General features: G+C 31.1%; 16 protein-coding genes and 1 non-coding gene across 21 annotated transcripts; 9 read left to right on the top strand and 8 right to left on the bottom strand.

Annotated features, from left to right (window-relative positions):
• The first annotated feature begins 23,810 nt into the window (after positions 1-23,810).
• LOC125065787 (serine hydroxymethyltransferase) lies at positions 23,811-29,743 on the top strand. 2 transcript variants are annotated; one of them, XM_047673608.1, is made up of 8 exons: positions 23,811-24,061; positions 24,539-24,771; positions 24,905-25,020; positions 26,194-26,354; positions 26,455-26,650; positions 28,388-28,659; positions 28,969-29,188; positions 29,385-29,743. In XM_047673608.1, exons 1-8 carry the CDS (start codon positions 23,945-23,947, stop codon positions 29,621-29,623), a joined length of 1,554 nt encoding a protein of 517 aa, XP_047529564.1. In that variant the 5' UTR covers positions 23,811-23,944; the 3' UTR covers positions 29,624-29,743. The 2 variants fall into 2 exon arrangements, with proteins under 2 accessions (XP_047529564.1, XP_047529565.1); XM_047673609.1 differs by lacking the exon at positions 23,811-24,061 and adding an exon at positions 24,236-24,253.
• On the top strand, positions 27,151-27,349 carry LOC125066098. Its single transcript, XR_007119659.1, has one exon. It is a non-coding gene; the product is annotated as a U2 spliceosomal RNA (small nuclear RNA).
• A 3,063-nt stretch (positions 29,744-32,806) lies between the features above and the next one.
• On the top strand, positions 32,807-39,937 carry LOC125065615 (ras-related protein Rab-40C). The gene is made up of 5 exons (XM_047673334.1): positions 32,807-33,330; positions 34,137-34,274; positions 35,806-35,999; positions 36,189-36,411; positions 37,019-39,937. The coding sequence occupies exons 1-5, from the start codon at positions 33,228-33,230 to the stop codon at positions 37,225-37,227; spliced, it is 867 nt and encodes a 288-aa protein (XP_047529290.1). The 5' UTR covers positions 32,807-33,227; the 3' UTR covers positions 37,228-39,937.
• Positions 39,938-41,572: 1,635 nt separating this feature from the next.
• LOC125065616 lies at positions 41,573-43,062 on the top strand. Of its 2 annotated transcripts, none has more exons than XM_047673336.1 (4): positions 41,573-41,837; positions 41,919-42,069; positions 42,234-42,449; positions 42,773-43,062. In XM_047673336.1, the coding sequence occupies exons 1-4, from the start codon at positions 41,721-41,723 to the stop codon at positions 42,991-42,993; spliced, it is 705 nt and encodes a 234-aa protein (XP_047529292.1). In that variant the 5' UTR covers positions 41,573-41,720; the 3' UTR covers positions 42,994-43,062. The 2 variants fall into 2 exon arrangements, with proteins under 2 accessions (XP_047529292.1, XP_047529291.1); XM_047673335.1 differs by having other exon boundaries at positions 41,575-41,837; positions 41,919-42,129.
• Positions 43,063-43,579: 517 nt separating this feature from the next.
• LOC125065705 (rRNA methyltransferase 2, mitochondrial) lies at positions 43,580-45,144 on the bottom strand. Its single transcript, XM_047673479.1, has 3 exons — positions 44,883-45,144; positions 44,557-44,758; positions 43,580-44,455 (listed from the first exon to the last, which is right to left on the bottom strand). The coding sequence occupies exons 1-3, from the start codon at positions 45,035-45,037 to the stop codon at positions 44,063-44,065; spliced, it is 750 nt and encodes a 249-aa protein (XP_047529435.1). The 5' UTR covers positions 45,038-45,144; the 3' UTR covers positions 43,580-44,062.
• Positions 45,145-45,567: 423 nt separating this feature from the next.
• Positions 45,568-53,039, top strand: LOC125065691 (major facilitator superfamily domain-containing protein 10). Its single transcript, XM_047673457.1, has 8 exons — positions 45,568-45,764; positions 46,015-46,437; positions 47,100-47,258; positions 48,209-48,391; positions 48,667-48,913; positions 50,867-51,058; positions 51,655-51,792; positions 52,840-53,039. Exons 1-8 carry the CDS (start codon positions 45,762-45,764, stop codon positions 52,932-52,934), a joined length of 1,440 nt encoding a protein of 479 aa, XP_047529413.1. The 5' UTR covers positions 45,568-45,761; the 3' UTR covers positions 52,935-53,039.
• Positions 53,040-54,296: 1,257 nt separating this feature from the next.
• Positions 54,297-55,709, top strand: LOC125065692 (protein chibby homolog 1). Its single transcript, XM_047673458.1, has 2 exons — positions 54,297-54,483; positions 55,498-55,709. Exons 1-2 carry the CDS (start codon positions 54,300-54,302, stop codon positions 55,707-55,709), a joined length of 396 nt encoding a protein of 131 aa, XP_047529414.1. The 5' UTR covers positions 54,297-54,299.
• A 1,461-nt stretch (positions 55,710-57,170) lies between these two features.
• Positions 57,171-66,731, bottom strand: LOC125066018 (DNA topoisomerase 3-alpha). Its single transcript, XM_047673898.1, has 15 exons — positions 66,395-66,731; positions 65,688-65,897; positions 64,841-65,093; positions 64,505-64,675; positions 63,991-64,166; positions 63,245-63,527; positions 62,272-62,483; positions 62,089-62,200; positions 61,614-61,840; positions 61,217-61,352; positions 60,794-60,957; positions 59,972-60,446; positions 58,965-59,196; positions 58,504-58,616; positions 57,171-57,695 (listed from the first exon to the last, which is right to left on the bottom strand). The coding sequence occupies exons 1-15, from the start codon at positions 66,566-66,568 to the stop codon at positions 57,541-57,543; spliced, it is 3,093 nt and encodes a 1,030-aa protein (XP_047529854.1). The 5' UTR covers positions 66,569-66,731; the 3' UTR covers positions 57,171-57,540.
• Positions 66,732-67,625: 894 nt separating this feature from the next.
• Positions 67,626-73,572, top strand: LOC125065669 (splicing factor U2AF 50 kDa subunit). The gene is made up of 8 exons (XM_047673431.1): positions 67,626-67,765; positions 67,848-68,420; positions 68,605-68,687; positions 70,465-70,587; positions 70,666-70,753; positions 71,328-71,481; positions 73,129-73,213; positions 73,294-73,572. Exons 1-8 carry the CDS (start codon positions 67,750-67,752, stop codon positions 73,423-73,425), a joined length of 1,254 nt encoding a protein of 417 aa, XP_047529387.1. The 5' UTR covers positions 67,626-67,749; the 3' UTR covers positions 73,426-73,572.
• On the bottom strand, positions 73,563-74,896 carry LOC125065670. Its single transcript, XM_047673432.1, has 3 exons — positions 74,762-74,896; positions 74,294-74,377; positions 73,563-73,804 (listed from the first exon to the last, which is right to left on the bottom strand). The coding sequence occupies exons 1-3, from the start codon at positions 74,805-74,807 to the stop codon at positions 73,641-73,643; spliced, it is 294 nt and encodes a 97-aa protein (XP_047529388.1). The 5' UTR covers positions 74,808-74,896; the 3' UTR covers positions 73,563-73,640.
• Positions 74,897-75,969: 1,073 nt separating this feature from the next.
• Positions 75,970-79,721, bottom strand: LOC125065673 (28S ribosomal protein S23, mitochondrial). 2 transcript variants are annotated; one of them, XM_047673435.1, is made up of 3 exons: positions 79,557-79,721; positions 76,417-76,581; positions 75,970-76,321 (listed from the first exon to the last, which is right to left on the bottom strand). In XM_047673435.1, exons 1-3 carry the CDS (start codon positions 79,598-79,600, stop codon positions 76,066-76,068), a joined length of 465 nt encoding a protein of 154 aa, XP_047529391.1. In that variant the 5' UTR covers positions 79,601-79,721; the 3' UTR covers positions 75,970-76,065. The 2 variants fall into 2 exon arrangements, with proteins under 2 accessions (XP_047529391.1, XP_047529392.1); XM_047673436.1 differs by lacking the exon at positions 79,557-79,721 and adding an exon at positions 76,692-76,754.
• On the bottom strand, positions 76,902-79,542 carry LOC125065672. Its single transcript, XM_047673434.1, has 4 exons — positions 79,062-79,542; positions 78,775-78,975; positions 78,071-78,695; positions 76,902-76,918 (listed from the first exon to the last, which is right to left on the bottom strand). The coding sequence occupies exons 1-3, from the start codon at positions 79,325-79,327 to the stop codon at positions 78,530-78,532; spliced, it is 633 nt and encodes a 210-aa protein (XP_047529390.1). The 5' UTR covers positions 79,328-79,542; the 3' UTR covers positions 76,902-76,918; positions 78,071-78,529.
• A 1,341-nt stretch (positions 79,722-81,062) lies between the features above and the next one.
• On the bottom strand, positions 81,063-87,045 carry LOC125065888 (serine/threonine-protein kinase WNK1-like). Of its 2 annotated transcripts, none has more exons than XM_047673744.1 (12): positions 86,678-87,045; positions 85,871-86,240; positions 85,445-85,585; positions 84,873-85,034; positions 84,648-84,769; positions 84,336-84,561; positions 83,997-84,111; positions 83,456-83,734; positions 83,150-83,241; positions 82,488-82,675; positions 81,822-81,944; positions 81,063-81,497 (listed from the first exon to the last, which is right to left on the bottom strand). In XM_047673744.1, exons 1-12 carry the CDS (start codon positions 86,894-86,896, stop codon positions 81,345-81,347), a joined length of 2,190 nt encoding a protein of 729 aa, XP_047529700.1. In that variant the 5' UTR covers positions 86,897-87,045; the 3' UTR covers positions 81,063-81,344. The 2 variants fall into 2 exon arrangements, with proteins under 2 accessions (XP_047529700.1, XP_047529701.1); XM_047673745.1 differs by having other exon boundaries at positions 84,873-85,022.
• A 717-nt stretch (positions 87,046-87,762) lies between these two features.
• LOC125065890 (BTB/POZ domain-containing protein KCTD5) lies at positions 87,763-88,836 on the top strand. Its single transcript, XM_047673747.1, has 2 exons — positions 87,763-87,973; positions 88,069-88,836. Exons 1-2 carry the CDS (start codon positions 87,773-87,775, stop codon positions 88,519-88,521), a joined length of 654 nt encoding a protein of 217 aa, XP_047529703.1. The 5' UTR covers positions 87,763-87,772; the 3' UTR covers positions 88,522-88,836.
• Positions 88,837-88,930: 94 nt separating this feature from the next.
• Positions 88,931-93,183, bottom strand: LOC125065887 (serine/threonine-protein kinase N). Its single transcript, XM_047673743.1, has 2 exons — positions 91,650-93,183; positions 88,931-91,179 (listed from the first exon to the last, which is right to left on the bottom strand). The coding sequence occupies exons 1-2, from the start codon at positions 92,954-92,956 to the stop codon at positions 89,367-89,369; spliced, it is 3,120 nt and encodes a 1,039-aa protein (XP_047529699.1). The 5' UTR covers positions 92,957-93,183; the 3' UTR covers positions 88,931-89,366.
• A 933-nt stretch (positions 93,184-94,116) lies between these two features.
• On the top strand, positions 94,117-96,245 carry LOC125065892 (glucose-induced degradation protein 4 homolog). The gene is made up of 4 exons (XM_047673748.1): positions 94,117-94,564; positions 94,777-94,944; positions 95,037-95,269; positions 95,744-96,245. Exons 1-4 carry the CDS (start codon positions 94,418-94,420, stop codon positions 95,805-95,807), a joined length of 612 nt encoding a protein of 203 aa, XP_047529704.1. The 5' UTR covers positions 94,117-94,417; the 3' UTR covers positions 95,808-96,245.
• On the bottom strand, positions 96,196-129,722 carry LOC125065889. Its single transcript, XM_047673746.1, has 5 exons — positions 129,462-129,722; positions 106,947-107,011; positions 99,566-99,838; positions 99,275-99,460; positions 96,196-99,147 (listed from the first exon to the last, which is right to left on the bottom strand). Exons 3-5 carry the CDS (start codon positions 99,827-99,829, stop codon positions 98,035-98,037), a joined length of 1,563 nt encoding a protein of 520 aa, XP_047529702.1. The 5' UTR covers positions 99,830-99,838; positions 106,947-107,011; positions 129,462-129,722; the 3' UTR covers positions 96,196-98,034.
• Between the last annotated feature and the right edge of the window lie 12,537 nt (positions 129,723-142,259).

Here is a 142,259-nt window from a genome sequence, read left to right as displayed (position 1 = left end):
TTATTAATAAAATAATGAAAAATCCAACATTAGACAATTTTACGTAATTTGTGTTATAAGATAATCATATGTTTTCTTGTAATTTGATTGCACTTAACATTGCTCTTACAAACTTAGACCAAAGTTGTCTATGAGAGATCGCTATAAGCGATATGACAGCCTGTTATTTTCTTTTGTTATTATTTTACCATCGCTTATTTATAAGTTGAGCTGATAAATAAATAAAAATATAAGCAAGTATATCATGAAGCACAAATTGACTAGTGTATAGTATGTACCATATTGTTTTTAAAAATAATAACGTTGTAATTGGTGACGTCATGCCCTCCATTATTATCATAACTTTCCATAATAAAACTAAGTAAAACCAACTTCTTCAAAATAATCGCTTTATTCAAATAAAACTGTCAATAGACAGCTCTATCCTATTCGGCTACTCGTTCTTATAACCACTCATATTTATAACTAAAAGAAAGTGGAGCAATCATATAATTTTTTTACAATTATCATACTGTTTATATGCGCCGTACTTATTCATAATAATTATAATTTAATGTAACTAATTTTAACAATAATAGAATATTTTGTCAAATAACAATAAAAATAGCAATCAGCTTATGAGAATATGATTTTAAAACTAAATTGAAATTATTCATCATCACACAAACATACACATCAACGTAAATAAATAATGCTGTTGCGCCGATATACATATATATTATTACGAAAAGGCTATAGGCATTTCAAATATGCTTATGTAATTCTATATAAAACTTTTAATAGCTTTAATTTTTTTTTTAATTTTTAGTTATAAATTAAGATTGTTGAATAATTTTACAACAAAACGTTATCAATTCAACAACCCTCCAACAGAATTATTTCAATACTTTTGTATAGAAATTCTGAAATCGAATTTCTACAACAGTTTAAATATTCAGCTTGTCTAAATAAATATTTGAAATTAATATCTCACTTTTGTCTCTATAACTAATAGAGAGTAAGACGAGAAATATATAATTATACTGAATGTATCCATAATTAAAAAAAAATATGGCAGATGACTTAATTAAATAGACAAACAAACAAATGATGAATTTTAATCTCTAGAATTAAAATTTAAAATATAAAACACTTAATCCAGTGAATTTTTCTTTGGTTCTTCTCGTACCCGATGTATTTGTCTCAGTACATGGTAGATAGGGACTGTTAATTGGCTGCATATGAATATTGAATAAAAATATTGACTATAACGTGGAAATAATAAATAAAAATGTAAAGCATACAACTTCTTACGTTAGAGTTAATGTAAATGCTTATGAATACTTTAATTAGATTACGTATTGATTACAATGTACTACATATATGTTGTAATATTATCTTATAGTGATAGAATTCGTAGAAGACAGGCGCGTTCTAAGGAACAGACACTCAAATCGTATACGTCAAATTTAAAATATTTTTAATAATAGCTTTTATAATAAATATAAAATAGAAATTTAATATATTAATTAGAAAGTTATTGAGTTATTAAAATTTCATAAAATCTCATTTAAAAAAAGATATTTCGTCTATTTGTTAAAGCTTCAAAAAACTAGGTTAAGAGCGAGTATGTTACCCAGAATTATTTGTACTAGATTATATCTGAGACTTCTGGCGTTATCCCCAGAAGTCTCAAATGTAATCAACCAACTGGTTTACCAATAAGATTAGAATATTATACAATTTGGTTTATAATTTTATTCATATTATACTTATTCATTTGAATAAGAAATTTGTGCAAAATAAATTAATTTAATAAATATTAATCGCCTTCACCAATTCTTTGACTGCAACTACTACTGGTGCGAAATGCGAAGGATAATAACTTTATTTATTTATTTAATTGGAGTACATACAGCCAATAATAATAATAACTATTAGGCCAATAACAATTCTCACATATAACATTAAAGAGACTGAGAATAGGAAAAAAAACAAAAATGATAACAACAATACATATAAAACTAAGAGTCAGTAATAAAAAAAAAGCCAGTGAGACCACAAGTTAAAAAGTTAAAAATTACTATGTCTTTGCAATTAAGACTAGCAGACGCTCTTATCGGAAAAAACAACGTCGATTTATGGTTTTAGGTGTTATCAAATTAAGCTTGCCCAAAAGATCTGTGCAGTCAATGAGTTTATTTGTGCAGGACATACGAGTAAACCAGTCATACAGTTTACACTTTCGCTCATAGATATTATGTTGGTACTTTGAGCAACATCTAAATATTTTACCGAAACGTTTACAGCGTCCTTAGTGTTAGCAATAAAAAAGCGGTCAAGTGTGACTCACGTAGAGAGGGTTTCGTACTATTACAATAGAAAAAACCCAACGGTCGAATACTTAAAAATAAGTTCAAATATTCACAAACAATTTTATTTACTACATTTAAATTGTATTGGCAGTACACATAAAAAAGGACCTTTAAAATTTAATTTTTAATGGCAATGATATACTGAATTTGGATTTGATTGGAAATACATAAGTGTACAAAAAGATGCTTTTGATAGAAACGACACACGGCGAATAGAACTCTACTGACAATTATTTTATCACTAGGAAAAAGTCTATTTGAAAATCTTTAGTATATAATTTTTATTGATAAAGATTTATTTAAATAAGAATAATGAACATAAGGTCTTAAATAGTGGCAATAATGCTATCAGAATTTCCTCGTTAAATTGCAATACATCTGTGCAAAAAATGAACCAGCCCTCATGTCATCAGTGGAGGCAATAAGGGGAGGTGTTATACTTTTAAAAAAGGTTTTAGCACTATTACTCCATCGTTCAAGTTCAACTGCAAATGGGACCAAGACATAATTTGGAATAAGAGAAAAATTATATAATTCTTAGCATATCATTCATTTGAAAGTAATTTGTTTCATTGTTCATATAACTTTATTCACGTTTTGATTGCAAAATATTCCGCACTTGTGTATGCATGAATGCTTTATGCAACAGGCACTTTTAAATATGTCACATGGAGCGAATCAGTGCTAATTGCAGCGCAGAGCATGATTGTTACATATTTTTAACCGCCGTTTCTTTTTCATACAAAATACACAGTCATTGCCCATGTCACCATAAACTTACAATAAAAAATTGAGTCGTAGTAAGTAATGTTATAATAATTAAATTAAATGCCACTTGTTTTATTTCCTGCTTGCTCAAAGAAACAACATAAGTAGGCGAACCGGCAAATGGGCCACCATATCTTAAGTGGTGACCACAGCCCACAGACATTAACACCACAAACCTTGGGAACTGAGATGTAAGGTTCCTTGTGTCTGTAGTTACACTGGGTCATTCATCCTTCAATCCGAAACATAACATTACTAACTATTGCTGCTTGGCGGTACAATATTATGATGAGTGGGTGGTACCTTCCCAGACAAATAGACTATACTAACAGCCAGCTCTTAAATAACTTACTGCTAGACTCAGACCTCATCCCCTTTTGATAAGAAGGATAGCAGTTTATTCTACTCTGATGCCGTCATGTTAGCAGGATCTGCTGGAAGGCTTTTGTTGATCACTCGCCTTGGCTTACTGTTTGAGCACACGATGAATTCATAATCATTAGCGTCGAAGCTAGTGGCTAGCTAGGCAGGCGAATGTCAGAGGCAGAAACTGCAAGGGGGCATAATTTGCAGACACACAGCCCGTAAGCTAATGGAGAAGATGATGGATAAGCTGATGGCACACGCAATGAAAACATTATTCTCAATTAAGTGCAATTAGTGTACACAAATAAAATATAATTGCATCTAATTGAGACATGCACCGACCCCAAGATGACTGATAGAATACAAACAGCGTATCTACTTAATTTACAAGAATTAAGCTGAAACCTAAATAACAGACTTATCACACATTCAACCAATAAGGGCGCAAAATTCAAATCATGTCAAACGTGCTCATAACCCTACCACGCTGATCATCAACATCATTCGCGTGATCAATGGGTAAACGCAATGTTTGAATTGCATGCAACAGATTTGTCAAAATGCTAACCTGTCTTTTTTTCAGGAATATATAACTTTAACTACAATTATTTTATCATGACACTTAACGTCGATTCCACAAATTCAAATAAAGTAAATAAATAAAAGAAGTACAAAAGAAATAAAAAAACTAGACGCTTAAGCATCCAACGGGTACTCTTTACAATTTTTCTTTTCAATTGTCCCGACAAATACTTTTCCTGCCTTGCGTTGAGGTCATTCACGAAAACGATAAGAGAAAATGTTTTCAGAATCAAAGGGATTTTCAATTCCAAAAAGAAAGACAATATAATTCTATTTTAAGTACTTTGCACAATTTAAAAATAAAACCACAAACGAAAAAATAATCGTCGAACTGCTAGTCTAAGCCTGTTAAGGAATTTTTTTTGAGCTTATTTCACCGCTCTGCTCCAATGCGGGTGAAATACACAAGTGGGAGATTTTCAACCGGCAGAAGCTGATTCTCACTCGATGTTTTACTTTATTGCTGGAGATGAGATGGATGCTTATAACACAAATTGAATACATGAAAACTCAATGACACTTACCCGAATTTGTACATAATATTTTTTGTTAAGTGCTCAGGTATAATACTAAATTGTGTAGACAATCGTAAATCTAATAAGCTATATCTTGCAGACAACCCAAAAATAACATGATAATAAACACAGAATCTGAGTTTGTAATGTACATCAACACATACGAAATATATTTTATAGTACCATAAAACTATTATTTTTTTACCAAATTATGGGCTATGTATGTTAAGTATTTATTCGAAATTTTTTTCGCTATCTCACTATACACTAAATGTTCCCATGTTTGAACAAATCGTATTTATTACAAAACAAAATCTCACTTATCATAAATACTTGTTTTGATATACAACCTTTGTTCATACAATTGTAAATAAATTAACGAGTTTTACACTTTTATGATATTCGTAATTATAGTATGACAACAGCTTTTGAGTATGACAATAGCTTTTGAGTATGACAGACTATTTTCTCAGTAGACAAACATTCAACCAGAATGTTTGTCTACTGAAAATGAAAGAAAGAAGTTTGAAGTTTGCTTTGAAATAAAGTAAAAACTGAGGAATCATCGCCATATATGTAGATGCATTATATGTAGTCAAATTAATCAAGTCATGTGCTAGCAATTATTTCAGATTCTTCAAATAGACACGTGTATAAAAGTTGCAAATTTCCCTTTTGTAAAGAGCCAGTCGTACAACCAGAACTTATGACTGATTCATGCCATTATGTTATAGACCAAAAATACAAATGTATTTATTTATTTAATTGGATGTAAAGTAACAGCCTGTAAATATCCCAATGCTGGGCTAAGGAGAGGATCCTTGTGATGAGAAGGTTTTGCAGCTTATTCCACCAAACTTCCCCTATGCAGATTTGATACACATGTGGCAGAATTCGATGAAATGCACCGCTGAACACGAGATAAATTATAAACACTAATTAAGACCATGCAAATTGCCCGAGGTGTTTGCCTGGGTTTAAAACTGCGATAATTATTTAAGAGGCACTCTTTCTTACCAGATGGACCATCTCCGCTCAAATACAATAAATTTCTCGACTAAAATTAGATTGGAATTTCATAATAACCATTAATAATTACGGGATTATTTTTCTTTAATACTGACCTTAAATAATAACGATTAATTTAAATGTCATTAGCAATCGCAACGTTTTTATTCAATGAATAACATTAAACCTACTTTATCAATAGCCTCGCAATAACTAAAGAGAGCCTTTGAGTTCCTCGAGACACTTTTGACTTTAAATTACGTAAGAAATGGAACAGAGACTGAGAAATAAACTTTCGATCGGTTTAATTTTGAAATGTTCCTTCTCATTAAAAATGTTTAACATCTTGAGTTAGTAAAATCTTGTATAAACCAAAATTTAATTACTTTTATTATTGTATAAAACTTGCTAATTATCGTTTTAAATAAATAATTCATCGTGTACTAGAAGTTTTCGTATTGCAGAATCCATCAAATACAGTCATTCAAAATAATAATAGAATGAAAGATTTATAAAATTATAAAAACACTAATATTATCTGGCTTTATTTATTTTTTACTAGCGTTTCATTATATAATAGTTCTCATTAGCTCGTAGGATAAATAAGAATACACAACGCATACAGATAGACTATAAAACATTGTCAATACTTTACAAACTCTAGATCTTAATAGAATCTAGAGGTGCATACTCAACGGGTATACCCTTAGATATTGGTGTAATGTCAATTGTATCTTTGACATTTACATTATATAGTTTGATACAAAATTTAACAACTGCGAACACCGTGTCATGCTTTTAGCTTTATCAACTAAAGAGCCAGATTACATACATTTTCTTCCAAAAATCTAAGAAAATTTTATTCAGTATCCATATCAATAGGTCTCCGGACTGGAAAACCGCTGTGCTTTGAGCATAGATGCCCGAGTGGAATGAAGGTGAACTCTTCCAGTTTATACGGGTTTTCCAAGGAGTTCAGGTAGGCTTTTTCGTTTCGGTCTCTCAATTATACAATGAAGAGCCCCGTAGAATTAGTCGTGATGATGGCAAGAGACTGATCCTGGTTCCCTGGGTAACTAATTTTACTTATTTATAATATTAGAATAGGTTCATATAAAAAAATTAAGACAAAATAGCTAACTAATTTAAGTTTACTCTGTTTTACTCTGCTCCTATCCTCACATTAGATATATTTTTACAAACTTTATTTAACTTGTAATATTTCTTTGTGTCAGTTGAATCTGTCAAGCTGAATTAGGACCACTTCCACTTCCTACGAAGTTAAAATTTTACATGTTACATGTTCAGCTACGATGACAATGCATTTTTATAAGCATAGCCTGAATCTACCAGCATTGAATCCAGAGGAAGGTATTCTCATGTTCAACAGCATGGACACGAAATTTTGTATATAAAAGTTATTTTTTAGAAATGTTTTTTCGAGTATTAATTTTTTTTATTATTGCTAAATTATATTGTTTGGTAATTGGTATCTTATCTATTATTGGATATGTACTAAAATAATAAAAGATTCTATATAGTGTGCTTATGACAACTTAATTTATTCGGCAGATATACGTGAGTTAGTATTACATTAAATGCGTAGTCGCCCATACAATTTATCTTAATGCATCTTCGTCACTGTCAAGTTCAAGTGTCATGTAGTAAATGGGATTTCTTCAACGTTTAGTAAAAATATATAATACTATTAATATTATTCAGCAATCTACGCTATTGAATATTTAAATATTTTTTTATATAGATATACCTAGTTTTTGTTTGTCCATGTATTTTATAATAATACATTTTGCACATCAATATATTATTATAAGATTGGCTGAAAACGCCATAAATATTTAAATGAAAATTCAAGACTAATCCGCACCCCATTTATCAGATTCAGCGTTTTCCTCCTCGGTGATCGCCCTTCATGTAATTTCTTTAGCGTGGCACAATTTTTTTTTAATTCTATTCTTTATCAATTTTTGAGGGCGCCATATTGAATTAAGTCTAATATTACATGGAATATAACCAGCAGATCTCTTACATCAAATGAATTTAGGTATAGTTTAGAAGATATATAGGAACAGTAACATTCATTCATTCAACATTCAATCATAAAAATCTTTATGAAAACAAAACCTTCGTTTTGGCTTCACTATAATATGGCTAAAAGATAATCTGTAGTTCAAGGCTAATATTATGCAACTACCATAAAAAAATAAAAATATCATTGAAAAATACTTACAAATTAAAAACTACTTCAATAGTATACAGCAATAATATAGCAGCAAACAATAGCGAAATGGTTTAAGGTCCGCCTAACGGTGTAAAAAGTCACAGGATTGATGCTGACCCTTTGGGTATTGTCTTTCCCACTCTAACACAACCTTTAAACTACTAGTACTAGTAATAAAAAAACAGTCGCAGTTCATTTACTGTAATTTAAAAGAGTTCCGTTTTCCATGAAACTCATTATCAGATCTTTACGAAATTTAAATTGGACCATTCCGGATAAAACTCCGCGGAGCGGAAACATGACCATATAAATTGATATTATATATATAAATTTAAATGTAAGTATTCATCAAATCAAATACAAAATTGTAATTTAATTTATAAATTAATTTAAGCTTCTGTCGACTTAATGATAGCAAACGTTACTTAACTCTTGTTGCTACGCGCTCAGAAACGATAAAAGTAACCTAACAACTAAATAAAAGCGACTTTGATAAAGTAATTAATAAACAAAATATGACGGGTGACTGTTAATATTCGTTATCTTGGATCACCTTCATTCTTGAAGAGAAACACTAAAACAAACAGATAATGTTATAATTGTTTTGTCTCGACTTTTTCCATTAAAATTAGGGACACTGGACAGTTAGCAAGTTAAACTAAGCTAAGTTTAGCTACGTAGTGTAGTTAATTTTTATTTGTAACACAATTACACGAACAAATCTTGCCATCTTTCTATAATACTGTTACTTGCAAAACTGCTTAATATTTATAGTAAGTAATAGTATACAAGCTTGGATTGTGGATTTTTGTAACTCAATCACCCCAGAACGACTGAACGGGTCTGAATTAAATTTGGCAAAGAGATAAATATAGTGTAGCCCATAGGTTACTTTTTACCCCGGCAATATGTACCTAACACCTGCTCAATAACCCTTCACACGAAGGCGAAGACTAGTAATATATTTGCCACTTACTTCTTTCTATTTCAATCGAAAGCTCATTTAAATCCGAAGGTAGGAAGGATGTATTAAGTACGTGTTGCGCATTGCGTTATGCTTTGGTAATTCATAAATAGTAGGTAGTGAATGAGGCACATCTGCAGATAACTTGTTTAAGACTTGTTACATTTATTTCTCATTTTATTAATTTTATATTTTTTAATACTACTAGTTTTGATATATTTGTTCGTCATTGTCTTTAAGCTCGCTTTCATACAAACGGAAACAATAGCTCTCAGTATAGCTAATTGGAATATACATAATTCATTTATGTTATGTACATGTTAATATAATTTGCGTTTATTCTAGAGCTGACAATGATAAATTTAATAGAATAGCAATTCAGCATTTAATAGAATAGTAGATTGCCAGCAATGTTGGTCACTTTATTTTAATTAATTTAAAGGATTTCTTAATAATCTTATCCATTCATATAACTAGCTTTGTCCTGGGTCTGGGTCTCCTGTAGGTAATTTGGATTATACGTGCCTGTTTTATTATGATAAATGCAAGTATTCGAGAAGATAAATCTCACTAATTTATAGTAGTTCAGTTTGCTAGATTGGTTTATAGTTATTGTTAGCGAAAAGTTACAGCCTTTATACGAGAGCTATCTAGCGTTAATAAAATTGTTCAAAGCAGACTTGTAATTACTGAGCTCAACGCAAGCCAACATACAAAGTATCCAGTTTTGTAATATCGGTGTACATTTATTTAGATTAAGTCTATGCTAAATTATAAATCATTCAAATGTGATAATTAACCTGAATATTAATACATTATTAATAGGGCCATATTTGCAGGCTACAGCCCCCGGGCATCTACAGCAGAAATTTGTAAAACAAAAACATCCATTGGGAAGATGCCGACAAGTAAACATATTCAACGTAGTAAATATGTAGATATAGTAAAACACGAGAATTATACTTTTTTCATAAAGAATTAAAATCATGATTTAAAAAAAATATATGTTAACCATCCGATTATAAAAATTGTTCAATTTATGAGGAAATATTGGGGAATATTAATATATAATTAGGCTCCAGGTCCCCGAGACCAAGAAGTAATTCTTAACCCTGATTATTAAATACGATTCTTTTGAAATTAATGTTATCTATTAAAAAAAAATTGTGATTTTGATTTTATACTGCCTGGCAATTAAATCCTGCCCGCATTTTAAAATAACATTGTTAAAATTACAAATAGGTTCATACCTATATTTTTATAGGTTATATCCATTATAACAACGGCAAAAACAATATGTCTATGGAGAAATCGTAAAAAAAAAAAGGTTTTATATGTTGGACTTTAAACAAAAATGCTATGAAGCCAGAAGTGGGTCAGAAGCCATGATACTTCACAATGCATGTATGCCCATACATAGTAATGTCTCAACGCTGTGAGCAAAGAGCTACTTTTTTCGATGATAGCACATTCTCTTCATTATTACAGACAAAAAACTTACTTCGAATCGTCGAACCGAATAACATATAGTCAATTGTTTTCATATTCATTTTATAGTATTGTATATTTTTAGATATCAAAATAAACTCACCTTAAAGTATTCATTTATTTAGTAATGAGACATAAGTAAATTAAAAGAACATAAAATAATATTAATAATAAGATAAAATTTCTATTGATTGAATTTCATAATAACCTACTTGAGTAACAGACAAGACGCTATAAGAGAATTATTCAGAAGCGAACGTAGCCAGTTACCTACCGTAGACTGTTATAACTAAATCATAATAGCCATAATTAAGGAGCTCAAGATATAACTCTCAAGTTTTAGAAACTATATATAAGGAAGATAATAAAGGTCCCTTTGAGATTAATGTCTAGCCTAGTCTGCTTAATTTGGTAGTAGGCGGGCAAATGGGTCAACTGATAATAAATATTTATCTGGTCACATTCGCATGGTAACACTCTCATACGTTGCTAGTAACCCATATTATGTAAGCTGTTTTGTACCTTGCACTGGTAAGTACAGTGATGATGCGTGAACATTGAAACACAAATAATTTCTGTTTGGAGAAAGATGATTGAACACACTAGGCCGGACTGCAATAGACTGATTCCAATAAAAAGGCATATTTTTATTTTATTTATTTTAGGATCACTAAAATATCATACATAAATTGTCAATTGTATAGCCGCTCCAAACATATCAGTTGTCATATTTACCGGTAACCAAGACATGCATAGACAACTGTATGTGCATGTCATGCATATTTCATATTATGTTCACCTATGTGTAACTACACTGAGCATGATCTGTTAATAAAAATAATCTAAATTGAAATAATAAACTTAAGACACTTGTACAGTTAATTTCTTGTTTCTAGGAGCAATTTATCATAAATATAGAATCTATAAATATTCCGTCAACTTCAATGTTACCTATATTATAATTATTATTAATAAATTATAATTCCTATTTATACCTACTTATTTTAAAGCATAAATATGGAATTATCGTAACTTATTAAAATGTAATACATTTCTTATAATTTACTAATTCTTTATAAGATGGATCTGATAGAAACTTCAGTAGCGTTACATAGACAGTGACAAATTGGCCAATGAAGACTCTCGCTAAAGGGATAAATGATCGTATCACCAAAAACAGGTTCGTCTTCGTTTTCTGTACCAGCTTATACCCGCAACTTTATTCGTGTTGATTGCATACTATCGATATAATACAAGTAAACTAACAGTTTAATTTAATTTATTAACTATACATTGAAAGTAAGACCAGAATCCTATAATAAAAAAACTAAAATAAAGGGTACAAAGGTGGATTTTATCGCAATAAGATAAATCTTCATTCAGCCTTTGCGCTTCTGATAATAAAATTAATTAAAGAGAGGAGTTTAAATGTTTTTAATTTGTAAATAACTAATAAAATGTTTAATAAAGTTCATATCTGTATTTCGAAAGTAATCGATAATACTGGTTCAATTTATTTATGATACATATTTAAGCCTTATATATAAATTAGCGTTTTTAAAATTTCATGCGTTATGTTGTCTTAGATTTTCGCGATTATTACACATTGAAATAAAACTAGTTTTTTAACGGATTTAATCGCGTATATTAATTATTTTATTTTAACATCCCGACGTTTCGAGCACTTTGCAGTGTTCGTGGTCACGAGTCTGCCCGTGACCACGATTAAATCCGTTAAAAAACTAGTTTTATTTCATGCGTTAGTTAGTATTGCATTGTAGCCCAAATATAAAATATCTTCGATATCTTACTTTTCGAAATGATATGCCTGTATTGCAATATTGACTGGCATCTTACTATTTAAACAAAAAAATATGTAATTTAAAGATCATGTGGTAATAATTGTACTCGGATGTAGTCAAACTAATTTATTATGTAAATATTATATAATTTAGTTTGCAAATTTTTAAGCCCATAACTTCTTGTACAATTTTTTTTATTTTTCTTAATAAAATTAGTCAAAAAAATAGTTCCAAAAGCAATGATTAATTTAAAAAATATATTTAAGACCATATTATTTCCTCAATATTACAAATATAAATAGTAATATTCTGACTTTGGGAAACATGTAAACGTATTATTTTCATCACATTGTATGTCACGCATATTGAGATTAACAAATTGTATTTTACGTCCAATGATTACTTGCTGATGTTGAAAAACTATTATAATAAAATCAAATATTACAATAATTCAATGAGCAACTCATAAATAATGTAAAGTGTAAGAATTAACATTATATAATAATTTAGCTTTATATATAAATTACAATCGAGACTATGTGGATACTACTTACTCCAATTAAATAGAAATAGTGCGCCTTTACTATTGAGTACCATTTCAAATTATCTAATTTTACGCTATTGAAAGATTTGTCCATTTAATAGGTACATTAGAGCACTTAATATAAATTGCGGTTCAACTGTTTTCTAAAGTTTACTCATATTCTTCTGAAGATGTTTAATGGTGACTTGATCGTAAAACAAAGCAAGTTTTTGCTTTTCGTTACAATATTGTATTTAAAAGATTGTAGATATGCACACAATAATACAATTTTCGACTTTGATTTTGATTTGATTTCTGATATATTGTCATTAACTGAAGATTTAATGAATTTATCGAGAAGTTACGGTAACTACGAAATGTCAAAATATTTTCTACCACAACACAAATGGATCATACGAAATGAAGACGTTCATTTGAATTATAGTCAACTAATTAAAAAATATGGATTATCTGAAGATAAACAAAGTGAAGAAAACGAAGACGCTGTCACTTTAATGCTGGTAAAAATTCCAAGTGAAGACGTCGGAGAAAACTCTTTATATGCATTATTTTCTAATGCAAACGATTGGATTACACCAGGTGTTAAAAGCAGATTTGTCTATCAACTCGCTTCGAAAGAATGCGAAGAATGGATTAGACATGCTCCAATTACTAAAGAAATTATTCTTTCTCCCTCAAATTCAGACTATTTGAATTTCAGTGGAGATCGTGAAGTCGGTGAACTTGATTTACATGAACTTTTCGGCATTGTGTATTATTTCACTGAAATAAGTAATGTATTATACATAGCTAGCTTTCATCATAAAAACTTATTTTTTGTATTAAATTCAGATAATTTGAAGTATAATACCAAAAGAACCTTGGCTGCTACGTTATCGGTTATAGTTTGGATATCGCGTTTAATTAGTGCATTTATCAAGTTAATTCTTAAATTAAACAGAAATATGTATCTCTTTTTTCCGGTGGTGAGTTGCGATAGTACAAATTTAACGTGTCACAATAATTTAGTGTATATAATTCGAAATGTTTTATGCAATTATTTACCATTAATTTTTATTTTGTATATGAATTATTCATCATATTGCGATTGGTTACAAATAAAAAGGACTTTACAGTTACCTGATTTTCCAAGAAAAGCCAAAGTAAAAGAAAATGTATGTTATGTCAAAGAATTTAGTAATAGATTTAGTTTAAATACGAAAAATGAAGATACTAGATTAGTTTTATATGAATCAAAAGAACAGCCCACTTCTTGTGATAATAAATTAATATGTATTTTGCCAACACAGCGTTATAATATTCCTTTACATTCGAAACTGTTAAACATAATAAATGACTACTGGACTTTTTTAACGAAATCTAATTTTATTCTAAACTTTCGGTGTTTTAAAAATGTGATTTTAAATAGAATTTCAATTTCACTGAAAAAAGCTTTACAAGTTTTGTCCATTATAGAAAATGTGAACTACGTAACTATATCGAGTTAGAAGCATTTAAAGTAAATATTTAACGAATTAAGTTTTATTATTGTTATTGCATTTTATTACATTAACTCATTCACTGTAAGTATTTAAATGATATATTTGTTAAGGTTATATATTTCAATAAAAATGTTTAGTCATAGAAGTCGTTAATTATTTACACCACAAAACCTTTTATATTTCTTTCAAATAACTGAATTATGTTTCCTTAGATAAAATATAATTATACACTATCAAAGAAAATCAAAATTATATATAAGAAATAAAACAGATTTCTATTACTGTTTTTATTTAAAGTAGGGGTTAAACTTGCAATTGAATTTTGACAGTTTCAGTTTCCTAACCGTACGTATAGCTAAAATTTTGCATACACTTTTCTATGATAGACGGACAGTAAAATCAATTTTATGTGTATGTAATACTAATAAAATTACATTAATTTAAAGGAATAAGGGCGGGAGATCGCTTTGTGTGATATAAGTTTATTTTGTAAGATTACTTTTTCGTTATTATTTTGAAAATAAAGTTCAAAAGCCCAACTTTATTTTCAAAATAATCATAAATAGATGGGGATTTATATAATTTCAATGAAACAAATTTTAATATTTTTTTATGCAATAGGTGACAAACAGGCAGAAGGCTAACCTGATAGAAAGTGACTACCACCGCCGATGGACATCTGCAATACCGGAAGGCTTGCAGGTGCGATACCGGCATTTAAGAAATGTGTACCTACGCTCTTTTCTTGAATCCCAAATCGTATCAGTTCGATAAACCGCCGACGAAAACTGGTTCCACAGATTGGTTGTGTGAGTCAGAAAATGCCTTAAAAATCGCGCCGTTGTGGATTTTTTGACATCTAGGTGATGGAAGGTAAAATTCAGTAGCCGGCATTAGGCCAAACAATTCCTCGGAACAATCCCCGTGAAAATTGCGATATAAGATGCAGCGTGCTCCAACATCTCTACACAAACTCAAAGGATCAAGCAAATCTTCGATAATTCGAGTCGCTTTACGTTGAAGACGGTCAAATTGAAGAAGCTGGTACTGAGGAACCGCCCAAAGGAGAGAGCAGTATTCCATGTGAGGCCGAATTTTTACCTTATATATATAGTTCTAGGAGATGAGCCGATGTGAAGTACGAAGAAGCTTGAAACATCAACGCCAAGTATTCCAATATTAGCTGTGGAATGTTCTCAAATCGTGGAGATACGACAAATGATAATTTTTTCGTGACTGTTCTTACCGAATAGCTCTACTGCTTCCATGTCAAGTAATCATTCCATGTGAGAATTATTTTGTAATATCACGAGATCCTTACATTTGCCGCCACCTGCCACATAACTGCGTGCCATGTAGCCCCACATACCGTTTACTGCAGCCACAAACCGCGGGTTAAACTTGGAATTTCTGGACTGAGTCTAGTAATTCTTGCAATATTATATGTTATACTATTCCAGATTTTGAAGCATATAAACACATATTTCTAAGAAAAATAACGTAGAATATCTAGCTTGTTTTGAAATTTTAAATATGAATGTTATTATTATAGACTTAAAATTCTTATATTTAATTGTACCGGTTAAATTACATATACAATACAGACTCTAAATTAAAAAAAAACTTTAACCTCATCTTAAACTTAAAATTTTAAATAATCTTGTAATCATTAAAAAATAGATTAGTAATTTAACAAACATGTCCTTGGGGATCATAAAAAATTGGGATTAAAAAAAATTCCAAATGATTTAATCATTACGTTATAAATACTGCTGGCCTCAATGAAAACAATAGGCAAAACTAATTTAATTCTTTTCTTGGCAACTACTAAAATAATTAAGGTCGTTTGATAAAATTTTTATTCTATGATTTATAACTTTTCCAAATGCTAATTGTTAATGAATACTGAGACGAATGTAAGCCATCCGTAACCTATTGTAATTTCAAATTACGACGGATTTAAAATTATATTACGACACAACCATACGCATTGGAGTAAGGTAGTAAAGCCATAGAGCTACCTAATGAATTGTTTTGAGTCAAATCTATACTATAAATATATTCAGTTTGATTTATTGTCAAAAATATATCTTGAGAGTCGATAGATGAATTCTCGATAGCGAACCAGCGAATTTTTAATGCCATGAAAATACTTTTGCTTGTGATTAAAACTAAGTATAATATAATTTGTGATCAGAATCGTAACTATATATATGTGGGGAAATTATTCTAATATAATGTTAGTGGTTCGCCTAAAAGGGTTACGAAGGTCAAATAGCTCTGCGTAGAATCTAATAACTTAGCAGAAAAGGGATTGTTGTTATAACCAATAATAATAAACTCTAGAACGGTATAATGCTGCATAACATAACAACATCCTTCATCATATCAAATAGGATTTTAAAAGTTCAACTATATAAAAATATAGATATACCAGGTATATCGGTAGAAATAGTATATTCAAATATAAACAAAAAAAAACGGTATCTTTTTTTTTAATATTTGTCTTAATGTAATATCAGTAGCTCATTGGTTAAGTTCTTATGTTTTTCAATGTAACAATAGGGTTTGTTTCCAAAATAAATAAATACTAAAAATAAAACAGCATATACATTTGCGTTCCGTTATACTTTAATATGGTTTAATAAAATATGTATTTAATATATCTACAGTTCAAATTAAGAGCTCACATTTGAATTTAGAAAAGCTAAAAGATATTCTCGATGATATTTGTTCAAACGTTGCCATTTACTCCCATATATTGCCAGGGCTGCCATTTACTTTTGATAAGATTTCCTTACTTTTGCCTCGTCATTACATCCTCCTTTGCTTCGTAGCTATTTGGTACCTTTTATGAATACCTACGTTTCCAAATTCCAAGAATGACAGGGAAATAAGTTAACGACAATATTGAATTAACTTGCAAGAAGAAATGAAATATTACTTTATACTATAATATCTGTTTCCAATTTAGTTTTATTTGGTTTTGCGTCGTACAAAACTGTTATCTTTTTAATAAAATGTTATTATATATTTATAGAAATGTATAAAAAAAACAGAAGTTTTAATTAGGTATTTCCATGAATATTAAACGTTTTAGATAATCAAAAGACATTTCATTTGTTAAAGTTAACAAAAAAGTCCTTTTAATGTGGTTATCACCTTATACCTTAATATCACCTTTATACTTCCATTGTTCTTCTATTATTACCTAAGAATTCTCCCTATCGATAGTATGCTGTGATTTATTTTAATGTAGTTTACCGAAATTAGGAGATTTATGCTCTTTTCGAATTTTATTAGATGATCCCACTGATAACTCCGATTTATTAAGATGAGCTTAAATTGTGAAGTGTGTTACTTATTCAATGCCCAGCATTTAACGAAATTGACGAAGAGCAAGACGTAAGTACATATATTGCGATCGGAAGTCAGAATCTCTCTATCGATTACCACAGAGTCCGTACAAACTCCAAAACATCTTCCTTCCGTCGTCGATCGATTCACCAAACTTTGTCTCTGTAATGTTACCATTCTGTGAACAAAGTTGATAAAAACAAACGTCTATTAAGATTCTTAAAACAACATGTATGTATGTATTCTAAATATATGTATGTACGCAAAAACATAAATGATTTTTCCAGAAATTGTGACGTACATTCTGTTAACACTAGGAACAAGAATAAACTTGTTACTCCAAGTACCTGATTACACAGGGTTAGTAACTCTTTTTTGGGGCAATGTATACGTTTTTACAACAGGATCCCAGAAAACGTTCAAAATTATTCAATTATAAAATTTAAAAGAATCGTTAAAGAGCGTTTGTGTGCTAAAGGATATTACAACACTAATGACTTTAGTTTTTTAGTTGACTGCACACCTTGGGAATGAAATGATCGCCTCCAGGCTGTTTCAAATAACTAAAATATAATTTTCATTGTACACGGATAATGGTTAAAAAAAAAATATATATATATAATTCGCTGAGTTTCTTTCGCCGGTTCTTCTCAGGTCTGAGGTGCTAAATTCCGAACCGGTGGTAGATATTTGACAATCAATAAGCAAGTGTATACACTTCTATATTGAATAAAGATTTTTGACTTTTTGACTTTTGATACATCTCTCTTAATAAACCTTACTTCATTATTGCCTGTACTAGGGACGCATTATAAAAGAATGTACATACCTACCTACCTATATTTTATTTAATTAATTAGTTACAGGTTTGTTCTAAAAATGGAAATTATTTCGTGTAAAATAATGATATAAACCGCCTGTTGCACCTCATGCAACTTTGTGTAGCAATAATGTAATTTTTAGTTTTAAGTTTGGGTGCAATAAAGGATAAATAAATAAATAAATATAAAATCATTCGACCTCCAACCAACAGAATATTTTTTTAATCTAATTTATATTATTCTGAAGTGTACATCTGAAGAGTACAATATTAAATTGCGCCTTGTCTTTGATAAATACAATTTAAAAGAAAGCACACTTCTATTAATCTTCCTTTTATAAATAATTGGCTTCTAAAAAACCAGCCAGCGTACTTCTGTGCAACTAATTAAAGACTTGAGAATATTAGAATTTGTTACAAAAATAAATACATTACTAACAAATCTGGAACTAATCGGTGGGGTTCCGCTGAATGTAGAATCACGTTGATCTTAAATCACTTCGTTGATCCTTATTTTAAATACCTTGAGAAAATAAATAAGTAAGTTCTGTTCTGTCAATATAATTGTAATACGTTGTAATTGTATTTGTAGTATGGGCATTATTAAAATGTATAAGGTTATATTCATTCCAGTATTTTGCAATTTTAGGAAGAGTAAGGATGTAGTCTGAGGGGAAATAATTCATTATTTATGGATCTTTTGCACAGGGGAAATCCTTGAAATTAAAAAGTCTTCATTAGTAAGATAATACTCGTATAATGCATGTCTGTCGTACTTGATATCATATTTTTAATTTATTATTATAATATTAATGCAAGACGTTAACACATTTGTGTTTGTATCATTAAATAAATTAATGCAAAAAAAAAACAAATCAAAATATACTTATTCAAATAGACTTAAAGCTATTTATGGTCGAACGTATTTACCGGCTCGGAAAGAGGATTCTACCAAGAATAACCTACATGAAATAGGGGTAAGATACCCTTTTTAAATAAATATAAGTAATATAGTAAATAGCTCAGCACATACAATTAGTTATATCTGCCAACGCACAATCATTTATTCCATGCATATTTGTTAGGTTACTGTTGTTCTTATATTACACCTGGATATTAAGATTTTTAATAACAAATTTTGTTATATTATGTTTATTGGCAATTCAAGACTGCGGAATATTATTTAAAAAAAAAACTAAACATTGACCTTAAAATTTAGACGAAATTATTATTACTCCTTGTACTAAATTACACTGTGGCATTTTTATAATATTTAATGTTGGTACGCACATCATATAGATTAATAAAATAAATATACTATGACGCAATTCTCATAAGACCAATTTTCTCAATGCGAGACGTTTGTGAGAAAAGGGTAGATGTGACTCCTAAATTATAAGTAGTAAAAATGTGATATGATAGTAAAGCTATTTCAATTTTTTATTTATACAATCGTTGTAGTCTAATTAAGTTTTTTAATTATTATTTCGAGTGCTCTTTTCTCATAAAAAATATATTTTCTTCATTCTGAAATCAATAATCAATATTATCAAAATCATAAATATTTGAAGCCGAGAATGTACGAGTAATAAAAATATTTTTATCAGGTGTAATTATTTTTTTATTTTCATCAGAACAGAAAGTAATTGTATTGCTGGGACTTTTGTGATTGAATGTTATATGTCGAATATAAAATAATAAACAAGATTTTAAAGTGTGGTACAACAGTTCACTGGTGGTGTAATGTATCCGTGTACTTTATCCGTACACGCAAAATAACATTTTGTATAAACTTTGTTTTCACATTCCTTAAAATCCATATAAAAAGGACATGTTGTGTTATATATAACGAGTAACATGCTTTCGCTTTTACACCTTTTTTATCAATCACATGGTAAGTTATTGGGTAATACTCATTTGGTAATTAATAAAATTAACTATGTACTTTTTCTCATTTGCCTTTTACTGGCAATATGTTGCTTATTTTTCATCATGTTGAGCGGTGGTCCTTTAATAAATTAGTATTGCCAACAAAATAACGAGAGAAATAATATATAATATGACTAGATTTCGCCTAGATTGACTAGATATGGCCACATTGTTACGAGTAAATTTTACTTGATGATAATAATAATATTAATATTTTATATTTTTGTATTATAACGCAATACCTTTTTCACAAAAATAAACGGTAGTGTAGCTTCAGATTATTTCTTTTTCTTTAAAACAGCCAGAAGAGACAACACTCACAATAATTACAACTCACAATACTTTTTCATTATCGATGACTGCAAGAGAACATAGCCTAAATATATAAAAATAAAGTTCTCATTATTATACAAACACATTACAAAGTGAAAAAACTAGTATTTAAATTAACATATCGGCTTCAAACATAAACGACCTACTTTAATTAAATGTATTGAACTAATTTATACATAAAGTTAATTGTAGACAACTTCATTATTATTATTGTTCTCTTTTTTATTTTTGTCATTAGTGTAATGGATTCTTAGATAAGTGAGAAATGTTTGTAAGTCAGCATTGTGATATAAAAATATAAGAAAAATATATTTTATACCATTTTTATTAGAATAACGTTTAGTATAAAGTACGCTAATAATACAACAATGTTTTTTTTTTACAAATTACATTTCAGTATTAATATAACCAACCTGATAAAATTTCATCGAATATATTTTTTTTAACTTTTTTCTAAAACCTTCATACGGCGGATCATATCGAGGTTTTTCAAAGTTGCTCCAACAAAATTGGAGCAAACTTCAGTAAACTGTTTTTACATACCAAATGCCAATGACGAGATTAAAACCGTAAACAGCTTACCGAGAATTAATTAGTGTACACCACCTTTATTGGATTATTGGTCTATGTTGCCTTGTCTATGAACTGTTTATACCTATAATTATTTTTTACAATTTATAAAGTTATCACACAGACTTTGCCACTACAATCAATATTTACGAGTTTATCTCTGTTTAATGAATTTCACCTTGAATAATATAAGTAAGAGATATAAAAATGTATTTTAAATGTCGCTTGTTCTGAAACTACATAGTAGGTATCCATCCAAAATATTTAAGACATTTGCGGCTACATAGTTATTCAACTTAATGAACTAGTTTGCAGAATAATGCGTTTATGCTTAGCATATATATGCTTAGCATACGTATGTAAGGAACATACTAAAACACATATTTTTGGGCTCGATAATATTCTAGGATTATGAATCCTAGATAATAATGTTAATTTAATTTAATAAACACTTTAAATAATATCATCAAAGAAAAGAAGACAGACACTGATTTTATCTTTAAATTAATATGTACTTACTTAATTTCATTTAATTGAACAAAAAATGTTAATTATTTGTTATTTATATAACTATTACATAAGTAATTATGTAAATAACACATAATTGTATAAAACAAAAACTATACAATGAATATAATCTTAAATAATTAACGAAGACATTAAATATAATTTCCTACTTTTCATCCCTATATATCCATCTTAGGATGGTCGCAAGTTTAAACAATGATATTCTTCCAGATTCATTTATTAACACTATTTCATATTTATTTTACCCACTAATGCGTGTTTCACAATACATCCCGTATTCTCCAAATCTCCTTTTAATTCTAATTATTTAAAAATAATAAGCATTATAACAAAACACTGCCGCCGCGTTCGATTTCTTGACATTCTTTTTCTTACCGGCCAGTATCAGCCATTCGACAAGTATTAATCGTGAAAAATTAAAATATTACATTATTACATATTCTAAAAATAGTCAATCGGCATATTATTAATCAAATTATTCTAATAAATTATTTTTTTATACAATGTTTAAAAAAAATAACTCTAACAATAGGTTACATAAAAATATCATACTTTAATTGAAATAATCAATTGGAATAATTATGTGTTTGTTATATATACAATTGATACGTTCTAGTTACCTCTACTCAAAGAGACTCAAAAAATATTTTAACATTATCAACAAGATTCTCATTAGGTATCATTAAGGTTCGATTAAATATTTACATAGTGCTTAAGTGAATATATATAAAAAAAAGTGTTCCGCATAAAATTATTATATTTATTTATGGAATTTTATAACAACAAGTTTATTTTCATCACTGTTAACTTTATATGTCTTGTTTAACTATTATTTAAATACTATTATTTAATACTACTACTATGAAAGACAATTATATGAGGACTAAGAGACAAATTCCTTACAAACAATTATAACGTACTAATTTTAACCATTTTGTTTATATCTTTTCATATTAAAAATATAAGAAATATTAACAAGTACTCGTGAAATGGTTACGACACGTAAATCTGTGCTATTATTGTTTCAGTGCAAAGCATTGCATAATTTAAAGCATATTTGTTGCTTAGGGTAGATTCACACCAAATAGACTATTGAATGCCGTTGTAAACCAGTTTATTCGTTCGCCACTCAACAACAATTCAGTCAAACTTAATTTTAAATCATTGAATCAAATGATATCTAACATTAATTTAGAGTTATATATCGACATTATTACATAATTTTTCAATGTATTTAAATTAAAAATTAATGTAATTAAATTAAATTAATTTTCAAAAAATGTATTTAAATTAAAAATATATTTATGTTTCATTAGAAAAGAACCCTGTAATCGATACAACAATACCTACTTATTATCAAACATTCATGTGAATTTCTAAACAAACCATTAACATGCAAAACAATACATTACAACTCAAGGAGCACCTCATTCACAATATTTTTATTTCGAGGATAGTGTCAGTGTTTTTGTTGGTAATGTAACAACGAATTTACCTACAATCGTAAGTAGTAGTTATATTAAAGTTTTTCAAAAATGCTTTAAAAATATATGTTAAAAATGAATGACACGTTGAATTAATGTATTGCATTAGTAATAGTAGAGTTTTATTTTCCTAAAATATAACTATTTTATAGTTTATCGAAAGTGCTTTTGAATATTGCTATTTAATAAAATTCGTTAAAAATAGCTCATTCATTCAAATAAATTAAATAATAGTTTAGGCCTTCTTTCAATACTAATAATAATTATTCTTTTATATTTATTTGTTTAATATTTATTAATACTTAATTTCTATTTTATTGGTCTTATTTACATAAAGCACACTTAGAAATTTATATTATATGTATAATATATACCTACGTTCCTTGTATTTTATATAACGGCGTTCGCTAGTTCTCTGTAAGCAATACTATTGGTATCAGCGATTGAGCGATCTATCGACAGTCGACTATCGATATACAACACTACTGTAAATAATTCAATATCTATGTTAAAAAATCACTGCTTATAAAAATTTCAACCAAAGTCAATATATTTATATGCATCACTGATCACATGTATTGTATAATTGCTTAAATAAGTATGAAGTGTGAACACCACTATAATATTATTTTACTGTTGGCAGGCATGTTTTCTGTGGCGCTAACTGATCTGTCAGAATACATTGAATTTTGAAGTCAAAAGTTTATAAAGTTCATAATGGGTTATCACAAATGATAAAAATGATAGTTGTTTATGAAAATATTTAACATAACGGAGTATATTAAGATCTGATCTAAGAACCACCACTAAAAATGATTAAGAAGGTAGCTAGTAGTTACTTTTATTTCCACACTCGAAAATTTCACACTTACCACTTCCAAATATTACGAAGTCCAGTGCAAAAAGTGCAAGGAAAAATCCACCTTATGGTAAGTTTTGTTTTTTATATGTTGTAACCAAAAACATTCCACGGATGTTTAACTATTAACCACTTGTCCACTTAATACTTGTTTAAACTTTAAGTTGGAGGTTAGTTTCATAAGATAGACTATAATCGATATTAAAAAAAGAAAATTTTAAATTGTAATATTAAGTAAATATTTAAACTTTACATCAATATTGTGAGTATAATCTAAAACCACATTTTATCTCTTACAAATATTTTAAATTACGTCAAAATGTTAAGTATGAAAGCATGATCGCAATGATGTTTTTATGTCGCAGCAAGCAACTACATAACTTTTGTTTACGATTGCGTTACATCGATATCAGAGTGGGGTCAGTGGTTTTAGGTCTCTGTATTAATAGACCTTTGTAATAGTTATCACTTCAGTTTATATTTTATACTAACTCGAACTCCGGTGTCGAATAAATATTTTTTTATATACAATTTTTTGTATTTACAGAGTAATTTCCAATTAAGAAATTTACATACAAGTTCAACAATGAATACCAAACTTTTAAATGGGAATTTATGGGATACTGATCCCGAATTGTTCGATATTATCAAAAAAGAAAAACAGCGTCAGGCAAGTGGCTTAGAAATGATAGCTTCTGAAAATTTTACATCTGTGCCTGTCCTCCAGTGCCTTAGTTCTTGCCTTCACAATAAATACTCGGAGGGTATGCCGCATCAAAGGTAAGTAATTTGTATTACTAAAACAACATAATCAAAATCTTTATAAAATATTGTATATTAAATACAAAAAGGTTACACCTTTGAATACATTGTTTTCAATGATTTTAACTATATAAACCAAAAAATATTTCAGATATTATGGAGGAAATGAATTTATAGATGAAATAGAGATACTCGCTCAACAGAGATCATTAGAAGCATATAAACTAAAAGCCGAAGATTGGGGTGTAAATGTTCAACCTTACTCCGGTAAGTAAAATTTTTCATTGTTTTGATATATTCAAGTTAGTTTAGTTACATTTTTAAGTTCTTCATTCTAGTATAGACAATTACAGTTATACTTGAACAAAAAACCTAGCATAGAAAGGAAATTAGCATTAGCATTAGCAGCCCGTAAATGTCCCACTGCTGGGATAAAGGCCTCCTCTCCCTATGAGGAGAAGGTTTGGAGCATATTCCACCACGCTGCTCCAATGCGGGTAGGCGGAATACATATGTGGCAGAATTTCGTTGAAATTAGATACATGCAGGTTTCCTCACGATGTTTTCCTTCACCGCCGAGCACGAGATGAATTATAAACACAAATTAAGCACATGAAAATTCAGTGGTGCCTGCCTGGGCTTGAACCCGAAATCATCGGTTAAGATGCACGCGTTCTAACCACTGGGCTATCTCATACCAAATATATATATTTTTTATATATTCATTAAACATATTTATGTACCTTATATAAGTATTTTGTTAGGATTTTAGAAGAAACATCACTTAATTGTTTGATTTTTTCACCTAAAAATATAAATCCAATACATTATTGCGATCTACTAAGTTAACCATTGAATTACATATTCATTGTAATTAAAATAAAGTACATATTAGCTAATGTAAATTTCTGGGTCATTTCTAGTCAAACTATACATATAAAGAAAGCATTGAACATTTCATTGTTAGATGTTTCAATATCTAACTTCATTTTCATTACAGTTTAGTACATATGTTACAATAATATGACATGTAAGTATATGTAATATATGTGAAATATTTAGTATGACAAAATATAACATATTATTGCATGTCATAGTATTGCAACATATGCATCTATTTTAAATAATAAAGTGTAAAGTTAATGGTGCATTTATAACACTGACACATACACACATAAACCCATGTATTAAACCTTTAATGTAAGTACAAACACTAAACAAACAAAATAAATAACACTAATTACTAAATTCTCAATAGCTTGTAAGAGTAAATAATTTTTGTAACTGAATATCAAAAAACAGAATGATTAAATTACAAATAATAAATCATCTTTAGAGACTTGTTTGAGTAATAATGTTTTTTGTATTAATAAGAAAATATACATAAAATCAAAAATGTATTTAATTAATAATTTTTTTCAACAAACTTTCTATCTCCAGGTTCACCAGCTAACTTTGCAGTATACACAGGAGTTGTTGAACCCCATGGTCGTATCATGGGTTTGGACTTGCCAGACGGTGGACATTTAACTCATGGTTTCTTCACTGCCAACAAAAAAATTTCTGCTACTTCTATCTTCTTCGAAAGTATGCCTTATAAAGTAAGTAAGACATATTTTTAGTTGTTAGTAAATTATTTCTTTAATTTAACTACTGAAAATTTTACAACACCTACAATTTATTACCTCTTTATAATAACAGGTAGATCCTAAAACTGGACTAATAGATTATGACAAACTAGCCGAAACGGCTAAGCTTTTCAAACCGCGCCTCATCATTGCTGGTATAAGCTGTTATTCACGCTGCCTTGATTATAAACGCTTCAGGCAAATTGCTGATGAGAATGGTGCAATCTTGATGGCTGACATGGCACATATTTCTGGACTTGTTGCAGCAGGTAAAGAATTTTACTATTAGTAATATATTTAATACTTTTTTCATTTATAATATGTACAATACATTAAAACAATTTTTTACGCAAAACAATAATCACAAGATGGTTAAAATTTAAATTAGTTTAAATAATTACTTTGTTATTCCTACTAAACTAATGATGATGAAATCAATATGATGTAATCAGTAATGTACCAGACCTCTCACGAACACTCATCGCAAATAATATGACGCTTATGTTGATCACCTTGTTTATTATACTTGGATTTCTTATCATCATAACTGAAAACATTTGTATAAAAATCAACAATAATGTAGACAATATAGTGATTAGATAAGTAAACAAGACGTAAAATGAAAAAAAAAAGTTGTCTGTTATCAAATTTCCCATTTGCCATTAAATTATAGTCTATAATCGTCGCTGTACATTTCACAATCAATCCGCATCGCGCTGGATAATTTTTTTATTAAAGAATCACCGTCATTAATTTTCAGTAGTACGTTATCGCTTCTCGGCCTTTTGGCTAAGATCAAAGTGTAGTATCTGATCTATTCAGCTTAATATCTGAAAATTCCTGCACTATGTAACCAGTATATTAAACTGATTTATATACTACGACGGGATGTTCGAGGCTCGTTCCACTCCCGTCACGGGTCGGCTAAATGTATACTAAATAACATTATACATTTTAAGCCTCTGTTGCAGAACTTCGTAAACTATTCAGCATATCGATAGGATCGTTTTGATGGATAGTAAGCAATACTATTGGTAGCAACGGTACTATTGATATTATCGATAGTCAGTGAATGAATTTTGAGAAAATGATAATGACGAAGTCAAAGTTCTCATTAATCGTTCATTCTTGAATCGAGACCCTAATTTATCATTCAATATTGATATTTTTTGGAAACGCGTCTTTGGACATCGACAGTCGTATGTAATTTTGTAAATTTTACACTTTCATATTGTCGTTACCTGACTTACTAAATAACGTATCTTGACGAAGTAATACTATCGAAAAATAACTGGGTATCGATAGTACGAAACTATCGATAGTATCAATAATATTGGTCATGGGAAGCTATCGATACTAGCGTTAGTATTGACATGTGACAATACTATCGATAGTCTATCGAGACTATCGCTAACACCTTAACTATCGATAGACTATCGATAGTGGACTATCGATATGCAACACTATTTCAAAAGTTCTTCCTCTCTTGTCTTATCAACTAGTAGACTCGTCCACGTGTTGCTATTGAAACTCTGAAATACGTTAAATATAATGGTATAGATTTATTGTCAAAATAATAAGCGATATTTGCATGATAAAACAACCAGCAGTCATGTGTTCGCCGAGAACTGCTCCGAAACCCTATAACAATAAATTAACTATCGCCCATGAGATTTAACCGCCTTAAATTTCATATTATATAATATGAAATTTAAAGGCACTAACTGAGGTCAAGACCTTTCCAACGATACTCATTTTATCATATTAATATAATATTTGTTTTATTTGGATGTGAAAATGGGCTCCTGATGGTAAATGGTCACCACCGTCCATATACATTGGGGCTGTAAGATAGCCCCATGTGCCTATAGTAACGCTGTTACTCACCCTTTAAACAACAACTTACCAAATATTTTATCGCCAAATCGTTACCCGCCCTACCACCAAGTAAAATATGTACGTATTTTTTTCATATTCACATTTAATATACGTTTCTATTTTCACAGGTATCATTCCAAGCCCATTTGAGTACTGTGATATTGTAACAACAACAACACATAAGACATTAAGAGGTCCACGTGCTGGCGTCATTTTCTTCCGTAAAGGCGTCCGATCTGTCAATGCGAAAGGAGAAAAGATAATGTTTGACTTCGAAAGTAAGATCAATCAAGCAGTATTCCCAGGCCTGCAAGGTGGCCCCCACAACCATGCTATTGCAGCTATCGCCACAGCTATGAAACAAGCCACCATGCCAGAATTCGTCGACTATCAGCGCCAAGTACGTGAACTTTTTTACGTTCTGCCTCGTAAAACTTTTTGAATAAAATAAAACTCTTATGTTACGCTCAATCTGACAATCGGTCATATGAAAAGATTTTTTCCTTAATCCTTAATAAATAACTCGTAAACAAAAATACCAATCGATAGCAATCGTGTTAAAATCTGGACAAACGCGACTGACTTTACACTTGCTTAATTTGTGATTGTAATTTGAAACTATAAAATAATATATCGTGACGAAACCTTGAATTAGTCGAATGAAATATTGTCAATGTGGATATTATGTGATCGTGTCGCTGCGGCGCAGGTGGTCGCGAACGCGCAGCGGCTGTGCGCGGGGCTGGCGGCGCGCGGCTACGACATCGCGACGGGCGGCACGGACGTGCACCTCGTGCTGGTGGACGTGCGGCGCGCCGGCCTCAGCGGCGCGCGCGCCGAGCGCCTGCTCGAGCTCGTCAGCGTCGCCTGCAACAAGAACACCGTGCCCGGCGACAAGAGCGCGCTCAACCCCAGTGGCATCAGGCTGGGTAAATAAATAATAAATAATACTTACTTTTTAACCGTGCATTTAAACCTCGAAATTATTTACAATTATCACATAATAGTCTAAATGAAATCGATGCTAATTTGATCTCACGTATCTATAATCCATGAAAACACGATTATCTTTGTCTAAACGAATATTTTCTTAGTATGTATTAAATTTAACCTTCTTCCCTTCAGGTACTCCAGCTCTTACTACTAGGGGCCTGAAAGAAACTGATATCGATAGAGTGGTCGAATATATAGACAGAGCGCTCAAATTGGCTCAAGAAGTCACCGCGATATCGGGACCGAAACTAGTAGACTTCAACAAAACTATTACAGAGAATGCCGACATCCAAGCAAAAATTAATAAACTGAAACAAGAAATTGAAAACTACAGCCAAACATTCCCTTTGCCTGGCTATGAAAAGTACTAGATTATTTACTACTACAATTAAATCAGTTTTTATGACGGGATCACTATCTAATCGACTGGATCCTAAAACAATATATTATTGTTTAGTTAACAATATGTTATAGAAGCACTCATAATAACATCAATAAATGCTTCAAACTTTCCTCATTGAATCTATTTTTATTTTAAATTATAAAGACTTAATTAGGTATCTCGAATACTAATTTAGGAAGCATATATGTTAAATCGAAAATCAGAAATGGATAATGCAAAACAAGTAACATTTTAAATGTATTAAAGAAATATTGGTTCCTTCTTATAATGTTATAAATGTAAGTAAACACGTATAAATATGCATTTATTTTGTATGGCATCTTAATATAAGTTCCTTTTTATAAATGTACTAAAAGTATCTTTAATTTTTTAAATAAAATTTTCAATTAATCTATTTTTTCATTTATTTTCCTTTTAATCTATTATAGACCAATAGCCAGGGCAAAAATTACTCTGTATTATAACTGAGTTTTCTGTTAGTTTGTCCTAGAATTTGCGTACACGGTCTACTTTATACTGCGGTCATTCAAACGAACAGTAGAACAAGCTTCTTATATATTGTTATCCTTACATACTTTGGTTATTAAATAAATATACTTAGACTGAAAATTGGTATACAGTTTGTATGTCGGTCAGTCAAATTTAAAAACAGAGCTTGTCTATCAATCCCAATGTATGTAATATATAAATAATCGTCCCAATTTATTTATTACATTTAAAAATATTGTAGGGGTACTAATTGTAAATTAACCATAAATAAAAGGGTCACTCAGCCATATTGGGGATCATCAGGAAAAATTAAAAATGTGATAAATATGCAGTTTGAATGTATTCCGAAAAACCATGTAATTTTTTTTTTGACACTACATATGTTACTCCATACATTTCCCATTAATACTATTATTTATGGGGTTTCAAAATTCCCTGAAATACATGATAAACGGGACATTTTCAAATATTTCGGGTCTTTAGCAGTGCGCATGCACTCTCCTCACTCATCCGCTCCGCAGTCTCATTCCGTTTTCAAAGAAAAACAGCTGATGGTCAGAGAAGATCAAATGCTCTTAAAAGAAAACCAGATGGTATTCTTCCAGTATCTCTCACTTGTATAGCGTTTGTCACCTGTCAGCAGCAAAAGGCTATTCCGCGCAGGTACTTACTAAAGCACCTATGTCTGGTAAACAGCGTTAAGATCATTGTGCCGCCTTTTCTTGTTACGACTTTGTTATGACTTTGTTAGTAGCTGTTTGTACAAGTTTGGGCAGGTACCAACTACTTCATCACATATTCTATTGTCAAACAACAATAATAATAATAATAAAGCCCTTTTTACTCCTTAACATACATAGAAAATAAGAAAAATACATAAGAAAACATACATTACATTACTTCTGTTAAGGCCCCTAGCGGGTATAGGCCTCCTCCAACAGTTTCCAGGTTTTCCTTGCCTGTGCTTTCTTCATCCAGTCTATTCCAGCAATTTTTTTAATTTCATCTGCCCATCTTTCTTTAGGGCGCCCTCTGGCTCTCATGCCAATAGGACCGGACCAGCTTGTGACCAATTTTGTCCACCTTCCGTCATCGATCTTGCTAGGTGACCAGCCCATTTCCATTTTAGTCGTTTCATATGCTGGAGAGCATCTATCACTTTCGTTTTTTTGCGTATCTCTTCTGATTTCTGTTTATCCTTCAGTCTTACATTTAGAATACTCCTTTCCATCGCACGCTGGGTCGTCTGTATTCTGTCCCTTGCATAGTTATTGTATATCCAAGTGTGTGATATGTCATGCAGGGAAGCAGACAGCCATCCATAATTTTCTTTTTCAGTTTCAAGGGTAGTTTTGATTTCATTATTTATTTTAAACTCCAGAACATAGTCCATGTCTTGTTTATTCTTCTATCAATTTCGTCCTTGTGTCTGGAATTACTGAATGAAATGTTTTTCCCCAAATATATATAGCTGTTTACATATTCTAGACTCTGTGAAACATTGGCTAATATAGGTGTTTGGATTGAGTTTGTCATTACTTTAGTTTTGGATGTGTTTAATTGTAATCCTATACTGTTACTTATTTCACATAGATCTGTTATCATTTCTTCTAATTGCTTAGCTGATTTTGAGAAGAGAATTATATCATCAGCAAATCTAAGGTTATTAAGGTATTCCCCATTGATGTTAATACCTTTTTGTTTCCAGTCCAGGTCTTTCATAATGTGTTGTAGAACTGCTATAAATATTGTAGGTGATAGCGGGTCACCTTGTTTCACGTATATTGATTATTGGGCCCAATCTGTCTAGTTTTACACGGCTTACGCTTTTGCTGTAGATGTCTTTTAGGATGTTTATATAAGTTATGGGAACCTCTTGCTGTTCTAGGGCTTGCCATAAGCTGTCGTGCGATATGGAGTCAAAGGCTTTTGCATAGTCAATAAAAGCTAGGTATAAGGGTTGTTGGCGTTCTTGATGTTTTTCAATTACTTGTTCTAGAGTATGGATATGATCGATTGTACAAAAACCTTTTCGGAATCCTGCCTGTTCCACGGGTTGGTATTTCTCTATCTCTGTCTCTATTCTCTTATTTAAACAGGATGCGAAAAATGTATACATAGTTAAGTTAGAGTAAGTTTATAGGGCGGTAATTACAAATATCTGATGCGTCGCCCTTTTTATAAAGGAGTATTATTCTTGACTCCACCCATTTCGCAGGTACTATTTGCTCTTGGAGGATTTTATTAAAAAGATTTGAAAGAGGTCTAGCTAATAAACAACAATACCTTTGGGTTTGAAGGGTAATTAGGCCAGTGTAACTACAAGCACAAGGGACGTAATATCTTAGTTTGATTCAGATTGACGGCATATTGGATCTAAGAAAGAGTTAATATTTCCACCAATGTCTATCCGTTGTAGAAACCACTTACCATCAAGTAGCCCATTTGTCAGCTTACCGGTTTTATACAAATAAAAACCATTAAAATAGTTCATATATAATAAAAAAATAAAAAAAAATAGTAGGTCAAATGAATAATGTTTTACAACATTTTATATTATCTATACATCTCTATAAAAAAAGAAAGTTCTAAATGTCATTTCGCCGACTGTCAAATATTGAATGAGCAATTTTTTTTATCTGTGGATTAGCAACTGTATTATTGCACTGTGAAGTGTGATGTATTCATTCACCTGATTCACCACCATTCACAATTTATTATTTTCTTGAGAATTGGATTGTTTTTGTGTCGATATTCTTATTTTGTGTCATCTAGAAAAGTTCTTAATTATTAGTAAAAAAATAAACATTATTAGTACTTAAAACGCTCGGACTAAGTGAGAGTGCTGTCTGGAATATAAAAAAGGGACGACCTTGCGTAAACTATAACGTATGTGTATTTTTGTTGAACTGACCGTATATTGAATTATTGTTACAATATATCAACACAGTCTGGATGTTGTCGTATATCATAATTAGTATAAATTACATGGAAAACGCAAGAGATTAACTTTTTGACGATATTATGTATACATTTGCGTGGGGTAAAGACCACCTGAGAATCAGGCGAGTTACTGTGGAAATATGTTCGCCACAACTGGGATGGTAGCGGCACCTCAACAGGCGGCTGGACAAGTCGCTCAAAATGGAAGCACCACCTTGCCTCGATCCCATCACCAGAGAACAGGTAAACCTTGGTATTTTTTTTATTCTTATTAATAGGTTTACAATAATGATTTTTTTTTATTTTGTATTGTATTTATTACTCTTATGAAGTACTAAAAGACAATTTTTCCTATTGTGATTGTGTATAATTTAAATAATAATGTTTGAGTGAAGGATAAGAATCAAATGAGATAAACACATATAAGAAAGTCTTTATCTGTCAGCAGTAGACTTTTTAAAAATAAAATAAATGAAAAAGCTTTAATTAAAACCATATACCCAACATGTGTTATTTAACAATCCTAGCAGATATGTGTTGCAGTAAAACTTTTAAGTGAAATGAATTATCTAAAAGAAATCTAATTAGCATGCCAAATGTGATAAATTTAAAGCTATTTATTTCAAATTGTACTTATTTTGATCAAAATGATTATGATACTGAAAGAAGATTGTATCAATAAATGCTAAAGTGTGTTTAGGCTTTATTAGTCAATCGGGCTCAAATGATTGTCAATGACAATAATGTGGAATAGATATTTGTTTCGTAATGAGTGTAAAATGAAATGAATAAAAGATGAATGTTATTCAGTATATTTGATCATCATCAAATAATGTATAAAAAATAATAAAATTACATGAAAATATTCTTAATCTCATAAAAGCAATTATGAAAAATCATGTTACAAACTGTAAAGCTACCACTAATATAATTAATAATTTCACAATTTCCAATAATTAATATTTTACATAAACAAGATTTTCACTCATATTTATTAATAATAGGAAAAGGAATTATGACTGTGTGCAATATAACTTTGATTGTTTTAGGGAGGCCACCAGCAGCTCCTAAATCATATGATTATCTTTTAAAAGTATTGCTTGTTGGTGATTCAGATGTTGGTAAGCAAGAGATATTGCAGGATTTGGAAGATGGATCAGCTGATTCTCCATTCTGTAGTGGAAGTGGTAAGAAAATTTTCAAAACAATTTATTATAAATTAAATATGATTCAAACTATTTCTAGGTGACATGAGGGATAAAATATGTATTCTATAAACAAAATAGGACTAATGAGATAATTGAAATCATTGAAAGTTAATATTAATATAATATTTTATATCAAAAAATTCTAGAATGTACCATGTAATATTCAGCAACAGTTACTTTACCTTTAAATTGTTTTTGTTTGTAATAATCAAATACAATTTGCACTTGATTGTACCTTGATTAAAATGAGAGTCCACCTACCTATATTATAAAAAAAAAAAAACATTGTTATCAAACATATTAAATCTGTCCTGACAATTGTACTTGAAATAACTATGAATATTATTCTAGATCACAATTGAATTATGGTTTGTTAAGAAAATCTTTTGGTGGTTGTTTTAAAATACAGTTTTGGAAAATAGTATCTAGTGCACACAATTGAAAACATTCATATATTGTAAATATATTGGAAGCAAAATAAATCCGATAATTTCCAATGTGACCCTAAAAAATTGCAAAGTATATTTTGACCACACGAAAATACAGTTTTGGAAATACTCTTAAAATATTGTTAATTTTAAAAGTCTATCATATAATATAACTTTTCAAACGTTTTTTTTAAATAAACACAATTATTTAAACATTCAATGTGTTTGGGTTTCTAAACTAGTTTCAAAGTTCAGTTGCAAAATTTAACCTACACTTACCAACAGGTGAATTTAAATAAAACTTATGTAATAAATATGTTTCCGCTTGTGTTATTAATATTATTAACATAATTTCGGAAAGTATCGAAATCTTAATAACAACCAACCAGACTGCGGCTACTTTCACCTTATCGCGGAATTATTCACGAACATATGCGTAGTAAGCAGGAACAAGAAGGGCCATCCTCCCATTAATATAATAAAAAAAATATATATTTATTTTATGTCTAATATATACATATATACTTAAAATATCTGAAATAATTTATGATCCTATCATATGCTACAATTTCACGTAAAATATTTATCGGAGAATGCTATTTTATTTTAGGAAGTCAGTTCTTATTAATATTTAGTTATATATTTTTCGACTAACGAATCACTTATGTCTATAATATTTATGATGTTATGTTAAAAACACTTATACATAAATACTTTGTTTCTGGGACTCACGTGCCGAATTTTCGGGACTTCAACCCGAAAATTCGGCACGTGTTTGCAAGAGAACGCTTAACACGTGACCGTGTTTGTTTCTTTTGCGCACCCGTATTGAATCGTAATTAACACTTTGTGTTGAACCTTTTTGGTTTTAGTAAAATATGACTGTTTTTTTGATCATTTTATTCTAACAAATGTCTATCTAATCTAATTATAAAATAGTATATTTTTAAATTATTATTTTCTTTCTTTTCCGGGTAGTAAATGTTATGTTTTTGTAGTGAACAAAGAAATAGTTTTAAAATACAAAGTTACGTTAGCGACCATTTTGACATAAGCTTACCATATTCTCTTTTTATTTTCAGCATATAAAACCACAACAATTTTGTTGGACGGTAAAAGAGTTAAACTTCAACTCTGGGACACTTCTGGTCAGGGTAGGTTCTGTACCATAATCCGTTCATACTCAAGAGGGGCTCAAGGCATCCTTCTGGTTTACGACATCACAAATAAATGGTCATTTGACAGTATTGATAGGTGGCTTGAAGAAGTTGAAAAGGTAAGAATCACAATACATATATTATTTTAATATGTTTACGATGAATATATAAATCATCATTGCATTTAGCTTTTGTTTCTCTTTTAAATTATTTGCGCACTTATTATGTATGGTAACTTACAGGGCAATACATGTTAATTAAATACTTTTAAAAAATATCAGTTGTTTTAACAGTGTTAACGGTTTCAGCACGCTCCTGGTGTACCAAAAGTATTAGTCGGTAACCGCCTTCACCTCGCCTTCAAACGACAAGTGCAGGAACGTGACGCGGAACTGTACGCAGCCAAAAACCATATGGCGTTCTTCGAAGTGAGTCCGCTCTGCGACTTCAACATACGGGAGAGCTTCTGCGAGCTGTCTCGTATGGCGCTACATCGCAATGGCATGGAGAGATTGTGGAGGAGTAATAAAGGTATTATCTTCTATTCTAGTACATTTCAATCTATGACTTTAATACAAAAACTACATTTTACAAACTTTATATTATATACGATAAGAACAATTAGAATATCTTCTTAATAAGATAATTATATTATTTCATCCTTTACAGTTCTTCAAATTCGCCATGCCAAGTTATATCTAAACTCATATTATAAGTATACGAAAGTAACTCTGTCTTTAACTTCTTAACTTAAATAGCTTAACCGATAAAGGTAAATTTGGTATGGAGGCAGTTGAGCCCCGGGGAAGGACGTATGCTACTTTTTTAATTAACTAATCGAGGGGGTAAATGAAGGGTGACGGTTTGTGTACTATTGGTAAAGTTTTTTTAATTTCGCGTGGGTTTACTTTTACTCATGCAAAATTTTGCGTGAGTAAAAGTCTCAGTTCTTCTATATTATTATAAAAAAAAAAATGTAATATCGTGCACAATCGATTACCTTGCGATATTAAGATTTTTTTAAGAGTCAACATATTTTTTAACATTACGTAAACGGCAGTAAACAAAAATATATATTACATAAATAAATAAGAATAAAACATGAAGTCCTCGCTAATTTCGCTCCCTCTGCCTCCAGTGCTGAGCCTGCAGGAGCTGTGCTGCCGCGCGATCGTGGCGCGCACGTCGGTGTACGGGCTGGAGCGCCTGCCGCTGCCCACGGCGCTCAAGTCGCACCTCAAGTCGTACGCCATCTCGGCCGCGCCCAGCCGCCAGCGCGCGCGCGCGCACAAGCACGCGCACACGCGCCTCAACTGCACCGGCCGGAACTCCTGCGCCATCGCGTGAGCGAGCCCGAGCCTCGCTTGGGAATCGAATCGACTGACGTCAACTCGCCACCTGTATTTATTTCACTTCATTTCAAAAATTAGAACGATGTGCGTAGGTTTCGGTGCATTGTCTGAAATCTAAATCAGTTTGATTCGAAAAAGGTGTCTGTATTATTGTTTTCGTAACTGTTCGCTAATGATCAGTACCATGCTTCAAATATGGAACGACTCTCTGACTGCCATTGTAATATTGAAACGGTTTGAGCAATGTTGCCCATTCGTAGCACCGCTGTGTAGTCTACACGATGCACGACGATGTCCAAATTGAATTATCCTAACACTACATGCAGGCTGTAACTGACAACGGATTTGTGATTACGATAAGATTAGGATAAGATATTGTTACTTAAAATGATTATGTAATGTGAACTTTGTGAATATAAGTGTTATTTAATTATAACAATATGTGAATATTTTGTAGCGTGGCAAATAGCCTATATTGTCCATCTACTCGTATAGACTTACCCTTATAATATATATTGTAATGTGGCTAGAGATACTTTTAGTGCTAGTGCTCCCGTGATACGTTTTAATGACATTCTAATTCAAAAATAAACCAGATCAAGAATATCTAACTGATATTTCTCCGTACATTTCAATAACATATCTATTCACGAGAATCAAATTAGTTTTGCATGTGAACATTTTGAAAATAGCAAATACTTATAATATGCATAATCTATTATAACAGATTTCTGATTCGTACGATAGATTTCCAATACATTATTTAGTACTCGTAAAGCTTAAAAGAGAATACAGCTATTTTTCAAATTCTACTTTTTATTATAATTAATTAATTGCCATCAGCACAGAACATTGAATCCGGTAGGGAATGATAGACTCGGTGCGTTCTTGAGTTTTAATTATGCAAGTACAATTTAAACATTTAATATATAAATACTGGATGTAACAAAGTAAAGTATAAGCCACTTGTTGTCCATTATATTAAGAATAGTTTCGACGTAAGTTTTCACAAATATTTTGGTTACATTTACAAATACTTATAAAAAAAATATTAGCGAAACTTTTTGCCAAATTCTTGTCTTGATGTAAAATCGGCTATTTTCTGAACATTTATCGATTCGAGGAATGATTAGATGTTAAAACGAGACATGAATTTATTTTGTTGTATTTTCAAAAACAATACGGTTGTGTATGTTTTAATCACGTGACAATACATCGTTTATTTTGCATTTATCATTTCAACGGCATGTTTATATAGATTAGTAAAGGATTGTAAATATGAGACCGAACATTGGAACTGTGTCATTAAATGCATGTTTGGTTCGATCCGTCCCTAGAAGGTAACTGAGTAATTATTCCTAGTTCAACATAACTAACCTTCGTTAGTATCGACGCAGCTGTTCTTTACTATTTCATCGCATTCTTCACTGACAGTATTGAATATTACATTTTTAGCCATCGTAACTTTTACAGAACTCTTATAAAAAAGTAGTGTTATTCATTTTGACAACTATACTTACATACATAGGCATGTTCGACAAACACAAATATTACTAATGTTCAAATATTGGCTCTGATTCGGTTGTACATAATTTCTAACTTAATTTGACATGACTTATTGGAAAGTTTCAAGTAAAGTTGGTAAAGGCTTTTGTATTCGACTCATATCGTTGTTTAAAACCAGGTTCATTTTGTGAATCATGCTACGAACCACTGCTTTAAATTAGTAGTAGGCTGACAATTTACTTAACGGGACACAATTAGCCAAATATATCCGACTAAAACCGTACACCTGGTAACCCAAGTCTCTTAGTCATGTCAACTTAGCTAAGAAATTGTGTCCAACACAATCGCCAGCGTAGAGTTAATAATTCAAATATTCGTAGTAACACAATAATTGTAAAATCAATTTAATAAGATTAAAATTTTTGACTAAATTTAATATTGAATTATATTTACGACTGCTTTATTTTTTACTTTTTACTATAACACTAATGACAACCATAGATAATAGAATGCTGATCTTTGTCTATCCATCAACAATAAAGTAGATTGTATTTTTTACACTTATTGTGTTAAGCTGATTTAGACATAGTGTGATTTCAAATGAAATATGTATAAAGTACCTTATGTGTGAGATGAACGATTTTTTTAATTTCTAGTAGTCTTATGATCAACATAACGTTATGAAACGTACAAATAAATTAGTATTTACTGATTTGTCCGATGTTATCTTTAAAACAATTAAGTTCGTATCCGTGAAAGCAAGCGAAGAATGCGAAATAATTTATTATAAAAAAATTAAACCACTTTATTGTATATTGACATTTATTTCGTAGTAAATGAATGATGTACTTCATACAATGTAACCAAATGAAATGTTTACATGTTGAAAAGTGTATTAGAAAAGAATGGTTTGTAAACCTGATCCAAAGTTTAAACCCATTTTAGATTATTATGTAAATACATTGACATTGTAATTAATATCCTTCTCTAACTTAAATTTTTTTCTTAAATTTTATAGAAACGAGCCGAAGCTAACTTTTGTACATATTATTTCCTTTATTTTAGGCAACATGTTATATGTGATTGATATTTAGTACATTATTATATAATCCAAATAAACTAATGCCAGCTAAAAGTTCGGTAAATACAGTCATTATCACTACTATTGTAAGTTGTGAAATAAAACTAATTTAATAATATATTTTTTATTTACTATTATATACTTATTATTTTTTCCAAACGGCAAAAAATCCTTAAAACATTACAACAATCAATCAATATATTTTCATAGAAAGTAGTTTTTATACGATTTTGATAGTAGGTAAAGGTAATCCTATCAAATTTAATAACAAGAGGGGCGAGGCGAAAAGTTTGATAAAAATAATCTTTTTAATAAAGTTATCTTACTAATATACTAAATCTTATTAATCTACTAATTATACTATATTTACTTTTATTACAAAATTTTTAGTTACTTTTATTACTACATTAATCATACATAGCCTTCTGGCGAACTAGTCAACGGCAATAAACGGATATAAACATAGACGTTTTACTAATTGATATATTCTTAACACTGTCGTATGACGGTAGAACTATAAATATACAAGAAATAACCGCTTTCTATGGGAATATTGATTTTAGGCGCCACATGTACAAGGCTTTTCGTTACGATTTCAATACTTGTATACATATAGCCGTAGGCAGGGTTTGGGTGTTCAACTCAATAAAATCAATCATTAAACTCTTTTCATTTTATCCATTCTTACGACATACTCATTTTGGAAATTAAAGAATTGTTCAAAAAACAGGTTAATGACGGTTCTTGCCCTCTTATGATTTAGAGTCGACGCAGGAGATGAATCACTCGCAAAGTCGCATTTGAAAAGTGGCAGCTAAAACACTGCATACACCAGCGCGTCTGTGCAAATGAAAAAGTAAATATCTGCGAGGCTATCTTCAAAACATGCAGTGTGGGGAAAGTCCGTTTTTTCAGAACTGATTGACGAAACTATAGAAATTTCTGGAACTGAACATTGGAGACACATATATCTTGATAAAAAGTTTTTGCTTGCAAACTTTCTACATTTTTCCCCTATTTCTGATCTTACTGAAGAAGACTTCACATCACGCATAATTAACCAGCTGGAAATAAATGGAATATCAATGCATCAGCGATGAGTGAAAGTTTTAGCGGTGCTCAAGTAGTAATTCGCTATCATTACTAATACCATAGAAGCTTAGAGCCAGCACCTGTGACTTGCATAGCGCAGTCTAATTTTAAAGCCATATTCTCCGTGTTATTATAAATTTTGAAAGGGCCTTGATGACTAATTACTGCATTATATTAAAAAAAAGCAAGCCGAGAAATATATGAACCTAGAAGGCTGATTTAATTCAAACCTTTTTTCACGATGGCCACCAAAGCTCCGAAATTGTCGACCTCCATTGTGTAAGGCAATGAAGGTCGGCAATTTCAAGTCAAGCTTTTCTAAGCCCCTTCTACAACATATCCTTCTCGGTTCATTTGCATTTCCAAATTTCTATCATACATCATCGGTTTTGGGCTAATTTGACTGTAGCTACTCATTATATACGGTTAAGAGGTATACGTGGTCCATGGCTATGACCGCGTGAAAAAATGTATGGTCAAATCCAAATAATCCATCAGCTAAATTTATAAGCTGTCACCTAAGTATTCTAGATATAAATTTATTTTTTGAATTTTGAAGCTCTCTGCAGCATAAAATCATATTTACGCCTGTGGGTATATTCTCTTCGTCTTTAAATAACTTAATGATGTCTCTATCCTCGTATCGCATAAAGAACAGTTACCTAGTTGAAAATTTATGTACATGCGCGTAACGCACTCGACGAAAAATCAATGAAAAATATCATGCGCTTTCTTAGTCCTTAAACCTTCTATCCAAACAATGTTTTGTAACTTTTACTAGCTATGCTTTAGTGCTATAAATAAACCAAATGTTTGTTAGAACCCAGCAATGTAAACTATCTCACAAAATGATGATTCGCCTAAAAAACTTTTTATATGTTTTCAATTTACGACAAGGCACCATTCTTATTGCCGTCCATCAAATCGTAAGTATGACTGGTATCATTGAATAAGGTTATAGTATTTTTAAAGCTGTTTTCTTATAGTTGCTATATATTATTTGACAGGCGCTATCTTCTTTCGTACTTATAATACTGCTTGTTGGCATATCCCACGTCGGTGAAATGCTATCTATGCTTCATAATGATATGGAGGACGATGCAGAACGACGAGGATTTTATGAAATTACTTACGGAGAACATCTAACTTTCCATGAAGGTGACGTAGTAAGCAGTAATAATCAACTAAGATTTGCTAAAGCACAACATTTAGCTTCAGGTATTAAAAAATATAGTTTATATATTACATAAAAAAAAATCCAGAACAAAAAACCAGAGTTATAGTTTATCTTAATGCTATATATTTTCTTTTTAAATTTTCAGTGACGGTGATTTTCCTGTACACCAGTACAATTCTAACAGCAATATATCTAATGTGTTGCATTTCTTTACTTCATGGTGCTGTGAAGTATAAGAGAGAGTATGTTTTGCCTTGGATAATGGCCGCTTGCGTGGCAGTGGTGCTACTCATAGTCGCTATTGTTATAGGCGATGGCTATCCCTGCGTCGTTAATCTGTTTGGCGGACATAATCTCTACCGTAAGTTACCATAGAATCTGTAATTGATTTAGTTTTCCTTCAAATCTCTAGTATTTTATTAAATTTAAACATGAGTGAATCTATTTTCAATTAATTATTACTAGATTGAAAAGTTATATTGAAACAAAAATTTTCAACCAACCCCATCTTAAGAACAACAAGCGCCCGGATGCAAACAGTGATCTCCCCTCCCCCAAATATGATATAACCTTCTGTGGCACCTCACTGTTGATCGAAGACTTAGTTTAACTATTGTCGGCGAGGCATTCATTATTTATTTATTAAGATTTCATTAAAAATGTTAACTTTTTTTTTTCTTTTAGATTTCGGGTGTGCTCTTTTTGTTCTCACATTTATATACGCAATTTGTGCGGTGAGTAGCTTCGCACTTGAAACGGGCGGAGGAAGGTGCGCGCGCGCTTCTCTTGCCAACGATGAACGCGGAGAGCGATTGCTGCTGCTTGACCACGCCGCGCACTCTAGCCTGCTGTCAGCCGCACAATTAAGCAAACTGTCCCATGGCACGAGGACACAATTCGTATAAGCCCCTATTAAGTCAATAGTTTTATTGATATTACTAAGCTTGAGAAATAAAACCAAATCTCACGATCGACTTGTAACATCTTTGTTGATTTAGCCATTATAGATAAATTAGAGCATGCTATTCGTTCCTTTGGTTGTGTTGTCAATGCACAAGTAACATAAACGCGACCTTTGGCGCATAAATTTTAGTGAATTTAACCTAGCTCCAAATAGCTTAGGAACATACACCAGCTTATGTGTGAAAAATATATATTGTTGGTGTCTACGATTTACATTAAGCTATATATAATTTTTTTTTTAAATACTTTAGTATATTTATTTTTATGATTAAGATGTATTACCAACAATTACGTCCATAACTCTAGTGCTTAAGTAGTCCAAGCTTAGATACAGTTGTATTCTACAATAATTAATTGTGATATTTTAATGAGACAAAAATATTTTAAAATAAATTATTGACTTAGATTTGTTTAGTTTACTAACTTTATTTTATTGTACAGAGAATTGGATTTGCCGCTGTTAAGACAAATGCCTCAAAATGCTATAAATACTGAATTAATAAATCAATTAATTTTATAAATGTCACTTTTATTTATTACAAGCCTATATCCATTTACAAAGATCTTTATACATTCAGTAACAAGAAATAATAATATTTTTCTAATATAAATTCATTTGAATCTTCAAAATAATTATTGCTAGAGCTATATTTTATCATTAGAAAGATATCTGAGCTGAAATTAAAATGATTTAAAAAAAAAACAGTATATTTGTGTTGACATGTCTAGCTAATGACTAGACAGAGTAATTTGTACTTTTCCTTACTATATCTATTCTTATATAGATAAATGGAAGACAATTATTATCTTGAGTAGTTACAAACTCATCCTTAAACTTAACATTGAGTTTAACAAGTATTACTATAGATTAAACATAAAGGATATATTTGATCAATGTACCTTGTCTTTAATAAGTATATTGATTATTCTTTTTCTAACTTACTACTTACTAATATGCCTATAGCGACTTTATGTTGTAGCAAAAGTTATTCTTCAGAAATTAAGTAACTCCTAACCCCAACGACCATTTTCTAGTGGCCTCTGAATACCTCTGAAACCTCTAGCCAAAATAAACTTTTCTGATGAGTCTGATCTACTTGCTTTAGGTTTCATAATTTTTATACTTTTGTAAAATCTCCCCAAATCCATTTCTAGTATAGGTACTTCTTTACCATCCCATACTTTAAATAACAAGTTACCATCTATCCTAGTGACTAAAGCTGCAAATCTAATTGCCATGTAGCATAACCCTATAATTCTGTCCTTATCAAGTTCCCTGACACCTGTTGCACTGGGAGCCATATCAGACAGCACCAGATCCACTTTTGTACCATTTAGGGCCTGTATTACTTTGTCATGTGCATCTATAGTTGAGAAATCCATATTACTCATTATCGTTGCACCCTATTAAATAAAAGTCTTATTTAGTACACAATTTACAAAATTACAATAAATATTGTATAATAATAGCACAAAACAAATGTTGATAGCAATAAAACTTTTACCTCAATAGGAAATATCTGTAATTTATCTATGGCTAGAACTGTGCCCTTCGGTTTTGAGGCATCAGCTCCATCAGCATTGGTCTTTTGAACTGCTACTTGTGTCCATGAACCAGGACAGGCACCAAGATCAATAACAGTTTGACCAGGAAAAAGAATTTTAGCTTTTTCATTCATTTCCAACAGCTTAAAGGCACTCCGACATCTTAAAAATAATATCTGTAGTAATTATTTACGCATTAATTAAAAGTTTACGAATAATAAAAATATTTATGTACAACCTCTGAATGGTATTAATGCTATGAACCTCCTGCTATAGATGTACAAACCTGTAGTTGTATATTTTAGCTTTTTCTACATAAGGATCTGCATTTTGACGGCTCAACCATTGTTGTGAACTTTTCAGTCTCTTCAAACAATTTACAAGAAAACACATCCTCGAAAAATTTAAATTTCTGCATATGAGCGAACTTGATAATTGCATTATACTCCAAAATTTTAATCAGTAAAATGTTTCCTAAATTTTTTCTAAAAATAAATATACTAATTGCGTTCAAGAAACTTTATTATTGTCATAAAATATCATATCAATCAATAAGATATGAAATGTCAAAAACAAAGTTTATTGTATAGAAAATGTCAACTCTAAAGTCAAAATGACATGAGATTGATACCAATTGCGTCATATCGATATTTCTTCGACAATAATATATCAATATTTTAATTTATTAATGGAATTCAAAAGCAATAGGTGACTCCGTATGACTTTTAAAAGTATTAACAAAGTATAATTTATTATTGTTAAACATAATACATAAATTGAGTTTATTATAAAACTTATAGAATGATTTTCATTCAAATTAATTATGGATAAATTAAACAATCGAATACTTTAAAGAATTCATCACATATATTTCATATTCGCTCATATGGCATCTCTAAAACTTAGTTAACACTCTGTATACTCTTAAGTGACAGCTGACAAGTTTCAATTCTTATTGGAGTTATTGGCATTGCTATTGACTATTAAGTCAAGTCAACACTGAAGGCTCAAGAAAGAAGCGAGTCTTGTACAACAACTTGAAAAGTTGAAAGTGAAAGTTTAATCCGGTAGTGAGACGGGATTGTATTTAAATAACTACCTAAATGGCTTCAGTGATCTGTCAAAAAGAATCCGGATTTAAAGTATTTTTTGTGTTCTTCAAATAATGGTATGTAATTTTATTTTTAATATATACTTTAATTCGATTTATAAATCATATTTTGCTTACTGGGATTCAAATATATATGTTTTTTATTTTATTTCTAAAAAACGGTAGTGACTTATTCTAAAAGATTAATAAATTTTCTAAATTGGATATTTTTTTATTTAATGTTATTAGTATTATTAGCCATTCAAATATAAACCAAAGTCACCATGTGTATTGTGTGTTCACTTTCTATAAAAAATATGTTTCTTAGGATTCCTTGGAAACAAATGGCGAAGTTAGGCAAAGGAAGGATAAAAAAAATGAAATTGCAAACACTAGTGATAAAGATTTAAAAACTAAGGATGAAAAGAAAAAAAGTAATGGCAAAGTAATAGGATTAATATTTGTATCACTCCTCCTGGATCTCTTAGCTTTTACCATGATTTTGCCACTCTTGCCTTCTCTATTGGATTATTATGACAAAAAAGAAGGCAATTCCAATACACTTTATACATGGCTGCTCCATGCCGTACAAAGATTTCAAAAGTTAACTGGAGCCCCTGACCGGTTTTCATCAGTTCTGTTCGGAGGCGCACTGGGATCTATGTATAGTTTTCTACAATTTCTTACAAGCCCGATTGTTGGCAGTCTTTCAGATGCCTATGGAAGAAAACCAATGCTTCTAATTTGCTTAGTAAGTATTTTAATTTTTCCAAAAGAAATAGACTAAAAACATCTTAACCTTATGCACACTTGAGTTATGAAGATTATTGACATATCAGGTACTTAAAGATAAATATGATATTTATAGATAATAGAAAAATTCTAAATTCATTTACTCTAAATTTATTATTATGATATTCCTTGAATACATCCTTCATTTTATCTGCTTATAACATATAAGCAGATAAAATGAAGGATGTATTTTAAGTAATTATTGGTTTAATTAACATTAATTAACTAGATTGCCTTAATTAAATAAAAAAGATAAGTATTTAAATTTTAAAAATTACATTAATTTTATTTTATGTTGTACCATTTTCATTTTTTAACATACATTAGCAACCTGTAAAATTCCCCCTGCTGGGCTAAGGCCTCCTCTCCCTTTGAGAAGAAGGTTTGGAGCATATTCCACCATGCTGCTCCAATGCGGGTTGGTGGAATACACATGTGGCAGAATTTCGTGGAAATTAGACAGATGCAGGTTTCCTCACGATGTTTTCCTTCACCGCCAAGCATGAGATGAATTAATAACTTTATAATTTTTTTAACATAAAATATTTCAATCGAATAAAGCAAGCAAATTTAAATATAATAGATATTAATTTTCAATATGTGGTATAATTTATTTTGTAGATTGGTATAGCAATATCTCATGGCTTATGGAGTTATGCAAGTACATTCAGCTTGTTTGTGCTGGCCAGATTCATAGGTGGATTGAGTAAAGCAAATGTGAGCCTAAGTATGGCTGTTGTCACTGATGCATCGGACGAAAAGACAAGAGCAAGAGGAATGGTAAGTTACTTTATTTAATCCAATTAAAAATGTAACATATTAACTGTAAAGCGACCCAGTCGAGTTTATTTAAAATGTGTGTGCATCATCAGTATTTTAAATTATGAATTTTAATTCAAGGCACAAGAAGTGCAGGGCATTGTCGGGCTATCAATTTTTCGGATTATAGAGTACTACCTAAGATCCCACCTATAGTCCATAATTTTTTGCAAAAGAATACCTTTCAATCCTAAAAATTACAGATCAAATAAGATTTATTCAGCATACTTCAACTAAGCAATTCAGAATCGAAACAAAAAACGCGTCAAGCTCAATAGTGGCGCGTTCAAGTTGTAACCTGCTCAATTTTGCATTATCGACATTAGTAAAGATTGTCAAAAAAATATTCAATAATAATAGACATGACGGATTACAATGGGCGGTGGATTAGCTAGAGGCCGGATTACCGTGGATCGACGGTCATATTAAGATACGAAGTAATCTAAGGCATGGCTGTACATTGTAGATGTCTTGCAGGTTTTAATATGAAAAATAATTACGAAAAAGTAACATTATGTGATTATACATTAATCTCATCTCAAAGTCAAGGAAAATAGTATTTTATAACACGCCTGGGTCGGTTGAAATTGTAGAATATGTATCATTCACTAAAATAGTGAGGGTTGGTAAGCACAATATTAGTAGTATAAGTTCCAAAAATTCTTCTTCACAGGAAAAAGAGGTCCAGAATGTCACTTACGGGCTATTACTAAACTGTATTTAACTTGAATGAAGTCTTTACTTTACCTATCATTTTGTCTTCGATCTTGTTCTATCAAGTTTACAATATGATTGTATCAATGATTTTCAATTGCAAATATGATAAACTATAGCTTTATTATTACTTTAATCACATACATATTTTGTAACAAAAAAAATTGACGTTTAATTAAAAAAAAAAAACATTTCAGGCACTCGTAGGATTGGCATTTTCTATTGGTTTCATTGTGGGTCCTTTGGCTGGGGCTTGGTTTGCCAAGAACACCGACTTATCCTCAGGTCTATGGGGCGAGAGACCAGCATTGTATGCACTCTCTCTTTCACTTGCTAATGTTGCTCTTGTCACATTTTTTATACCTGAAACACTTTCAAAGGTTTGTATTTTTAATTTAAATAATATTTCTTTTCTAAGTATCAATTTCTCATTATGCTAAAACTGTTGTTATATTACATATCGAAATATTTTATTTCAAATAAATTCATCTTGAACATATGTATTAATTGTTTATATGGTTATCATAAACAAATGAATTAAAATCCTATTCACGTTGAAAATAATACTAACCACACTAAAAATAATTGCAATTTCTTGACATAAATTTCTAATATTTGTAGTAAGTATATTATGGCAATTCTTTTTTTTTTGCAGGATAAGAGGACTCCCCTCTCTCTTTCACTGTCTAAAGCAATAGATTTCATATCTCCATGGCATTTACTAAGATTCACAGCTGTTAAGAATCTAACTGCTCATCAAAACAAAATATTATCGAGACTAGGACTGATTTATTTTATATATCTATTTATTTATTCTGGACTTGAATTTACTATAACATTCCTTACTCATCATACATTTGGATATACGGCGATGCAACAAGGAAAAATGTTTCTCGTCATAGGTGAGAGCTTTATTATTATTTATTTATTTATACTTTATTGTGCACCACAAGATACAGATTAAAATATATTACAAGAAAAATTTAAATATTATTGTAGAGTACAACGGGCGGCCTTATGGCTAAGTAGCCATTTCTTCCAGACAACCCAAATTTTATTTGTTTATTTTAAAAAGGTCACGTTACGTTAACCATTTCTTGCACCGTTAATACATTGTTCCCATAACAATCTAATGCTATAATTAGTGATTACTTACTAACTCCACAGACTGAATAAAGATTAATAATGTATATTATAATGCTATGGTATGGTACTGTATTTAATATTCCTAGAATTTAATTTAACATTATTAATCTTTTTTTTTCTATAGACTTAAAACAGGTGACATATCTTTTTTTTATAATTATGATTAAATAATCTGTAGATTCGTCACAAATAGTTGATACTTTTCAAATAATTTGGAAAATAGTGTTTTGCATTTCACTTACAAATCGACTTTTCCCTTTTTAGCACAAGACCACTGGAATATATATGTGTCTTTATTTTTTAAAAAATCGTTAAATACGCAATTCGCTATACTAATCAACAGACGAGAAAGTGAATTTCAATTACTTATTGTAAAACGATTTACTTTCTCTTGTACTGCTGACTACATTGTTACCAATATGTACCAGTGTATTTATCTTGTAATTACGTGAATAACAATTTACAGTCTAAAACCTAAGCCGCACCGATTTTAACCAATGAGATAATTAGAAATTGTTGCTGTAGAGGTCAACAAATATATAATATCAATAAAAACCTTATGGACCTTTATTTTAATAAATGTAGACAGATTGTAAACTGTCGAACTATTAAGAACGGTGCATTTAATAAACAATAAAACGTATAATATTTTTTCAACTGTTTACAATCTAGGTAAATTTATTATGATCGGTCCTTACTCTTAATTCCGGTAAAATGTCTTTTTGATAGTACGCCAGAGGACTATTTGTTGGAAAGCGTGTATCGGATGACCTTTTATATTAAATAGTAGTCTATACTAGTGTTTCATATCGATAGTCCACTATTGATAGACTATCGATAGACTATCGATAGTTAAGGTGTAAGCGATACTATCGATAGTATTGTCACGTGTCAATACTATCGATAGCTTCCCATAAGCAATAATATTGATACTATCGATAGTATCGATAGTATTGATCAATACGATACTATCGATAGTATCGATAGTATTGATCAATACGATATATCGATAGTACTATCGATATCCTGAATAGTTTTCGAGGTCAACTATCGATAGTCAAACTATCGATAGTTCTGCAACGCTGCTCTATACCATAGATAATATGTATAAATATCATATACATATTATGTATGCTATAGAGCGATAGTATTATATAACAGTGCCGTCAATAAACGAACATAATTTTTTTATTTATCTGCAATTAAATTTAATATATTATAGTAATGTTTTACATAACCTGTGTATCTCGTTCTATTAGTATTTTAAATAAAAAAAACACGTGATAATAATAAATTCAGAGGATACTTTGCATATTTAATTCTATTCCTACCTATGTATATGATGTAGCTTAACATATATTATATAATAAAAAGAGAAAAAGAAACAATGTAACTCAAACGAAGATATTTCATGTATATAACTGGCATGTAAGGCGTGGCCTTAAGTAGATTACGCACGCAGCTTCGCTCGGTTTAGCGGTCATGCCAATTTTTGTGCCCCTAGTTTATGTAAAATTTCATTATGATCGGTTGAGGAGACATGAAAGCGTAACATACAAACAATCTCGATTTATCTTTTTAATTGGAAACATTTTTCGACAAATAGACCATGACGTGTTTAACGTCCGGTACCATCTTGAATATGATTAATGTGGACATAAAAAATAATTTGTACTTAAACATTAATTTTTGTTATTAATCCCCAACAGGTTTTATAATGGCGGTACTGCAGGGCGGGGCTGCTCGGCGTCTGAGCGCGCGTGGAGCCGAGCGCGCAGCAAAACTAGCGCTCATATTGACGCCGTTTTCCTTCATATGTGTAGCGTTCGCAGCCGTACAACGACCACCAATTTTTTCACCTATCGTGTGGCTCTGGGCAGGCTTAGTGCTGTTTGCTGTGTGTAAGTTGAACTATATAATTTATAATGAAGTTTGTCATGATAGTTCATGGTATCGCTATAAATGATTTTTATCAAAAACATGTAAAACACATAATCGTCGTCTCACAATCACACAGGATTCACATTACACAAATTATATATTATTGCATTTTTTTCTATATTTTTTTAGTAACAGATATGCTTAGAATTAAAATCATCGTTAGTAGAATGTAATATATTTGTCAACATAATTTATTTAGTTATACTATAAACTGTTTCTCCTTAAAATATAGTTTGCACGGCTATCTAGCTAGATCAGCAGCTCACCCAAAGATTTGGTTCGTTTTTATAGTAAGCATATTATACAATGGCGCTATAAGAAATATTCACAAATAACCGTTCCTCACACCGCCAATACGCCACCAAGATTGGGAACTGAGATGTTTTGTCCCTTGTGCCTGTAGTTACACTGGCTCACTCACCCTTCAAACCGGATCACAACAATTCTAGGTACTGCTGTTTAGCGGTAGAATATCTGATGAGTAGGTGGTACCTACCCAGACGGGCTAGCACAAAGCCCTAACACCAGGTTTTATATGTGATGTGTCGTTACGCAGCCACGGCGTTCGCGGTGTCGTGCATGACGGCGCTGGCCACGACGCAGGCGGCGGGCGCGGGGCGCGGCGCCGTGCTGGGCGCGCTGCGCTCGCTCGGCGCCCTCGCGCGCGCCGCCGGCCCGCTGCTCGCCTCCGCAGGTACTCGCCGCCATATAACGACGGCTCGCCGAGACCTTTATTACATACACGACCCATTTCAATCGGAAAAGGTTCCATGCGTTAGCTCTGCTGTATATCTATTACATATCCTTTGATTATTTATAAGTCTCTATTGACTGTCAAAGCGGAGAAAGCTACGAAAAAAAATATTTTCCAACAGTTTTCCTCTTAGTACATATTGATACACATTTATACACTAGTAAATGCTTAGAGTGTCAAGCGTAACGGTCACGCACACCAAGATAATAAAGTTGGCTTGTTTGTTTAAATTATTTTGTAATGTGATACTCTAACTAGATATATAAATAATCTAAGTATTAAGAAAAGCGACACTATTCTCCCTACAATTTAATCCAAAGTTCTGATATCAACTTCGTCGACATTGAAAACACCAGTTTTTCAAGTATCCATGATAAATAACAGATTATTTTCTAGACCTCGACCATGATAGATATCATGTCAATTCGTTATAATCATATATGCAGATCAAAGCCGGGCGTCGAAGGAGATAAATATGTGCCACTTCAAGTTCGCTCCTTAGATTGGTAAAGAAAACAATTAGTATATTCGAAAACGTAAATACTGTTTTATTAAATCGTAAAAAAAGTTTATCAAGGATGGCATTCGATTTTTCCGTGTTTTTCCAAAAAACTAATTGTTTAGATGTAATTAATAACTAATTTCAAAAGTAGAGGTAATAGTTTTTTTTTTATTCATTTAGTTATAATCAACTGATTTTTTTTTTAAGCATGGCGTAAATATACTTATCATTAAGTTACTTGAAGAATATATTTATTGCGAGAGGTAAATACAAATTACAAATGTGATGCAATTACATTATAAAAAATTGCGTCTGTTATTATCTGGAGATTTTTTTTTAATAATTCCTATCTGTATATTTTTAAAACCAACCAACCAACTGACTGAACTGACTGTGGTGTTGCTATACGTAAAATAAATGTTTACAATATTATTAAGTAATTATCATACCTACTTATTTTGTTTAATGTATTTTTCTTTTTCTAGTTTATTGGTGTTCTGGCGCCGCTACAACGTACACAATCGGATCAATCGTCCTCATATTGCCAGCTGTGATGTTAGTTAAGCTCAAAACACACTGAACACAATAATTATGTCTTTTTTACCTTTACATCAAAAGTAATATAATACGTTAAATTTATAATGTAAGATAATATTTATTATGAACACTTTTTGTTACTACCATATTGTATTTTGAGTATTTTTTGTAATTAATCTCGAATAAAACAGTATTAAATTATTAATAATACAATTTCTTGTTTTATTATCAAATAAATTACTTCATATGATTTCACAAATTAAAAGTAGGCTAGATTACTAAAGTCATGGACGGCTTATGTAATGTATATCCCAGCGTATCTATCTATACGTAAGAACAACGCCACGCCACGCACCTATTTCCTTTATATTCAACTAACTAATGATTATCGAGAGTAAATAAATTAAAAGTCTATAACCACCTGCGGACTATTTTACGTAATATCATATGTAATATAAAAGATAGCAGATGTCAAGTTACAAATTACCATACTATTTATATAAATATACTAGAGACCCGCCCCGGCTTCGCACGGGCAATGCTAATACTAAATATACTACACAATGTCTTACAACGTCCACAGTTTTTCAGTCATTAGACAATACAAACCGCTATGTCCCTGCGTTTTAAATATGTAATATCTTTATTTAAATTGCATGCTGTGGGCATTATGGATGTATATGAAATTCACAATGTATTTATTTAAGGTACTTAATTGGATAAGGATGTATGCTGTATTGTTTAAACTCGTTTCGAAAATAAGCCATTATTCCTTTTTCTTATTTCGTAAAAAGTAAAGGATAAAAACTGGTTACTGTGGGTTATCCCTAACAGATAGATGAGATGAACAACGCGGACTTTCTTAAAGAGCTTTTTAAGGTGTACAATACTCTAAGTAATTATTTTGCCCTATCTCGTAGGGTTCAGCCACCAATTGCAATGCAAGCGCAAAAAATGTGTTTATTAACCACATCACTTCAGAAACCTCTAAATTATCAGTGTTTCTCTATTAAATTGTGCATGTATTATGCATATAAAACTTCCTCTTGAATCAATTTATCTATTACAAAAAGGCAAATCAAAATCCGTTGTGTAATTTTAAAGATCTAAGCATACATAGGGACAGACAGCGGTAAGCGACTTTGTTTCATACTATGTACCTAATGATGATAATATTTTGTAAAAATCTCGCGTCAGAGCGCGAAAAATTTAAATTTAATTAACAAGATAAAATTACTCAATATACCTAATGTCGAGGCAGAATATGTCAAAAAGTATTATATAGACCGAGCCTAATACTTACTACTTCATTAATGAAAGTCGTTACCATAGCAACTTTATTGTCGACAACAAATACAAAGAGCGCATTAGCTCATACGGTATAGTTGCTAAAACAAAACTTAATAAAATGCCATTATTTAGTAATAAATTTTCACCAAAAACTATTCCTGTTAGAAAACAAGACACTTGTGTTATAAAAAATGAATTAGGCAGTGATTACGCATCGAGAGAATTGTCTATTGATATAGAACCGCTCAAATTGAAATTAGGAGATTTTGAATTGTCTTTCGAAGAAGGACAATGGATACCTGGTAATAATTTGACAGTATTTTATCCAATATTCCCCAGAACCTACAGAAGGTTCTGCCTTTCAAGATCTCTCTACCCTATTTCCATCTTCGTAGAGTCTAATATTTACGTTTCCCTTTCGAATATTTAAAATAACAAACTTTCGACTCAATATTTTCATTCTTATATTTGCTTATTCAAAATCTATTATAAAAGAAGAACCACGTTGCACCCCCGTGTTAATGTCGAATATAAGTAATTTGCAGTGAAAAAAAAATTGATATAAGATTATTTCAATAAAGCTGCACTCTACAACTTAGGCTATTTATTTATTTTAACGTTTAAGTAAGACTGGCAAATGAGCCACCTTTTTTGGCATAGGTTGGCGAACGAGCATATGAATCACATGATGGTAGGTGGTGACCACGGCCCATAGACAATGGTACTGTAAGAAATATTAACCATTCCTTAGATTGCCAATGCGCCACCCATCGTAGGAACTAAGATGTTATGTCCCTTGTGCTTGTAATTACACTGGCTCACTCACCTTTCAAACCGGAACACAACAATACTGAGTACTGTTGTTTGGCGGTAGAATATCTGATGAGTGGGTGGTACCAACCCAGACGGGTTTGCATAAAGCCCTACCACCAAGTAACCTGATCCTAAGTGGAATCCACTACCATAGAAATATTAATGCACCGGCCACATTGGAAACTAAGACTGTACCTGTACATAAGCTTGCAACATCACCCTTCAAACCGACACACAACTATATTACTTTTTAAAAAAGCATATTTTACATACTTTGATTATCTGCTAATTACTTGTTCTTATTAGGTTCACTCCATACTTTAATGTAACAGTGGAAACTTTGTTGGCTTATATGAGACTTATTTTGGTATCAAATGTTTGAGTGTTATACCACGATTTATGATTCCCAAAAATAAATAAATATTGCTTTTCGGAAGTAGAATATGTTATGAGGTGGTAACTAATATAAATTAAAAAAAATAAAATTAAAACCTTTTTAATAGCTTCAGGTAGAGCAGGCGCTGCGCACAAGGAGAATATTCGTCTAAAAAAAGAATTAGAACAACTCGAAGAAGAAAATAATATGCTACGATTAAAATTCGAAATATTACTCGATATGATGACGGATAAGACGATTGAAGCTGAACAACAGGAAATGCAAAGAGCTCAAAGCTTGGGATCATTGAAACCAAAGAGTAAAAAGCAGAAATGGTAGCTGTAGTAAGCGCGTTAAAGTAATTAAGACTTCAGGTACCTAAATATATGTTTTAGTTTAAAAAAACACACCCAATGTTTCCTGTCGCTACTTATCGCCTTGATTTTTTTAATTAGTATATAAGATTATGGCGGACACATAAGTCATTTAGACTTATCAGTCCACACTAATCACTAACTCAGGTTGACAGGAAATTGAGTTGCTCAAATTTAAAAGCGAAGTTTTGTTACTCCCCTTTAACCCAGGCACGTTGTAAAGGCCACGTAGCCCACCAACTACAAGATTTACTAAGTAAACAAGAAAAAAAGAAAGTCCGACCCCACCACCAGATATTAATTTCGAAGGAATCATTTGCCAAATTATTCATAGAAAATCAAGATAGTTTTGTGGTAACCAAAGAGATGCTGTTGAAGCGTGCTGTTTGATAAAAAATAGTACAAGTAATCTAATTCAACCACAAGAGAACAAAAGCCAAATAAATAACTTATCATCGATTTGACGCGGTATCATTGGCGAGAGCTTGAATCTATGATATTCGTTCTCGAAAAAATGGCGTTTTGAACGTTGATGAAACTGTTATTTGAACTTTGGAAGAAAATTAAAGTGGATAAAAGTCGTTAAGTGGAATAGTGTTGAATTATAAATAATGACATATTAATCAAGAACTGTTAGTGCACAATATCAGCAAATCGTATGAAATACGTAGATCTAAGGTTTGTTTATCAATATTTCTTCTTCAATTGGTATAACTATAGACTATGCCAGGTTTAATTTACAAGAAAATTCACACTATAAACTAAAAATACATTAGCATTAGCAGCCTGTAAATTTCCCACTGCTCGGCTAAAGGCCTCCTCTCCCTTGAGGAGAAGGTTTGGAGCATATTCCACCACGCTGCTCAGATGCGGGTTGGTGAAATACACATGTGGCAGAATTTCGTTGAAATTAGACACATGCAGGTTTCCTCACGATGTTTTCCTTCACCGCCGAGCACAAGATGAATTATAAACACAAATTAAGCACATGAAAATTCAGTGGTGCCTGCCTGGGTTTGAACCCAAAATCATCGGTTAAGATGCACGTGTTCTAACCACTGGGCCATCACGGCTCTCAAAAAAAAATACAGATAGGTAAATAATATTAATATAAAAAAACCATAAAAAGGATATCTTAATGTCAAGGAAAGATTATAATACGGAGCAATATAGTATTAAATTAAAGCTATAAGTCTATGAGTATATTAGGCATTTACCATACAAATATAAGATATTCAAATTTATATGTTTGAACTGTAGTAAATGATTACATCATAACCTTACTTTTTAATACATTTAATAGTATTATATAATAATCATAACACAAAAGAAACAACATTATTATTTTGGTATTTATTTAATTAACAAAAATACAAATTAACTATTAAGTTAAATTTGATTAAAGTCGAATAAACTATGTTTGTTCACTTTGAGCCTTTCTTTTATATAAGTATAATATAACATTACTCGTATCACAGGCTATTTGTATGAATACAGACTTATTATCAGGGAAAGACTAAATAATAAATTTTGCTGGATCACATTTTTTTCTTGAAATGCAAATATTATTAATATGGCACAATAAGATAGTTTGAATTATCTGACATTAAAAAAGTACAAATTTGTTCGCAACTTATTTGCGTCATTAGGATTAAAACAATAATTTCATTGAATAAGCGAAGGGTTCGGAAATATATTCATTATACACTACATTGATTATATTTCCGAAATACCTTGCCTATGCGAAAGTTTACTCTCACATTACCAGTATGTACAACGTATGGCGTAATCTAGTACTAAGCGTCGGGACAGCGGTTTCTCGTGTGTCCCTCGCGCCGACACAGACCGCAGCGCCGCGCCGCGCCCTCCCCGCGCGCCGCGCCCCGCCCCGCACCGCGCGCCGCCCCTCGCGCCGCCCCGCGCCCGCCGCCGCGCGTTGCGCCGCGCCACTCTGAAACGACACTCACTCAGTGATGGCAACTTTTTCCAACTAAATTTAGGTTGATTTTTAGGGGTACGTTTATTTTTATTTAATGTCGATATAATGTGTGAAAAGAATAATATGCGAAAGAAGAAAAAAAAACTATATTTGAAGAAAGAAAAGTTAAGACATAATTAATAGTAACTTATATTTGAAATTTCTTCGCAAAACTTATTATCACACATATATTAATCAACATTTTATACTCATTTAGAAGAATTTGACACAGCAGTATTAGATAAATGCGCGTTAGGTAATTCATTCCAATGGATCGAGGCATAAGGTAAATTATATAACCTGAAATTACATCCAGGTTATATAATATACTATCAGTGAAGTAAAATTAATGTATTGGATTGGATTGGTTAATTCAATAGTATCCTCTTACTAAAGCAACACATTGAACAAAACACTTCCATAAACGCGCACTTTATTTAAAATTTAAAACATAACGTTTTATTATGAATTCTTTCTTTTATTTCTGTTATTTTGCTGTAGATAATATTTTATTTTGTTGGGAAGTTTCGATCAACGACGAAATTCGCAAAAGTTCGTGTTGCTGGCATTAGACCAAAAAATCATTTTATTTTAAAAACTGTTACTTATATACAGCAAATCTGTCTGTCTTTATTTTATTGTTAAAGCGTTTACTTTGAACTTTGAGGGTCGTACGACATATTTGTATATGTCTCGTACTAGGACTAGACATTAGGACTGAATTATCCGTAGAGATTAGTGAATGAAACTCGCCTATGTTTCGTATAAAGTTAATACAAACCTGTGTTCGTTTCACCGTCAGCCCACTGGAAAAAGGTGCATCGCGAGCTGAAGTCTTTTGAACATCCATAAAATGGGCGGCCTTTATTTGGTCCCTCTTTCTGGACTGTTACTCTGTAAAAGACGTTATAATATTTAATTTTTTTTAAGCTTAAAATCAATTATATCTAAGATACGTGTGCAAAGAATGATGTTATTATGATACTAAAGATTAGTATTTCTTTTATGTATATACGGACAGGCAAGTGGGCCACCTAATGGTAAGTGGTCACCACCGCCCATAGAAATTCGCACTGGGAGATTACCATTAACCATTCATTACATCAACAATGGACCGTCAACCTTGAGAACTAAGATGATATGTCTCTCGTTCCTGTAGTTTTACTGGATCACTAATTTGTGTGAGTACTACCCAGAGGGGATTATTAAGTACAATTATTTACATAAATATAAATTACTTACCTTTTACAAGGCATATTACAATTGCACATTACGCTATCGTCGTCCTGATGGGTATCATTTGTGGGAAAACTTGATGATTCTCCCCAGGTGCCAGTGGAGTGACTGTGGTATCCCGAACTAGAGGATGATGTCTCGGATCGGTTTGGAACACTTTCTCCTGACTCAGGTGCCCAAAGAAAGAAATCGCACCCACCGTTATCTAAACCTGCTGGACACTTGTAGAACTTCTTACCTACAATTATAAAAATCAATGAATATTGAATATTTGTTGAAATGTATTTTTGTTTCAATTAGATAATTGATATAGATAGAATAATAATTTAACAAATATTCAAAATTAATTAATAATTATTTTTAAAATATTTAACAATAAGTAATAGTACGACACACAACAATACACATAACATAATGTTGTCTTAGATTTTCGCGATTATTACACATTGAAATAAAACTAGTTTTTAACGGATTTAATCGCGTATATTAATTATTTTACCATCCCGACGTTTCGAGCACTTTGCAGTGTTCGTGGTCACGGGCAGACTAAGGTGACATTTGTCTGTTCGAAGTACAAAAGAAAACAAGGGTCAAGGAACATATAGGAGATGTCAAAAATAGGCGTTCTTCAAAGTCTGCAGTCTGTGAACATGCTCTGGATAAACCTAACCATTTTATTCGATTTGATAAACCACAGATCCTCGCTAGAGAACACAGATTCATTCCTAGAATGTTACGCGAGGCTATTGAAATTCAAAAACATCCGAACTTCAATAGAGAAGATGGTTGGAGACTTTCTAACACTTGGGATCCACTTATTAAAAATTTAAAATCCCAAATCCAACAGACTGCAAGACCTAAAGATACAGTTAGTGCCTTCTGCGTGCAACCTTAAGAAATCGTTGGCGGTAGTTGTAAATAATATTTCTTTTGTAAACAAAACAAAAAAGTAAACAGTAAAATTAATAATATGTATAATTTAAATACTTTAAATGAATTGAAATAAATCTTACCATGATTTGCGTTTTGTTTCCGTACAGTAAGCAATATTGCAGGTTTGTTACAGCCACAGAAAACATTATTTTCTTCGCCACTTCCTGTGCTACTCGCTGTTTGTAATCTGGGAGGATTCGTGGTATTGTTATTAGTTGGTATACTTATACTGGGATTCGTTGCATTTTGAGTTCTATTTACAGTAGGTGGCGGTACAAATTGTCTTGGCTGATTTGTTATGTTTTGTCGACTTACAGAAGTATTCGTTTGAATCATATTAGCGTTTCTGTTATTGCTTGTAGTGACTACATTTGACTGTGTAGTTAGTGCCCTATTATTTCCCGATACGTTTTTAACAGTGGAAATGTTAACTTTTAATAATTCTAGGAAAGTCATATCGCAGCCGCCTATACAACCGATGTATGGCGGCGGGTACATGTGGCTTATAGAATTATTTCTCCATTCGAATTTTAATTTCTTATAATTCGGCCCACACTGAAAATCAAAAATAAAATTATTGAGTATAGTTTAAGTATGATTTACAATCGATATGAATATGTTACAGATTGCCTTCTTAAAACCATTAGTTGATTTACATTTTATGTAAGACAGCTGCCCAATATTCAGCTGGATTACGATTGCGGTATGTTCAAACCAAAGTTTAAACGTGATTTGCTTTTATATATTTGGTTAGGTTAATTATTATATTTTTTGAAAACAATTTAGTCTAATCAGGTATTGTGACAAACTGATAACTTTGTACAATTTTTTTTTGTTAATTAAGAAATCCATGCCCAAGAAATACATATGTCTACTCTTTATAGTGGTAAACTTGAACTTACTGATTCGCAAGACTCGGGAAGAACGTCTATCGTTTTCACTATGGTTGGGAGCCAGACTGCATTCTTGCATTTTGGAAAAGAAATGCAACTTATATATAACTTATCGGCGTTGTTCTTTTGCTGTTTTACAATCATGTCGGAATTGCACTTTGGACACTTAAACACTAAAATATGAAAAAAGGGTTGTTTTAAGTTTTTATCGTCAAAAGCGTAGAAAGTAATAACTGAAAAACTTTTAGAACAAGTGTATTAAAAAATCCGAGATGGCAGCAGTTTGCACATGTAGAACTCTTAGTCAGATTTTTATAATCTGTTTGATTTCATTTTGAGTTTGAATTATTGTTATATAACTTAAGTTAACAAGGTTACTTCTCTGTTATTTTTCAAGAATATCTAAATGACATATAATAATAATAATATTACCTGGAGGCAAAGACACAAAGGTTTCAACTGTAGGCGTGTACTCCACAGCCTGCTCGGACAGCCTTCCAGCCAGGGCCTCGTCTATTTTATTCGCTTCAGCCGTTACTGTCAAATACACTTCCTTGTATTTTGCTATCTGAAATCATTTGCAATGAATGATTGAAAATCAGTCGGCAGGGTTAAAGTTAAACTTGCATTCGTTTAAGGCAAACTTTAATTTTATCTGAAATCTCAGTCTGATATATCACATTAAAATTATTATAATATTAAAGATATTGCCAAAGCGAAGTCACACAAATACATGAAAAAAGAAATGACTCGGTCTCAGCGACAGAAAAGATTAGGAACCTCGGGTCTAAGCGGGTCCCAGTATAGGCGAGGAACAGCGGTCACCGACCTGCTCCGCCAGCACGAGGTCGGGGCGCTTGCGGCCCTCGCACACGGCGCGCAGGTCGGCCTCGAGCGCGGCGCGCAGGTGCGGGCGCGCCAGGGCCAGCCCCATGGCGTCGTAGCCCTCCACCAGCCCCATGCCCAGCACGCCGGGCACGAAGTGCGCGTCCGCCAGCGTCACGTACGAGCGGCTCTTGATGGTCTCGATGTGCTCCGCGTGCGTCGCGTCCGTGCCTGGCGACGTGTGAAGTTGAGTAGTTCATACGACTTCACATGACCACAGGACTAATTATCGTTGAACTTATAATACTGACTTGACTGCTATTACTATATTTCTCAGCGTCCATTTGTGTTATAAATCAAAACCGAGTTGTCTTTTTTTTTTTTAAAGTAATTATTTTTTAATTTGTTTCGTTAAAACATACTTTCATATTTCGTCCTGGACGTTCGTAATTACCTATAAGTAATATTAGTAATCTTACCGATGCCATGTTTTTCCATAAGGGCTATGAGGTCTGCTTCAGTTAAAAGATTTGGTGGCGAGGTACTACCTTCTAGCATATCAATACTCGTTGGATTGAAAATTTGACCAGTCTGTAATATAAATAAAACGTGAATTATGAAGCAACAAATTATTATACATTTGAAAAAAAAATTACAAGTACCTCATAAACATGTATCTCTTTGGATGACCACTTGTCATATGGATATACTTCCAAATAATTACGCGCTGTAATCATAAGACCGCTCGCACTGAACGCCTCTCTAGCGACTTCGATGTTGACGGTGGTCTCCTGTCCCTGCGCGTCTTTAGAACAACATGCGAGGAACGACCGCACTATGAATTCGTACAAACGCTGCTCGTTGCCAGATAAATCTGCAAAAGAAATACTAGCTGTGAGATTAATTCACTTAAACTAGTACTTATCAAAGATATTGTAATTCTTGGTGGCAGGGTTATGTGCAAGCCCGTCTCGGTGGTTACCACTTAGTATTGTTGTGTTCACGTTTGAAGGATGAGTGAGTCTGTTTAACTACAGGCACAATGGATATAACATCTTTACTCCCAAGATTGGTGGCGCATTGGTGTAATGTAGGGAATGGTTATTATTTCTTACAGCGTCAATGTCTATGGGCAGGGGTGACCACCACCATCAGCTGGCCCGTCCGCCTACTTATTATAAAAAAAAACCGTTGTACCTTTCGCGGTATTAAATACAAAGGGAAGAGATGGGATCTAATTAAAGACAATGACATTTAAGCATAGAAAATTTTACTAGTTTTTACTAATTGTTATACTCATGTAGGAATGGAGACAGATAAGTCTTGTAAAAATTTACTGATATGATTTTCGATTATACAATGGATTACTAGTGGTATAATAGCAGTACTAGTGGTATAATTGTAAGTCCAATACCCAGGTTAGTCCTTTTTGTTAATTTTTATCTAAATTGTAACTGACAGATAAGAAGAAAAGAGATTGTCAGCAGAGTGGAGTGGAGTTGAATGAGGAATAAACAAATCATTTTAAAACTAGTATTATATTAATATAATACAAGTTTCCTAATGTTATGTTAGTATTTTGTCTTGAGTTTACTTTATATGTGTACAGAAATCAACTTTCACAACATTACTTACTGCTAGCATATTTAGTTGGGTGTATGGGAGGATGAGCTTTATCACTTTTATTTCCTTGCCTTGGTGTAGGTCCACCACTATCGAGTATGTTCTGAGCAAATGCTCCCCAATTGGGATCACCAGTCTGGTGTGCTACAAGTTGTCCAAGATTCATTTCCTTGGGAAATTCATTAGTCTCAGTACGGGGATAACTTATAAAACCTTGCGTATACAGTTTTTCGGCTATACGCATCGTCTCTTTGGCATTTATTTTTAACTTCCGAGATGCTAATTTTTCTAATTCCTGAAAAACATTAAACAACAAATCAATGAGATTTACTTTGAAAATAAATATTTAATTAAACTAGTGGTTGTAACAGTAAATTAGGATATTTTTTTTAAATTAAGGTAAACTGCATTATTTCTTAAAGAATTTAAACCATTAATATTTCTGCTAATATCTAATTGAACTGTCAATAGTGACCACAAATAGTCAATATGTCTGTTAGTATGCCTGTCTAACATATTTCATCTAAATAAAAATATGGACAAGAATATGATGTCATTCAAACTAATCATTCATTATAATATGATTATATGAAGTTGTTTATTAAAAATTTTTATTCGACCTTTACTTCAAAATTTTGTTCAATGACAACACAAAAGTACCTGAATGGATAAATAAAAATGTACTGTACTGTTTTGTCCATGCTTATTTTTATTTATTTGAACTTGCTAAGTTGTAAAATAATTAATATTTAACATACCACTGTATCCAAAGGTAAGGGTCTCCACTTTGACTTGGGTTTAGTTTTCACATTCGTAACCTTGGCCTGTGGGTTCTCCATGCATATGTCATGCAGCACTTGACAGGCTTGCTGGTCAAATAGTCGTACTCTTTCCCATGAAAAATCAATACTTAAATTGTTCATTGTATGGTTAACTATAAATAAATAAAGTATATTTTTAAGTTAACATCTAAACAATCTAACAACACTAAAAATAGTCCAGAGATTTATGTTATCAACTAACGTTAATCTCCCTAAAATTCTTGTTATGTAGCCAATAAACTTTTCTGTACACCCCACAATGTGTATGAAAATGAATATCATAATTGTTTGAGTACAAGAAAGAGCAACAAGCAGACTATGGATGTCCCAAATTGATTTATAAAATTTAAACAATAATTTATTTGTTTTATTTTTAAAATATCATTTTTATTAAATCACTTTACTAATACAAAAAGCTGGCATCATTAATAATTTTACTATCAGTCTTTACCTTTTATCTTCCAAAACATCTCTGTAACAAAGTTTTCAATAGCTCTATATCTCTCCACAACAAACCCTAATGTCGGGAACTGGCAGGACCCATAGCTCACTAAATTTTGTGCTAATGTAGCTGGAAATACTTTTTGTAGTCTAAGAGTTTGAAATCTTGTAAAGGCTGCACCTAAAAATAAAAAATATCAAGTAATTAATTTTAGTAGTTATGAAATATAAACAAAACTTAATGTGTCTGATTTGGAACAAAGTAGATTTTATACATATAAATGGAATGAAATATAGATTAAAAAAAAATTTTTTTTTGTATGGCTATAATTGTAATTTTTACTACCTATCCGTAAATCTAATTCTTGTCTCACATCCACAGCATCACTGATATTCTTGTTAGGTTGTGTCAGGTTCTGCAGTGCTCTCCATACAGACACTGATGTTATCTCAGAAAACTTAGCTCTAAATATTTTAAGACTGCTTTTTACAGCTGTACAAACTTCAATGATTTCGAAACCAATATTTTCACCTTCTCTATCACAATCAGTCCATATAATAAGGCCTTGACAGCTACGCACTTCTCTTTCTAAAGTTTTCTATAAATATAAAAAAAATACTTTAAAAAATAAAAAACATAACTGTTCCTAATGAAGGAATGTATTAATTTATAACCAGTGTCACTTGGGATGATGTAATGATTTTAAGACCCAAACATCCAAATCTTATCTGGCATTCAAGTTTTGGAGTAAAACAGAAAGTCACATATACATATATAAATCGCTAAAATAGTATGTAAATTAATATAATATTTTTGTCATAAAGATATGTGTATATGTACATATAGCTTAAGACTACTCATAATAAGGATATATTTTAAGAAGAGACAAAAATTCAAAATTATGTGACAAGGAAAACTTAATTATTTTTTTCTATTAATCATTTTGATACACAATAGAAATAATTGTGTACTAAAGAACTATAATAAAATATTTTTTTAATAACAAGAAACCATTTATATAGACAATGATTAAGCATTAGGTTTATTAATAAAAAAAAAAAAATTGTAAAATAATTTATTAGTTATAAATACTAAGCGATATCCTTATAAAGATTAATAAAAAATATCATATAAAGTTAAATACACACACAGACAATAAAACACTAAAGAGAAGTTAGAAAATGTGTTTTACCTTAATTTTCTCATAATTCTCAGGGCAATGTTTGAAAACAGGTGCATCAAAAAGAGACAAGGGGTTACAAGATTGCCAATGTTTATAGGCACTAACAAATTCCAAGCCCAAAAGATGTCCAGATACTGAAGTCATTACCATTTGACACTTCTGACCCATAACCTCGGACTCAAATTCATAAATTTTATTGAATTGAGAGAATCCTTCCCGCTGAAACAATAGAGTTATTTAATAAATATTAGTCATACATATAGATAAGACAATAATTTATTAATGTAAAGTAATATAAATGAACTATATTTTTAAGGCAATTGCTTTTAAAATATAAACTTTATGTTATATCTATGTTATGTTTCATACTATAAAACTGGAGTGCTTGTATGGCCGAATCTCAAGAACTAATCCATTTTGATAAATTATTTCTGCTATAATAATATACATTTTTGAGGAATGTTTTTTTTTTCTATTAATCATTTTGATACATTGCTTAGGATGGAACAACACCCTGAACACTAATTTAATGTATAGTGAGAACAAAGATAGGATAGGATTTATGGTATTGTAGCTATTTTTGGTAACATGCAAATGACCATATTTAAGATAAGGGCATGTATAATCAAAAATTTTATATATACCACCACCACAATGAAAAAATAAGGGAATATAATAATTAAGTAAATTATTAAAAACGATAAGATGAATCATACCCGTCTTGAAGTACCTCTGGATAAGTGCATTGCAATATTTTTAGCGGCATCGTTTTTTTCAGCAACATTTAAGTATTTCATTATTTTAGTCTTAAAACGAGATATGATAACAAGATCCTTATTGTTTACCAATAATAATTTTCGTAAAAAGTCATTCTTTAACAGATATTTCATATTTTTATCATAACAATAGATTAATATTAATTTAATGCTTTTTTCTTCATTAGGGTTGTACAATGTACAGAAACTTTTATTGAATGTCTTGATTGTCTTGTCTCGACTCTCAACAAAATCTAAAATCGTAAAAATGAAGTAAGTAACTTTAATATATAATATTGCCGCCAAAATCCTAAAAAAAAATAAAACATGTTATCCACAAGTTTGACAAGTTCAGCTAAATGACAATTGACAAGTTAAACTTGATAGTTGATTGGACAACGACCGTAGACATAGACAACGATACAAGAGTCAGACGTGTACAAAAAGTACAAATAAACAACCTTCATTCGGTAAAGTAAGCAAAATTGTAGTGTTAGTAGGATAAAATCAACATATAGGTAGCCCGATTCACCCAGCTAGAGCTTAATAATTTACTGTATGCATTTGGTTAATGGTTAATGGATATTCATTGTATAACAGATGGAATTAATGATAAATTTAATATTTTAGTTATCGATTCGATATCGATTATCAATTTTTGAATAAATAATAATAAATTTCGTGGCCGTCTTATTATTGTTAAATATAATATGTATTATATACATTTCACTATTTATTTTTATAATAAACATTTGTTAGTTGTTAGTCTTGTCAATAAATATGTAAATTATAATAAACATTTGTTAGTTGTTAGTCTTGTCAATAAATATGTAACAATGTAATTAGACATAAATATGGGCTTAATATATGTTAAGACACATTTAATGATAGTTATAAAATTATGGAATTTATGATTAATATTATGGATTTGGGTAAAAAGACATAGATTTCGATTTTGAAAAAAATTACCTATTTTTTCTTTGGAGTGACCATTACGCATAACGATAACGATTTAATGTATGTAAAATACTTACGATATTTTAATGTATCTAAATATTATGTAACAAGTCATAAATAGGATGATTAAATAAGTAACGATTTTTATATATGATTAAAAATCGAGTCAATCGATTAATCCCTTAGTCGTTTTTCGTGAAATGCGTCCCTATTTACTGGCAATTGACAATTAGAGAGAATGCGTTGAAACTTGAAGCAACCAAAAACTTTATTCGACAATCGACGCCATTTTGAGTGTGTTTTACTTGATTGTAAGCCACTTTCTTGATTACCATTCAAATTTTAAGCCGTATAGAATAATGGGTGAAGACAAAGGTAAATAAATAATTCTTATTAAGATTTATTTTAAAATTTATTAGTTTATTGCATATTTTCTAACGGTAATTTGTTTTCGTAGATCGTCGACGCAGATCACGTTCAAGAGAAAGAAGACGCTCACGTTCTCGGTCAAGAGAACGCCGAGAAAAGAGAAGGAGTAAATCCAGGTCACCGTCAAAAAGATCACGCAGACGCAAGCCTTCCTTATACTGGGATGTCCCACCGCCTGGATTTGAACATATTACTCCATTACAATATAAAGCAATGCAAGCAGCCGGACAGATTCCTGCGAACATAGTCGCCGATACACCACAAGCCGCAGTGCCGGTAGTCGGTTCAACTATAACGCGTCAAGCGCGTAGGTTATACGTAGGCAACATACCGTTTGGTGTTACTGAAGAGGAAACTATGGAGTTCTTCAATCAGCAGATGCATCTTTCCGGCTTAGCGCAAGCCGCTGGTAACCCAGTGCTTGCATGCCAGATTAATTTAGATAAAAATTTTGCATTCCTTGAGTTCAGATCTATTGATGAAACCACACAAGCCATGGCATTTGATGGCATAAACTTCAAAGGTCAGAGTTTAAAAATACGGCGGCCGCATGACTACCAACCAATGCCTGGCACTGAAAACCCAGCGATAAATGTTCCAGGTAAGTCTACGTATTATATAGATGTATATAGGCATATTTATATATTACATACCTGGCTTAAACTTGAAACTTAGACTCTAAGCAATATTTTATCTTAGTTTCCCTTAACATTATTAATGTATTTTATAAGATATTTTTAGTAGAAATGTGAAATAATCATAGTAATAGTTGTATTCATTTTTAGCTGGTGTTATCAGTACTGTAGTTCCAGATTCACCACACAAAATTTTTATCGGTGGTCTGCCTAACTATCTGAATGAAGATCAAGTAAGTTCTATTTATCGTTGCGATTAATATCTTACTGAGAAAATTAATTTGTATAAGACATTGCTTAGTAATTGATTCATAAATGAAGCCAGCAATTTTGTTTATAAATTTTTCTGATATTCCATTCACATTCAAAAATAGAATAAGAAATTTAAGTAAATTATATTTAAGAAGTACCTTTTAGCTAAGGACTTATACGAATTAATATTTATCAGTTCATTGCAATTTCAACCTTGAAATTAACATGTCAAATAATCCAAGTTAATTAATATTTCATTAATTATTCGTAAATCAAACAAAAACTTTATAAACTAACTATTTAAAAAGCAACGTAAACAAATTAATCGTTAATATGAAATAAAAAGAGACAAAATAGAATAAACAAAATTAAAACTGTTATAATATTCTCAGTAGGTAGGTTTAAACTAAAAATCTTAAAAATTATCTAATGCACAAACAAAGATGCTGGGTTTAAGTTTATATAAAATTTCTTGTAAGATTTTAAAAATATCAAGATATTTATAATTACATAATAATTAGGTCAATTACACCCTGAGAGGTTGAAATGGTATAATTATTCAGATATATTGAAATATATGTGAAAACTGGAAATATTGTCTTTAGGCTGTTTTGAATATGACTATTTTATGTTGAAAGTAATGGCTGTACTATATGTATATTAATTGGTAATATTTTAAATTCCCAATTCATAAATAGTGAAAGGCAGAAACTTACAAATATATATTTAATAATATATAGGTGTCTAAAGTGTGGAATAATAAATAAATTACACTGAACAAAACATTAAGATAATAATAATTTTTAAATCGATAAGAAGGCTATTTGAAGGCTTATAATGAGTATTATTTATTTAAATAATATATAAACAAGAAACACTGTCAACTCCAGCATCTTCTGTTAGTCAGACCAATTTTATAAACGGTACTTTTTAGTCAAAAACGTTAAAAACCTCATTTACTAAATGTGGCTATTATATTTGAAATTATGTGTTACAGGTCGATACCAAGTCCACATTAACACATTCTCGGTGAAGTTTATTTTTTATCGGGGATAATAATATACATACATTAATCGCACTCGGTCCATCATACATTTCAAATGTAATCCGTATCGTTCTGGCAAACCAGTATTAGAAGTTATCTTGTGCCTTTGGAGCAAATACCCTAGACACGATCTTAAAGTCATTAGTGACTCGAAACTATAATGAGTTAGGATAGTCTAGTCAGTTCCCATATCATAGAACTAGGAGCCGCTGCCATTTCAGGGCGAGATTCAACAGTTGACAGGGCTACGGTGGAGCCAGCAGTGAGCCGCGTTTTTGTTTCCATTTCAGGAATTTTCAGGTACCCTATCTGGGATGAGCGTGAGCATTCACGCTCGAAACATTCTGAAACAACTCACTGATATAGTTTGCTTTCTGCCCCTCCCTAGCTTAGATTTGGCACATTCGCGGCCCGCGTGTCACTGTTGTCTCTCATTCTCACCTATACGTCTTGTACTTGAACGAGACGTCGGCACGCCAAGGCAAGTCTCCTCCGTTCACATCTGATTTTAACATGCGGCTAGACACAGGTCAGATTACATTAATTCATATGTTTGCTGCCTTTGCTTAGCAAATGTTAATGGGAACAATAAAAGTTGACTAAAAATTTTACAAATGAGAATAGAAAGTCTTTATTATATCATATTTAAATATTTATACAAAAAACCACAGCACATTTATTTTTCACAATTTAACGTCAGTGCTGATATACAGGTAAAGGAACTCCTGATGTCATTTGGCCAGCTGCGAGCCTTCAACTTGGTGAAGGATTCATCTACAGGCCTCAGTAAGGGCTATGCCTTCGCTGAATATGTTGATATATCAATGACTGATCAGGTACATTTAAAATAATAATGTATTAAGGTGGTATATACTTAAAAAGAGAACGAATTTGACTCATGAAAAATCTTCTAGGCCATTGCTGGTCTGAATGGTATGCAGCTGGGTGATAAGAAATTAATTGTTCAACGCGCGAGTATTGGAGCCAAGAACTCCACTTTAGGTAGGTTTTGGTTATTTCACTACTCATAAATACATTAAGATTTAAAGGAATATTTATAAACTAAAATTATAATCTTAAAGGTATTAATTTTAGATTACTGTAATTAGTAATTTAAAATAGGTTACAAGTGTAGACAGTAATTTGTTGTGGTATTGCTTAGAGTCTGAAAAGTAAATGAATACATACCCAGGTAATGGTAATAGGTTATCTACAAATATATAACAAAAAGTATTATATTTATGATATTATGACCTTCTCTTAACTATTAGGAATTTATACTAAAGGATTAAATACTAATGTTGTTGACCATTTTTAATTTAAACAGCTAAGAAGATCGAAAATTTGGTTTATAACGTTTTAAATGCAAGAAAGAATATTTGAAGGTTCCAGAAATAACAATCACCCTTTAAATAATGATCTGCTCGTTTGTTTTACGTCCACCGGCGCGTGAATTGTCCTTTAATATTCTAAACTAGTGTCGTAACGAAATAGTAAAATGCAACCAGCAATTTACCGAGGCGACGGTTAGAGACGCTCCTTACTAACTGGCGATATAACGTGATACCGTGCGCAGCGATGACGGGCGCGGCGCCGGTGACGCTGCAGGTGGCGGGGCTGACGCTGGCCGGCGCGGGGCCCGCCACCGAGGTGCTGTGCCTGCTCAACATGGTCACGCCCGACGAGCTGCGCGACGAGGAGGAGTATGAGGACATCCTCGAGGACATCAAGTTAGTACATCTGCCCTCTATGCTATACATATTAGAGATGCCAACGGAACTCTGTCCGTCTGTTACGCTGTCGTGGCTAAACCGCTCGGCTGAATTTTATGAAATTTGGTTCGAAGCTGCTCGCCACCCTACAACTAAACTATTTTTTTAATTTCAAGGAGGTAAATTTGCAGGGAAGCATAATATGCAAGTTCTTCTATTTTGAAGATAAAAATGTACAAATGGTAATGGTGTAGGCTATTGAAAAAAAATTACAAAATACTGTTATCAAGGGACGAAACATAATAATTTTCCCATATGGTGTCGCTATACTTTGTCAAAATAGAAATATTAACACTATAAGTTATTTAGTCTTTCGGTACAAATAATAAACAATGATATTGAGTTATACTGATACATTTAATTTAAAGTTTATAATAATTCGTAATACTGGAAAGTGAGGCTATAGAACACTACACTGGCCTAGTGCCGTGGTTGAAAGCAAGACATCGAAATGCGGAAAATCTTATATGCATCCTGGAGATAAAACTTTTGCTTTGTAGTCACTAAACTAATGTTGCTTCCAAATAATTTATGTTTCTATCTATAATTTGAATTTGCAATATTAATGATGGCATCGAATTTTCATCACACGCAGAATTTCACGCGGGCGAAGCTGCGGGTTTAGCTAGTACTATAGGATATAGTAAGTGTTCGTCAGTCCCATGGCTTACAAGCCGACGCGTCAGTAAGTTTTAAGCACGTTAAGCCGGACGTTCTGAACCAAAAGTCGTTGGTCGCGTCGTACCTAATTCGTGAGGTAATGGACTGTAACTGTGTAGTCCTGGACAGTTGAGGCGTGTCTCGGGAGCATCATAATCAAGTGACCAATTTTAGGGCGAACTTAGTAATATTTTAAATGGGGAAAGATTTTTTCCTACTCTAATCACGAAAAAACTGCTGGACAGATTTAGCTAATATTTAAAATAGATTGACAAAAACACTTTCTCCGTAACGCTAACACACACTCCCGGCTTTTTAATACGCAGTTGGAAGCGAGTATACTATAAATGATAATAAATTATATAAAGTTTCGTGTTCGTTTAAAACATACGACGTCTGAGTCGCATGTTTTAACACAGATTATGCATATTTGTAGCAAATAATTTGCGAGATAAATTTGCTACTAATTCGAATCGTGCAGATTCTCGATATAATGATGCGTAAACGGATGATGATGACTACTTTTATTAATATTAAATTTAATACATTTTTTTTAATTCATAAATATTTTTATATATTAAAATGTTTCTTAATTAACATTTTTCTCAAGTATTTACGTTTGTATACTTGTAGCTTAAGCCAACCAGGCTTTATTCTCAGAACACTACCAGAATATTTTACATGAACTATATCATAATACCAACAATGATGAGATTGACATGAAATTTGACCATGACTTGGTTTGATTTAAGTTGTGGTTAATGACTAAAAAGTTAGTCAAACTTAGTTTAGAGGAGCGTTCTGTTTTACATATTTTACCGATGTCATGAACATTTTATTGTAATTGGGCAATCAATACGAATATTTATTATGTATTGATTGCGTCACTGTTAGGATTTTTGTTCTGTCGAGATATACTTATTAACCTTTATTTTATAATTTCAGGGAGGAATGTAACAAGTATGGCTGTGTGCGCAGTATAGAAATTCCAAGGCCAATTGAGGGCGTAGAAGTCCCTGGATGTGGAAAAGTATATTAAAATGACATCTTTTGAAATTTTTAAGGTTTAACAATTATTATTTTTTATAACCTCCATATTTCGCTTGACAGGTATTCGTCGAATTCAATAGCATCGCAGATTGCCAGAAAGCGCAACAAACTCTTACAGGTCGAAAATTCAGTAATCGCGTTGTTGTCACCTCGTACTTCGATCCCGACAAGTATCACCGCAGAGAGTTTTAAATGACAGCCGTTCTTTAATTAATTAATATTTCACGTATCACAGATTATTAAAATTATCGTAAAAATGACATGATTTTGTTAATGAAGTATCTATTATACTTACATCCAATTGTATTTACAGATAATAAAGATAAATCTAACTTTGAATATTATTTTTATTTCTTAACACAAAAAATACAAACAAAATGTTAAAATTAAGATATTTATAAAATATTTTAAACGCTGTTATCGTTTTGCAAAGTTGGCTGGTAAGTATTAAGGGAACCAGTTTCAGATGCAAGCACAAGTTTCCTCATGATTCCATACAGTATGCCGCCAATAACTAACATTCCTATTCCCGCCATCAAACTTATAGCCCATGCAGGTACCGCGTTTCCATCTGTAAATTTATATATGATATTTTTATTATACGTATAACAGGTACTAAAATCACAAAGGTAATGTAGATTTACCCAAGATGTGGATCGTCTTTGGGGATGTAAGTTATACGGCTCTCGGCAATGAACGTGTGCACATTTTAAGTATATAAATTCTAACGTAACGCTGACAAAACCAATAAATCGTTGGGCTTTTCTTTAAATAAATTCTCAGTAGCAGACTGATGTTTTTTAATTGACATTTACAATTCCTGTTACGTGCCTCGGGAAGCGCGTTAAGTAATTGGTGCTGCGCCTGAACCCTTCCCTTGGTTGGTGAATTGCGGTTCCATTGGAATATGAGAATGAACGTGTGTTCATTGAATGAATGTGTGTGTCGTTTATACTATAAGTATATACTGTTTATTAAATTTTCCTGCGCCGTAGCGCAAATCGATCAAAAGACATCATTACTCTTCATTATATTTATATAAAAACAGCTAATGACTCACGATAGTAGGTACGAGTCATCACGCGTCTTCCTCGAAGAATTTTTCTCCTAGCGTCGGCTTCATGTGTAAGAGTACTCAGAATGACTGTAAAGTAAGTAAAATTTCACAACATGGCTGTTTTGAAAACAATTACGCAGTTTAAGTTTTATGCATTTAGGAGTAAGATTATATACTTAAGACATATATTTTCTTATTAGATCATGCAAATGCACAATATATTATGAATATTGCTGACTACATTAATTTTATAACAATCTTAAAATTAAAGAAAAGTTTGCATTAATTGATTAATCGTGAATTTCACCAAAATGCTAACTAATACTAATAAGTGTTAAATAGAGTACGTAGTACATCTTAATAATAAAAAATACTACTTATATGATTATCTTTAATATGAATAGCAAATGTAACTCTCAATATTTTTAAATCTGTCTAGAAAAGTTGTATAGTGATTTTTGACGTACTTACCTAAAACCACAGCAAGATAAAACCAAATTGGTTTCGTTTGTCCCATTTTTTATTTATAATATTCACCACTAACAAATAAGCAAAAGGTACACCCAACTCACAATGTAATGCAATGTAGGTGTGTTTTTCAGAGGTTGAGGGCTTATCTTTTAAAGATAAGATAATGATTACTAATACACGGTAAGTAGTTCATAGCTCGGAACAAAAGGTACTGTGAATAAACTACGAGAATTTTTCAAATTATTTCTTTCAAATTGGATAAAAAATCTACGTTGCAATATCCTGCAGGCTCATTATCGATTAAAATTTAATGAACACAATCCTTTATAATGGATGCTCTGCTCGCCATTGATATCATGCCCTGGATAGCGGATATCACGATAGCTTCAGCCTGTTTAAGTCAACAAGATAACTAATTTCGCCATAAAGGTTGTTAATGTCTCATAATAGCATAGGTACTTTTTTAAATATAGTAGTTTATTGTTCTAGTCATTGCTCATATGCAGATATTTAGACGGTATAATTGATTTATGTCGTAGTATCATGTACTAGAAACATACAAGTAATACAAACGTACAATGAAAATAATGATTACATATTTCTTGACTTTTTCAGAAACAAAAAAAATAACTATGAAATATATTAAAAATGAATATAAACCCATAAAACACTACATCGTATATTAAAAGTGTAACATTAATAGCCTGTAAATTTCCCACTGCTGCTCCAACACGGGTTGGTGGATACACATGTGGCAGAATTTCGTTGAAATAGACACATGTAATGCCGAGCACGAAATTAATTATAAACACAAAATGAGCACAATAAAAATTCAGCGGTGCTCGACTGAGTTGAACCCGCAATCATTGGTTAAGAGGCACTCGTTCTAACCACTGGGCCATCTCAGCTCTCTATTAAAGTGATATTAAAGCAAGTGATATTTCCTCTCAAGTATATTTTTAAAATATTTTTAGCTCAAAAATAAAGGTACATCCAGTTCTCTAGAAATGTGGCAAAAAACTGAACGATTTGCTAGGAATTAGTTATTGGAAAAATGCATCTTAGGGATGTCATAGATACCGATGAACTTACGGGGTATTTTCTCTGAGAAGACATGTATTAATATAAAAATATGTTTATCAGTATGATTCTTAATCACAATAAAATAAAGTATTAGTTAAAGTCGGCAATGAAACCATTTTGTTCAATTTGGATAAATCTATTATTTAATTATTATTATTTATGTAAGAAACAAATAAAATTTACACTACAAAACTAATACAAATGCAGACATAGGCAATTATCTATTCTTTAAAAATATTTTTAAGATTGGCTTCATTTAAAACATGGGAGGATACTGAATCGGGATTCTTCGTTGTAGTTTTAGTAGATTCTGTTTGTCGCTCACTACCGACAGCTGCGACGCATTTTTCAATTAATTCTTCTTCAGAAATACTCTCAGATTTCAATTGCTCGAACTTTTGCATGAGCTTCTTTGTATATGTTTCATTCATACTAAACATGTTAGAACTCAATCCATGTCCTTTGGCGTGAAATTTCCTATGTGTACAGAAACAAACAGATATAAGAGCACAACATGAAAACAATATAAAATATTGTGTTATTATTTGAACTATTAAGTAAAGTATACATACGCTCTAAGGATATCTTCTTTGTAGAGAATTTGTCTAATGGGCTTATTTTCGGGTTTTGGTCTTGCAAATTTTGGTTCCGTTGTAGGTGGAAATGCTTTGTAAATATCAAACCATAACGGTCTATCATCTGGTTTCATCGCTCCACGCAAAAGGAGGCCCTCAGTTCTGAAAATAAAGTAAGTAGTAGTTAATAATTATAGGAATCCGGAAGATCCTGCAAAATGAAAGGGGGTAAAAATAATACACAGAATTATTAAAAGTAATAGTTTTATTGCCTTGAATTGTCGTTATCGTTATATTCTTGAGTCTTGATATAATACTGACTGCAAGTAATTCAGTTTTCTAGTAAAACTAATCATGTGACATTTTTTGGGATTGTGAACAATTTGATTGTTGTTATAACATCAAAACATATGGTTAACTTCCTCTTGTTACACTGCGAGTTACTTCAAATGGTTTCAACTATTTTGAGATCATTCGAAAATAGATAGTCCTTCGAGTGCTAAAAAATTGAAAAAATGTCGTTTATGAAAATATTGAAAAATTTTAGTCCTTTGTTTGGGCCTTGTGGCTTGAATGACTAATGAATACATATTTCAAGAAACAGTGACCATAATATGGGATGACTATGCAAACCGTAAAACGGTGGAAGTAGTAGATAGAACCAAAGCAAAACGACTAACCCATGAGTATCATTTACAGTATTTTTTGTGGTGACTTTATCAATGATTCATATTCAATAATGAGGAAACAGTTGTACTACGTGAAAAACTGCTGTACAGTTTCAATGATACAAGACTTCCTGTCATCTGGTTATCTGAAAACTTTTGAAAGCTGAAACTGAAAGCTTTGCGAATGAGTTATTTTGACCTTACGTAACGACTAAGCCATTGACACATTGACATTATGCGATTTGTTCCAGGGGATAATGTAGTACATCTCGATCAACAGAATTGTGGAATAGGTTGATACTACTAAATATCAATTTGAGTTTTTGAAACCCTGATCGCCTGCCAGCTCATAAGATTAATTTTAAAGTCGGCATACCTATAATAAATCTTCTAAGATATTTAAGCCCACCAAAGAATATGTAACGGTACCAGATTAAAAGTGATAAATTTTCAAAGTGATAGAAGCAGAGATTTTAACAGTATGTAACGCAGATGATTTTATGTTTATACCTCGGTTCCTTCTCATTCCAAAAAACTCTTCGTTTACTTAAAAGTTTAGTTGCTTAAAAAGCAACTCCAGTTTCCAGTGCACACGGCCAGCTTTATGTGGTTCTGTCGCATGTTTGCAACTCCCAAAAATTCTAAGCTTTAATCCCCGACGGCACTATATAATATCGTATAATATACATTACTCAGTTATACAAATACGTCACACTTTTTAATATTACAAGATTAAATTATAAATTTAAAAATCAATTAAGTCATCTATAAAAACAAAATCGTAATTTGTCCATCCAATTTGGAACTACGATGGCACGACAGACACAAGGATACACAGATATGTCAACCATAGATATAATACCCCTATTTTTAAGGCATAAAGCCACGCGAGCGGAGTTGAGGGCACCAGGTAGTATAGAATATTTGTACTTATCATTCAAAAGATTTCTTTAATTAAAACTACATTCATCAAATGCACATACCATTCTGTTTTATTTTTATTCACTACTAGCAGTGTCCAGTGTGAGCAAGGTAATTCCGTCCCCTGCACATCAATTGAAAACAATATTTTATACTGCAAATTCAAATATTAACAAGACCTTGTTGAAGATGATGTTTTGATTGATTGTTTTTTTTTTATGTTATTCATTAGGAAAAATGGTGAATGAAAAGTGTTCACCTCTGATCACAGACAACAACACTGCAAGAAATACCCAACTTATTACTGAAAATGTGCCATAAACCGTGCCATCACGACCAAGGTGGAAATGAAAATTCCATTCCATTTTTGAAATATTAAACAACATCTTTGCAGTTCTTAATGTTTTTTTTTTATTTATTTAATTAGGTATAGAGAATTGAGTTTGTATGTTTCAATTGAAATTCATTTCAATTTACAGTAATTTATTCTTATAATTAATAAAATTTTATCAAGAGAAACTTTAAAAATCATTCTGCATAGCTTGCAGGAAAGATCTTCGTAAAGTTTCCCATCCGCTACGCTTGGTTTCTGATATTAATTTTTGTTTCAACTTATTAATATCCTCTTCTAATTCATCTCCTAGTTTATCCACTTCTGCTTTTTGTTCTGCTTCCATTTCTTCGCATCTAAAATATTAATGCTCAATAAAATTTATAAGTCATAAAAAAAAACGTCATATAATAATATAAACAGAAAAAGACTTGCTCTTTTTTAAAAGTGGAATGGATTTCTTTAAAGGCTCTTAGTTTTTGCTTATGAGCAGCAGTGGCTTGTTGTATACATTTCATAAATGACCCAGTAAGATGTTCTATCTTCTGCTCATTTTCTTTCAAGGCATTATAGTCTGTCTCAAAGTGAGTAAGAACTTCTGACAAACTTTTTAATAAATTTTCATTAATTTGTTTTCTGAAATAAAAAAAAATTAAAACAATATCAATATGAGAAAAAATATATAACAAGGAGATATTGTAAAGAATTTTATATAGTCTCACCTTGCTTCTAATTGTTGACTCATTACATTTAGTATTTTTTGTCGTGACTCTCCACATGCTTCAACACCTTCATTAATTTTTTTCTTTTTAATGACACTCGCATGAAGACTTAAGTTAGTATTATCTTTTTCAGCAGTTTCATTTCGTTGCCTTTTTTGCTGCTTCTTGGTTTTTGGTGAATCGTTTAAAAATTGAGACTCATTTATAAAATCACTCAAGTCTTCTGATATGAACTTGGATTTCGCAGACTTTTTAAGAGTTGACATTATTAATCAGTCAATACTATTCCGGTATTAGGACTAAGAATGAGTTATTTTGTACAAGTTAAAATATTGAGGAAAAGTTGATAAAACAAAAGAAAGTATGTAATAATTACTACTGACGATACGTATAATTTCCCGCTTAAAAATATCTTTAAAAAAAGAACCAGCTATTTATAAATTGTAATCGGCCAAGGTAATAACGTATTATTCCTGAATTATTATAATAACTTACCTGCTAAAAATAGTCCCAATTCGTTCTAATCGACTTGTTGCCATTGTGCGCTGTTATTATTTTTACCTAAACGAGTTAAAACAAAAGGTTATATTTTTCGTCTTCTGATTTATTTCCCAAAAGTAATGTCATAATGTCATAATATGTTATATGACAAATAACATTGTGTTGTTTTCATATGTCAAAAGTGGAAGTAGCATGTGAGATTGAGATTAGACACAGAATATAATATATATAGAACATTACCACTACTTTTTAAATTTTTCATGATTCATGATTTTAGAAAATTTTAATCTCGATATAACAAATATAATATTGAATAGAGTCCATCTCTAATATATTATTTAATATTTAAGTTCTGAATAGGGTACTCAACTATGTTTGACTTTTTCAAATACTTCAAAATGATGATCTTCCTAGTTAAAAGCCACAAACAATATATTTCGGCAAAATAAACACGTTTTCTTTTCTTTTTTTTCTTCACGTCTTTCTTTCCATGGGCGGTGGTACACGGCGGCAGCGGTGGTCACATTCCATCATTCTATCCATTTGCCTTTTCTTACATTTAAATAAAAAAACATCGCCTTATAAAGCTCCTCCGTGCTGTAACTGAAGCTATAAAATGAAAGTCCAATAATTTTTATTTTGGTTTAAGATTTTTATCGTTCCATTTTTTTTATTTTTTTAGGGGGTAAACGAGCAGGAGGCTCACCTGATGGAAAGTGATTACCACTGCTCATGGACATCTGCAACACCAGGGGGGTTGCAGGTGTGTTGCCGGCCCTTAAAGAATATACTTAAATTAAACTTAGACTAATTTATATCATATAATTTTTTGTATTTTCGAGTTTATGAAAATAAAATTAACGACAAAGAATAAATCATATTTAAAATAGTTCTATATTTGGAGTTTTAAATGAAAATAATAAAGTAGAAACAAAGTAGGTATCTAGATGTGGTTTAGATTGTAGTTATTTTACATTTATATATTTTATTGTTGCTAATAATTTATGTAAGTTTTCATTTATTGCTTGAGTGGATTTTTAGGGGCTTTTGAATGATTTTTCTTTTTCTAATATTAGTTCTCGTTGGGCGTAGAATAAGGTAATTTGCATTACTTTAACATTTCGTTTTTGGAGTAAAAATTCACAAATTAAAGATAATTATAATTAAATTTAATGATAAGGAACAATATTCAAGTTTATTATAAGTTAGGATAGTTTTACCACATGGTAAGTGCCTGCCAGTGTTACCAAGGTTTGTGGCACTGTATTTGCGATTGACAATGTTAGCATTGATTAATATTTCCCACTGCGCCAATGTCTATACTCGATGGGGGCCACTTACTATTATCAGATGGACATTTTGACAGTACATATTACAAAAATAAAACGATTTATAGAATGACATAGGAAATAATAAAACAACATATATTCTATCAATCAATATTATATTACATACGAAATAAGTATTATAACATCACAACACAAATTGCATCATATCATTCAAGGCATTTTTCAAAAATAGAAAAGTTTGACATTATTTTATCTTCATTAAATGATATATTTCTTTACACTATTTACAGACAATTTACCTATTATTAAAGACTACATTAAGTGTATTCAACAACCACAATAGACTCAACTATTTATTAGTTATTAGCAAAAAGCTTTACATCAGAATTGTATGTAACATATAATGTTGTAAACAATAATCTCTGTAATTTCATATTTTGATATGATATTACGACCGTTTGACTTTGTGTTTGTGGTTTCTTCTATGTTTCTGCTATGACTGTGACCGATGTTTCCTAAAACATCTCTTGTCAGCTTGACGAGTGAGAATATCGGATACAAAATTCCTGTGTTTGAACACGCGGAGGATGTCTTCTCGTGCTTCTTGAATACCTTCACATACTATGTTACTGCGTTGTTTGTTGCCCTGGTAATTAAAGAACAGGTTAGATTGTAGTTCATCATTAGAAAAAAAAAATGCAAACAAAGATATTTGTATGTGATTTTTTTAAATAAAGAAACTGATGGTTTAACTTTATAATTAAATATGTAAATTAAAATATTTCTTTTAATTTAGCATCGATAACGCGTCAGAAATTCACATTTTACTTCACAACGATAAATTAGCCTCTATGTGCCAGACCTGATGATTTTGCATATCATTTCTATACATGATTTATGATGTCCCAATAATTCAAGTGTCCAAAAGATCGATTTCAAATATTATCTATGATTTGGCTAAGTAGCTAACCTTAACGAGTTCGAGCAGCGTGTGTTGCAAGGTGTGAATAGGCGAGTGAGCGCGCGAGGCAGCGGCCTCCAGCGCGCGCAGCACGCCCAACAGCTGCTCGCCCACATCCGCCTCCAGGGACACCTGTTACATTCATATATTAGAAATAAAATGTTCGAATATATGTAATATGATATATTATTTAAAAAATAAGGTATAATATTATTTAATATGATATTTTATTTTCTGTATATTGATTATATTTTGTTTAATGTCTTAGAGTTCTTTGTTACTTCATTAAATAATATTTCTTATTGTTAACTAAGGGCAAAATCAATTGAATAGTAATAAAAAGTAATAGCACACTAGTAGTAGTAGTAAAGTAGTAGTAACTTTTCGTGAAGTGAAGGGTTTAAGGTTAAGGTAAAATTTTATACCCTTACAGGGTTGTATTTCTATAAAATTTATTATTTATTAACTTACTTTGAAATAATTAATACTTACACAACTCAATAATTTTTTTTATTGATAGAATCCATAATCCACATTATGATACTAAGTCATTTTATTTACATAATTATGTCATATTATGTCACTTGTGGCAAAATTCAAAGACATTTAGAAATATGGAAGTAATTGTAGAGATTTGGTAAGTTGAATCATAAACAGTTATATTCATTTACTGACCAGATCATCCATCTGTGCTGTTAAGTGGTGAACTTTCCAGCCCTCTGCACTGGTGAGCACATGCTTCTGGCTAGCGATGGCTACGATGTCCCTGGTGCGCGGCTCCTTGCGTCGGACGTCGGCCGGTCGCGTGAAGTGACGGTCCGTACTACGCCACCCGCATACGTATGTGGAGCTCAGCGATGGACCTAGCATAACAAAAAATAATTTAAATATATCACAGTATCAATGCAAGATAAAGCATATTTGAACAGTTAAAGTATCATCAACCATAAATAATTTTTCTTTAAAGTTTAAATCAAAACATTATTTTATCTTAAGACTCAACAACGTATTACAATAGATTTTAATGTTGACCATCAAGGATATTAGCAAAAAAAAAGAATATGACTTTAGATGTACATTATGTTATTATTAAAAATATCCTTTTTTTGGAAATTATGAAGCCTAAAAATGTATTAATATCTTTTAGAAAATTGCAAAGCAGATTCAAATTACGAAAATATTTGAAAATGAAATAAATCATTTGTTACTTAGAGAAAAATTCATTCAGTGTTTTTCCTCACCAGTTAATTTGTAATGTAATGTCACTTCAAGGTCATGTGTTAAATATATCTTTCTTTAAAGTAGCATTTTAGTTATACTCATATAAACAAACATACGTTTTGGTAAAGGTGTTACAGATGCCGCTGGTGGTGGTGAAGGAGGAACATCTTCTGAAGGGTAATCACATTGCCTTACTTCACTACTTAGTCTGCAAAGAGAAATATGCATCAATTATGAAGTATATATTTTTAATTGTTATTTATTTTTCTGGTTACTAAATAGCTTGTATCAAGAAATTGTACATGTATAAACTTATTGTCTCATTGAACTATCAGTTTGTGAGATACACAGCTTAACATTATGACAGTTATTAACATTATCATGCATATCCAAAGAGATGGCATAGTCCTAATGGGACTAACATTTGCTTCCTTGGCTTCTTCCTCGGCGAGAGGTCCTGCTCTGGCGTTGGAGGGTCCGGGTCGAGGTCTGGCGCCGGCGAGGAGGGCGCGGAGATAGTCGTGGAACCGGAACCTGCGCCGGTTGGTACGTCCTCCCAACCCGTACCCTCTGAGCGGTACACCTGGCCCACCATGTTGCTGATACTGCTGATACTGCCAATGCTGCCGACGCTACCGATAGTGCTGACAATTGTGGTCACGTTGTTTAGTGTGGTCTGTGACAGACTCTTAGTAGGAGACCTGAATAGTAAAATGTCTTTAATAACATCTGTTTCTTTGAATAAAATTCAGTAAGCAAATATTACATACCATATTATTATTGTTATATTTTTAAATTAATATTATTTTAGAATATATCACTAACAAAATATTATCTAGCATGCTCCATAAATTAAATATGAAATAAAAAAAACGTATACAGAAAAATAAATATACCTGGTTAAGTAAATATCCATAAGGTATTATAGAAAAAAAATTAGGAAATATTTTTAATGATTATTACCCGTCAATATCCCGTTTCCTCAATATAGAAGGTCGAGGCAAGATAGAAGAATTCTGGACGGATGCCGGCGTTTGACGTGTTTCGGGAAGACTTTGAGCAGTATTTACAACACTCACTGTTAAAATAAAGGAAGACGATATAAAATATTTTTTCTAAAAATCTACCTAAAAAAACATATAAATTAAAAGTATTTTAAATAAAGCAAAATAATGTTGAAACTTAAAAATATATTTAAAAAAATACCTTTTACGAAACTGTAGGCTTGGTCTCACCATTTCCTTGTTTGTTGTTATAGATTAAAACAAAATAATTACTTAAAAATTAATACAAGTCATTTACCTTGCGCGGACTGTGTATGCACATGTGCGTAAGGCGTTAATGGTCGAGGATGCTGGTGTGGCTGTTGCTGTTGAATTGCTGGCTGGTGCTGCTGATGTTGTTGGTGTTGCTGCGGCTGCTGCTGTGATGAGATGCTGTGGGGCGCGGGACGAGGTACTTCATAATACAGCTGGGGCGGTGCACTGTTGCCTACACCTCGGACTCCTACACTAGCAACTCCCACAACCTAAAGCATATAAAAAAATATAAGAATATTGTTAAAATATTTTTTTTAAATGGAATGTGTTAAAATAAACAATAAAAAAAAAATACCTTGGCCGGTTGATAGTTTCTCTGAAGCAGCGGCAACGGCCGCGGTGCGGTCGTCACTGGCGGTGTCGGCGTTGGTGTCCGAGGTGACGGGCCGCGGACTGTACTCGATATCACTCCACTAGCTAATAAGTTTTTTTATCATTTTTTAAAAATATTTCTAATTTGAATATTTTTCACTATTATCATATTGTACATGTAATATGTCTAGGCTATGTATCAACTTACAGGTGAGCACAGTGGTAGTAGGTAGGGTGGCGAGCGCCGTTTGCGGCGGAGGCGCGGGCGGCGCGGCGCGGGGTGCGGGGGAACGCGCGCGACAACCGTACACCAGCGCTCGACCGCGCCCGCCGCGCGTGCCGCTCGACCACGCACCACCTTTAATGACACCTTTTTGACATTATTTCACTGACGATAATGGATTGGCATTCAAATAGTCGAATAATAAAAAAGTAGTAAAAGCTAATTTAGCCAGATTATATTTAGTGGCTTTTCATTTCTGTTGCATAAAAATAGTCAATAAACTGAGGAAGCTTGAACATTACAATTAGTTTTCCAATGTAATAAAAAAAATTGACCAATTAGAATTAACTCTTTAATGGTCAAACCACTAAACTGAATTTCATTGAATTTGGTATAAAGCAAGCTTGAACTCCTAATAAGGTCAAGCCTAAAGGACTTTTTATGCTTAACAACTGATGACTAGTAATAATACACATATGTAAGTACTATAATAAAATTGTAACTGTTTTGTATTTTTTTATTGTGGAAACTTCTATGTTTAATATTTTGGCATAAACCTTGACTTGCTGCAGGTTGTGGATTAGTTACAGGTCTCACTGCAAGGGATGCACCAGCTGCAAGGCCACGTGGAACATGACTCGTGACACCTTTGTTGACCAGAACTCCACCAGTATTGTTCACATTTATGTTAGACAAGACTGCAAGCATAGTAATGCTAAGATTAATTTTATTAAAAATGTTTTACAAATAAAATGATTACTAAATTTTTACATACAATAATAACTCGACTGATATATTTTTCAAATATTTAATATTTATTTGTTACTGAAACTAAACAAGCCTTTGGTTTAACCTATGTGCTAAATTTTTATTTGCTCTATTTAAGAGAATATTTAACAATATAATATGTAACAAAAATAGTCACTATTTTTTTTTGTATGTATTACAAGTATAAACATCACATATAGTATAAAATATCTCACCTGGTCGATTATTTTGTTGTGGCATAGGGGGCAATACCCTTACACTAGGGGGTATGGTACGTACTGATGAACTTACTACGAGATTACCAGCTCCACTAACTAAACTGCCTACACTCAATAATTGTGCACCATTTCCAGAAGATACATTGCTTGATTGAACATTGCTTGATACTGTGTTACTAGCATTTGATACTTGAGCTGATAATTGTGTCCCTTGACTGATTATCTGAGTACCAGGACTTAGGATTTGGCCACTAGGTAATAACTGAGACTGAGGTATAATTTGTGAGCTTTGCCCTATCAATTGTGATCCTTGGCTAACAATTTGTGTTCCCTGTAGCAATGGTGAGCCGCTTACAATCATCTGTGGCTGAAATATGAGATCAATAATATAACATATTCATAAATATCATAGTATATTAGACTTTTGGAGTGATAAATTAATGTAACCTGATGGTAGGTCTTTGTGCAAGCCTACCTGAGTAACAACCACTTTTCTATTGTACTATAGTCACAGTGCCAGTGTATCTACAGGCACAAGGGACATAACAATGTGTTGATTTAAAGAATGGCAATAATTTGTCACTCCAATGATTATAGGTTGTGATGAGCACTTAATATAAGTTGGCCCATATGCAGTTCCACATACAAATTTATTAAAAAAAAAACTTTAAAAAATAAAAAGATATAAATACTATATTTTTTTTGCAAGATATTAATTATTTGATGGTTTGGAATTATTCTTATATATTGAAATATGACTTGCATTGATTCTAAATTTAAAAAAAATAAAGATATGCCCAGTACCTGCGATGCAACGCCAGGAGAGATAATTTGAGCAGCAGTACGCATCAAGCCCATAGATCCAGTACTGCTAGTTGTTTTAGGCTGCCCCGATATCAGATGAGCCATTTTTACTTCAGAATTCGTCATACTCTTGACAATAGTTATTTTTTGAGGTGCTAAATCGATTGGATACATTTTTCCAGTTGTGACCGATCTATCAGTCTCTAAATTATTGCTCATTTTGTTACTTCAAAGTATAACTATTATTAAATTAACATTTTACCAAAGCAAATTGCTTAAGTATTCTTATATCTCTAAGAAAATATGAGTTATCTGAAAACAAATTTTAGAAATTCGTAAAAATTCGAACTTTCTTGACGGACACAAATCACAAAATAAAGCCTTTCAATTTTTTTAAAGATTAAAAATAAACTATTTGTAGTCTATGGGAAAGCGGAGTCAACCAAAGACATATTGTCATAGACAAATAACAATTACGGGATTTGAAGTTTATATTCCTTATTCCACTACGGAATTCATTTCCCATATTTTATTTACTTTTAAATTGCACTGTCTCATTTGAAGAGACCACGGTTAACACATATTAAACTTATATTAAAATCATCAATCAAATTATATTAAAGTTATATTAATATACGTAATTGTATATGGAGTTAGCAAATTTGTATAATTTTAAGTTTATAGACAAAAATCTCCTTTAAATAAAACTTCAGAAAAATTGATAAATGAGCTTTGTTATAATGTAGGTCTGTCGAAAGTTGTCCAATGACCATGAATAACTAAAAAAATAGTTAAAAGTACCGTTTTCTAATGTAGGTCTATCGAAAGTTGTCTAACCATGAATAACAAAAAAAATACTTCAAGCACCGTTAACTAGTTTTTAAATTGCTTTAAAGTAATGAAACTTATATTATTTTTGATATTGGTAAAGAATATAAATTTATATTGTGCGAACAAACATAAAAAAGGATAGAGCGCTTAATTTAACTTTTAAAAAAACGCTTCCAAAAATACGCAGTGCTAAAGAGATTCAACAGCAGTACCTAACAAAAGTTAATAAACAAAACAAAGTTTTTTGTCTATGATATCATAACCATGGCGGGTTACGTAGGAGATGATGATTTTTCTAAAGAAAATATACAAAAATTTAATAATGAAAGACGAAGTAGTAAGCAATGGGTAAAATTAAATGTTGGAGGAACTTATTTCTTATCAACTAAAACTACACTTTGTAGGGACCCAAATTCATTTCTTTATCGATTAGTTCAAGAGGACAGTGACTTAATTTCAGACAGGGTGAGTATAACATCACGTTATTCATTGTGTTCCTATTTTGGAATAATTTTAAAGTCAACTAGTTGTTTACACGACTATGCGTGATTATTTTGCAGGATGAAACAGGCGCTTATTTAATAGATAGAGATCCTACGTACTTCTCACCTGTGCTCAATTACCTTCGTCATGGTAAACTTGTGATTAATAATGATATAGCAGAAGAAGGAGTATTAGAAGAAGCAGAGTTTTATAATATTACAGAGCTTATAAGGTTAGTTAAAGAAAGAATATGTTTAAGAGAAAGAAGGCCACTTAAAGATTCTAAAAAGCATGTTTATAGAGTTTTACAATTTCATGAAGAAGAACTTACACAGATGGTATCCAATATGTCGGATGGTTGGAAGTTTGAGCAACTGATCAATATTGGTTCTCAATATAATTATGGCACCGAGGAACATGCAGAATTTCTATGTGTTGTAAGTAGAGAATGTGGCAGCTCTTTGAACAGTAATGACATAGAACCCACAGACCGTGCTAAGGTATTGCAACAGAAAGGATCGAGAATGTGAATATATCTCAATTCTTTTCAGCTGATGGTCTTAGACAATGTGTGGAATGTGTATATACATCATGTAGAGTGAAGTTTGTTGTTCAGTTTTATGATTCCAAGTTAAATGTAATTATTAAACAAGTTTAAAATTAGTCCTGTTAGGCCAATGAAATGGCAATTGATATTTTGATTTCTTGTTTATCTGGAATTTGTTTGTGAATACTCAGATTTTTAATAGGAAAGTGCTAGTTTTCATTTTTAATGTGTATTTAAAACCTCAATGGAGGGTAATAAGAACCTTTTGTAATAGTGACAAAATACAAACTAAAATATACTAATGTATTTTATTTTTAAGAGAATATTTTATACTAAACAACAATTTTTTAAATTTCAATAAGGTATTAAAATATCGATAAAGCTGTATGTGTTATTCCTTCCAATTGGTTAAGGTTATATTATATTAAAAGTATAATTTGTTCTTGATACCTTTATTTCACTGATAAAGAATTGACTGAAAACAATGATTTATTTGACACGCTTTTCTTAATAGTTACTAACTTCTATGTTAATTCCATAACTACATAATATATAAATCTGTAACACAATGTTTTTAAAAAAATAAAGATTAGAGCTATTTAAAACTTATGTTATTAAATTACACAATTTATTATAAAATATTGCATTCAACTGCATTAAATACAAGTTAACATGCGAGTATCTATATAAGATACCCTTCTGTATAGATTAGATTAATTATCAAAATACAGTTTTTTCACTCACACATGTAAGGCAATGGGGTTTTTATTATTATTAAGAATTACACTAACTTTAAATATAATAATAAATGTATTGAATTCTTTATTTTTAGCACCAGTCTGCCATATATGTAAAGTCTGTGAAAAGTTTATGGTCTGCATTGCTGAGAGGACGGGGCTCCTTAGGTGGTGTCAGAACTGCTGCTTCGGATGTAAACTCACTATCAAAGTTACTAACATCTTCAAGGTTATTTATAGTTGGCACAAATGGTGGTTTCACTTTACGTAGGAGTAACTGCTCCCAATCAACATTGCGGAAAAATGCTTGTTTTTTCACATCCTCAGCATCTCTTTCAGAAGAGCCTAAACGGCGTTCGGGATTTTTTCTAAGCAATCGACGCATTAAAGCAATTGATTCTAAAGATAGAGTTCTAGGATAACGAACTTCATCATTAACAATAGAATCAAACACTTCACCTTCATCCTCACCGGGGAATGGAGATTCTCCTACTAGCATTTCAAAAATAAGGACACCTAGACCCCACCAGTCAACTGCTCTAGTGTATGAAGTCTCAGTCAAAACTTCAGGAGCTAGAAACTCAGGAGTGCCACAAAATGTTCCTGTGCGATCACCCCAACCCATTCCTTCTTTACAGAGGCCAAAATCAGCTATTTTAACATACCCGTCAGTGTCAAGTAATAAGTTATCTAGTTTTAAATCCCTATAAATTATATTATTTTCGTGTAAATACTGTAAACCTAATACTACACAAGCTGCATAAAATACTGCCCTCGGTTCAGTAAATACATCAGCATGTATGTGCATCATAAGATCACCCCCAGCTGCATACTCCATGACAAAACAAACATGTTGTTCAGTTTGAAAACATGCAAAAAGATTTACCAAAAATGGATGTCTGATTGCATTAGCTACCTCAAAAATTCGCTTTTCCGACAGTAAAGAGTCAACTTCATCTCTGGCGATTATATCACCTTTCTTTAAAGCTTTAATTGCAAAATATTCATTAGTTGGTCTATATTGGGCTAAAATTACTTTGCCAAAATGACCTCGACCTAAAACACTTAATAGTCTGAAGCTTTCCATTGACATTTCTCCCGACTGCCGCCTTGAGTCTAATTCTTTGCCAAGAGTTTCTATAACTGAAGAAGACCGTGATGAAGAAATACGCATGTTATTTGTAAAGTCAACTATCTGGTCTTCATTACTTGGAAATTCAAGGACTAATTTAGGGGACGGTGATGGTGGATACTCTACAAGGGGAGTGTTACATGATGAAGTCTGTGGTTCCTTTGCAATATAACTATCCCTGTTATAAGAATCTTCTAAAAATGCAAATGCTTCTTGTAATTCTTTTTCCATTCTAAGAGTAGACACATTAGGTGGTGGTTGCAATGGTAAAGTTGGTTTTGGAGGAGGTGCAATAGGTACCTGTGGTGTTGTTGGAGCAGAGGGCAAACCCAAGGGTCGTACACCAGCCATTCCAATAAGGGTGGCATGTGGATTTTCAACATCTTTGTTGTCAGGTTCATAATTATGTTGCTGAGATTGAATATGGGCACTCTGGATATTTTGAATTGAAGGTGAAGAACGTTTCAAAAGTCTTCCTAAGACTACAGCAGGTATATGCATTTCTCCGTAAGAAGGTCTAGGAATATTCTTGCCTTGTTGTTTAAAAATCTTTCTTTGACGCTGAAGTTTTGGTTTCCTTGAAATTATAGGGTTTAAAAACTTAATTTCAGCAAATAAAAGACCCTGGGGCTCGAGTTCAAGGGCCATTCCATGTCGTATATCATCAATAAATTCTTCCAGTCTTAGAAATTTTACAGCACATAGTCCACGCCAATCTTTCCAATGAATACCAATCTCAAGTTCTCTGGATTTGTCCAATTTAATTGTGAATCTGTAATAAAGTTATGCAATATAATTAATTAATATAAAAAATGAATTTGAAGTAATCTTTAAATAAATAGGTAAATAAATCAAAACTTTAATGAAAAGAAAAACTATAATCATTAAACTACATGACATTATGCAATTTTCAAATATAGAGATACTAGGTTGCTGTAATATATAACTAGTGGTACTTGGCAATTTTTTTTCAACCATTTTCTTAGTCACATTATAAATATGTGAACATGGCCTACTGATAAGATAGTATGAGTAATCACACATGAAAGGAGTCATAAAGATTAAAATTCAAGGAATAGATTGATGTTTTCATAAATTAATGGTTATTTAAATAGATTAGTTAATAAAGTAATCTCTATCTCCAATGTTATTACATAAATAAGAATTGTGTAAAGTGCATAGTCTTTGTCTTTGTTTATGTTTGATAAATTTTAATTAAATTATTATACATATGTAAAATACCTTTGATCCCAGGCCTGTTGAGAACATGGTCTCCAACTGGTTTGAGCTACAGTATGGTTATCCAATTTCATAACAGCCATGATTTCATTACTTGTATCCTCCTTAATGCTGTATGTATATTTCATTGAGTTACGAATGGTTACTCCTTTAACAAAAGATTTTAAATCTGAAGGGCTAGCGAGAGGATCTCTTCTACTGCGACCTGGCACATCTTCTAATAAATCTTGACATCCCATCAATCTAACCTCTAAGGTGCCAGTTACTTGAACACATGGGCTGATCATAGGAGCAGGAGATACAAATAGACTGCGATGTCCACTTGCCCCAGACAAACTAACATAACCAGGACTGGAACCAGTGCTACGTAATTCATGTCCTAACTCTATAAAGGCAGCACTCTCAGTAGGTAGTTCTTGCCTGCGCATATCAAGTGACTTTCGCAGCAAATCTAACTTTTGGGTTGACTCAAGAAGACTTGTTTGAGCTTCTTGTAATGCTTTCTTGTCTGTTACTTTTTTATCACTTTGTAATAGTCTTATAGCATTCTTGGAACCTTCCACTACAGCTGCTTCTATACGAAGGCGGTTTCTAATTTCTGCAATCCTTTCATCCAGTAAGGCATCAACTCCACTAATATCAGTTCCCCTTCCATCACCATTTGCTCCTGCATTATCGCCCTTTTGTTGTTTGCTTAGCTTAGAAATACGCAATTTAAGATATTCAATTTTATCTTTTGAATCTGCAAGCATTTGATGAGCTTCAGCAAGTAGTTTCTTGTCACGAGATTGGTTACTACTGCTTATGCTTTGTATCATATTCTCAGCGCCCTGTTTTACCTTCAATTCAATATTAAGTTGTTTTTCCAATGATGCCAACTTGCGATCAGTCGTACCCTCACCCAACTGACGTTGTTGTTGCGCAGCTTCTGAAGCCAAAATAATCTCTTCATCGTAAGATAAATCTTCTGGTGAAGTCGGAATTGATTGACCGCGTGACAAAAGAAGCTGTGATTCAAGTTCTTGCAGATCAGATTTAAGTTCATTCAGTTTTAAATTGGCCTCTTTTACAAGATTCGCTACATTTGAGAGCGATCTTCGATCAGTAGCAACTTCGCGAAGCTTTTCGGCACCTTCTTTTATTTTGAGTTCTTTACGTATCTCTTTACGTATGACATCCTTGAGTTCTTCCAACTTAGACGGCAATGCTATTTCTGGAATACATTCCGTTTTAATTCCATACTTGACGCCCAGCTCATAGAGGACAGGGTGTCGAATATAATCACTGTGGTAATAACCTGGGTCTGCCATAATTGAGGATGCACAGTCTAACGTCAGTTAACCATAATTATGTGAGAAAATATCACTACTATTGCTTTTTGATCACAATTCGAAATTACAAATATAATTTACTGCAACACAAAATATTTTTGAAACGTTATATGAAATCATTATGTAAAAACATAGAATATACACTTATTTAATAAATTAAATTACAAAACAATTTATAAACAAGTTGGTCGGTCAACGAAACCAACGAGACGACGAAATTCTACCATATCTACAAATTCTACAGTGTCATAGACTAAATAGATTTCTACTGCCTGCTACAAATTAATGTTATTTTCATTTTCATCTAAGCAAGACGATAAAAAGCCGATAAATAATAAAATATATTTATTTAAAACCGCAATTTTAAATTAATTTTGATTCAATATTTCTTGTTTGAAATGTCAATGATAGCTTAATTTTTACGCATTTGTCGTTTACGGGTCATTATGGTAAAAACCTTTTGCTTCGGAGCAAAAAACCGACAATGATTGTTCGAGGCGAATATCGTTCTACCAAAATATTTTTTTTGTCTGGTTCATAGCATCGTAACTTCGATTTGCATGGAAATGTGAAAAGGCATAAGACTTCTGCGTAAACACCTCTGTTTTCCACAAGTTTTTTTGAATCAGACTCATTTATAGTATAGTACTTATAAATATAAATAATTTAACTGTACTACTGTAGTTTTTTATTATAATTTAAATGTGATATCGACCATTACATAATTTACTCACACCATGTCTTTTTAATTAGTGTGTTGTTATTTAAGGCCAACTTTTATATGAGCTTTAAGTAGTTAAAGAACTTAAAGAATTATAAAGGAAATTTTTACCTTTTTAATAATTTTTATAATTGGATGGACACGCATTTTTTTTCTTTTAGTTTTCTTATATAGGAAAGACCTTCGATATTTTTGTATTGTCAAAAATGATGGTACAAAACATTTTAAAGAAAGAGCGTACCAATAATAGCCTGAGCATTTTTGTTTGCAACGATTAGTTAAACTTCTGTGCGTATTATTTTTTACAATAAAATAATGAACATTACTTAATTCAGTAAATGGCACCTGGTTCATAACTACTTATTTTAAATATTAAAATAGTATTTAATCTATTTCCTTATAATAAATAGCGTATATATAGTCTGTCGAAAGTGTGTATAGCTTTCACTTCTAGCAATAAAATTCTAGTAAAATTTAAATTAACCATCTAAAGCGAATTAAAATTACGAAAGTGGAAGATCTATTACCCCCCTTCTATTATTATGATATAAAGAAATGGAAATATTATCTCACATAGTTTCAAATCGAATATACTGGAAGGAAACAAATCCAACTGTCATCCGTTTTGAGGTTTACTTGGCTGTGTGCCCAGTATCAGTTGTCTGTCAATAACATACTTTTATCATACACAAGCTGGGTCATCGTTTTGATGGATAATAATGCCCGTTAAAGTTGATATTACTCCACCACCACCAGCTAATTCAAAACAACCTGGCGTAACAAAGTCTCTTCTTTACAACGGCTCCAAATTTCAAGGGCATCAAAAGTCTAAGGGAAATTCTTACGAAGTAGAAGTTGTATTGCAGGTTAGTGTTAAAAACAAATACGCAAAAACTGAAAATTAATAAATGACATGTGATGTTTGAAAACCTATTAAAGTTCTTGAGAGTGCTTACATAGCAGATATTATTTAGATAATATATAGAGCGGTAAAAGTAAAATGTTACAAATACATTGTGTTGTGTACATTAATGATATTTGTTACTGTTTTTGATTAAGATTTAGCTATTAATTACAGCATGTGGATGAAGAAAATTCGTACCTTTGTGGATATTTAAAAATAAAAGGTTTAACAGAAGAATTTCCAACTCTAACGACATTTTTTGATGGCGAAATTATATCAGCAAAATATCCTTTTTTGACAAGAAAGTGGGATGCAGATGAAGATGTTGATAGAAAACACTGGGTAAAGTTACTATATTTATTTAGTTGAAAATCATTAGTCAATAGTTATAAATAAACATTATACTATTGAGACCATCAATGTTATCTTTACAGAGCAAGTTTGACCTATTTGTACCATATTTAAAGACATTCAACTCGGACTCATTTGATTATGATTCTCTTGAAAAGGCTGACTATGTGTTTATGAGATGGAAGGAACACTTTTTAGTGCCAGATCATACAATAAAGGATATAAATGGTGCTTCCTTTGCTGGGTTCTATTATATATGCTTTCACAAATCGGCAGCTACTATAGAAGGCTATTATTATCACAGAAGCTCTGAATGGTAAGCAATATATATGTTATTTTGGAAAAACATTATTATTAAATAGTAGTAAGTAATTTCACTTTTTATTTATCATTAATATACATTTATAAATATGTAGGCGGACTGGCAAATACCCTACTCGCTGGTAAGTGGTGACCCATAGACTGGAGCAGATTTTTTTTTTTTCCATTCCTTATATTACCAATGCACTTATAATTACATTTTTTCCTATAATTACTCTGTTTCACTCACTCTTCAAACAGGAATATAACAATACAAAATAGTTCTGTTTAGTGGTAAAATAAGTGTTGAGTGGGTGGTATCAGGTTGGCTTGAACAAAGCTCTATCACTAAGTACAATTTACTTTATTAATCTGTAGTTTCTGATTCTAGAATTAGAAAGGTATAAAGGCTTAGTAAGGTATTATTAGGTATTGAATAATATAATTCTGTTGGACTATATTTTTTTTGAATTAAAATAATTCTTTACAGGTTTCAATCACTGACATTAAGTCATGTTCCAGAACACAGCATCCAAATTTATGAATTCAGATGAAAATGCAGTAGGGATACTGAAATTGGATTGATATTTGTTTCTTATAGTACTTACGTGTTCTTTGAGTCATTATTTTGTTTAATATCCTTTACAATGACTATGTCGAGTATCTTTGAGAGATCTCATTATATTATCTGATACCATGATCAATGTTTTATGAACAATAATGTTTGTTAGGCCTGTCTTTGCATATACTTACATGTAATATAACTCATTAAATAGTATGTACATACTTCATCAATTAATTTAGTCTATTCCTTAACTGTAAATGTCAATATATTTGTGTTAGAAATCATCTTCATTTGTATGATTTTTCTGTACTGCTAATTCTATTATTGTGATATATTGTACAAATTTCTTGTGTAAGTAGTTTTTTGTTAAATTTGAATGGTTTTTGACATTTAATATGTTCCTTTTTATGTTTAGTTACCCATTACTCATTTTTTGTATAAGTATGTGCAAGCTCAGGTTATATTGTTTAATTAAACAATATTATGTTAATTTGACTACCTGTAGGAAATATCAATTTAAACAGTGTTATTAAGAAAATTTAATATTTTTTTTCAATAAAATCTTGAATGCGAAAAATCTTTGTCTTATTTAAAATCTGTTTAAAGAAATAAAATGAGTAGTTTATTTTCATTTTAAATATTTTATTAACACATTTATATTTACAATAAAATACTGGCATTGATAATTTTCTATGTTTGTTTTTCATCAAATGGAATATTAAGCACATTTGGATATTAAAATTTAATAACTATGTAAGTTAAGTATTCGCTACATATATCTTTATTTATTTTATTCTTACAGCTATTATTTGTACAGTACAGATTTGACACAATATTTTATAATGAGTGAATATATTGGGACCTTTGCTTAGTATTTTTTTTATAGTTCTAGTTAGTATATTTTTAAGTTTATAAATCAATGAAGGCCCCAAATATTGATTATAATTATATATAAAATATTTGAATACAAAAAGTTTAAATTGTAATAAATAAATACATTACACAAAGACGCCGTTTTTGTATTTATTAATTTAAAATGCAATAACACTGGTTAAGAATTAGATATGAGTAATAAAATATTTATGGCAAGTATTTTTTATCACCATGCATCTAAGAAGTCAATAATCATTACTAAATATTTTAAAATATTTTTATCATAAATTATTTACGTGCCTTTTTATATTAATAAGATTTGATTAATCATTTAGCATACAATATTTAGTAAAAAAATACACAAGAATACATTTATCATACTAAAACCCTACGAAAATAGTAGCATTCAATAATAATGTTTCGCGGTTATATATCTAACACTTAAACTAAGCTTTGGTGGGATCGATATATGAGTAATAGTTCGGTAGTAGCGTAACAAATAAAAGAAAATATTTTGCCGTAAATAAACCATTCTAAGGTACAATATACCACTAGATGCTCCAGACCCAATGATAGTGAAATTAAATACGTGTACCATTGTGATTTAATTAGGATTATAGTTGGTTATTAGATGCAATATTTTAGGTACTGAAAGTTCGTATATTCACTTTCTCATTATTTCTTGTAATGCTTTTATTGATTGTAGGTGGGCTTAAAATGTCCGAAATTTGAATTAATTTATTTTCTTGAAAAATAAAAGGGTCTAGTAAGATATTCTAAATCTAAGTATACTCAAAACAACTTAGGTCAGCTGATTTATCTACATAAGTACTTAATTATAATAAACATCCACATAATCATTATTTCAACAGGCAAGCCAGTGCCTACGTATGGTGTCTCCAGAACCATAAATTTGCAATATGTATGACTGTCTCAAGAGTCACAAACAACAAGAAATATACATCAAATAAACATAAATTAGTAATACAACAATTTACATAATACAAAACAACGATAATACTAATTGATAAAAATTAAAATTTCAGGAGGAAAAGTTATTAAACGCTTAGGTATCGAGTGCAAGAATATTTACAAGAACTTAAAACAGCTAACAAAAATTTTTACAAAACTATGACTGTAATATTTGGCTTTAAAATAAATAGGCTATATATATTGAAAGCTATGGCAGATATGACTAACATTTATATTATTAAGTTATAATATTAGTAGATACGAAATCCAATAAGGGTATAGAGTTTAAATGTGCGTAGAGTACAATTTCCCATAGCTTCCATTATATGACGTCGGGTAACATCCAATTGTCTAAATCATAGTAAAACAAACTATCTCTTCGACGCTCCTTCACTACTAAACCAATGCCTTAAGCCGAGCAGGCTGTACAAGTCTTGGTTATTAGCGTGAGATCTTATTGGACTAGGATTACGTTCACCAATCTTGTGTGGATATCGCCGAAGTCCAGGGTAAGTCTCTTGAAGTCCAAGATGAGTTTCAGGATAATCTGCATATGTAGAACCACGGGGTCGAAAATAATGAGGATATGAATGATGATGGCGTCTCGGATTTTCGTGCATTGTGTTATAAACTCCTCCAATTTGACTACGACCAGGCCAATAGTCTTGTAGATGTCGAAATGGATAGTTAGGTGGTGGTGAATCAGCATTCTCACTTGGCCAAGGATATCTGTAGTATACAATATTTTTCGGATACATTTTTTCAATGGTCGCGTCTTCTTTTATGATTATATCTGAGACATGAGTGTCCGGATCTCTTAAGTTATCTGATACCTTTGGCTTGTTGCGTCTATATTGTAATTTTGTACGTGTGCCTAATACGCTATCTTCTTCAGTTGAAGAAAGCTTCTTATCGTCTTTGGCAAAATTATCATCTGTTGAAACTTCAGCGTATCTGCTTATTAGTTTAATAGCTTCTCCAATATCAGAATAATCATTTTCAGGACTTAATTTTGTATCTTCTGATTCCTTTTTTAAGACCACTACAGTTGAATTAGACAAATCAGAATTTGTAGGCGATTTTTTATTATTATCAGCTTTCTCTTTGTCTAATTCTCCTGCGTTTGCCTTATCTGTTTCGGATTCCATGATAAGATCCTGATTATTTTGAGTTTCTGTATCATAAATTACAGGATCAATATTTACGTGGCCAAACACTAGTTCTTTCTGACCTTCGTCCTTGTTATTCAACTGTGTTTCAATCTCAGTGGAATTTACCATAGGACTATCTCTCTTAGGCTTATCTGAATAAGAAAGTAAATTGTGTAATACGTTATGAGATAGAATATTACTACCGTCTTGTGAAATAGTATTGTTCAGCTTAGCTTGCTGTAGTTTTAAAAGTTCTAATTCAGCCTCAATGCTACTATCAGTATTATCGCCTTTTTTGTCGACTTTCACGAAGTTCGGCTGTATATCTTGGGCCTGTAATATAATATATAAAGTATAATACAATTTTAAGTTTTAAAACAATACAAAGAGATATTGGTATTATTTAAGGAACAATTAAATACAGTTCATTTTTAAAACAAATAGTATGGCGGCACGGTACCTGTGCAGACGGATCTTGCGGTGAGCTTTGCGGATCTAGGCCAATCGGTATAGACAATTGCAGGGGTCCCGGATCTTCGTCGCCATAGTCATAGAGCACATCACCGTTGTTGGGAGCCGTAGTAAAAAGAGCGTTTAATTGCTCTAATAAAATGCGTTCATGGTCAGCTTTATTTACTGTCACCACCTTAAAAGGAGAAATATTTGTTAAAATGTTATTCTTAAATAGAGTAAAAAAGCAAAAGATGATAGTTTGAATAATAAATCCTTTGCATTTAAAATGTATTTGCACCTGGACGCAAGCAGTTCCATCGAGTCGGTGTCCTTTTGGGCAAACTAGTGGAGTGATGAAAAGTGATTTCGTAGTTATTCTTCTAGGTGGAGCATTTTGATTTCCATCTTCAGGGCTTTGGAGCCAGGTGCGCCAAGCTAGTTCACCCGCTTGCCTGTCGAGAGTGCGCGGCGGTGCGCGGGTGGTAGTGGCCACCGGCTCCTCAGTCTGCTCCCCTCCCACCAGTGCACACGACACCAGCAACGCGAGCCACGGAAACCACATCGCAAACACCTGAAAAGATACAAAGAACATAAAGTAAACCATATTTTTTATACCCAACATTCATCGAGTAAGAAGAACAACCCAAAAATTTCAGACTTTCAGACAAAAATATATACGAGACAAGATACGGGTGTGGAAATGTAACTAAAAATATAAATTTTATTAATCTATATATATATTAATCGCTTTATTCGAATTTTATATTCGAATATTAGAATTCGCAAATTTGTAGTTTAAAAAAAAAATTTAGGTATAACTAATAAATACAATACCTAATCCAAATGTAATTTATTAGTATTTGTTTTCAAAGAATAGTGATTTGTTGTATGCAACTCAGGAGGTAAGAGTTAGCGAATAATCCAGAACTTATCAAGTGGTGAACTGGATCAAGGTATGGCCTTTTCCATTAGCTCAATAGCTTCATGACAAACGATGCGGTTAGGCTAATGAGTTACGTATATTTTATATGTATGTAATTTGTGTTATTGAGAAATTGATGAATATAACTTGGCATAAGTGAATATAACTGTAGAGAATATGATATTGAGTATTAACTTAGGTTAATTCGCGGTTAATACTTTTATTCAAATTTAAAGGTGAAAATCATGTAACACTCAGACGCTAAGTGCACTGCGAAAATCAATTCTAGGCATTTTAAATATAAAGAAATATAAACATTTTGAATCTTATATAATATGGGTCATGTTATGAATGGATTATAAATTCCAACTAAATTTTTAACTAGTTTCAGTTTACTACTTGGGCTGAGATTTTCCGCACAACTTTGGTGGGGTTGACAATTTTGTACTTACATGAAATATAAGTTTGATTTAAGTGTTGTATTTAAAAAAAAATAAGTAAAAACAGTTTTATTATTCTAAAACAGGTGCATCAGTGTATTTACATATTTTTTTATTCGAAAATAATTTATATTGTATCTATATCTTAGTAACATTGATATAATTTAAGAAGAGAATAATTGAATACGAGCGGCCATGTGAACGTGAGGTCTTATCGAATTACGTCTTTTTAGGATTGGAATGCTTTTCATTGGTTCTTAAGTGCTTTCAAGGGTGAGCTAAGGGTACATGCGAAATCGTTTGACAAAAAATTAGGCAGAAATATTTTTAAAACACACATGTTTTAAAAATATTTCGTTTATATTTTTTAGTATTTGTCATCATGGTGCCATTTAACATTTAGTTTAATGAACTTTAAGTTAATTAATTTAGTTTTATGTTTACGAATGTTTACTGTTTACGAATTTTTGTTCTATTATTTAATAATGTTTAATAAAATTAGATATTACAATTTTTTATGTTAGCTTTGGGAGTTTTGGAATACATATATAAATAAATTGCTTTTAATTAAAATGTATGCTACATCTAATAATTATAGCTCACGACCATGAGATGAAAAATAATAATATCAGATAATATAATACATCGCTTGGAAAATTTTAAACAATGTAATTTATTTTGACCCCGGATTCGTGGGAAATGCAAAACTAATGCCAATTTGGTATATTTGAGTTATTAATTTAGTGCGCAAAACAAGGGCAGTGGCTGTTGACCCCGTCGCGATCTATTGGCAGCATCTGGCAATGATCTCTCCAGGCGCCGACGTTGTGGCCGAGCACACGGAAGCGCCTCGCGGGATTTAACCGTGTTTCAATGGGTGCTTGATTGGAGATTACTTATTTCAGACATGTTATTTGCCAGAGAGCTTAATTTGTAGACGGTAAAGAGTTTTTTTTAATTATATTAATCTTTAAAGCATCAAGTGTCATGTCTCAAGATCGTTCCTGTTGTGACCTAATGTAAATCATATTTCAATTAATATAAACCAGACTCACGATGGGTATTCCGTTGGGATATATTATTATCTGCGCGAACCAAATCTTCGATTATTGAACCCTACCTTGACACGTATGCGAGAGAGAGACGAAAGTCGCGGAACAGAGGTGCGCGAGCGCAGGGTTGCACACAAATAGCTTCCCAGTGAGAATACAAGTCGAGTGATTCCGAGAACATTCAGTGAACCTCGTACATTTTAAAACTGCATTAAAACATTGATGATAAGCATTCTCTTAATTATATCCACGTAGCGAAGACGGTCCTGTTGATTGACACGCACTAACAACTGTCCATAAAACGTCACGTTATCCTCAATACACTCTAACGCTCCTACCTATTTAGATATGTGTCTACTTCCTTTAATTAATACGAATGCGTGAATCAACAACATTGAACATGTAGGGGAACGTGCGTTGCTAACTTTCTATAGTCACGCTTGGCCTGCATTACTACGCCCTCACGAGGACTGACAGCTGTTATGTAAATGGATAAAGGATCAAGGATATGTGAACGTATTTTTATTCAACGTTTATATTTTTTTAATAAACATATCATAGTAGATTGCAGGTACCCCGTCAACGTGTTAATATTTAAATGAATAAACCTTAGCTTTGTAAAAGGGTATACAATTAAAAAGATATAGATGGCTATTTTTATTTAAGAAAGTCTTGGATTATATTTTCAATTTAAGTAGGATGATTTAATGTGTAAAATTATTGAGAACTTTTAATGAATGTAAATTTTGAGCGAAGTAATAATTTCTATTGAAGGTGTGGCTATCATATCCATTAACGTTCATTGTATGATAATCAAGTGGACAGCGTGGTGGGAAAGTGTAGTCCATTTGCTATCGCTGGCTGGACAAGTACGATGTCGACCGAATATGCATATTAGGTAACTACTCTGCTTGCTTCACGGACAGGATATTGATTATTTAAACATTGAATAACTCGTCAAATTGCTTTCAAATAATGAACGAATTTACACGGTCCAAATTATTGTTAGATAACATTGCATAACAATTGATGCCAATTGATTATACGGTCCTTATAATTATTTGTTTTTTAATAATTCTAACTATTTAATGTAATATCGTTAAATCTACAAATCAGTTGAAAAACCGAATAATCATAGTTCAAAACAAAACAATGTAACGGGAACGTTCAACAGAACTATGATGCTAATTGAAGCTTTCATTGAGAGCTATTACACTAATTAATTAAATTCCAACAGTAAATACTAGCATGCGGTACGTTTGTCTGTTGTTGCGGTCTATAAAAGTTGATATTAATTTATTATAAGTTAAATACTTATGTCTTAAAAAAAGTATTAAATGTTTCATCCCAAAACAGTACGTTTTAAATTTTATACTATTTGTTGATTTTTTATGATTAGTTAATGTATAATATATTAAAACGTGACCATTAAATGTTGACGCAATATTTTTTTAAAATTATTATAAAAGGAGGGGAATGAGGTTTATACTATTACATACTGCATACCTGTGTGCACTCATAGTTACGCCCTATTCCCTTTTTCAAAATCTCATAATCAGTCGGTACGGCAATTTGAAAACACCGAAGCGAGATAAGACGGAGGACCAACGGCATTACGTGCTTTCTATGGCACTAGAGTATAAAACTACCAATTTACTCCGAGCTGCTAATGAGAATTCTTTGGGAGTATAACAGAAAACTTTTTAATAGCCCTCCTTGGAAGTTTAATAAATAAGGAAAAATGGTATATATTGCGAATTTAAAGTGCTTTTTTTAAAGGAGAATTACTATAAAATTACTATACTATTACTATAAAAATAAACATAATTTAGACGGTATATAATAAATGAGGTGATATTTACTTTTTTAGATTGTGGAAAGTATCTCTTCTTTGTTTTTTAAATGTTGCCGAAAACAAAGCAGGCGTAAAAATGACTATAATATACCAGAATAAAATTTCGATTTTGTAAGCGATTACGTTAATATTTTTAACAGATATTATTTTATGAATGATTGACGCGTCTGTGTCAAAAGTATAATATATTATATATCTATCTTTCTATGGGTTTCTATGGGTTTCTATGGGACAGTTATCATAATAAATTGAGTTATTTCTCAAAACATTTCTATGTATAAGTACTGCGTTCTAGGTTTTCACGGACGGTTCTTTCACCCTAATCCAATTTTAGTTCCAATGAGTACGTGTTTTATTCATCGAATGTTTGTTAGAATTTTAAAGCTACTTCAATAAGTTTATCAGCTAAAAAGTACTGATAAGTTTATTTTTTAATCTACTTTTTAGTTTTCATCATATTCGAAGTATAACAAAAACAGTTTATAAATATTCAACTCATAAAGCAGTTTTTACATCGTAATATGCTCAGAATAATGTCATTTTTGAATGAAATTAGTTTTTTATTTATTCAAGTATTTTGTCACTCTTCGTTAAGTGTGTCGGTGACTGCCAAGAGCAGTTGTCGACCCAGTGAATGAATGTTGAACATGTGTGACATTTCACTATCGTTACAATATTTTGATAGCTTTCGTATCGTGCAAACTTGAATATTTTTTACCGCGAAAAAAATGTTCTCCACTCATGGAGAAAACAAGTAGCTTATTATTGAATGGAAATTGCGTTTTATGATAGAAAAATTTAGTAATTAGATATTCAATATTAATACTATACTTAGGTAGTAGAAATAGTGTTTTTAGGTTTTTTTATATATTTGATCGTTGCTAAGTGGCTTAAAATAATTTTAAATAAACAAACGTAAATAAATTCGTAAATGCATGAGGGCTAATCGAGGCAAAATAATGTATTCAAATATGGAGTGATGAGTGAACGATGAAACACATTAATGGAAGATATATAAAGCATTGTAACAAATGCGCGGCATCAATGTCCAAAACAAAAGCAAACAAATCCTAATCAGTGAAGTGCGTAGTGGGATGGCGGCCTCCGACGCTCGACGCGACGCATGGAACGGTCGGTAAAGTGTGTTTATTTATAAAAATAATCCATTCATCTCCCTTTATAATCCAAGTCTCCCTGATTTAAAACGCGCTACTTATAAGCAATTTATACATTAAAAGTATGTAAAATTTGTAAAATTTTGTTTAATTTAAAGGTTTAAAATTAATTTTCATGATTTTTTTAAAATATTGTCGGTTTAGGTTATTCGTATGGAACACTGGAATTAATTGTATAATTAATAGAATAGACACTCCTGTATACGGGCAAGTTGTATGTATAATAGATAAGTTATTTGACCACATTTATAAAACGTAGTTTAAAAGATTTTTAAGGTATATTTAATATGTATATCTCAAAGTGAAAGAGATTGCGTAGACGGTAGAGAGCAATGCGATGTTCTTTTTGGGATAGGTATATTAGATATTGCCTCCGGGGCGGGAAACAATGCTTTTTTTTGCCGTAACCCGTATTATATTTGTATTAATGTGAAAAATATTCTGTTTTGAATGTGATTTAGTTCCGTAATTTATAAAAAATAAAACTTATAACGACACATATACTGTATTCACAACGGTTATCTTTATATGGGTAATTTCGAACCTGTTTTGTTTTATTGGTCGTTAGCGCAATTTTATTTTAAGTCTGCTACCCACTGCAACTATTCTGATTAGGTGATTCGACAACTGGATATGACAAGCGTACACCTAAATATAACAGTTATTTTTCTGTAGCAACGTTTTAACAATTAGTAAAACCGTTATAACTCCATTGGGCTGATTTCTACTTCATTGATATAAAAATAATTTAATTGCTTTAAAAAAGTTTCCCATTGCAAATTTTTAGACAACTTTATTAATTCGATCGAGTAAAGACACGTTTTATATTTAGGTGGAATTAACTAACTAATATAATATATATGATACTATAAGTCTTGCTTTATATTAAGCATGATTTTCAACTGTGACAGAATGTTTAGTGTCCAGTAACGGCCTATTTTCAGGTAAAGTCAAGACAAATGAGACGTATATTACACGAACTTTGTTTGTATAATGATAAGAAGTAAAATAACGTTTTGTAACAATTATGTAAACAATATAACATACGCATTTAATAAATGCCGTGTCACGTCAGCGTTATCAACATTAGCAATGTCATGCCTATGATAAATTTCTATTTCTTTATCCTCCGAAGTTTATTTGGTTGTGGAGCTTTGTGCAAGCCCGCCTATAAAGTGTGGTTAAGTACCATCCATTCAACACATATTCTACCACTAAACAGTAATATATAGTATTTCTGTGTTCCAGTTCAAAGGGTGAGTGAGCCAGTGTAACTACAGGGCTAGAGGGTAGGGGCAGCGGTATAGGATGCGGTGGTGACCTCACCATCAGTTTGAGTTTGGTAGTCTGCGCGACTATTTTATAAAAAAAAAAAAGTTCCAACCGAAATTTGTTCCAGTCCGATGAACAATAATTATTACAAGATGTATTAAAATATATTTATTACTTTAACTTTTTTTTGTATAGTATTTTGTGGTCTTCGTGCTTTAATACGACGTGTTTATTTGGTCACAAATACACCGCGACTCATGGCCGCGTCGCGCCCTGCTCGATGAATATGCAGACGTCGTCTGTAAAGGTTACCTGAACGTGCTACCCTTTAATCTAAATACTTTTCCGGTTTATGCCAGTTAACAAATAAAAACAGTTTTTAATTTGACCACGAAGCAAGAATTAAAAGGTAAGGTATTAGGTTATTGTGATATATATATATATATCACAATAACCTAATACCTCCTTGATACTGACTACCTATCTTGACATTAGATGTTAAAATATGCGTATTTTATTTATATAAAATAACGAATTAATAAGCTGTTGATCGCTATTTTATAAAAATAAGTTTAGTGTATAGCGACAATCGTGATTCGAATTTTACAGATATTAATTTATTGAGTGATATTTGTACTTTTAACATATTAGTCGATGGTTATCATTCTGATTTTATTTCTTGTGTTTTTAGTTTAATAAAAAAAGACTAAGTTATAATCAAACCATTATTTAACACATAACTATAACATTAAAAAATATGCAATAAGCTTATATCCAAATCATTATAATAATTATTAATATTTAGTGTAATTTAATAATGACTAAATTTAATACGAAAATAATGATCACTAAAGAAATAAATATTTAGGTCCACGCACAATTACTCTACTTATATAGAACGTGTATAATCCCAAGACCGTAAAATCCTTGAGCGCTTTTACTTTTATAAGCAAAGAGGCTTACCTTGAAGGAAAACGCACGTTGTCCTGCGCCGCTTACATTATAGCGGGCCCGGCACCGGCTCGGTCCTGCAACCAGGAAACACATTATATAGCAACAACCCGTAAATATTCTACTATTGAGGAATATTTGGAGCTCTACCACGATGATGCACCACAGGTCCGTGGATCTGTTAGGATTTCTTCCTATATATGCAGGATTCCTCACGATGTTTTCCCTCATCACTGATCGCAGGATATTAAATTATAAACACACTATTAAAATAGTTGCTTGCCCGATCTTCTGTCAATATCTGCGTGATCTATTTTACTACATATTAATTATTATGGTTCAATTCAACGTTGACAAACTAGCGATCGTTAGCTATTTAAAAATTAATCGTAGTCGTACCTATTATATTTTTTATAAAACAACGAAAACCATTAATTGGGAGAATCTATTTTATGTATATAACATACATTCACAATTTATTAAATGGGTTGAATAGTTTCCATAGAGAAAATTCCGAGACATAATTTCTGAATTATTCTGCAAGTCTATTGAGCTGGCTTCAAATTGATCTCGTAACCAGGAAGTTGTTTAATTAATATGCTTCAGTAGCTTGATAAGTATGATAAATAGTGTGCATCTAAAGACCATGAACCAATTTAAGGATTACATTGTGTTTTTCTAGATTGTCTTTGAGTATGTCCTTAATTTGTAACAATTACACAAGAGAAAATTATTTATTAATGATCTTATAATTTTACATCAATAACGTCGTTAGAGTAGGGCATAATTTTGTTTCTTAAATTAAATATATATATTTTATGAGACCTACGTGTCTTTATGTCGTAAAGCAGAAAATCAACAAAGACGTTTTCTAAACGTCCGGGCATGGCGAAATTGTTAGCTTTTCTAATTAAGTTTGACCTGCCGTGAGAATTAAGGGATAAAGTTTTCGTCGATATCTTACAAAGTATATTGCAATTAATTTATATTGATTAGCAAATCATAAACTTTTATAGGAAGTTTCGCTGACCTCACGAAAAGTAGGCAACAGTATTTGTTTGATAAAGAAAGTTACAAACTTTAGACATCTGTGCCGCCTTAAACTTTGCTCTTTTCGTAAAAAATGTCATCGAGAAATGAATTTAAAAATACATATAATAATAGCATTCAGATTTGTGTTCTTAAGCTGAAGAGTTTATTTATGTTACAGTCTTGTAGAGTTATTAATTTTATAAAATGTCAAACAAGGCGAAAGTAAATAATACATTGTGGAATAAGTATAAAGTTGTATTATGGTAAACAATGTACCGCTTACCCTCTATAAAATTCCCTGTAAACATAAGAGGCCTTTCAAGAACTTGAAGGTCTCGCATTAACCGAGTGGAAATTTCCTACAATATAATATTAAGATCTAGTTAAGAACTTTATAAAGTTCCTACTTGGTGGCACAGAGACATGATTCGTCTGGAACGCTTTCTAGTAATATCTATGTGATGTACGCGCCTCACAGAATGTTGCAGCGCAACATTGTCAATACGCGGGCGATGGCATACAAACTGCATGAAAGTGGACCGGCCCAGCTTGCAGTCAAGGCCGAAAATGTCACCGATAGTAGAAGAGCATGTCGTGATATTGACCTAAGTCGATGAAGGACAATGGGTCATGTATCTTGATATATAAAAGTTAAACTCTCCAAATTTGAAAGAATGGCAGAAATAATAAAATCTTGATCAGCTGCCAAGTTTGTTATTCAAGTAAATTACATATTCAAAATAAATACAAAATATATTAATTATAATTAAGATATTAAATTTATGCGACTTACCTGATTAATTTTATTCAGAGTTATGATTTTAAACAATAATATCGAATCTGATAAAATGTATATATTTTTAAGTCAATTTCGATGTTTGTTAGCATTTTAATAACGTCAGAGGAATGTAAATGTCATGGTAGACTAAAGGACACAAAAGAACATCCAGCACAAAGAGATTAGTCGTCAGTTAGTAGACAAAGAGAATGTCAATATTGGTTTGTATGGTGAACAGTCGACCGAAACGCGAGAATATATCTAATTTATGCTGGTAGAATGTAGGGTAGAATGATCAAAGTTAACATGTGTTTGTTGTTTATATTTTATTTACTAATATGATATTTTTTAAGGAACCACAATTACTCAATCAGTATATACATAACTAGAAGTAATGTACCGTATAAATGTAAGAGTAATACGATGCTTAATGTGACTTTCGTGTTGGAAACGTATTTGGCAAAAGAGTTTCGTCTCGTCAATGTTTAAATACCTTAAATATGTTCTCTCTTAACGTAAACATATTGTACATCTATAACAACCCCCTAGAATTTGTTACTGTACTTGAAATATTTTACTTTGTTTTTTTTTTTTTAAAAATTGACATTTCTCAAATGTTCGGAATACAAAAAGATTACATATATTCATCATGTAAATATTTTGCACAGTAAAGTCTCTTTATTTTTAGTCATTATAAATACACAGATTCCTTTTATATTTTCATATTTATGATTATTATAAAATGTATACTTCCATTGTAAATATTAATATATGCATTGATTTATACTCAATAGACGTGTTCATTGTCAAAATAAAGAATAGATTTATCGATATGAGCAATAACAGTTTTGTTCCCAGGCGGCGCAAGAGCAAGCGCGAGGCAGAAAGCAAAACATCGGCACCGTTTGTTTCTAAACATTGTGTGCAAATCGTTGCCGATAAAACCATATATGCAAATACAAGTTTATTGTTTGTTGTCTTGTATAAATTACATTCGGCCTTCCCACCTACTAGATAAAGTTCATTTACACAATAGGTATGTAACTTACGGAATTTGAAGTTGGTGAAAAAAGAGGGATTGTAGTTCGAGTTTGGAAGTATTGTTATATGAGAATTAATAATAGGATAACAATAACAATATCTAAGAATACAAAACATTTACTGTCAATGAATTTTATCTCGTGTCCTGTTATTTTGTTACAAATCAAACTGTATCTGACATCAATTCATAATTTTGTTGTTGTATTTATTCTATTATTTGCTGATAGGGGATTGATGATCCAGTAGATGGAATAATTGAATTTTAAACAAAGATCTAAGATTTTTGGTTTGTGAACGCATTCGCCATATAAACGATTAATATGGCGAGGATTGCATGTGACAGTATAAAATCTGACATATGAATATTTACTTAATTTAGTCTACCTCTTTAAGTCTATCTCCTAAACAGGAAATATGAACTTTGCTAGAGAGTGACACATTTGTGGCCTGATCGGTATTTATAAATGAAATGTTGTTAAAAATACATTTCGGATGAAAATAATCAGGTGAGGGCATTTTTAAGGACAAAGACATAGTTTTGACGATCTAAAAAAAACATTTTCGATCTATGAATCGTATTGAAGTTTAATGTTATTATATTGAAAATGGTTTCGTTATTTAATTCAAAACTCTTCTATTCGGCGGACGTACTTTTTTTATACGTCTGTTTGTCAGTGTCAGGTCGTGACCACGACAGATGCAATTCTGTCATAGCTTCGAGCAAACTCGCGTTTGAAATCCGAGTAATAAATGTGTATGAATAACATACGACGCGAATACTTAAAACTTCTATAGCGTACCGAGATATAAAGTACCTACATTAAAACGTGATTTGGTATCTTAACCAAATAAAATAGATCTAAGATAGACCAACAGAATAAATAGGTGTAAATTAAAAAAGGAATAATATCTGTAACTCATAGCGCGATAGTCTCAGTAAATATTTTTCAGTAAATGGGCTATCTAACACATTTTTTTTTCTAATCGGACTGGAACATCATGAGATTACTACGTTCAAACGAACTTTCAAATTATTCTGCTTTATAATATTTGTTTAGGCTATTTTATTTGCAGTTAATGAAATAATTCAAAACATGTATTACCTTCATATAAATAATAAAAATGTTTGATTAAAAGCATTTTTTCGTATTTTTCGTAAACTTGACACAGTTTTAATCCACTTTGTATTTATTTGATTTAAATACACGTAAAAGCACATCACAGTTTGTTCCATTACAACTGTCAAATGATAACTGAGCAATAATTTGTGTAAACTACATAATTTAACATTATAGAATTTATAGATATATTGTATTTTTCATAACATTTGCGTGATGTTCCAATATTTTAATATAGGAATAGTTAATTAATTGATAATATTTTATGAGGGCAAGAGGTTACGTGATAATTATTAAAAAATAAAATAGTACAGATAGTAAGATCAAGTACAATCAGAAGTATACGACGTACATACAAGCTATTAAATAGCTTTATTAAATAAGCCGGCGATAGGTTTCGAAGCAATTAGTACTTCCACGTAGATAAGGTAAAGAAATGCTACATTTAATGGAATTATTCCTTAGAACATGTTTAAATATAGAAGATCTCGTGTTGGCATAAAATTTTTATTTACATACAACTTGAAACTACTTTTGTTTATTATGCTAAACATTTACGAAGTTTCTTAATGAATGATTAATTCATGATGATCAGATTTTTTTGCAGTAAACAAGCAAATTTTATTTAATAGCGTTACAAGTAGTACAGAGTTATTATAAATTATTATAATTTCTATATATTATGTTAAAATTTTCCAAGCGCTTACGCAGATTGTGATACAGTAAAATAAATTATTGATGATATCCTGAACCTTATCATACAATATAAACATAACACATTAGTACGCACACGTTTTATAATGATTTCATGGACGTGGAATTAAATTATGATAATTAAACTAACGAATAGCATTGTTTAAGCACGCTCTTTTGATCTCTTTTATAGTATAACAGGATTTTTTAAATTGTCTTTTAATATATTTCATTAATTATAGGTATTTTATATTGAGTTATTTCATGTTAAATTCGATCAAATATTACATGTAAATGGTTCCCGCATAAAACAACATATTTTAATAAATTTTTTTCACACATTGTTTAAAAAAACGTCATTCCGTTAAATATAGCATATGTTAAGTATATACGAGTATCGTAATTGAAACTTACTTTAAGATTTATTGGTTCTATTAAAGTTGACTAGATCAAATGGAGCTTCCACTTTTTGTTATTTGCTGAAGCGAACAGCGAAGTCCACAAAATTGGATCATTGGATTTCCTACAATTTATATTTTGTTCAGTTCTTATTTTAACGATAAACATAAAATGTGAAGACTACCATTAAAGAGATCATTATTAAATAAAAAAAAACAGTTACGCACTTTTGTGGTTTAAAATATATTATAAAGTTAAAGACTATTTAAATGATAATATACCTTGATAATACAAATATAAGTATAAAGATTATACATACACATCAATATAATCCAAATATTTATATTTTATTTTTATAGCAAACAACTGCTGTTGAAAGATGCCTTTTAATAAATATTTTGTGTAATATGTATAAAATAATACTTTTATCTTTACAGCTAAAATAATAAAAAAAAAACTTCTCAACTTGTACGGATAGCTGCTAATATATAGTGTTTCATTACACTTTCCTTTACGTAAAAATTTTAGCTTATACCAGTTTTAGCACAAACTAGCAGTCTTACAACAGCGTCGTAAATAAAGCGTATTGTCAATTCAGCTGTTATATTTTATTGAACGGGCCAGTTACCTTCATGAAAGTTGATCCGTAACGAGAATATCGACTGGCGCCGGCGCACGTTAGAGCGCAAACCATTGGTTAAATAGAGATTTTATACTATTTATTACTAGAAAAACGATAACAACTTAATTAATCAATACTGAAGTTGTTTTATCCGGAGCAATCAAAGTCCGGACTGCGAAATACATTAAGACGATAAATGCTCCTCATGTTTACATCTTATTTCTTAGTCTTAATTACAGCAAAATTGTGCTGGAACAAAACAATTTTAAAACCAATTTATACACATAATAGATACCCATTCCGAACATATAGTATTTTAATATCTGCTAGATTAACTTTGTTAATATTTAAACAACCGTTGTGCCAAACATATATCAAATATTTGTATTTGTTGATTGAAAATCAATAGATTTCTTTTTATTAAAACATTAAAAGTAAACGTATCAACTACTTCTTTACAATATTTTAATTATAAGAAAATAAATTGTGTTATAAATAGTTGGGACGTTTTATTAAAATAAAAGAAGCAATGCCCTATTGAAAGGAATTACTAATATCCTATTTACCCCTCCAATTTAGCTTAAAGCTAGTGTTGGGTGTGGTGACGACAATATCCCAGTGGATCATCGATCTTGCTACCTTATACATCGCTAGGCGGCCCGTAAATCATTGGACTATTGACGCTTAATTATAGAATGAGGTATATATAATTATCCATAGACAATATTTAACATTATTAATTTCAATATATATAATCTGTTACCAATGGTAGGGATTTGTAACGGTTGAAATACACTTAGTATCAATTGCTCCATTTAATCATTACCTTCATAAAATTAATAAATAAATATAATGTCGAAAGGATTCGTAAATGCACGATGCTAACTGTTACGTATTATCGTAGCGGTAATAAAAACAAATTAGAATAAGTCACGCGTCCAAGTCATGAATTAACGTAACGATTCATAACTAAGCTCGTTGCATACATCCCATACAATATGCGCTTCACTTTTACTATTTCATATTGCGACACTCAATATGTAATATGCTATTTTGCATTTGAATAGAGACTACGGAGCAAGATGTAATCGATGACGGTTCTGGTACGCATACTTAATAATTTTATGAAAGAAATATAGCGAATATTTAAATAAAATAAGTATGCCTTCAGTAATCCCCTGTGAGTTTTGTCTGACATAACCTATATATTAAGAAGCTAAAGAGTTTGCTTGATAGCGCTAATTTCAGGATCATACAATACAAATCAGATACAGAAAAATATCTGTTTGCGTTCTATAACCTATTTATTGAGAACGAATTAACATATATAGATAAAAAAAAAACAGGAAAATTTAACGCGGTACCGCGCGAAGTAGCTTTTTACTAATTAAATATTATTTTTTATAAGTTACTTAGGTCTTTTTTTGTACACATTACTTATAAGCCACTAACAATCACATAATATTGAACGAAAATAAGAATGTACACAGAAATAAGTCATTGTTACTGTGAATGTTTTACTATTCAGACGCACAAATACAGATACACAATAGTCGTATAGTATCAGACGTTTACCATTGAATTGTATCCAGTAGCAGTTTTCACTTTCGTCGGTAATGATAAATGAGACTATTAACAATTCCGCCTGCGGCCAGGACGTCACGTCGCAGCTTCCGCATTTGCAGCGTGTCCCTTTACAAATACAAGACAGGGCAAGCGTAGACATGCTTTAACTTTCTCGATAAAATGTTACTATGCTCTATGCTCTTAACACGATAACTTAAATGTGCATTTGCCTTGTCTCCTATAGAACTATATGTGATGAATTTAAGCGTCATTGTGTTTTTAGAATTTACTTTAAGACTTTATATTATGCCTAGGAGACAGTTACCGCAAGCGACAGCATTTAAGTTTGTTCAATCCTCATTATAATTTAAGATTTCACAAATTGCGAATAATTTACGTGGGTGGATGACGCATGATTCGCTTTCACTAGCTTGTCAATATTATGTTCCTCAGAAATCATCCTCTCTTGAGTTTTTAATTAGTAGTCTGTAGGCAATTACGTGTGTTATTAATTTGTAAATATCGTTTTATCACCGTTTGGTACTTTGTTAATTATTTAAGTAAAACCAGTAAGCAATTTTTATTACGGTACTTACCGTTGATGTTAAGACTGCTACACGCTATTTAAACTGTTTAAACTTATATATTTTAGCAACGCGAGTCTAATCGGTTATTTATTTTTAATAATACATTACACAAATTATTTCATTTTTCACCTTTAATATCTGTTTTTGTGTTTGCAGAACGATATTCGTATTAATGATAAGTACAATATTTCAGTGAATTAATTACGGAAATCGTTGGTGTGTTTGTGACTCTTGGTCATTAGTAGAAATTGCTTCTTAGAAGCTAACTACAAGCCAAGAATAGAATAACGAATCACAGAATCGAATTTCTCGAAAGCGGTAGCTAATTATGTTTGGATTAATCCTATAGATAGTATTACTAATAGAAGACTCGAAAAAAGTAAAAAAAAAAATATTTTCGAATTAATCCGTTTATGTAAATATGCTTTTGTTCCAATTAGTCTCTGAATATATTTTTGTAATAATTATTTTATAAAAAAAGATATTATTTTAAGATATTTTTACTCAAGTTATCGTTTAAACTTAGTGATTTATCAAATTACAAGTTATTAATTGTATCGGAAACCAAAAGATATCGAATTATATTCATTGGGTAATTACAGATTTTGTTCGAGATCACGTGGTCATTGACTAAACGCTATTCCGTTGAGCTGATAGCATTAAACAAAACCGGATTCTGACCTACAATTTTGGAACAACTAATAACGATAAGCCTTAAATTGATTTACTTATAAAAAGTTTAGGTGTAATTAGACAAATTCAAACTGATTAAAACAAAAGCAATTAAGTATACAATCATATTTAGCACTAAATTGCTAAATTCCAATTTGGGTAATGTTAATAGATTTTTTTGTCTACTATACTACTAATACTTGCACCTTGATTAAACGAATCGTTTACTCGAGTTTAAACTTTGTACTTACATATGTATGTGGGCTTTTCTTGATCGACTAAGCCAATTGCCATAGGATACAATCATGACTACAGGGGTACGTCTTATCCAGTGGTTGTCAAATTGACTTATTCCGGTACTTTCTGGCATTTTGCAAACAACGTATTGTATACACTACCTACGAGTGTACAATAGGTACAATAGGTATCAATAGATATATAATTATAGTATAATTGATTATTTTTTTATAAAAAAAGCCGGTCACATGTTGTCCATAAAAAACATTAACAATACGTAAAATATGTATTTCCTATTCCTTTATAGAATATACGTTTTTAAATAAAGTATTATTGTAATCAAGTATGACTACATGCCAGCACATATTTTACCAGGTAATCCGTTTCAACTAAATAGGCTAAATACTTAAGATAACAGTAAGTGTCATGTCTGAAGATACACTAATGAAGGTAGTTGGACAAGTGTATTGCGTTTGGATTTTTAAAATGCACAATAAAGGTTTATCGACTTAACGCTTTGTATAAATTATTTGCCAAATAAAATTTATTTGGAAATACTAAGATGACATTAATTATTTTTCGAGTATATTTTAGGTAAGCTTTCAGTTTTATAAAACATGATCATTCTTTTCAATCTTGCTTTATAAGAAAAGATTCAATGTCTTAAATGTATTTTAATACGATTAGTAGTTTTATTTCATATCGACTACTAAATTGTTTCAAATCGTTAAAGGCTATTGTATGCTAAGCTAAGTAAAAACATTTAAAAATCAAGGAAAGGTATATTAAATTCAGAGTTAAGTTCGTTATTGTAAAATTGCTGCACAGTACTATCCACGTATTCTTATTTAACTGCAAGAATATCAATGTTCATGGAACATAGTTGTTTCGGTCCAAATTTGGAACAACCACGCAAAGTAGTATGCCTGTCGGTCTTCTACACCTCTTATAAGAGTGTACACAGAGAATTAATTACCTGATAATCGGACAAATACGATCCTCAAGTGTCTATATAGCCGAAACATGAAGCGCTTTGCTTTCTCATACAATCAGCAAATGTGAGGTATGTTCTTCTGACGGTTTGAAAGATGTTTGTATTAAGTGGAATAGCGTGTTTAGGATGTTAGGTTTTTTTCATAATTCTTAGTGTCTATGGGCGGAGGTGACCTATGGCTAACAGGTCGCCGTTTATAAAGCATAGATGTAAGTATATTTATTTCATTTATTAATACTCCGATTAACATTTAATTTAATGTGAATGTATACATGTATAAATTGATAGATATAACGTAACTGATATTATCGCGATATTTTATTACGTTTAAAATGGTTGACAGTTTATAACAGATGTTGGCGAATAAAACTAAACATTCGGTGCCAAGTTTATTCATTTATCTTCACAATGTAAAGTAAAATATATTAATTCATTTGATGATAAGTACGTAGGCTATTTTTCATTCAGTTATATAAATATTTAGATTGATATATGGCCAACAAAATGTATGTGTCATTAATCTAGTTAAATTACTTTTGATGTTTCTATTGGAATAATATTAAAATATATCGAAACTATAATACAATATAGATATTTTTTTAAATATGATTATGATTAAAACTTGGTACTTTTGATCAGATAAAGTTGATCAAATAACCAATAAGACAAGTGAGATACAAATGAATAATAATATCCTATGATTGGCGAAGAAATAATGGATCGAATTGACAAATGCGTCTTTTATAAAGTCAAGTCTGCATTGTAGTTTATAATAATTTACCATCAACCTTATATCCATTAAAAATTCAATCATCTACTTCAGAAATTTATGTCAACAAAAAAACAAAAAGATTTCACGCTTCACAAAACTTTATTAACATTTTAATTTTGAGTTTTAATTTTACAATGTTATGTTTTCATGGTTTAAAATTTTATACGTATATTTAGAAGTTTGACGCAGATATCGGATAAATTATATTTCTGGCATGACGCCATGCTAATGAGGACGTCGTTATATCTCATTTATACGGAAAACACTAATACGCACATGTTACTATATTTATTTTATCTTATTAAAATTGCAAGTTATAGATTTTTGTTTCTATGAAAAAAGTCTAACTTTAAAAAAAAAGTTAATCAATAGCTATTTACCTGCTAAAATGAATCACGTTCACGTCATTATTATGAATAATTAAAATAATTGACTCTTAAACTATTATTTTTTAAATATATTTTTTAGAATGTCGATATTCATCTTTGTTTAAGAATGTCGTAGTTGCATAATGAAGTTTCATTAGAAATTAAATGAGAGTAAAGGCTACGAGTACATAGTTTATGTAAATGAAATATTTATCCTGTTCCGGAATCATATTGTCCAGCGGAAATATCGTTGAAAGGCGAATCACGTGTAAATCGGATTTTGACATCCGTATATACGAGGTTTCATCCTTCGATTGTAATACATAAAGCTCTGTTTGAATGAACGATATGAAATGGTAGAATTTATTGCTTAGTTTAAATTCATACTCGTATAATCGCAAATAAAAATAAATAAATATTCTAGTATATTATTTCAACGCAGTAAATTAAATATCGTGATATAATGAACATATTTGTCAATGAAATAATATCTAGCGTCTAATATGTATGGATTACAAACGGTTATGGGATTCTTATAATTGTTATCTATCTGCTGTCGGAAAAAAATGATAATAGGGAAAGCTGAATCAAAAAGGCTTCGGTTCTATTGTTTGCTTTTGCTTCGAGAAACGAGTCTGTCGTTATTGTCTGGTCCAGCTTGGTCATCGCTGTTCTCAAACAATGCCTGATATTGTTTGGATTTGTACCTTTTGATAGACAATAAGAAGAAGATCTAATAGACGCCTATCGATGAAGTCGATAAGGTATGTATATATATCTTGACATTCTTTTGTAGTAGCTTGTACAATAAGTTTAAAATATCGTGGAATTTAGTACCTATGAATTGAATATAAAATTATAATCTTTATAGGCTGACTGGATTGATACTTTTGTTGATATACAACAAGTACGATTACAGTAAGTATACATTTTTAAGAAAAAAATGTATCGTTTAGATGTCTAGGTAATGTGCTGTATTAATAAGAGTTTACAAATAACTAATTTATACTATATGTGTAAATTTATAATGAAAGTGAGTTTAAAATAAATCAAATTACAATAACTCATAAAAATTTCGATAATTAACCTTTTAGTTAAGATTTGGTTAATATATTTGTAATGCTATGTTATGTTGTTACCTAAATACATATTGTCAAATTTTGTGTAAAATTCTTGCAAACTTTACAATCTCTGGCTAGACTTTTTTGTAAAATAATATTTTTTAATTTGTATTTTTTATACTGTAAATAACATACAATTTACATACAACATACAATTTTATTAGTGTAAAGTTTTTATATAGTATGATGAATTAAGTACATTTACAATTTATTAATATTAAAACAATTATCATTTTTGTTAAATGATATTTTTTTAACAGATATTATGTAGCATTTTATTAAATATTAGATTCGTCGCATACGTATATAATTATACGAGCACGACGTCATTTATAGTCATGTTTAAAGACTCTTCAAGGCTTTCATTCGCTGCTCATACTTATGGGCAATTGACAAATCTGTTTGCGGAAAAGCGGTTGCGTGTAGTATTGAATATTTATCGACGATAGACGTGACCTGACGACACGATATAATAAACGATAACCTTTTTTGAAAGTGTCCTATTATTTACAAACCGCCTTTTTCGGAAGACCTTTATTCTGACACTAGCAATATGTTAGCAGTATGTTATAGTTTTTACGTATTTTCTAGTCGAACCTATAATATTTCCATTTATTTTTAAAATGATTTTATATTATCGTTATGATATAGATTATATACTTACGATATCTTCGTATTTCTATATGTCATGGATGTTAATTTAGGTCATACCTTGACCTAGGCTACTACGTTACGTATAATATACGCGATGTTTAGTTTATTGAATACAAAACACGGATGGATTATGCAATAAAATGTATAATGTGTTCACTGATAGGAATTTAATCAACAAAATTTCAGCGTAGATGAAACATTACCTTTCGCTAAATGAAATGTGATAGAATTGTTGGCATGAACGATTATTGCCGGCGAAGGATATTTGCAATTCCGGTGTAAATTCAATTAGTACGGTTAATTATTGTAAGCCGCTTTAAGTAGAATACTTAAATATTAGCGTATTATATCTTCTACGATATATTTATCTAGAAATAATTGTTTGCCACTTTTAATTCTTAAAATAAATTTTATAATTATTTATGGACATTATTTTAAATTGTGGTTTGAAGTGTCTACGCCTAATACTCGTTTGTATGTAACAGCTTTAGAATTAAATATAAATTTTATATGTATTGCCCGTAATTTTATAAAATTCGATCTACGTTCCCACAATAGTAGTAATAATTATTTGTGTGAAGCGTAACTTAGCGGGTTCAATTTCGTATGAAATAAAAGTCAGTAGAAAATGTGAAAGAATAAAAAATAAAACCAGTGATATTTTTTTTGTTTTAATCGTAGTTGCGGGGGTGGTCGTTCACCTCGCAGCCTTCCTGTCTCGCTCTTAGCCCATTAAGTACAAGTAAACAAACCAGGGGTTTGAAATTATCCCCGAGAGAGCACGCAGGGAAAATACTCAGGTTGTTGCGTTTTCTTGTTACAATAAAGACACAAGTTTCGTTTCCGAAAATGTTTATTTTAATTATGATGTATAATCTTGTACGGTAAGTGGTATGTAAGGGTGATGTCACCCTTTTTTTGTTTTGATTTTTATATATGGTAGTTCTGATACATATTTTGTTTTATGTTTGAACGTCGCACTCTGTTTACAATTCTCACATTTGTTATTGTTATTGAACCGGACATGCTGAAAAATAACAATACAATTTTCAATCTGTTATAAAATGGAATTTTAAAAGAACATTCCAACGTTCAAATTTTCATTAGTGCCGAAGATAGTACAAATAAGCGTTAAACAGTCATTCAAATGCAAAGCTTACCACGGACAAGTGTATCTCTATTTCTGTTGAACTGAACTCCCCACTTGAAGTCACTTATTGCGATTTGCACCTTTCGGTATTAAGAAAAACCGATTTAAGGCCTTATTTCCTTCATTTAAGGCTGAAATACGGCTGACTTTAATTTTGAAAAGACTCACGTAGAACGATTTACGACAAACGAAGTTCCCCTAAATAATGTATGGTTGTAGGTTTGTGAGGGGAAAGAGCCGTTTGGATGCACAAGGATTAATTTTCGATTGCTTCCTACTGTCCATACATATAAATGCATCTATAATTTATATAATGTTAGAAAAATATATATTCTTTTATTTCGGATTTATTATGTTTAGATTTTATTTACTTTGGTGGTTATTTAATTTATTTTAGTAATTTTTTTATATATATGTCAATAAATAAATGATGTATGTGTGTAGGTGTAATATGATAATTGTTGTATGAGTTCCAAGTATTTTAAAAGACCATTGTGTTTATTCCATTTCTGAAGGGAGTTAAAAGTACAACGCTGTTTGGAAATACTGTTTTCCGAATATAAGTAATTCGTTATAGGAGCGGAAAACGGAAAACATATTTGCCTTGTCTGAAAAACTCCATAACTTTTAATCGATCCGATCCAGAATTCGAATTGGCAACTAGAGATCTGCAGTCAAATGAGTCCATTACGTCAACGAGGTAGGTTGTTTGTTTGTGTTTTGTAAATAATATATTATGAAGGGGTCTAAGAGCTAGCAGTAACGGATGTTGAGAATGTTATATCAGTCAATAGAAGGGCTACGTGCATTGTGTTCGTCTTGCAAAGACAAGTACATTTAAAGTCAAGAAATAAAAAATAAAAAAATAAATAATGAAGATATAATTAATCTCCACAAAATTAAGGACGCATCAATCTTACTTAAAATCAGAAAATACAACTTTCCAATCACAATATATAATATATTTATTCGATACAGTTATTTTATCCTCCGTACGTAGTAAGTGAAACTCTCGGACGGCTGTATTGTAATATTCAATTTTATTGTAATAATTGTATTTGTTTTGTAATTGACTGCTAAAAATATTACCAACAATGGGTTTTTTCTTTCAGTTCATTATTTTCATGTGATTTATTATTTTATTGTGTTCAAATTAAAGAAATTTGCCGTAGAAGCATATTAATAGGATAATGTTCTATTGTTACGTAAATAACTACATTTTTTAATGTTACATACATGTTTATATTTAGTATTTGTACGATCGATATCGATTTTACATTAATGTTATGAGACGTACCTACGCATATCTTAAAAATAAATACACTAATTTCAAGATGGTAATTTTTTTAATAATAATTTTGAATCGTTATCGTATATTATTTGTATTCATAATATGATTTATTTAAAGGTACCTTTTTGTTTTATAACAATAAATTTTAGTTGTTCTAACGAGGTGTGTAAAGTTGGGTCACCTTCGGTGTAATTAGAATAGTTCTACTAGAATTAGACTTGATTTATGTATGGCAACGTTGCGCGCTTATATATTAAAATGTTTATGGTACTTAGTATTTAGTTATTGCAGTATATTTTTCGTTTTTCTATACAATTTTACCGTATTAATTGAAATGTTTAGATTTTTCATTATAACGAATAATATACTTTGCTTTCTATTTGTAATATATAAAATAGATTAAACTTCAAAATTAACGTTAAAAATTACACGTTTTGTTACAGCTTTGAAGATACTATGTTAAGACAATTAATTATTGCCCAACTGGTTCTGTTGTTAAACGTTAACAGCTCGTTAACATACCTACAGTTGATATCAAAATAGTCTTACTTTCTATAAAAGGAAATCGAAATTATCTCACTACATGGACACATTCCATTTCTCTCTCGGTAGTTTTGATAATTGAACCTCGCCAGTTTTTACTTTTATCGCGCGATTGCCGTAACAGAAATATATTGCAATCGACATTCTATACGTTATATGGAATGTCGTTTGGTCGTTGTTGACAGTTCTACTCGTTGGTACAGATAGGAGACGCATATGTACATGTCATATGCCTTGATTCACTATAATTAGAAACATATTGTTTTATTTTCTTTAATGATATCTTCTGATTTACAATGTATGAGGTACACGGGCGAGTATTACTCAACTGAAAGGCATTTTACCAAACGTCAAGTTGCGTATTTTACGGAGAGAGTTGTGTTAAATTGTGTTCACAAGATTAATGCCTCGCTAGCCCTACGTAGCAGGAACATGATGCTTTATTGAATTGTTCATTGTATGACAGACAGAACATAAACTAAGTCGTACAATTCGATTTCCTGCTTTTATATATAAGCGACGGAAAAAAATGAAATAGTTATTACACATACTAAGTTGACAGAAATAGTTACAGAGTAATTTTTTCTCAGTTGCAATTACTGTGCAACTCTATTTATTCTAACAATGTGCTATACTACTTAACAACAAAACAAAGGGCTTTAAGGCGTAGTTCGTTGACCTCGTGTAAAAAGTAAGTAGTTATGACGCGACAACAGACAGGTAGGAAGGCTGTAATCGGCTATTCATTTGAACAAAGAAAGCGAGTAAAACGTATCAATGTAATGAACACGTAGTTAATTGACTTTGGGTGCGCAGAACAAATTCTAGTTTGCCGTAGAAGGAGGCAGATCTTCGTCCGTAGTGATATAAATAGCGAAGCGGGCTGGGCCACAGATGTAAAGTGGACACCAGTTTTAGAAGTGCCCGTGTCTATTTCGAACAAGTGTAAATAAATCTAGCTAGTCACTTTCGTCCGCGGTTGTCACTTTCATTGCCCACCGCCGCTCGCCTTGTCCCGTCGCATGATATTAAATGCGACCTTATAAGGCGTGGTATCGCTTCTAATATAATATAAGTAATAAATCCCAACACAAAGTTAACACAGAATTTTATTTCATTGGAACGCGAGACATTTATAGTGCTTCTACATAAAAATAAGGCTGATAATTTAAACACGCTTACGTATTCCAATACACCGATAACCCTCATAAATATATAAAATATTATGAAATCAAATCAGTTCTGATAACTAAAAATGTACCTTTCCATTTCAGTTTATTTTAGTTAATCAATAGTATTATATAAAAACACTCAAAATTCCGATGACATTTATTAGTCTCTCTATTGGAAGGCATCCACGTGTTGTCGGTCTCGTCACATTACAATGTTATGTCGACAGATTCCAAACGCATCGCTATAATCGTTTCTCACGATTTATTTTTTATATTTTTGCTGCCTTATACGCTGTATGAAGATATGATTGCTTGAGTATTTTGCATTGGCGCCAAATATCTGACTGTTACATAACAGTGCTGCCGTTAAGTACATGACATATGGTGACAGACTTTGAAATGCAATTTGTGACGAACCAAAACAAATGAACGCAACACCGTTACAACACTTCGCGGAATTAAATGAAGAAAAAAAATGTCGGCGCGCAACGGTAATCTTTGTTCGGTGCGTAAGGTCGAAACACAGTCTACAAAGTAAGGAACCACAACGAGCACTAACGAGATACACGATAGGGATAATTGCATCGCAATTAAAATCGAGTCAAAAGAACATAGTTTTTATAATTTCATTACCCGCGAATACAAAGTTAAATTTAGTAATTCCATGTACGAAAATAATTTGCAAAACATCGTTTATGAAAAATAGGAACAAAAACGTTTAGGGTCGGTATGTTTTAAAAGGGTAATAAATACCAAGAACTCGGTCGGTTGTCACCTTAACTGCACCCAGATGGCACAGTTCCCAGTGAAAACGGTTTTGGCTCTATATACATTCAAAGTAAAGACGAAACACGGCGCCTCCGTCGGTGTAAATTTTAATTGTAGATTGAGTTTGTTAATGTAGCTAACCATCTGCACTTTAGTACGTCGTCTGATTGCCACGCGGAAAATGATTATTCAAGGCATACCTGAATAAGATACACCATTAAAACAAGGAAGCATCGCGAAGCCCGTTAAAGTAGCTTTATTAGATCATCGCGATATAGTGTACTTGCGGTAGATACATCGGATCGTTCGGCTAATATAATAGATTATATTCAAATGATGTGTTCCAGTTTAAAATTAAATCAGGCCGGCAATCGCTTTTAAAGACTGGATCGGCGACATGAGATGTAAAAAGTTGCAACGCGGAAGAAATCTTGATTCTATAAAACAAGAAAGATTGAAGTCTCGCTTCGAGGAAATATTGACGAACGATAACAAGTAATATACAACAATAATGGAGAAAAAGTGTGCAGTAATGTTGCCATTGTAAGTCCACGAGGTGTAGACGGAAGGCGGCGTGGGAGTGAGGCGGCCGACCTGCTCCGCCGCGGGAAAATCTCACTCCTATATTTTGTTCACATGGACGAATGGTAAGAAAAACTCGAAATCTCAATAATAAATAGCGATCATACACACAAAGAGACAATATCAATATTATTTTATGTGGTAGGGTCGATTAATGTAATAGTAAATAAGGAAAATAATTATACAATTAGGTACATAAGATAATGACGTATCTCACTATGAGAACATACTAATCTAGTTAAAAAAATATAATATTTTTGCCTAAACAAATCTTATATCAGAGGTTATTTCGAAAAACCTAATGAAAACTTGAAGAATTGTATTTCTTTCCATTTATTTAATAGAATAACAAAACTATTTTGTGTTTTTTGGCCATTTAGTTAATTAAACTTTAAAAATAAACACAAGTCGATTCGCAACACGACAACTGACACGGGTTTCACGGACTGCTTTGATGTCGTATTGGTTAACTAGATTTATTTTTAATCTTTATTTATCGGTTCGAACTGCGGAAATACTTAAATAAGAATACTATTCGATGTATACAGAAATAAATTAAATTAATTAGCAACAAAATGTTAACGATTAAAACAGTTTTATCATTCAAGAATAAGGAGACGGCGAGTCAGAGATTTTTTTACCATAAAAATATTATTATAGGAATTTTGTGTGTTTGTACTTTATCACACTAAAATGATTTCTAATAAAATTGACATATGAGTAATTTATGATATAGCACCGGTAATAATTCATAATTATAATTACTAAAATTAAATTTAAACTAAACAAAGCGGGCGATGTTGTAATTAACTAATATCGCTTAAGTAATATAGGTTAAAGTTGAAATGACTAGTTAACCGAAATATCGGAACGATTTGTTCAAGACAACCAAATGATTAACTCGAATCAAAATTAATGTAATTTTCAATCGACTTTCTTTTTTGTACCAAGAAATTATTCAGGTTTAACGCCTAAATCGCCCCCATATTTTGTTAATTTATGATAACGCGTTTGAACAGAGCTAATATCGGCCAGATATGTTCGGTTTCAATTTCACCAATACTAAAGAGCAATAAATGTTGAATGATCATCGATGTTGATCGACAGGTTTCTTGGCCGCGGGCTCTTGTGCCAATGTCAATGCGGCTACCTCATAAAAGGGTATTGTACTTTTATGTAGAACACCGAATCACCTTCACAGCGACAAATGATATCAAATGTTTAATGATAAAAATATATTTTTAATATATAAGACGATTTCTCTTAAAGTTTATTAGAAAATGTATTACTACTGGTGAAAATTGATATAATTTTATAAAATTAGCATATCTTAATAATCTGGCGCGTAGATAGCAAAATAAGGTTTTTATTTAACAGTGCGCTAATCCACTATAATGTCGAAGTGGCACGAACTCTAAGTTTACAACATGGCTGCGCCGTACACACCATTGTGTTGCGAATTGTACTACTTATTACTGGAAAAATGTGTTCCACCCAACATCAATTAATAAAAGCAACAATACAAAGAGAATTGAAACGTGAAATATCGTTTAATTTTCACAATTAATGAATAGGTATCATCTAATAACATTAATTACTTTACAAAGACAATAAGAGTTATTGTATACAAAGACCGATTGTTGGAAACAGTTACTGGTTAACTTAGGCAGTAGCAAGTACGACCTTTGCTTTTGACAAATATTTGCATAAGTCATACGGGTACTTGTTGCAGTCAGGAGTCGTTTTTGTTTAGTGCACTTTTCGATAATTCAGGTGAAGTAGTTTAATAGAATTATTGTGTAAAGACGAATTCATTATGATTTATCATTAACAAAAATCACATTGTGTTTATATTTGTTTTATCATAGTTATTGTCGAACCTATCGATTTCTAAATACTATCGAGAGATTTTATTTATTAACGATATATTAGTATTTTTTTGGAGATAATTTGCTGTAATCGTGTCTTTTAATAAGATCAAATCCCTATTTAAATCATGATGTCAATGTTCGATACAGATCGAAAATCATCTTGATAAATGTATGTATCGAATACGAGGGATTAAATCGATAAATTCGTTGCATCAATATAATATGTAGGTCAAATCCTATTAAAAGCGTTAAAAGGAACGTGTATTATACAAAGTAAGGTAACTAATGTACTGCGGTTTGAGCGCGTGAACCCTGTCCTTTTAACTTAACGATTATGTGAGCGCAGTCAAATTTATCATTCAGTTTATATAAATATATACATACCTACTTCATATTCTTATGAACATTATCTTAATTAGAGCTTATTAAATCACACGTTACTAATTTAAAACAATTTAACAAAGGCAGAGGCAAAACAATTAACATTGTTTTTTTTCTGCTTCCGAATGTAGGGGGTAATGGAATTATGATATTTTAATTAAACAGACGACTTAAGAATGTATGTATTTTTATTGTTTATATTTAAAATTCCATATTAAAAATATCTGTGTGAAAACACTTGGCGTATAAATTTGGCCTATTCGTATTATTGCTATATACTAAACGTAAACGAATAAATAAATATTCGGCTCTGATAGCATTATATCATTACTTTTTGCTCACCGTACAATAAATTAGTTTGTAAAGTACATTTTGTAGCTTCTGGAAGGAAATTGTTATTATATACTTAAAATAAAACGTTCAATAATTAATTGTTATAATACAAATAATTGGAAGTAGCGTTAGGTTAAATTAATTATTTTTAATTATATCAAAGTGATATACATACTATAAATATCAAATTGATGTTGATGGCGACGGAAACTAACAAACCTCAAACATGCCGATGTTTTAGTTGATCATATTGATGGAATGTCAGTTTCAGATTACGCAATTGATATAAGTACATAGTATATCGTGGTAGGATAAACCTAAAAAATATATACAAGTTAGAAATGTTTATTATATAATATATCATATTAGAAACTAAAGTTTTACTATGTTTAAAACTTAAATATAATGATTAGTTCTGAAATAAAGAGAACAAACGTGGAATGTTTTTGGAGACCGGTTATTAAAATGTGATTTTTATTGATTAGTGACCTTAAAATGTTGGGTAACGATTAATAATGATGTAGAAAGATTATAAAAGGTCTGTTTATTTATTTATAATTAACTTGACTGGTCCATTATCATTGCGATTATTATTACAATTAAGCGCGTGATACAGTTCAAGAGAGTTTCTCTACAAAAGATAATTTGTAAATAAAACTCATTTCTTATTGACCATAGATATTTATAATTTGTTAATAGTTTTTTTAATAATGTTTATTAATGTCTGTGAAATATAAAGAAAAGATTTAAAGATCAAGGTTAAGAAACATGTTTGCACAAAGATGTATTTAAAATTAAATATATATCTATGTGGTTTTAGAGTGCTAAAGTATTTATTTCGATATTGTTATAGGACATTACAACCGAAACCTAGCAATCAATTGGATTGGCAAATAAGAATATTATTTATTAAGAACGCAGATATATATAGAACGTATACAAAATAATTTACAACTTGCTTTGCTTTGATGCGAGTTTTTGAATAACTATGTATAATTTAATCAATTTAAGTATCTTATTGTTTGTTTTGCATTCATAGTTTGGAGTTTTATAAAAATATTTTATTTGTATAATAAATAATGATTAATAAACACTTTAACGACATCAAGGGCTAATTGGGTAACTATGTACATAATTAAGCGGGCCAAGTCATAAGTTACAAGTGCAAGACGAGTAAATATGCACTAGTCACAATATTTACTAACTATTTTATTTATCGCTATTGTTGGCAAACCTACCGTTATCAAAAGAGAAACAGTATTAACGACAGGGCCTTAACATTATTGAGTATTTAATTAAACGTATACGTTTAATAAATCGTATTCAGTTATTGAAAATATGTGAAATTAAAATAAATTATTTTTCAAAGGCATTAGAAAAGCCTAGAAAAGAGTTCAACGCACTCCTTTAAAAGACAAATTAAAGTAAAGTGGTCGATTGCCGGTACGAAAACAAAAATTCCTAATATTTATACTTATTAAAACATTCGCAACCGAATGTTTCTGAATCACTTAAATACATAAACACTAAAACACATTCTATGATGGTTGTTTTTAAATGAATGTCATAGATATATTGTTGTTATATATCGCATTTTGTGTTTGTAGAATTGAAAATGTGTAACGAATACGAATCAGTGTGCCAAAGACACCGATTAGATTGCGAGGAAACGTATGACCTTCGATCTGTAATGCAGTTCATGGCGCGATCTCTTCTCGTCCGCATAAATCAGCTGGACAAGATTCCTATATAAATATAAATTGAAATTCAACACGTACTTACCGTAAACAGACGGCCGTAATGAAAATAAACCGTACACCTCCAATGTGCAAAGTCACAGAACAAGGTAAACAACACAAAGTAAAACTGTCCGAACGTAAATTAAATGAAAGTATCGGCGAACTCAAAAACTGATCTTCCAAATACACCACTTTTACGAATTATCGAACGCAACGAGTCAAGTTTCGCTTGCTGGAGCGTAAGCAGCACGTGTCCGGTGCGCTCGGCCGAGTCGAGACGAATGGAACCAATGGCAGTGCCTGGCGTTCGCGGGAGCCGGAGTGCGCGCGAATTCGTGCATGGTTTGGACGCGCTGCCAGACAGGCCGTTTCCGTACCGGCGACGCAACGCAAAAGAAAATTGACTGCATTATACACTAATATGCATATAATCGGAAATCTCCCGACATCCGCTTGGGAAGAGTACCTTAAGGGACTAACTCCTGACAGTCCGTATGTTTTGCATTTCATATTTATAAGGATAAATTTCTAACATTTTATTCAAAAATTTATAAAAAAATCCTGAGTAGAGAAACAAAAATATTAAGCTAAAACCCGGTTAAGTATATTTCGAGTACACTAATGCGCTATAAAATTAATATATTGTTATTTCGCATATATTTATCGTCTAAACGATCTTTATTATCCCACGAGGCTGTAATTATGGAACTTATCTCTGAAGTAAATGGTGTCTTGTGATTTGCAAATAGCTATTTTAAGACACGAATAAAAGCCTCCATTTTAGCGCCGAAACGAGGGTAAAAATGAAACCCTCTCACTCACTATTTGGGACACCATAAAATTTCCTCTTTTGTAATATGACGATGATATATAAGAAAGTACAAGGTTTTGCTTTTGAGCGATTTTAATTTATGTTTACATTTATAGAAGAATGCCGCTTACATGAAAGTAGAACATTTATTGTTAATGAATTCAAGTTAAATTAATCACATGAAGTGCATACTAAAACAAGTTGTAATCAATTAAGAACATACGATTATTTACTTATAGAGGATAATATGAAAAAAATATGTAAATTCAGAAAATCAATATAACACAAAGATTGGGAAATAGCCAATACAAAGATGCGTGCAAATCGCCGTGCCATAAGTTTTTTTTCTGAATGAAGATTATAATGGTGTTCTCTTAAAAATGTAAATGATAATACTATAGGATCATATCTAACAAATACCTACTTCCTCGTAATATGTATGTACAGTACTTATGCAATTTTGTAGCAATCATATATTTACTAAAGATTTAAAATATCATATGCTTAATTAAGTAGATTGTCTCAAGCACTTTTGTCGACGATATTTTAAAAAACTAAATATAGAGTAAAAACTAGTTTAATAAATTTACGGCTATCCATATATTCTACGAAAATTTAATTATGCTCGGATGAGTAATTTTAAATTTATAATATTAGAAATAGATTCTTATTTACAAACTTGTTTCTACTTATAGGTTGTTCATTATTATTATTATATAGTTACACATGCTTTATTCAAGAAGGATGTAACGACCATCTTGTTTATATATCGCTATTGCTGCTAGCGAGAAGAACTGACTTCAAGATACTCAACTGTTACTTTTATCTACATTCATTTAAATACTATACATAATTTAAAAATATACATAATTTAAAATGTAGTAATTGGAACTTAATATTGATTGTTTTTATAATACGTATTATGACAATGTTCGCTAATTAATAGATATTATAACATAATAAGTCTGAGATTATGTTGCTATTTTTAAAGCAAAAATAATATATCCGTAAAGAAATGACAAAATAACGTGTTGTGTGTATTTTTTCCGTTTATGACTATGCCATAAAATACAATGTTTTCTTGTTTAAGAGAGGTCGCTTTTTCTCATTAGCTGTAGATATTTCTATTCGATACATTTAAATATGGATTTGATGATTATTTTTGGATCATTATTATGAATGTCTTATCGTGATTGTAATATATTTAGGACATATCAAAACTTAAATTATTATTATTTTTTATACAACTATTCGCTTAGGGCGGACTTAAGCGGCCAAACTTAAAATCGTTAAATATATTTAGACACAGTATTGTACTACGTAGGATCAATACTTTATTGGAAATTTTGGTATTTTTTTTTATATTTTGAATACTTTTAAAAAGGTTTCATTTGATTGTGCGTCATGTAACGACTGCAATGGTTTCAGAAATATTACCAATTTATTGGAACGAAACCTCTAGTTCTTAAAAGAAGGTTATAAAAATATAGTTATGAATTTCATAAATATAAAAAATTACAATAATTTGTACGGCTATCCTATAATTCTGTAATATTTCCTCGCTAATGGACCTTTGAATGGGAACTATTCTAGTACGATTATTCCCAGGGAAGAGTTACGTTGCATTGTTGTGAATATTAAGTAATAATGGTGTGGAAAATTAGAAAAATGGGTTTATTTAAATTTTCATGGGAATTCAGTGTAATAAAAAACGGAAATAGTTTCTTTGAACTCTATTAAAAGTCCATAATTTAGAAGATATAACAGTTATATATGACGAATTAAGATTGATTATAATTTTTTATCAAAATTTCCAAATTTCAAATATCATTGCAGAGAAGGAAAAAAATTCACCCAAAAGCTTATCACCGAAAGAGCAAAGCTTTCAAATAATATATTTTACCGTAAACTTGATATAAGTCGTTACCGAAATATTACGATGTACATTTAATGTCCACAAGCATAATTTCCTGCTGGCAGTTACCATGTGAAAGTGAAAAGAGTCGTGATTGTCCTGCTCTAATGACGATTATAAATGCGGACGCAATAAGCAATAACGCCACATAATGCCTGATACAATAATTTCGGACAGTAGAAAGCCTGTAGTTTCGCCGGTAATCCGACGAGAGCGACTACAGATGTCACGAACATACTTTCTTTAAACAGGAGCAGTACCTTTATACTTACTGGTTTCATTAAAAACCACCTATGGCGTCATCAATGTATACATAAATGTATAATAAAAAGATAACAGCCGCGCCTGTATTGGAAAAAAATTCAATGTGCTTTAAATATTTTTTGAAATATCTTATTCTTGATGATCTTACTCGTCGAAGTTAATTAATTGACGGTTTTATAATCAAGGGAATATATACAAAGTGGTCGGAACCAAAACATCATGCCGAAATTATAAACATTTTAAGTTGGTTCAATGTTAGGTTTTAGATTTTTATATTGTTCTAATAAGATATATGTTAGTTGTTATAATTAGATATATGTTTTTTAATTAGATATATAAAAATTATTTGGATTAAACATTCTCAATGGTTTTGTTACAAATGAATTAAAATTTTGGTCCATGGTCAAATATTATATTACATTTCAATAAAAAGTTTATAAATTTGTCAAATATGTCAGTAAAGGTTTATAAATATAGAAATAATAAAAATAAATTGATTATCTGTCTTAACGACGAATATGTTTTCATTTATTACTCGGAATATTTAGGAATTTGAAGGTAAGACAAAAAATATTTGCCTTTAAATCAGATTAATTTATATCATTAATATTATATTACTACTTTTGTGAACGTTTTACCCTTTATAAAATAGTAGAGTTTAAATCTTGTTAACGAGTTAAATGTATTTGCTTAATTGAATAAATCGGACTTCATTTTAAATTTTCTATAACAATTGTTGGAAATACCAAATGTCGGTAAAAATAAATTATTAAACAAACGTACGCGTTTTAAGCTTTGTTAAACTGTAAAGTTCAGGTCTAGCACATATATTAATTAATACCACCCGGCCACCAGGACACATACATACTTCCTCGTTGACTCCACCGAGCACGTGACGTGAGTATTCCAATTCTCCGCTTATAAGTACATATACAAGTTTCCTTGTATGATTTTTATGATAATACATTTAATAGATTAATCTGGAAAAATAAAAGCAAAGAAAAAATTATGTGTTAAGGTGTTTCACTTATAATATAAGCATGTATCAAAATTAGTTTTATGAACTCGTTATTATTTATTTATTATCAAGTGGGAAATTTTATTACGGTTTTTAAATTTTACTTGCATTTCACAATTTAGTATGCCCAGGATAAGTACATAACAATATTTATTTGACATTCAATCATTTAGTTCCACTTGGATAATTATGACATGCTATGAATCACTTTAAATTTCGAACTTCGTACACTTAATGCAGATTCTACGATTTAGTAAAAAGGTAAAGGTTTTATATTTGAAACCAATGTTACCACCCTTCAGTTTGGATAGTTGTAAATAAATTTGGCAGATTATCACCCGAAATACCTAGATTTATTTACATTGCCGCTCAATATGAGATACATTATAAATGAATTATAGTTTTCCAATTTTAAAGACACATAATAAATTATATTCGAAACATCGTCAAGACATATTTTTTATTAGTTTGATTAAAATTATTTTCGCTTGACAAAATAAGCACAGTTTGAAGTCATTTCAAATATTTATATAAATGTTATTATTTTTTTAAATTTATATATTTTCAATTGTGTGTACACGAGTCTTAAGTACAAGGACAATATCGATTCAGTATTGCGTTTCAACTGTCACTGGTAATAACTCACGAGTTTATCATATTTTATGCGAAATCCGTTTATGTCAAAGCTTTTCGTAATCATATGGTTTTTGGTTTCAAATATCAAAAGTAATTAATCTCAAGGATATAGATGTCGTAGAAGATGAAAATACGGAAATATTTTTTGCTCGAAATCAGTTTCTTTTTTTATAGTCAATTGTTATTGAGGAATGACTGTAGTAATTAATTTACGTATATGTAGCAGTTTACGCTATATGTCTTAAATTAAAAAAAAATGAACGCATTGAAAAGTGATGTTTATTTTGATGAATCTTATTTTGTTATAGTATAGAATAAATAGTTGTAATACATGAAGAAACTTGGCTTTGGTATTGAAAAAAAAACAGACAATATACATACCAAAACATAACTTAATTGCACTTTGATCCCACGCATTATATAGAGTAGTTGTTTGTTAACCTGACACTGCATAGTCAAATGATAGGGTGTCAATAATTCTAAAAATAAAAGTATATAATTTTTATTGTAGCAATTACTTAAGCACATTAAATATTACCTACGATTGTTTCGATTTTTTGTCAATCTTTATATAGTTTTACCTTGCGTAAAATATCTTTTGTTAAATTTAATAGTAAAATAGGTTTGCCATCTAACAGACAAATTAAAAATATTATAAAATTTGTTTTAAAAAAACATTCCCGATCAAATCGTTTTTTTTGGCATATCTTTTCCAATGTTTACGTTACGTGTAAGTCTTGGCTCTAAGAAACGACTGCGCGCGACTTTCTGTTGGTATTTATTTTAAGCCTATACCCGGTTACCTGTTCACAGATGGCCCACTGCGTAGTATACTGTACTTTAAGGATACTTATTAATTTGTCAATGTCACACTTCACTTTGGTTATAATTAGTAAAAGCACAATGTATTAATTTCTGTTATCAGGTCGTTGTAAGGGCTAGATAACAGATATTGTATGAAATATTCGATACAAAGTTTATCGAACTCTAATATTTATTAAAAAGTACTACTGCTACTAGGCCTTTGTCTATTTTGTTACAAAATATTTACAACCAAGCTATTGTATAGAACATAAATTATTAGTATTTTTAAAATATTTATTCTTCAAATGTTATGTAAAACATAATATTCAAATAAAACATGGAAGGATATGGAAATGTTAAGCGCTTATTTGGGTAGGTCTAATATGAAAACTATCAGACGAGAAAAATATAAGGTAATTACTTTCTTAAGAAAATGATAAGGTTCTCAATATTATTTCCCTGTCAAAAGTTCACGCGAAGGAAAATCAAGAGCAGTGTAGTGTCAGTAGAATTTATTATTCGTGTAACATTACAGTGAAGCGGAAAAGCCTTCATTACTTTTTTTACCGAAGCTTAATGCGTGTGATACAAAAAGGGATTTTTCAAATCAATGTATTGCTTTTTTATAGTATTATAAAATTAATTAATCATTTCAATAAAACAATGCAATAACCTTATCCTCTTATGACAATAGATACAGACATGATTAATTGCTAAATGAATAATCGAGTAAATGCATTCATGTGTAAAATGATTGAAGGTGAAATGTGAAATCAATTAAATTCTCCGTACGATGACTCCATATAAAGTTATCACTTATACAGCAATTCGATTGCATTCAACCTTATAATACAATTGTTGTCACATGCTAATATCCATAAAAGCTTATGGTATACTTTTACGACTGTAACTTGATTTGTTTCACTCTAAAAAGTAAGTCATTAAGATATTGGTTGGATAGTTTAATACAGTTAGAGAAACTATTGTTGCGTTTCGGTTGGAAGGATGAAAAAACCAGTAATATTAAAAACCCGAGAGAACACAACACCTCCGTTTCCAGTGGTTGGCGACTCGTTGGTTAGGTAAAAATTGATATTGTTTCTTCCACCGTGCCAGGTTTTGGTTATCACTTACCGCATGAGCATTTAATTAATTTTATAAATAAATAATTATTTATAAGCAAATTTAGTATTTATTTTTACTTTTAGTGATTTTTCTGCTCACAAGCTGTTCACGGCGAAGTATTTCTAAGTGAGCCCACAAATAGTTCGCTATACGATATTGGACAACATAGTACTGTTCAAACTTTTCATTCAATTAACTATCTGGTGGTCTGGCTGTTTAGTTTGCAAGCGTCGTTCGAGTTAATGGAACACTATGACAATATATTTCTATAATGAGACGTGGTCGAGGACGGCGATTTGAATTTAAAATATTTGAACGTTGACAGATTCTTCCTTATGTCCGTGACTCCGGAAGTCTCTCTAATCAGTACGCAGTGCAGCTAGCATGGGGAACAGGGGCGATTCGATGGCAATTGACGCAAACATCATCTGTCTGCTTTTCCTTTGTTCCTTTTGAATTTATTACATATATTATCATGTATTTTGACTAATATTTAATATTCATGAATGAATGTAAAATGTAAATCAGAGTTAAATTGACTTTACTAGTAGACGTATCAATTACTATACCAAATTATATCAATAGTGCGCAATGCCGTTCATGTTTGAAAGGTATCGCATCGTTTGTTTCAGTTAGTATATATGCAGATGAAGGGGGTGTAACATTTTTGATTCCAATGTTTTGACAAGCGGAGCCAACTATCCTCAGGTCAATTGATTACGTGCCTTCATCCCTTTTATAAATGGAACGAAAATTTATCTTGTAGTGCTAATAACATTATGAAGTTACTTTATTAAATTGAACATCAAAATAAATTAAAAAAATGGATATCAATTTTGGTTACAATAACAGATATATATTTATTTATTATAATATAACCAGATTGACGTTCCCCTATCAAAGTTATCTTAGTATTGAATTGGAGATGTTAATACGTCACCCGCCTTGATGAAGTTTTAGTGAACATTCTGGAAGCTCTATATGTAAAGGTCAAATGTGAGTTTCTCTACATTAAACCGCCCGTAACGATATTACGCCTCAGTTTCAAATGGCAAATATAACATTTAAGCAAAGCAATGCAACGGATCAATTTTCAAAAATAACTTATTAGGACGAATCATTTCGTTACATAGACATATTTTTTTAATATTTTTATATATTCATAGCATTAAGGAATTATTTGTAAATATAGATTAAAAAAAACGAAGGTAGGTACACATTAATTTTACGCTATGTTGACTATTCTTTAATTTAAATGTAAGATTATTTAAATGTAATTTTATAACTAATATATTTATAAGTAAATTAAATCTATTTAAATAGCCTGAGAAGTAATGTTGGTTAAAAGAAAAATGAATCATATTTATAAATAAATAATGCTCGTTTTTGTTTGTATACTATGCGCTTGTATCATGCACATTTGAGTGAGTTTGTACAGTTGTTGTTGGCATTTCCGTGAATGTTTCTGGCATAAAGGTTCGAGTGGTGCGAAAATCGTATCAAACAATTTATAAAAAAAGTTGTATTCCAAAGCATGTCAGGTATTTACTGTAGTATCACGTGAAATGAAAACAATACCTAATTAACCAATAAAATATTCAATGCATTTGCCAGTTCAATCACTTAGTGCGTGTCAGTTTTATATTTTGATTTGATTACAAGTTTGAGGTATTGTTGCTCTTGGTGTTTTGCGTATTACAAATTCTGTTCAATAAGTAAAATAAATAAACCTACTTCATATATATTAAAAAATAAAAAGTGAATTTATTATCTTGTGAATAAGTCAAAATAGGCTAATTGTTTTTTTTTAATATGATTTATTTGTATCACAATACTCGGTCGGTGCTAAAAGATATGAGGTGATTTTGCCCAAATTTTTACGTTAAATAAGCTTAAACTGCGATTGTCAATCGATTATTATTAGGCTATTTTTTATTTTAGTAATACAAAGGAATGAATTAGGAGTACACTTAAAGAACACCCAAAATAGATTTAACTTTTTATAAGCTTAAAAGAATCCACTAAAAATATTCGATAATTAATTTTCTGATATGCTTTTTTAATTACTGAGAATGATCTAGTTTTTATTAAGTTACATATATTTATTTAAAAGAAAAAAATAAAATATATAATAATATATGCATATATTGCAATAATAATAACTTCTTAAGTTTACTCCTGAAATGTTTTTGAGGAGGCGGACTAATTATAGTCTTCGTAAAAATTATAATTCTTTAAGAAAACATTTATATGAATCTGTATAAATATAAACAAAATAACATAAGTTTTACATATATTAAATATCAATTCGTTTAAAATATTTAATCATATTAAAATCTTTTTACCAAAGTTTTATTGCCATTTTACTGCCTATCACCACATATGACACACTTATGCTATCAATAACAGCGTATAGTTTGGAACTAACCTAAAGTGCCTATTGGGACTTCCTCAATTGTTAAATTGGTCTGTCACCCATATTCGATCTTCTGCTGATTCACACTGCGAGGGCACTGGATTTAGAACACTGAATCTTAGAGCGTAAATGAGAACAAGTATGAGATTGTTGGACTCTTTTTTACGTCTGCCCCAGAAGTAAAGTGTGTGTTGCATAAGGTTAATCATATTCTTCTAGAATACGCTGTGTAGTGTGATATCAATGTTATATTTTATATCTGAATAAATACACTAAAGATTTAAAATTATTTTGTGATCTTAAAGAAAAACCTTTCTTTTTATTTTATCAAAATAGTATGCCCATATGACATTTATAATATTATTTTAGGTAAATTAGGTAGGTCTAAATTATTATATATAATTCTGTTATAAAACTTTTCAGACGTTAATTATAAGGATAATAACAAAATACGATGTACACAAAAATTTCGCGTGGGGAAGCTTAATTACTTGTAACATAATTAAAACATTTAAACGAGTTACGTGATATTTATGGGAACATACCGGATTAAGTCCAGCGGTTACGTGATTCGATAGAACGTGTGACACTTTTTTTATTCATTTTAGTTGAACAAGGAAATGAGAGATTGTTTGGCAAGTGGAACTCAGTACTCAGTCCATAGTAAACTGCTAGAAACTAGTAAACGGTTTTTTCAATGCGTTTCCAACAATTTCATCAATAGTCACCCTTTAAATCGGAACACTAATAAAATGGAACCAATCCGAGGGGCTTGCATAGAGCCTTACTACCGAAAAAGATCGAACTAATAGCTTGTTAAGCGGGAAATTGCCACAGTTTTTACTTGTTTAAATTGTATTTACAATTGTCAGATAGGTGATAATTACCCCATTTACAGTCTGTTACTGTAATATAGAATGAATATAAACAATTGTCCCAACCAATCCTTATAGTATTTATTTTACGAAGATATTCGAATACGAATAACGTAGGTGTGTAATTAAATATGTATTCAGTTTAAAGTATAAAATTAGAATGTATAATATATGTTACTATTTACTTTCATTTCTTGAAATTTATACATTCTTTATAATGTTTGAATCTAGATATCATTCGTTGCGTTAAATTCATAAAATTAATTCAAGAAAATAACGCATAATAAATAAATAAAAAGTGATAGTTACTCTATTCTATTTTTATTCATGTATTAGGACTATCTACAATTTATCTTAAGCTAGCTGCTCCGCGCGGTTTACCTCTCGTCAAAAACTCTTGCATCCCGTAGGTCGTTGCGTGATATAATATTTATAATCCAAATTGATCGAAGATCCTGAGATAAGCGCTTCAACGTATTATACACAAACAATAAACCTTATATATTTTTATAAAATGTAACATCACATAGGTTCATAGATAATACGTTAATAATGTTAACTATACAAGTTTTTATTGTGTCAAGTAACACTAGTAAGTCAATTGTAAACATAAACACATATTCTTTGTAATTCGAAGCACTCTTTATTCATACGTTATCGTAGAAACATAAGCGTCGTTACATCAATTGATTTAATGACAAATAAACTGGCTGGAGTGATTCAAGGGACACGATTCAATACCATAAATGATTTCTTGTACACAAGATATATTTCATAATAAAGTTTTATTACTCAGAGATCGCCAGTATTATATTTAAGGATATGTTCCCTCAACGAGCGATCATAAAAAATACCGGTCAAGGGCAATTTCTTTTTATTTATAGGGTTCCGTGTTTTAAGACAATCAACAATTTAAATATTGAATAAATGCGTATCGAGCATAAAGTAAAACCAGGAACGGCTCGTAAATATCCCACTGTTGGGCTAAGTTTATTCCACGACGCTGCTTCGCTGACGATTATTGAGATAAGTCATAATCCATTAAGAAGATTCAGCTTTGCCTGCTTTCATGCTTTCCCTTACCTTTACCTTCTAATGAATAATAAACACAAATTTAGTGATTGAACCAAATTTGAGGTGTTGATATATATGTATAATATTATAATTATAATTTGAGATTCACGTATTCTATCCACTGAGTCATTTCGTGTGTTATTTATTTGTGTTCAAATGCGACCATTTAGTGCTATTTGTAAATTAGTTCGCAAATCAGGAGCTGATTGTAAATCGATTATTTCACCGTATTTCATAACATTTGTTTATTGTTTTTATCATCTCGTTCACATATACTATATTATAATGTAGTTACTATTCGATTTTAGAATTATCTATAGAATTTTACATCTAGATAGGAATTTAAAGTTTTTCGAAATTCATATCGAATTTTGTATCACTAATATCACTAACGACATGAAACAACCGTGTATATAACTATTTCACCAAAATAAATTGATCTTTCAATTACCTTTTATTGATTTAAATATCAATAGTGGTCATTGATATTATTGCAGTGACGAAAATCCTCCTAAGTCTAAATGGTACCGTTTTAATGTATAGTTTTTTTTTATTAATAATGCAAATTTTTAAATAAAGGTACAATATTGTATTGGTGAGGTTGTTGGACCGTCCGTATGGATTAGTGATTTTTCGCTGTTTTCAACTTACTTTTTTCATAATACCCGTTCTTTTGGCTTATTTATTAAATTGGTTCCGCAGCTATTATTTTAGATTTACTAAAGGTTATTGTTTAATACGTGTTATTTATGTAAAACCGACGATTTAGTCAGCGCACACTGGTAAAGCAGCACGATTGCGGATTTTGTTCTAGCTTTTTTTTCACAAATAGCATTATTTTAGGCTTATATTATTTATTATTTCTGAAATAATATATAGTCTATGGTACTCCTGAACAGTTAAGCTTTCTAAAGGTAAAAAAAAATATTAAAATCGGTTCAGTAGTTTATAAACATATTAGTCTATCATTATAAACATATTAATCTTGGATGCTATCCCGTTAAAGCTGTGCATTTTCCGGAATATAAACCTATGTACTATACCATAGTATATATAGTACCTATATCTGTGCCAAATTTCATCCAGATCAGTTCAGTCGCTCTGGCGTGATTGAGTAACAAACATTTATCCACCGAAACTTCGCATTTTGACTTTTACTTTTTTTATTTTGATACCTAATAAAATATTTGGAACAGATGGAAATTAGGTGTTTTGCACATTTCTGAACATTGACCCTGTATGAAAAAATAATCAGCATGTGTATGCTTCTATCAGACTCTGGATCACGTGCCACAAGATATATTTTGTAAGTTACATTACATAATTTACATCATCTTATTATATATCTAACGAAACAAGAAAACAGACAATTTAACGTAAATAGAGCATTGAATTTACGATAAAGTGCATACAATTTTGGTTGTTTATAATACTTTAAGTTATTTGCATTTCAAATCTAATGGACCCTATATTTATTTGAATTATAAGTCATTAGTTTAAGTTCAGTTAAACATTTTACTTACATCTTGTTTGTATTTGTGGACTTCATCTAAATAATATGTTTGAAGTTCCAGAACTTAAAATATAATATGTATTTAAAGTTTTACAAGGGAACACTATTTAATGCACAAGATAACATAGTTATAAAGTGCATCGGCTGTCGCTGGGTATGATTTTTTTTATCAATTGCAATTTGTTGCTTTTGGTCTTCGGTTCGTATTTTAACTTTTAATGGTGTCGTTCCGGACGTCCCACTTACGATTCTCGTACAAGTCGCGGCTCGTCATACTGTCAAGAGATCATTACGTTTTTCTCACTGAAATAAATAGGCAGTAATTGGTCGAAGGAATTCGTTCGGCGTCTTTTATAACTAAATATAATATATTTTTTGTTGGTCCATGTC

The sequence above is a fragment of the Vanessa atalanta genome, chromosome 8 (assembly GCF_905147765.1).
Source record: "Vanessa atalanta chromosome 8, ilVanAtal1.2, whole genome shotgun sequence".
NCBI classification, from domain to species: Eukaryota; Metazoa; Arthropoda; class Insecta; order Lepidoptera; family Nymphalidae; genus Vanessa; species Vanessa atalanta.
This window is presented reverse-complemented; position numbering and strand designations above follow the sequence as displayed.

Coding starts and splice junctions, on each gene's coding strand:
- LOC125065672 (XM_047673434.1), bottom strand. CDS start 79,327: ATGTCAACTCTTAAAAAGTCTGCGAAATCCAAGTTCATATCAGAAGAC. Junction 78,976..79,061: donor AGTCAACAATTAGAAGCAAG/GTGAGACTATAT, acceptor TTTTTATTTCAG/AAAACAAATTAATGAAAATT. Junction 78,696..78,774: donor CATTCCACTTTTAAAAAAGA/GCAAGTCTTTTT, acceptor TTAATATTTTAG/ATGCGAAGAAATGGAAGCAG.
- LOC125065669 (XM_047673431.1), top strand. Junction 68,421..68,604: donor CCCAGCGATAAATGTTCCAG/GTAAGTCTACGT, acceptor ATTCATTTTTAG/CTGGTGTTATCAGTACTGTA. Junction 70,588..70,665: donor ATATATCAATGACTGATCAG/GTACATTTAAAA, acceptor AAAATCTTCTAG/GCCATTGCTGGTCTGAATGG.
- LOC125065691 (XM_047673457.1), top strand. Junction 51,059..51,654: donor CTTAGTGCTGTTTGCTGTGT/GTAAGTTGAACT, acceptor GTCGTTACGCAG/CCACGGCGTTCGCGGTGTCG. Junction 51,793..52,839: donor CCCGCTGCTCGCCTCCGCAG/GTACTCGCCGCC, acceptor TTCTTTTTCTAG/TTTATTGGTGTTCTGGCGCC.
- LOC125065892 (XM_047673748.1), top strand. CDS start 94,418: ATGCCCGTTAAAGTTGATATTACTCCACCACCACCAGCTAATTCAAAA. Junction 94,565..94,776: donor AAGTAGAAGTTGTATTGCAG/GTTAGTGTTAAA, acceptor TATTAATTACAG/CATGTGGATGAAGAAAATTC. Junction 94,945..95,036: donor ATGTTGATAGAAAACACTGG/GTAAAGTTACTA, acceptor TTATCTTTACAG/AGCAAGTTTGACCTATTTGT.
- LOC125066018 (XM_047673898.1), bottom strand. CDS start 66,568: ATGAAATATCTGTTAAAGAATGACTTTTTACGAAAATTATTATTGGTA. Junction 65,898..66,394: donor CCAGAGGTACTTCAAGACGG/GTATGATTCATC, acceptor CTATTGTTTCAG/CGGGAAGGATTCTCTCAATT. Junction 61,353..61,613: donor ACCTCGTGCTGGCGGAGCAG/GTCGGTGACCGC, acceptor AAATGATTTCAG/ATAGCAAAATACAAGGAAGT.
- LOC125065705 (XM_047673479.1), bottom strand. CDS start 45,037: ATGCAATTATCAAGTTCGCTCATATGCAGAAATTTAAATTTTTCGAGG. Junction 44,759..44,882: donor GCTAAAATATACAACTACAG/GTTTGTACATCT, acceptor ATTATTTTTAAG/ATGTCGGAGTGCCTTTAAGC. Junction 44,456..44,556: donor TACAGATATTTCCTATTGAG/GTAAAAGTTTTA, acceptor TTTATTTAATAG/GGTGCAACGATAATGAGTAA.
- LOC125065692 (XM_047673458.1), top strand. CDS start 54,300: ATGCCATTATTTAGTAATAAATTTTCACCAAAAACTATTCCTGTTAGA. Junction 54,484..55,497: donor AGAAGGACAATGGATACCTG/GTAATAATTTGA, acceptor CCTTTTTAATAG/CTTCAGGTAGAGCAGGCGCT.
- LOC125065890 (XM_047673747.1), top strand. CDS start 87,773: ATGGCGGGTTACGTAGGAGATGATGATTTTTCTAAAGAAAATATACAA. Junction 87,974..88,068: donor GTGACTTAATTTCAGACAGG/GTGAGTATAACA, acceptor ATTATTTTGCAG/GATGAAACAGGCGCTTATTT.
- LOC125065616 (XM_047673335.1), top strand. CDS start 41,721: ATGTTTGTTAGAACCCAGCAATGTAAACTATCTCACAAAATGATGATT. Junction 41,838..41,918: donor TTATTGCCGTCCATCAAATC/GTAAGTATGACT, acceptor ATTATTTGACAG/GCGCTATCTTCTTTCGTACT. Junction 42,130..42,233: donor AGCACAACATTTAGCTTCAG/GTATTAAAAAAT, acceptor TTAAATTTTCAG/TGACGGTGATTTTCCTGTAC.
- LOC125065888 (XM_047673744.1), bottom strand. CDS start 86,896: ATGAGCAATAATTTAGAGACTGATAGATCGGTCACAACTGGAAAAATG. Junction 83,242..83,455: donor AAGAAGCCAAGGAAGCAAAT/GTTAGTCCCATT, acceptor TTCTCTTTGCAG/ACTAAGTAGTGAAGTAAGGC. Junction 81,498..81,821: donor CGCTGCTCGAACTCGTTAAG/GTTAGCTACTTA, acceptor TTTAATTACCAG/GGCAACAAACAACGCAGTAA.
- LOC125065889 (XM_047673746.1), bottom strand. CDS start 99,829: ATGTGGTTTCCGTGGCTCGCGTTGCTGGTGTCGTGTGCACTGGTGGGA. Junction 99,461..99,565: donor ATGGAACTGCTTGCGTCCAG/GTGCAAATACAT, acceptor TCTCCTTTTAAG/GTGGTGACAGTAAATAAAGC. Junction 99,148..99,274: donor CGCAAGATCCGTCTGCACAG/GTACCGTGCCGC, acceptor ATTATATTACAG/GCCCAAGATATACAGCCGAA.
- LOC125065670 (XM_047673432.1), bottom strand. CDS start 74,807: ATGGGACAAACGAAACCAATTTGGTTTTATCTTGCTGTGGTTTTAG. Junction 74,378..74,761: donor TTATCTTGCTGTGGTTTTAG/GTAAGTACGTCA, acceptor CTTACTTTACAG/TCATTCTGAGTACTCTTACA. Junction 73,805..74,293: donor GATGACTCGTACCTACTATC/GTGAGTCATTAG, acceptor ATAAATTTACAG/ATGGAAACGCGGTACCTGCA.
- LOC125065615 (XM_047673334.1), top strand. CDS start 33,228: ATGTTCGCCACAACTGGGATGGTAGCGGCACCTCAACAGGCGGCTGGA. Junction 33,331..34,136: donor ATCCCATCACCAGAGAACAG/GTAAACCTTGGT, acceptor TGATTGTTTTAG/GGAGGCCACCAGCAGCTCCT. Junction 36,412..37,018: donor ATTGTGGAGGAGTAATAAAG/GTATTATCTTCT, acceptor CTCTGCCTCCAG/TGCTGAGCCTGCAGGAGCTG.
- LOC125065787 (XM_047673608.1), top strand. CDS start 23,945: ATGATTAAGAAGGTAGCTAGTAGTTACTTTTATTTCCACACTCGAAAA. Junction 24,772..24,904: donor GAGGGTATGCCGCATCAAAG/GTAAGTAATTTG, acceptor AAAATATTTCAG/ATATTATGGAGGAAATGAAT. Junction 26,651..28,387: donor TTCTGGACTTGTTGCAGCAG/GTAAAGAATTTT, acceptor CTATTTTCACAG/GTATCATTCCAAGCCCATTT.
- LOC125065673 (XM_047673435.1), bottom strand. CDS start 79,600: ATGGCAACAAGTCGATTAGAACGAATTGGGACTATTTTTAGCAG. Junction 76,582..79,556: donor ATTGGGACTATTTTTAGCAG/GTAAGTTATTAT, acceptor CTTTATTTTCAG/AACTGAGGGCCTCCTTTTGC. Junction 76,322..76,416: donor AAAGAAGATATCCTTAGAGC/GTATGTATACTT, acceptor CTGTACACATAG/GAAATTTCACGCCAAAGGAC.
- LOC125065887 (XM_047673743.1), bottom strand. CDS start 92,956: ATGGCAGACCCAGGTTATTACCACAGTGATTATATTCGACACCCTGTC. Junction 91,180..91,649: donor CAACAGGCCTGGGATCAAAG/GTATTTTACATA, acceptor ACTTTATTACAG/ATTCACAATTAAATTGGACA.